The sequence below is a fragment of the Schistosoma haematobium genome, chromosome 1 (genome assembly GCF_000699445.3).
Source record: "Schistosoma haematobium chromosome 1, whole genome shotgun sequence".
Classification (NCBI taxonomy): domain Eukaryota; kingdom Metazoa; phylum Platyhelminthes; class Trematoda; order Strigeidida; family Schistosomatidae; genus Schistosoma; species Schistosoma haematobium.
In genome coordinates, this window is record NC_067196.1 from 24,104,919 (window position 1) to 24,226,445 (window position 121,527).

Sequence of the window (121,527 nt, forward strand, 5' to 3'; positions counted from 1 at the left end):
CGAAACACTCCACATACAACTGATAGCATATCTTGTCGACTTTGATCAGGATTACTGATTATTAACCTTCAACCTGTCATCGTCTGCATATGTATTTTGATAGTTTCTACCTCTGGCATGATACTTGGTCCCATATTTCCTCACGACTTTTCTAGTTGGCTGACAAACTGTGTTGATTTTGATGTGGTTGTTGGTTACTGATCCATCTGGGTGCCAAACTTCTAAAAATTCTGTCGTCTCTATATTCCGTCTATTCAAGATTTCAACATTTCCTAAGTCGACTGTGTGTCCACAGTTGTCCACATACATTGATATGAACAAATGTATATCATGGGGTCTGACCAGAAGCTGATGTTCATGCACGAGAAGATGAAAGTGGGTATTCACTTTTACCGATGTGGTGGAACGGTTTATTTTGTAGATGACGTTCGTCTTTTTAAAGCCATCCTTTGATTTTACAGGGTTGATTGATTTGATTTTATGGTGATTATGCTACACCTACTACAAAAAGCCTTAATAATCTCATCATAATTTATGATCTCATTATTTTCGAAAATTATATCTGAAACAATCTCAGTGGTTCAAATTTTAGTGATTCCAACGTTTCGTCTAATAAACTTATTTAGACTTATTTAAGGTAATGACCAAAGTCAAAATCACTAAAGAATACATGATGTTCAACAATCAAAATAAATCCTTACTTTGCTTTTTCAATTATGTACAGATGTTGACAATAGTAGATAGGGTAATATGAGTCATTTAAATGCGAATTGTGTGAAAGGTTCACAACGTTAAAATAAATGAATAAATGACTATGCGCATTGCGTGTGTTGGTTTAGGCCATTAACAGTTGGTATTGAGCAATAATTTTCCGATTAGAGGTAAAAATTAAATTGAAGATGTTTTTTAAAACACCGAAGTGTGTGTAAAATACGAACAACACAGTGCATAACTGCAATGATGAACACTCAAACTGATTTTTGTCAGAATAACGGGGCATATAAGATAAACGGGTTGAATAGGGATCGGTTGCCTAGACATAGAAAATGAATGCCATATTTTCTGTACGAGCTGTTCTTGTTGAGCCATACATACAGAGCTTCTGCTGTCAGTCTTTCTTCTTCAGTGCAAAACCCTTTCTGAAGTATTTTGGTCCTTTGTCGTTGATCTCGTGTCCTATTTCTAACTCAAGGGACATTATCACTTACCTCATATGGAGATTTTTTAGATCAATCAGTAGTCCCCGATAGTGTTTCAAACACTGTTTGTGTTCTTCTTATCTCATGTCCAACTGTCTAGATGTTTCTCCCAAACAGGCTGCATTACATTCATGACAACTGATTTTATAGACAACATCGTTTGGCTTTTTAGATGTGGTAGGATGACTCGGCTGTTGATTTCCATATTTATTTCTGTTTTTACTGATGGGTTTGTTCGATATTTTTCGAAGCTGCACAGACAACCTGTTATGTCCCGACAAGAATAATCAATGGTAACTTTTGGGATACATTTATGGATCAACGCTAAACGTGTATTTCTATTGTATAACTATTAATGTTATGACGGGTGTGACTGCAGGTTTTGATAAGCAGCGTTTATTGATCGATTCGGTGACAGTGACACGTAAACACGAACGAACGGCCTACAGTTCTGATTGGTCCTGCTTCCCTGTCCAGCCCAGCCAGTTGAGTCCAGAACACAAGCCACAGCCTCAGAGATATGAATCATTATATTTCAAGCATACTTTGTTTATATACTAATCAAGCACACCACATCGTACCATAAAAAATAGAAAACAACATTTTGTACAATATTCACCAAGTGAACAGATATCGACCAGTAGGAAATGTCCATTTAAAGTCCAAGGACACCATTGGACTTAATATGATAATTATTGGTCTATTCCTCCGCATCCACAACAATTAAGTAGCTAAATTATGCATATTCATATTCCTCCTATAATCAGCTTTATTTAGACCCATAAACTATTATTATACGTTTCACCATTCCTGAGTTGTACCCAGTATATTAATTACTACCTACCTCATCCACAGCCACATCTGACTAATTCTTGTACAAATGTTGTTTCGTGTTTTTTTGGTACGTCGTGGTTTGTTTGATCGGTATATAAACTCAGCATGTTCGAAATATATTGATTCATATTGCAGAGGCTTAGACTGGTGTTCTGGACGTAACTGGCAGGGTTAGGTGGAAAGCAGGATCACTCAGGACTCTAGGCTGCCCGTACGTGTTTTACACGTCATTGGTTTGATCGATAATTCACTGCTCTCTGATTGGCGGTTACAGGTTGTAACACAACCGTTCTTTCGAAAGGTAATCATTACATGAGTTCCTTAATTTTTCTGGGCCGTAAGTTTACTACATTTTGGGCTCTGAATAGTCTACCTAAGGGCCTATTCTGTGTAAGTTGACTTCAAGTGTAACTAAATTATGTGGTGTTCCTTTAATTTTTTGATAGGTGCGTCCAAGAATGAAAGTTTGTCTTTGGATTTCTTTTCTGTCGTGAACTTTGAGTTGTTGAAGATGTTGCCAATAAAGTTACAAGTATTATCCTGCCAATCCTGTCTGATGGAATGAGCTCGTCGTCCAGTTAAATAATCTTCATTTTCAGGTTGACTGTTGGTGAAATCAAAGTGTCTAGTCACTGTCTTCGCTTCTATGGTAAACTCCAATATCGGTCAATCCACTGGCGTTCATACGTTGATATGTTAATTTAGTTCTTCAAATCAAAGTATTCTGTCCAGCATAAGTCAATGAGTTCTAATGAGGTTCGACATTAAGTCTTCGTGTGTTCGGAGACTTTTGTCATCGGTGAGGAGCAGGGTTATTCTATCAGAAAGAAAGCGCTAAAAATCTCTCCACAACATTTCGTTGGACAGTGCTGTACTTTATTTGTTTCTCCTGCTTTCGTGTATTTCAACCTTTATCCAGATCCCTTTTAACCACATTTTGTGATCTTCAGTCTTCCTCATCTGAGCTTTTATGACGTGACTTTGTACAAAGACTTACCTTTCGTTACCTAATTTTTACGTTGCATGTGACCGTTCTATTTACAATAAGGTCGTGTTTGACTTAGCTCAAGATTGCGGCGTGGTTCAGTGTATGACTGTTTACCATTGATTGTTTACTTGTTAGGACTGCTGGAATCCCTCGAGGTAGATATCTGATCTGATCTGACCTATCAGTTCTCAGGTATTGAAATCTTGTGCAATAATTATTTACTCTGTCGTTTAGCACGCTAATTTGCGTTAGAGAAACCCTTGAGTATATAGCACAGGCTGTACCGTTCGAGGCCTTTTTTATTTTTGATAAAATTTGCTCTCTCTCTTAAATTAGAACCGTTCAAATTGGGCAAAGAGTTTGTGTTTTGATATAATTTAATGGTAGTAACTCAAAAACACTTTGTACGCTATACAGTCTGGTCTAATCGAACAAATTTTGATTCGTTAGTTCTGTGTTCAAACAGAATATTGGACATTCGGTCGCTACAGGTAGAGTTTGTTTGCTAAGTTAGGTCCGATCAAGTTTAATAAGACTGTGACACCGAGGGATTTTATCAACTAATCGTTTTTGACTTGAATCTCCCTAATTTTATTAAAGAAAGATGTAAAAGATTTAATGAGATGATTGGAATAATCCATTGAATGTTTCCATACCCCTGAAATTTCTCTCAACAACTTATATATGATAACAACGACAAACCTAACGTAACAATAACTGATCGCGATCAATCTCTACAGGACATGCCCTTCAGTCATGTGCAGGGTGATTCAAATGCCTCAGTTCTTCCTGAAGTTTGTTTTGATGACGTCATACAGAAGGAAGAAGGTTTTAAGATTGAACTATTCAGTTCAGAGAATGAAATTTCACAAAAACACAGCACTCATGGAGCAGTTACCTGGATCTTGTATGGTTCAATACAAAGTCGCAGTTTAATTATTTCTATGGCTTTATTTTCGTATAATTTGTATTCATCCATCTTGCGGTGATATTGGCTCACAACAACACGATTATCGAGGCTAAAAGTACAATGACAAAAAGTATTTATATCAGTTATTGAACGTCCAATAAAAGTCAACGTATGAATATTTAATCAAAACAACATATATCAACTATGAATGATGATCACTCCATTTTTACCTTAAATATATGAATGGTATTCACTCAGTCTTGCCTGTAGTTCTGGTATGTGTCCACAAAGTGAAGTGGGAATCTGTCAGCTAGCCTGGAGAAGGCTTAAGCCGAAGTTTCACGACCCATGAAGGCACTCGTACCTATTCCCCTTAGCACAGCTGGTACGAGGATGTCCGAAAATGTGACTCTTCTGAGGGAGTAACTGGGATCTTTCTGGCAATTATCCAACTCTAACGGCCCAGGAACCCCTTCGTCGAGTCTCGGTAATGGGGATCTGTTACCCATATGGTTATTTCACAAGTGAACTGTTGCAGTCATCTGAAGTACTGGACTGGCAGAACATTTAAACAGTGCCATGCAATGAAGGAATGATAGGAAACCCTCTAGACTAGACTTCCTTCTGTCAAATGGCCGGCTTAAAGTAGTGTTTGTCAACGTCTGAGCACCAAAGAGGGAGTTACGTCCGCGTCACAGTCATATTTAGTGTGTTCCTAAGCAAGGTGCCTCACATGACAGAATACACGGTTACAAGATAGTTACTCCAATATGATATTCGGTCTCAGAAACGAACTAGACTTACAGATGATGAAAACTGAGGCATCGTAGTGATTACTTACAGGGTTGAAATATCTAGGGAACATAACATTCTGGATAAAGAGAGGCACCGAGCGTTTACTTAAGGCAAAGAGAAATGGTTGGAACAGATAACAGGCATCACTGAGAGTTCGACCATGACCAACACATCATGTTGAGTAATAAGTGCAAAATAAGGAAAAAGAGGCAGAAGAATTCTTATTAGACAGACCTGACTAGAGAGCTGTAGTTATGTTCAACAAACCTGTATCGGTAATGTTCCGAGGAAGAAACGAGTATAAGAAAGTTATAGACGAACTGTAAGAACTAAAAATAAAGTTTAGCCAAAGTTCTCAAAACTCACTTTACCAAGAGATCAAATCATATACAGAATTACAGAGTTGAAAGAAGTATTACTTAAACGACAGTGGGAAGTAGCAGTAAAATTGGTAACATCACGGCTATTAGAAATTTAAAAGTTATTAAAATGTGAATCCAATGAGCCGCTGAGTTGCTACAACACATGGTACATTGTACTCAAAAATGTGTTGAATCCCTTGTAAATGAACACGTGAACTTTTTATTTACTCATCTGATTCTAAAATGGAATGAATGGAATTTAACAATCCCGTCTCCCCTGATCATTGGTGAAGACAGAATAGATGGAATCTGCTGTAGGCTTGTAGCTTCGATTTCAACAATCTCGAAGATGCTAGTAAGTTTGGTAGACAACAATTCAGACGTGGAGAGCAATACGGCTTCAAAAAAGGCAGATAGTGTTTCACAGACGCTTCATTAGTTTATGACAGTCAGACAGATTGCTAAGACCAGAAAATTCCTATACTCGCTTTATTCCTGGACTTTCTCTGGCTTTTTAATTTTTTGTACACTCTGCTCTATTAGCTGAAATCTCCCAAATGAGGTTTACAGATTATCTCTTTTCTTGGTGAAGGAACTAATAACAAGACCTAATAACTTGTATCAAGATTGTACACAGAAGAGCCAATATCAAGGCGCTATCATAGTTTTTTTCACAACTAGTAGGCTCCTTCAACTCCGTGTGACAATCGTTCTTCGGTGGACAACTTCAGAAAGGAGACTCAATAATCATACACTCATTCATGCCCTACCGTCCTTCCTCAGGAGCAACTGTACCTGTTAAGTGCTTCATACCATATCATTACTGCTGTTATCAGTACTGTCATCATTACTGTTGGTCCATATTTGACCACATCATCCCTTGTCAACACCATCTATGCGGTACGACAAGACTTTTGCTTCTCATTTTTTGTGTACGCTATTCCCCTACTAATTCTGTTGTCCGCTCTTTGCCCCTCTACATCGTAACATTACAGTCCTTAGCATTTTAAAGAATCAATTTCCTATCCGGTTATATGATAGCTCTTGGTCTTAGTAACCCCATTGCTCAAGAACAGAGGTACACCTAAAAAATATTAACTAAGTAAAAACTGAATTCATTAAAATCAGTGCAACCGAGTGGCTAGGCCACCAACATTAAACTGAACTGAAGACCCAGAAACATAGTGTAAAGTCAAGAAGAAAGTTCGGAGTAGTCAATAGGCTCAGACAAGCTCATCACAAAGATATTGTTTATTGAGAGCACAGACCTTACAAGGTCACTAGCTGCTTATTAAATGCTCCACGTGTACGTATTTGAATATCTGAACGCTTCTTACTGGTAAAAGAGCATAGATACTTATCTTATACCCAAAATCGTTTGGTTTTCATCGACATTGCTTCAAGTAGTTATCAAAGCAAGACTTCTGGTACCTCCCATAATCTGTTCTTGCACAACTTTACCAGTCAAATTTCTCATGATATACCTTACTCTGATCGCTAGGGTTGCCGATGGGCTCCCACTTGCAGCAACTATTCAGGATGATGACCAAGTAAGAATTACTTGTCCACTTAGTATTACTAATCGCTTTATTTATTTGAATCCCTGTCTTTTCTGTTAGTTACGGTTTTATCATAGATTATAGACAAAATCAAAGACTGACGTTATTAAGGTAACCATAATTACTAAGAAAACAAGGTAAAACAGTCTAACGGCTCGATATTTCCCAACTCAGCAAATGGTAACGATGTCGGAATATATCAAAATTAAATCATAGCTAGAATTCTAAACTATAACAGAAATCAAATAGTTTACGTTTTTGTGGGAAAGTAGACTCCCGAAAACTTCAGCAAAAACACTATTTTGCTAATTGTCCTTTATATGTTTCCAGATTTTGTCTGTTTATCATAGTAAGTTAATGTCACGTTAACCCATGTCCTACTTTCCATCAGATGTTTAAAATAATGTAGTGAAATACTTAATAATTGTAGAAGTCCAAATACTTGGTAAATCCGTGTCATTACAACGTCTTTTACCAAGATTAAATTCGCGAGTTGTAAGTACGTATACATATGTATATTTGGTTGCTAAAATATCACTATGTTTTTGCCAGGAATGGCTTTGCAAAACGTTGGCAAGAATACTTCCTGACTTGATATTGTACGTTGGTCCGGGATTAATGCTTTTGTCCTGCTGTTTCTAAAATTTTCTTGGGGATAAATATTGACTAAAGTTGAATAACGTCTTGGCCACCTTAGATGGTGTGGTCTTTCTAAACAATTAATCTTCACTAGCTACCGTTGACCTTAACTATGTTTAATGCCCACATCAAGCATGGATCGAAACTCTGTACACGAAATTGTATCTGATTATAGGATGGTACTAAAACCTGGTACGAGACATAATGCAATTTATGACTTAATCACACGCAAGAGCTACTTCAAACCATCAAGGTAACTGAAAGTCAAAAGAAATACGGAAGGTTTTGATTATCATCTGGTTAGAACTAAACTGAATAAACCTATAAGCTAATACGGAAGTTGAAAGGATGTGCTAAAGGGAGACGTCATAGTAGTTTATTCAAGTCTAGTGAATGTTTAGGACTCCAGCGTTTGTACGGAAGGCATACTAGTGAAAATTTCCGTTATGCTATAGATGATATCAACTGAAATGTCCTCATGATAATTGTTAACTAGGTGTTTGGTCATCATACTCCAGGTAGGTTCGTCACAACTTTTGCTACCAGGCTAGATCACCAGGCTAAAATGTCTATGAAATATCTATCCTATATGCACCAGAGAAAAGTACAGAAGTGCAAGTTATGTTCATACCTACATATCAAACATATTCTTATTAAGGTAGAAATGGTTTAATCCAATACTGGTGGTATTCAGAACAAGGGATTTGTTGTGGAACTAATTACTGCTTGGTAGCATAGATGTATTATTTAGTCCTTAGATTTTAAAAGCAATGGTTACATTCTACCCGTTTTCTAATGAGTTTTAAACTTAATTGTTGGAAAGTGCTTGGGAACATATTTGACCTGAGAGATATGGCCACAGATAACCTTCACACCAATTGTCGCATGGTGCCTTATACATAAATATGTATAGAATGATCATTTTAGGCATCTAAAAAATATTTCATGTAGTGACCAACTCAAGGAATGTACAGCAAAAATTATCTTATCTGGTAACGAGAGTCGCCTATATATAAATTAACCAAGTACCTATACAGTAACGGTGAGTAATGATTGTCAGCCAAAACATAAATGATGGGAAAGATAATAGTTTTAAATAGCATTTGGGAATTGTTGAGGGTTAGTAAAAAGATAAGCATCTTAATAAAAACCATGCACGAAGACGACCTATTAATAAACCTACAGGAAGCAAATGTAACATTGCACAGAGCTATACGAAGTTTCTTTCGAACAACAGACTAATTGAAACATTAGAACATCCTATAACTCGAATTTGAGAAACCTTTGGTAGACGTGGGAAGTCGAGCAGCGTGGTCTAGTAGTCCGATTCCTGGAGTTTCTACTTATTTTGATTAACACAATTACTAGTACAATTGGGCACCGTAATATGTGCACGCCACACATATAAGGAAATAAAAACATAAGAAAATTAATGGATCAGTGAATTATAATCCGACATACCTGTGAAACGTATAGTGAGAAAGAATTCTTTCATTCAAGGGGATACTTTTCATTATTATGAATAATGTTAAAGGAAGCTGCAACACTTTCCTCACCGACTTTTGTTGAGGCATGTCTAATAATTCCCCAAGCCACTGATTTGTGTCATTTCTAGGTTCTGAGCTTGGAGTCTTGTGAATCCGCACCGGCCAGTCATACTAAGCTTTTTTCCATACCACGGGACTGCCTTAAGTTAACCACCACTTTTCCGCCCCGTCGAAAACTAAGGTATGCTGTAGAAGCCTCTGTGTTGATATTCGTAGCGTATTGAGGCATCTGAAGTTGGTATTTCAAGGTGATGATACTAAGTAAATTATCGTCACCATCCAAAACCAGAACGACAGCTAGTCTGCTTCTCGCAAGTCAATTTTTCGGTTATTAAACAATCCACAAAGTATCAAGAAAGCTAATTGTTTAGGCGCAATCAAAAGTTAACTCCGTATTGTTGTTAAGTAGGTAACGCAGTTCATTTTTAAAGATATGGGCAATTATTAATTCATTTCAGGATAATGGTACATTATGTTTTCCAAACATTTCCAAATAACCCAGTCAGTTACCTGACTAGAAGTTCTCTATCTTTAAAAAAACAGGGAGTAATTCTTCGGGTTTGTTGCCTTCTAGTGCTTCAAAAGTAGCATTTCATTGAGGGCCTCCATATCGTTGTTTGTATCAGTCGTCACCGATCTCTGTCCTTACGCAAACTTTGCATCACTTACTTAAAAATTCGCATTTATCATCAAACTCCCGATTTATTATTATTATTATTATTATTATTATTATTATTATTATTATTATAGTAATGAATCAATTGATTGTTTTTCGAAGCGAGAAAAGTAGTTTCCATAGACATAGAGAGTTCATCATTTGTGTGTGGGCTGTGATACTGCCCGGGTGCCCAAACCGAAGCAGGTGGTTATCTTAGGGGCCACTCCCCGAGCCTTTGACCTAAAGGTCTAACCCACAGGGCAGTGGAGCATCGTAAGGAGATGCAATCCCATGGTAGCCGGTGACCAACGATTGGTTCATACGCCATTTGTTCCCGCAGGATACTGGAGCCCATGTGCACCATTGGTTTGTGATCCGGTTAAAGCGCCGGACATTCGCTCTTCGTCCTCTCATTTTCGTAAACAACACCCCCGCCACGAGAAGGCAATGAGTAGGACTTCCCTGGCATAGGCTGTATACGCGCGGCCGTGTGAGAGTATTTCGAGAGGAGAGCGGACTCTCCCCACTCTCGGCCGTACCAGGGCCAATTAATTGGGGAAAAATGGTATACTTCAAATAGCTGTGACTAATCTGCAGAAATTCAGTGCATATAAGCAAGACGTTTCAAAAAGCCATAAGATGTAACCCGCTATTTTCATGCCACTATGCAAACGCAATACGCATTTTTCATTTTCTGATGGATTTACAGATTGCTCTGAACCTGACTTCGTTTGTTATTTGGCTGCAGAGGAAGCTACGACCGATTCGCTTATATCGACCTATTTAGGACAATATATTTGCTGACCGCTAAAGCGCGAGATAAGCTTGGCGCAAATCAAACCATTATCAGAGTCCAAAAAGGTACTCTAAGGGAAGCAACAGTCTTGTGCCAGCTGCAGCTAATCACTATGTGGCCAATATGAGTTCAAGCTTGAGTTGCAGAGGTAAGACACCAGGTGGCTTATCGATGATGACCGTACTGAAAGTCGGATCTGCTCAGAAACTAGTTATGTTCTACACAAAGCCTTAGTAGATGGTGACCGTTATGTGACCTGTGGGAAAGCCTAGTAGCAACATCTGTCGACAAAGAGGGTACCAGACATCGCTATTGTAGATTCTGTACTGTAATGTTAAATACTAAAAGTTAACTAATGATAATATTGGCTCTTGATACTTTTACTATTATTTTAAATTTATAGTCATTTTGCTATTTATTACTTTTCGTATGAGATTCTTATTTCCTTTGCGCTATGTGCGAAGTTTCAGTCCTGTCTTTACTACCAAAACAGTGCAACTAATTGCTCATTTCATCGTTCAAGTAGATGTAAAGTTCAATGTTATATCTAACTTGTTAAGTAAAGTTAAACAGCTGATCTCAATCTTCTACCCATTATAGATCTATCCCTCTTTTTTATAGTGACAATCTAAAGTTGTGTTTAATCCACTTCCACTTAATTGTTTGTTAGTTATAAAGCAATCCAAAAATCATTTTTGTGTATCCAGTTGAGTTGAAATTACATGAGGGTAATACTTTCCATTGTACCATTCTTAAAACGATCTTTTTATATTTTGTCCCGTTTTATTTCAGCTAAATCGTGAAATATTCCAGTATCAAAATCAAGCAAAAGCACTCGTTTGTCGTATGACTCCTACTTCTCCTTCTAGATGCTCTCTTATTGCTGGTCCTTACTTGTTTCATTATCTGCTGGATCGTGGTGTTTGTTACATTATTCTTACAGACTCACAGTTCAGTCGTACAAAAGCCTTTGCATTTTTAGAGGCAATACAAACAGAATTTTACGGCAAATACTACCAACAAATACAAACAGTTTCAAGACCTTACGCATTCCTTGATTTTGGTAAATTTGTTGCTTTACCTTGTTTATTTTAATAGATCACGTCATACACAAAACTCAAAAAATCTATAGTGATAGTCGGTCATCCAATCTTAGTCAATTGAACGTAGCATTACAAGACGTACAAAGAATCATGGTACAGAATATTGATGATGTATTACAACGTGGTGAAGCACTTTCAAGTGAGTTCAGATTTAATGAACTACGCTTCTGGCTGCTCAAGCTATCTAAATTTATTCACCTACGTCATATGGTAATTGAACAGATTACTATTGAACGTAGGCACCTAACATGTAAATAAAATGTCAAGGAAATTTTCGGAAACTACATTTCATGTTCATACAACCAATTATTTAATCTTATCAAACCATTGGTGATCGCATGTATTTGCTTCAAGAATTAGTTATCAGTGTTGCAATAAAATTTAGCATTATTGCGTCACACAATGACAGTGAATTTTAAAGATATTTCGAAGCAACCTGTTCAGTTAGTTGACTAAATGGTTATTATCATATATACGGACAAAGTTAATAAGTCCGGTTATGTTGTAACTAGTGCTTGTTCTTGCAATTGAAAATTGTCAACCCTTTGGTAAATAAAATGACTGAAATTTTGTTCTTAGTTATTTTAATGCAATATTCTGATATTTTTTTGTAATATATTTCAATCAACTTTGAGATACATTTAGCAAAAAAAGATTTTACACAATAATTATTATTTATATATGGTCACTAATTACCGAAAAACGAGCCTGTATAAAGTGCTATTTTTCAATAATATAAATTGTTCTTTACATGCTATTTTGTTTTCTACGTCAACTTAGGCAGTTATGATACAAGGTAATAGGTGTGTCAGGCAAAATATAAATGTGTTATCTGGCTTCAATTGCAGAGTAGCTCGAGTTCTTGTTCGGTAACCTAGATCTTTAGATGCTTCAGGAAACTCTGAAGTGTTTTACGTAGTCAAGTTTGTTATAAGATTCTTCTAAACTTGGAGACAAATTTTGTTTATTGATTGAGAATATAAATCAGGTCTACGTACCCAGTCAAGTCTCGGTACGTTTAAGTAGCTTGATTTAGACGTGGTTTCACGTTGATAGGTAAAATTACTATGTAAGAATCGCTTACGGTGTGAAGAACGTTCATTCTCATTCTGAGCAGTTATTTTAATCCTGCTAAAATCATTTTAACATTTTGATGACCATTGCCACCGAACATTTTTCTTGAATGTTTGATTTGATGGGGCACGTTCATCATAAAAAACAGGGGGAAAAGCATTATAGGGAGTCACGATTACATAGTGATGATAAGTCTCTCAGCGACGGGATTTGTTGGATCGGGGTGGAAAACTATTTTCCTCAAGAATAACTTTGATACTATTGTAGAACAAGACAGTGGGTAGAAGGAATGAATGCTTATTTTAAGAGATTACAGTGTTTACATAATATGTGTTTATAGCCTTCGACCATCCATTTGCATCCTGCGGTGTGTTCCCCAACCCAAAATGTCTTCTCGTCTGATCTTCAAGTGTTCTGCCTAACTTGTGATTTTGATGTACCGATCCTTCTCTCTCCGCCTGATGACTGATAACTTTGAGGCCGCGTTCCGCTAAATACTAATTAAAAGCAATCTTGTGAGTAGCGTCCACCACACTGTCGTTAATTTGTGAAATGTTAAAAGTATATTATTATTTTCTTAGGTAATGGTTTTCAGATCGTTTTGAAATTGAATTATTTTAGTCCAAAGTATTTTACAGAGTTATTCTAAGTACACTTCTATTTTATCTTTTATCTGAAATCGTTTGTAGCCTTGGACTCTCGAGCATCCAATTTGTCTACTATGTCCAAGAAATACCGTCAAGATGCCCACTCACTCAACCTTCAATCGGTCTACGTCAAATACATACTGTTTTGCATCTTGTTATTAGTAGTTTTCACATATTTTTATATTCGGTTCCTATGATTTAATTAGGCTATAATTCTATCCCATTATGAATAACTTGTATAAATCCATATGATTATAGGGAGTTGTGATGATATCATCCATTTATTTATTCATTTATTTATTTCAAGTAAATTCTCATTTAGTAATCTGTTTTTTTCAAAAAAATTAATCTTCAAAACAATTTTATTTTCTAACAGTATTGTTTTTCTGTATTAACTATTATTATTAATCTTAATGTGAGAAATTAAATCTTTTCATATTTATGTTTGAAATCATTCGTATAATAGTCACAATATCTGATAATGAATATTCGTCCGAATTAGAAAATTTATGTATATTCATTTTCAAAAAGTGAGCAGTTCATATAATCAGTGAAACTATGAAGTTCCGTAATGTTCTACTATTTATTAAAGATAAATCGTGGTACATACATAGGGCACCAAAATGTTTGACTCAAAAGTATTATTATGAAGAAGTATAACAGGGAGAGGTAATGTAATCAATAGATTGATAATTAACAATATTATTTAATAAGAGATACAGTTCAGTCAAATACGCATCCAAGAAAAGCTTCATTTAGTTAAGGAAATTCATCTCGTTTTTATGAGAAAAAGTAGCAAGAAAAAATATTAGGATCCATAGTAGCTTCTGTTTGGACCTATATCTAATAGCGTCTGAGTCCAAAAGGGTCTCACGAATTCCGACCACGTAGTTATGACGTTACGGTAGAGATATACATTTGCATTTAATCCACCATGTTAACTGACAACATCCACTTTTTCGACCGTCTTGGCGTCAGGAAATAACGTGTGATATGAAAGTCTCGGTTACTTACATAAAAATGAATTGTTTGCCTGTAATAAGTGTGGCAGTAGTCCGGAATTTCTCCGAATACAGATAATTAGTACATCCACCATCTAAATGTTAGTCGGTTGTAGCTCTCCATAACCCACAGAGCATAGTGGATATCAATAGTTTAGTATCAGGGCCAAACTGGAACCTGAATTATTGGTACTTAGACTATGTAGCTCCTTCCTGGAGGTAGAGACGTTGATCTGATTCGAGGATACTGGCATCTTTTCAAGGAGCTTAAAATCCTAACGAATAAGAAAACAGTCTACTAAATATCATACAGACCAGAACTTTGTACTTGAAAAAATTGAATATCAGTAGTAGCATTTATGTAGTCCTCAAACAGGTTCTGATCGGTATTCAGGCCGTGCGTGAAATTACGAAACCCGAGGACATGATCTTTCGGGGAAAACTATTGATTAAGCATGTAGACTTCCAATCGCTACGTGGTCAAGGGTTGTTGATGCCATCAAGAACACAGTTGATGTAGATCGCGTCCTTCAATTAATTGGATAGGAAATCAATTGCGACCCCGAAATTAATGCACGGCTGTCAGTGAGGTACTAGAAGTGCACAAATTGAGTCATGTCCTGTGACTTGAAAACAGATAAGCTGTTTGGAATACAAAATATCAGTGAGTAACACATGTAGTAAAGACTGAATACTAAGAAGAGAGGAACAAGTATGATCACGGGAAAGAAAGTGTTAAAACATTTGACAAGAACTGGGATGTCCATGATTAGCAGATTACTACAAGCGTCAATCATGCTCACTAGGTTTTCCAAAAATAAATTGTGTATTACTTGAGCTACTGGTTCTTAGTAAGTAGTAAAGTATAATATGGAGGAAGTCGTGATGCCGTTTCGTTAAACAGGCGCGATATGGTGACGTTCGCTGGTTTTCATTCTTAAAGAACCAAAATTGTTGCATTTATTTCCCACAAATATCTTGAATAATTTAAAGGTCGCTGAAGCTGGACTGTTATATTACGAAATAAAATCGCAGCAGATGAAGTATTAAACAGGTTTCTTTTAAATTATAAGCAATTTGTTAGTAATATGTACTAGTAAGAGAGGTTTGATACACAGTAAATTTGAGACGCTTTGGAGAAGCAAGTTGTAAATGATGTATATGAATTTTAAGAGTAGCATGAGGAGTGGAAATCTATCCAGAATTCGAAGGATGAGAGCAAGATTGAGTGACTCGATGATGCATTGTAAAGCTAGTGAATAGTATCTTTCCAAATAGCACACCGAGCTGGAATCGAATTCAACGATGAAGTCACTAATAGCCTGCTAGAGTATTTCAGTTTTCTTGTTCGTTGTCTATCTCGGTGAAAATCACTATGATCAAATCCTGTGCAGTATCATTTCGATCACTTTATCACAGCCTTGTCAAAGTATGTACATGCTCAGCCTTAATTCAAATATAATCTACAATTTCTTAATGAATAGTGTCCTTTCTTTGATGAAATCGTCATCATGTGGATTGTTTCGAATTAATTTTATAATAAGCTTATGAATGCCAAATGATTTTTATAATCCATTAGATTATTCAAAATGGTGCTCTGTTGTAATATTTTTCTAATAAATAACTTTATTATAAAAACTTGCGAAAGTTTGTACATTTTAATTCATATAACAGTAGGTCAGATGGTCAAAAGCAACACGGAACGTGGTATAATCGGGCATCTTTTCAAGTTCCCACAACAAATTAGTAAAACGTGATAAAATGATCAGGATAGCAGAGTAGTTGCAGTATTTTTATTAGTACAAGCTTGCAGTAACCGACCATTGACGATATTTAAATCGTGGTTATCAAACAAGGTATAACTATTTTCTAGCACCGTATAAATTTGAGCGAACTTTGTACATAGTATGGTTAATTTTGAACGACTCGAATATTGAGGAAAGCAAATTTCTTATTTGGTACTTACAGGCAATGCACATACTACTCTACAGGTAGTCAAACACGTTTTTTTTAAGTCACCGTGAAAATTAGTATACATTGAGTTATACATACTATGTATTTATATATTAATACACGTACCAAGTAATCTGTCTAAAAGAAGTCATATTTCATTGCTCAAAATCCGGATAAATAACTAATCGATAGAGTATACTACTCCGCCAGGTGATCTTAGACAATCCAGAAGACACCATAGAAGTAGGTTTCCCCTTAGGTTGCCATTCATCAGTAGCTATTATTTACATTCATCATTTTATGATGTTGTGCTGTTGAATGCATTCTATCGAATCTCCCCGAGTTTGGATTTCACTTAAGTTAACAGTTATCAGTCAACTTTAAATGTAATTAAGATGTAGTTGATGATCTTTGTCGGATGTTTTTGTATGAATTAGCGCTTTGACTGAATTCTGCCAATGAATCATTCTATTCTATTCTACATTTAGAAAAGATAAGTCTCAATTAAAGTATAATTAAATTGAATATATTACCAGCTAGATCACTATAAGGACTAATACAAAAAGCCTAAGTTATTAAATCATATTCAAGAAGTAAAAATAAATGCTACTTTTAAATTGTTATCAGAATGATTATTTCAAAATAAACAATTTTCGGTACATTTACAATTAATTCACATTGAAACTATATATCAGTTGAACTTTCTAGTTGTATAATTTGTTAGTTAAACATACAATTAACAAAGTATATTTGATAAATTGTAATCCACAATAATTATGGTAACAATAATGTGACTAATAATAACAATAATAATAAGTACAAATATATGTAAGAACCAATAGGAAAGTAATGACTGTCACAATTGAATCATATGGTTCATCAAGAAAGTATAAATTGCAAATATTATATTTTAGATATATTTAAAATTTTTAAAAAAAGAGGAAGAAAGCAACTAAATGGTAAGAGGTGACATTATTCATAATTTTTTAAAATCATTTATTAAGTAGTATGAATGTCTGAATAGTTTTTCTTTTTATATCATGTTTATAAGGTAAAACATAAACTACTGTATAATATTGACAGTTACAGATTTTAATATAATTGAAATGAAAACAGTTGAGATCATGAATCGATTGAAGCTAGACCACCATGGAAAACCTGGAAGCACTGGACGGTCGTTTCGTCCTATTGTGGGACTCCTCAGCAGTGCGCATCCACGACCCCACTTCGCGGGATTCGAACCCAGTTGAAGTTAGACATTAACAGCGTTGGATGCCGGCTCAATGGTCTAATTGGTTAAGCGCCTGACGCGAGACTGGTAGGTCCTGGGTTTGAATCTCGCGGGCTGCGGGATCGTGGATGCGCACTGCTGAGGAGTCCTACAATAGGACGAAACGGCCGTCCAGTGCTTCCAGGTTTTCCATGGTGGTCCAGCTTCAATTGATTCATGATCTCAACTGTTGAAATTACTACAATCTCCACAAAACCCCTTCTGATATTAATCAAATGAAAACTACACAATATGATCAACTCAGTGATCATTTTTGATAGATAAGACAATAAAGCTTAGTCTAATTAATGACGAAGATGTTTTCAATACAGTTCAACTTCATAATTCTAATATAAAGCGTATTTTGTATAAAATTACACATTATTAAGCAATTGAATACGTCTATTAGATGTTATTCTTAAGTGTATATTTATATGATGAATTCAATGACTAGTTTATATGCACCTAGTAAAATTGTAGTTCTTGTACAAGATATCACTTATCATTAACTATCATGACAGTATCATATCATGTTTTAATATTATTCTTAAAATTAATGTTTCAATCATTTTTATAAATTAAGTCAACTATTCTCTCAAATCGTCAAGGTAAATTACATACTTTATTATGATTAATTTCATCAGAATAACTATAGTATATAACGATGGGAAATATCCTTATTACGTCCATTAAACTTCAGCCAATTTAGATAAGCAGGATTTCTATGAATTAGAGTAACTACTGTAAGGCCAAATATGCTGATATTCCCATTAAATTTAAAGATATATGTAACTGAATTTAAATTTCATTCATTAAGAGGTAATTATTATAGAACACTATTAGTAATATATTTCATACATAATTATTCAAATAATGTACAAGTTCTGTTGCGCTATAAATAGGAGTAACTTTAAACAAGTAATATATCTAATAAAAATAAAGTAGGAATGCTTTTCCTCGACAAATGTTCTTCCGTTAAAATCCTGATGAACAGTTTTATTGTAATGCTAACCATCAATTATTTATCCATAGTAGAGGGTGGCTCCATTTATAGACTTGTTCTAATCAGAATTACTTACACAAAAATGTTATAGGTCTATCCTATGAAATCACTTGAATAATGTTAGACTACTTAGAGTACATGGTCTCTACAGCTAACAACAGTTTATTTGCCTTGATATAAATCGATTTTAGGGAATATTCTATACTTTAATTGATCATCAATTTAGTTTCAGATCACTCAAGTATACGGATATAATGTAATAATAATAATATATTCCACTCAATAAATTGAAAGATAAATTCATATTTTTTTTATTAATATTAAGGTGAAGGAATTGAAATTAATAAATGATGATAAAGTGAGTAAAAATCTCGTATTTACATAATGTTATAACTTCTTTTATTACGACCTAGCTACTCATACACGGTTAAATAGGAATGTAATTATATTTTACATAAAAAAGTTAGGTGGAAATAGGAATCATAATAAGAGAAACGTTAGTATATATATATATATAGCTTTTACATAAGATTCTAGAGTCTTCTCTTAGTGACCACTAGCGCTGATTGCATAGGAAATAACCAATCAGCCTGCTCCAACAATCCTGTGTAGAACGTGCATTGAACCAATCTATATCCCACTAGAACAAATTTAAAATGACAGGTGTATTTTCAGCTATAGATGACGCCATATTACTAATTAATTGGGGTTAGAAATGACGCTCATAAGATTTAAGCTCAATAGCTGAATAGTATCGTATACAAGGTGAAACCTGAAAGTCCAAGACGGAATTCTATGTTGACTTATGATTTGTATTACTAGTCCCAGACTTTCGTGAAACAACTGTTCAGCGATACTAGGTTTTCAGCGGTTACGATTCTTGTGTCACTGCGTAAACAAAATTGTTTGACAAGAAATACTTATAAAACAATAGCATAGTAGGATAGACTCAAAACATCACTTTTGTAATATTCAAAAAACGCCTTAAAACATTTGCTCATTTATCAGGTTATCATGTGACATTTTCTAAGTTTGCCCAGAAAGACAAATTCAGTGTGTATTAAAAATCACTATCAACACTAATTTACAATAATGTAAATAATAAACTGCCCGAAGATTTAAGTATGCTTGTGAAGGAGATAAGAAGTAGTTGGTGAGATAAATGAATCAACTGTACTGTTTTACAGTTGTAATTTAACTTATTCATATATAGCTCAGAAAACATTTCTGAAGACTTTGCATTTTGATATTTGTTACAGAATCTAATATTGACTAACTAAATCAGAGTTTGAATGAAAAGGGTAATATTAAATGATGCAGTGTTAAAGTACAACCAGCTATAGGCTTACATATATCATAAATTAGATTTATGTCACACTTGAAATGTACACATTTTACCGTGATAAATTGTTGAACAGTACCACATTCATTTATTTCAAATCTTAGAAAAAATATTATTTTTAGACCCAAGTTCCCGTCAAAATGGTTGATTGTCATTGATTAAAAGTGTGTCCATAAACGTATCTCAGATATCATTCTTGAATATATTTGTGTCGAAGATTCAACATTTTTTGTTAGGTCTTTATGAAATGGAATGTTCCCGCTTCTTTGTTGGAAAGACAAACTAGGATATCATTGAATAAAGGTAAGTTTTTAAACAATTTATTGAATACTGTTTCTAATAACTTTTTATAATAAATCCGAATTCGAAAAAGTACTGGGTGACGAAAAGCAAATATCTATAATCTATTAGTGCAAGATTAAAGCGATTTTAATCGGTGTAGGAGGTCTGTAGAAATTACTGAATATTATTGATACCACGAACAGACCTAAGTTAGATATCCACTGAAAACCAGAAAGCGCTGGATAACTGTTTCACCCTGGTATGGGACCCAGGAACTACAGTCCAGCTGCCAGCGACCCCCGATGAGTATTGAACATTCTATGCTGAGTCTTGTACTAGGACAAAACGGCCATCGAATGCTATCCGGTTTTGAGTGGATATCTAGCTTAGGTCGGTTTGGGATATCAAAAATGATTTTGTATGGTATGGTAGTTAACAAAACTGTGTGTATTTTTTTTCCAAAAATAACATCATCATTAAAATCCAGTGAGATAGATACTCATGAATTTCTAAAAATTATCAGGTTGTGTGGTTATATGTCTTTGCATATGTATAAGAAGGCTATGTGAAAATGTCCTCAGAATTATTTATCAATAATTTTGCTCCGCACAAATTGACTTGGATATTATATTCAAGCAATGAATTAGAATCATATCACTTATAACCAGTGCACACTGTACAAATTTGACTAACAGTTGTGGTAAGGAATATAGTTTGATTTTTTAGTCATCTAGTTTTAAGAAACATTCAGTTTATTATCGTTAATCTAACCGAAGCCGATAATAATAGATATCTGTATTATTTTACTGAAATATTTCATGACATTTTCTGATTTTGTAAGCAAATCAGGTTCTTATTACTATGGAGATTGATAAAAAAATGCATAGTGTGATGATTGTGTGAGTAAGTCAAAATTATTACGCGCGATTTCTACATGGATATATTTTCATTTTCATATTATCCTATTTGTTTTAGTGTATTAAATATATTACTTACTAATATTCAGTAACTGATGATTGTCAACCATTTTTGAGAACATAACGTATCACATCTCGTTGTGCGATATTTCTGAGTAGATACATTAAACTATCACATCTAATATGTTTATTATTATGAGTTCATGCTCTTGTAACATCTAGCAGTTATCTCTGTTTCTTATGTGTTTACTGGAAATTTGTTTATATTTAACAGTTTCCGTATTTTATGTTTTTAGTTCACATTTCTAATCACTGACTACCATTGTTGTATTGATACGAGTCTTTACCTAGTTTATTGTACATTTTTATGATTGTTTCTCACGCGACTATTTTTAAAAGCATTTCCTCTTGGATTAATCATCGACTCGTGTAAATGCCATAGCTAACTCACGAATTGTGGTTTGTAAATGCACTACTTATTGTGCCATTATTATTACTACAGGGTCATCGATAAATTTCGTGTTTTGATTTCTAGATTTTTAAACGTCATTCAATGATTTAGTCAGAGCCATCGAATAAATTTAACAACATCTATATTAAAATCAATGATCAAACAAACATACGTACATATGAATGGACAGTGATAAATTCATTCAGTATTGTTAAAATTAAATAGGTTGCTGCGTGAGAGCTTAGAAAATGAAGTACAATAAAATTAATAATTATACCGATTGAAAGATAAGAAACGAGCAATAAGGTTAAAAAAGGGTTTCTCTAAAAAGCAATGCTATAACAAGAAATCTAAATAAAATCATGACTTATAACTAGGTCTTTTGCTGTTAAGCAATTCACTGGATTCACAATGAAAGGTTAAGATAGTTGAAAAAAACCCAACGATCGCTTATCATGCAAAGTAAGCAATACAGTTAGGAGAAAAATTTTCAACAACCAGTTTAAATAGGGTTTTACAGTAATTAAAATTTATCATTATCTATGCCATTTGTAAGAAGTTAAGATATTATTCATGAAATAAGTAACAATTACGATGAGAAATGCTACACTGGCGTATGGTATCAATAGAATTTAAACAAAACTTTAGATCAATTACAGTTGGAAATAGATAATCGTTTGAGAACAAACTATACCTTTATGTAATAGGACATACACATTTTGTTAAATTGGTGAGTAGATGGATGAGGAGGATATTCAAAACACATGCATGTACTCATGCTGAATACATAAACTAACAGTATTGATTTGGAGCAAATAGGCATCAATGAATGGTTATCTATTATTAAACATTATGTTTGATTTAAAAAATTAGCACTCTTGTTTCCATGTCTCCAATTCATGGAAATAAATATTATTATTAGTTTAAAAGGTTATCCTAATTATTAGTTAATGTCTTATAATATATTTTATTATGACATTTCATTAATTATGTAATATGTAACTAGGATTCAGTTTAATACTTAAAAGTAATATTCATAAAACGAAAGTAATTCTCTGGTCTATTTCCATATGATGTATATACATGACAAAGAGTGCGATAGAAATACAGTGAAAACAGATGATAATTTACAAGCTAATTCTACAGTTGTTGTAGCTGATTCAATGGTACAAAAGAAAAAAAATCTAGTGAAATGTATGGAAACATTGGATGATTCTTCGATGACACTAGAAGAACATACTATAAAAAAGGTTAGATAATCAGTTTATCAAATTGTTTAATTAAAATGAAAATGTTTTTGAAGGTATTACATTCTTTAAGCCAGATGATTTAGTCAATACAATACCTAAATAATATACATTGCAAAACTGCAAATATTCTGTATCATCTCAAAATAATCACCACTACTATACAAAATATAAATATACATTTTAAAAACTCAAAAAAAAACTATTTTGTGTAATGATCATAAATGTGTTTGTTTTCTATTAGACCAATTATATTAAATGATTGATCTAAGAAGGTAATGAATATTGTTAATACATGGTTTGTATTTCAAACTAATTTGGCTAGAAATAGAACATTATACTTCTCCCGAAATCAAATACTCTTTTTTTTAAAGACTTGATAGCTACAGTCTGAGTCTCCCTCTAACATATTTTTACGTAATAAATTCAACACTTTACTTATCAGTTGTTTTGTCGTTTAGCATTTGCATATTGGTTGGTGAAAATGATTATTCCATACAATATCAGTGCTTATTTTTAAAATAAAATAATGTGACAACAACAAACAATAGTCACAATTGATTGATCACTGGGTGGCGATCAATGTCATGAGTGTCTAGACCTTATTAGTGCAGATCGAATGCTATCGACCATGTTGCAATGTGGCCACCAGCCTAGGTGACTCGACACTGCGTGCACTATTGTGAGATTAGACTAGACACACATGACATTGATCGCCACCCAGTGATCAATCAGTTGTGATTACATCTCAGTTATACAGGAGTTGTCGCGGCTCGGGTATCTCAGTGGTAACACCTCTGACTATGAAGCTGGGTGACACGAGATCGAATCCGCCAGGGAGCACCAGTTCCCTCAAGATTACAGGTACACCTTTCTGATGAGTGCCAAGTAGCACGAAACCTGGGTCCAGGGTATCCTGTCGACTACCTCCAACCACCATCTAACAAACAACAGTAAATAAATTTCAGAAATTAGTAAGAATTAGATAAGTCCAACAACACTTCCCATGAGATTATTTTGTATTTAATCATTCAGTGGTGTGAATCATTATTGATAGACTTATTTCTTCCAGATTCATAAGTCAATAACCTATATTTTTATATTAGTCTCTGCAGCTAAAGAGTGGTCTCCAAACGATGAGCAAAGTAAAATGTTTAAAGGAATGTAACATATATGAAGAAATCTAGAAAGATGAGCACTTTTTAAATCCAAACCGCTGTTGTAACTTAATCGGTTACTCAACACCATTTCGATTATCATGTGATCCGAGTTCTTTGTAGTTAACATTTTGCAGATATATATTTCACCAACTTACATTTGATGATTAAACTAGAGTGTATTTCTTATCAGCTAGTTTCTGTAACATTGCAATAAATGTTTTCAATTCACAGAAGTCTGATTCGAAGGAGAACCTAACTCAGAAAAACACAACTTCTACATCCAGTAATGATTTCGCATCAAAAGATCCAATATCCACTATTATGTCACCAAAGGCTGAACGATATGTTCGTAGATGGTTAACAGATGCTTCACCATTAGGTAAGTGGATAATTATGTTGCAGGAAATGTATGAGAGTAGTAAATGTGAGGCTTGACTAATAATTTTCAGTATAGTCCAATGAAGTGACTACAATTTCACTGGCAATTCTAGTTACAAGCCATCCCCTAAATTATAAGAAATGGAAAATTACGATTTCAAATTTGAAAATAAGACTCGAAATTTATTGCGTTTAGAGAACTTTGGACGTTTTGTTAATAGTAAGGTTGATAGTTTAAAGTAATTCTACAAACTAGAAAAATAAAGATTTCTATAATCTACGTATCTATATCAAAATGATTGATCTGTGAACATACAAAGCAGCAAAAGAATAAAAGCTGTGGTAACAATCATGGTACATTATTTGTATTTAATGTTAAACAGAATTTGTATATAGATGCATAAAGCAAATATGAAAAGTAATTTATTTATAAGGAACTTGCAATCCACGCAAACAGATCATTTCAGCTGAAAATGTATCCGTACAAATATTTGTCAGTGCTCAGTGTTATTCTTTGCAATATACCAATACATATACAACAGGGTCATCACGATTTATATTTTAACCAATGTAAAATGTTTCAACTTGTAAATGTTTGGACTGTTCTGATGTTGGTATTCTCGACTGAATTTTGGTCAGTTTTCATTGTCATATATGCAATCTGTGCGGCTTACCTCAATGTCGTCACCTAAAAATTTTTACAGAATAGGTAAGTCATGACTGGGAGTCAAATCCCGGATGTTCGTTTAGCCTTCTTTTGAACTTGTCAGATGGATGCACATGCACTACAGTATTGATGACCACATATGGACTCCAACACATCACTCTTCCCTTCAAACACCAGCGCAAGTACATCCAGCTAACTGATCTCAAGTAAGATGAAATTTGAGTCCTGGATTACGCTGCTAGTCACAATCTATCTATTCTATAAAACAAAGTAGACGGTTAAAAAACATCACTACATGCAACAGTCTTAATTAACAAATTACCTTGAAGCATGCATTTAGTAATCATATCTCAGTTGTTCATGAGCTTGTTTACAAGCCTAAAGAATTATTCACTTGGTATTGTTTGGCTTGTATGTTCCCATTGAGGTTTAAGACTGCAATTGATCAGTCTGTTATTGGCATATGTGCATACTGTGCGCATGCCTCGATATTGCCTTAATTCACAAGCTCTTTGTAAGCAATGATGGATAGTGGCTAGCAGTGGAATCCAGGATGCGCGTTTCGCCAGAATTATTTATAAATTATTTTTATATTGAACAGTAAATGTTTATATTCTCATATTCAGCTAATTTTTCAAATATGAGACTATAAATTTACCAGCAATGTAGAGTTGTGATACAAATTCATTCATGTGCATCGTGGAACCTGGGACATGTATACATCATATCAGGTTGCTACATCAGTCAGTCACAGCAAATCTCAGGTGGAAATAGTATTAATGGTAATAGAAAACATTAGACATCGAAGATACGGTTCGAGAAAAAACAGATTAGTGAAATAATAAAAAAACATTTGAGTTATTTCAAAACTTAGGATCTGAAGAGAAACAAGGAGTCAATGCCCCAGTGTGATTGCAACACGACCTTGAGGTCAAGGAATACAACTATAGTAGGACGTTGAAGAGTATGTAGAGGCTGATTTCCCCTATATCTGACTCCAATAAATAGTATCCCGTTAACTGAGTATTTAATGAAGGCTAAGTCTCCTAATAGAATTATAGATTTACTCGAGATTATCAGAAAGCCTGAACACCTGTCATCGAGATAGTTTATTGTTAAAGATTGGTAAAATCCGAAAACGTTCATGAAGCAAGCACATAGGGAAACCAAGAGTGCGTGTTAAAAATCCATATATATTTATGAGTATTAATCAACTATGGATAAATTATTGATTGTTTGTGTATTACAACCAATGGGAGAATAGATTAAAAATTGATGTGCAGACAAGGTGCTCAATCACACTCACACAGAAAATTACATAGTGGATTAACTGTCTAAATTACAGTGAGCAGATAAATAATGCAGTAGTTGAATGGGCTTACTACAAGTGTATCTGTTTTACAGAAACCGCCAAAAGGTAAATATTTGATCCACGGATTTGTCCAGTTCTGTAACTAGCTTGTTTTCCACAAATTTGCTCTTCACGAGCCCTAGTTAAGGGTTGAATGATTACTGAGGCCGGTGTTTCAGACAATATGTTACTTAAACTGATTCCTCTGGAGTTACTACAAGAGAATTTTTTCATTCTTACAGACTGAAGTTATCAACGATCAAGACAAGTTAGATGGGATTAAGTTCAGTTGTGAGGCTGTAGGTGATATCTCAGACAATCTGAAATGCCTTCCCTAAATTGTTTAGAAGTTAATCCATTAGAGCTTACTGATTTCATCCGATCAAAATCAGATATGACTTTTTCTACTTCATCAGTCGGGGAGGTTATGTCGATATCCTATTTAGGTTTCTTGGTAAAAGTAGGACACTCTATGGTAGCTGGAGAGCATTTAACTTGGTTTCCAGGATGTTCTGTCTATCGTTCCACCATCCAGGGTTGAAAGTGGATCACTGTCACACCTTTGGCAGAGAAAGCTCCCCTATCTCCCGAATACCTAATATGTTTTTTTTGGTAATTTTTAAAAGTTGTCCACTGTTACCTATAGCTTGCCTAGCACATTTTACAATCTCTGGTTCGATTTTCCATCAGTCTATATTTAAGTTGCCTTCGCTCCCCATAGCGTTCGGATCCTGACGGGACATTTCTGAGTATCTATTAGTTCAGTACAAAAATAGAAAATGCTTAAATAAACATGCCAGTGAGCGGCGTGGACAAGCGAAGACTAAGTATGAAATACATTATGACATAGTAACAGCTGAGTTAAATTCTCAGGTTACTGACATTGTCCTTTATGTCCCATTAGTTAGATGCAAGTAATATCAGCCCTGACTGTCTGCTTCTGAGATTATGAAAAACAGGAAGCTAATGCGGAGTTGATCTATAATTCGTTGTGTCCGTATGTATACAAATTCAGCAATCACTTATCACGTGTTCATTAGTGACTAGTTTCGAAAGGTAAGTCCCGGAGTTTAGTGAGAAGCAGTAACCAATGGAACCAACCACGTCGCGAGTAACGGCAATGCAGCACCGCTGCAAAACACCGTGAATTGGCTGAAATTAGTCATGTAAACCATTGGATGTTGGCTCAGTTGTTTAAAGTTTAAGGGCTCGCCACGAGTTTTGAAGGTCCTGGGTCCAAAACCGAATGTCATGGATGTGCACTTCTGAGCCGCATATCAGAACAAAACAGCTATCCACTGATTCCTGGTTTTCTAATCAAAGCCAGTCCGATATGTAAATTGCGAAATACAACAATCTATACAGACATCTATGCATGTTCAAGTAAATTAGTTGATAGGACTTGATTTTCAATACACGTGTATTTTATTACTATGTATCAGATGATGGTTCTTTTATCATATAGAATTAAAACAACAATTAAATTACCAAAGGAGTTTTGTCAACAGTATTTAAGTAACTTGATATCTATAGTTTGAAATATACGTTTAATATTAAAAAGGTTTTATTCAATTCCAAGTTTTTAACGGCCATAGTAAGCATTTGTCATACAGAATTCTTTATGTAGTGAAAGTTAAATGTGTCCGAAACACTATAATATTGATTTATTTAGTGGAACGCATTAGGTTTCCTTGTGAGTTGAAGAAAATTTTTGGTTATTAAAACTGTTTGCCCTTATTTAATTTTCCACGCATTGAACACATAAATCCTATTTTTATTAATTTCTGACTCAATTATATAATTTCACCCATATTTTGTTAAATTTAGAGCGCACAACTGCATTGGAATTGATAGACAAGCTCTACCGTGAGACAAACGAACAAGATCAACTAACTGATACTCAATTTCAAATCGTTATGAAACGAGTTAAGAAGTGAGCTAGCTTGTGATATTTTTTGAGTAAAAAAAAGAAGTAACACACATACGGTAACAATGTTATTGTGCATAACAGCAAGCACCTTTCCGGCATTCAACTTAAACTATAGTTTAGCTAATATGTCGGTTTATGGATAGCCAAAATGTTGTTAAGAGGTCGAATTAAAGTCCAATCAACTGAACAATCTGAATATTATCGTCCTCATAATCTCAAACATTTAACCAAATGCTAATATGCGCTTATTAGTTATGAAAATGATTTCTTAATATTTCTTTGTATATCTTATCCAGTTGCCAGAAAACAAAATGACTTGATGATCAAATAGTTTCACGTAGGATAAGTAAAATAACGTACATCTCCAAACAATAAAACACCGGTAAACATATTATCTAATAATTATATGCAATAACATACTAAATATATTGACTAAATGTCACTTCAAATTAATCTTAAGAACCCGGAGCAAGAGTCTGAAACACTTCTATGCCCCCCAAATACCCTAGTACGGCCGAGAGTGGGGAGTTCGCTCTGCCTATCGAAATGCTCTCATATGGCTACGTGCGTAGAGCCACTGCCAGGGAAGTCCTACTCCATGCCTTATCGCGGCCGGAGTGTTGTTTACAAAATTGAGAGGATGAAAATCGAGTGTCCCGGCTTTAACCGGGTTGGTGGATACGGAGTCGGAAAACCCTGATTCCAAGCCAATTGTGCACATGGGCTCCAAGATTCTGAAGGAACCAATGGTGTATAAACCAACTGTTAGTTACCGGCTACCATAGGACTGAATCTCCTTACGTTGCCCCATCGCCGTGTGGACTAGACCTCTAAGTCAAAGGCTCAGGGTGTGGTCCCCTAAGAAAACCACCTGCTTCAGTTTGGACACCCGTATCCCAGCTCTCACTCAAATCGAATGACAAAATGTGGCGCATATGTATTCGGTGACGCTTTGTACCAATATTTATGTATTCAAATAAATAAATAAATACTTCTATGAAGATGGCTGGTAAAACTCAGTTATATTTCAGTCAGTCATCAACGACGTAAGTACATCATTTCGATTTGCCATACTACATTAGTACAGAGATACAATTGTCGATTCAAATCCCGTAGTAATAGAGGTAGTAAAAATATAAGCAGTAATCGGAAAAATTAGGGTTTGAAGATGTCATTCAAGGAGCATAATCCATTGAAATAAATTTGGAAAGAGAAAAAAAGATGAAGAATTCAGAAGAACACAAAGAGTGGATGCACCGTCGCCATTGCAAACAATTTTGAGTCATGTCGTCCAAGGTCTCTGACCATCGGTTGCTATCGTCTCAACCAGGTAGTCTACAACCGCCAACATGGCTCAGTCCACTTGTCAGTGACTTCATGGATTTGTGCCGTGTTTTGGTAAGATACAAAAAAAGTAAAAGTAATTTACAGTAAACATTTGTCAATATATTGTGATCAGAGAAAATCTAGACAGATGCACGCATATTTTCTAAATATTTTCGAGATTTCCGAATGGGTTGGCGAATTTACTAGCCCTCTAAGTCTTCATACACAGTTACTATTTTTCACAGTGAGTTTAATCTCCATACTTATAATTAAGTATAATTGTTATGTTAGCCAAGGCCGTACAGATCATATACTGTCGTAAGTCTAAATGGTAAGAGAGAAGTACAAGTCCGGACGGGCTTCTACCTAGATATCTCTCTTTGGGCCAGTCCGGACATATTAATTACGAGCTACAAGCAATATTATTCAGCTAAGGCAACAAAGCTCGCTTTTCATTTAATAGTGGAAGGGGTGATCGATAGATCTGTGAGTGAGGAACTAAAGCCTATCCCATTTGGTACTTTCCATGAACATGATAACCAACGACCAGAATAGGGATTCTTACAAATAATCAAAATGAACGTCGTCTGAGGCTCGCAAGAACTAGGATCTTAATCTAACTAGTAAACATAAAATGATTCGGAGCAGGATGTATCAGAACAAATCCTTTCCTTTCGAGTTGACAAACCTTCAATGACTATTCTTATTTCGTCTCCTTAAGAAAGATAAAGCAATGGTTATTTTATGCTTTGTTATTACTTCCCCAGTTTATTAAGCTACTTACACAACAATGATACTGTATATGAAATTCATTTTTATTCTTTGTGGAAAGTAATCTCATTTTTCACACCAGGAAAATCATTTCTGCTCTAATTATCAAACATTTTGTAATGGGATCAAAAACATTTGGTTTAAGAATTCTTAAGCATAAACTGAAAATATTTTTGTTAATCATGTATATTTTAAGAAGTCCTTGCATTAACTGAGCTATTTTAATTATATGGTGAATAAAGGTACATGACAAAGGAACACATATTTTGAATTTTTGAGGCCTGATAGAAGATAATCACATTACAGGATATACAATATTCACTTAGTTCTTAGTCCTCACATCCAAGTATTTTTAACTAGGCACGTTTAAATAATACAGAGATAATGCTATTCTTCGCATAAATTTAAATATTTTCTGCAGCATTAGCCGGGATCAAAACAAAACACCACACCCCGTGTTTTCTCGAAGTGATGGTTCAACGCATCTCAAGTATTTAGATCTACTGACTAAGCAAGAAAGAAGGGACCACTGGATGTATTGCAGTTGGCATCACTTACCTCCTTACAGAATATCAAGTACGGCTAAATACGACTACCCTGGGTCATATTATTTACATTTATTGGAAAGACAACCAAAAGAATATGTTATTCATCCTGACTTAGGTTAAAGATAGAGAAATAAATACTTAACATTTTCAAAAGAGAGTTCCAAAGTAGTGGAACAAATCTGTAAATTTTTTTGTTGGATATTAATGTATATACATAGTATCAAATTAAAGACTCACATTAGAAGCTTAAAAATGTTGTTCCCATGGAGAGACCCTAGTCATATATTGTAATTTAAATACCAAGAATATAAAACCAATTACGTTTATTTGCTTTTATAAATTATTTATCTTCCTTAATACAGAAGACATGATTTTAAACTCATATAACACACAAACACATTACGGGATATTGATATGTTTAAAATGGTGTGTTGTTTGCCAGGAAAATTTGTCTATAAACAATAAACGAAGTTCAAATCTACTAGGGGGATTTTCACAGAACCAATGATATTTTGCAACCAATTTGCAACACTACGGATCATTGTGGAACAATCAATTGAATGGAATTCACCACTCTACATCAACTATGAGAAAGCATCTGATAGAGTGGACGGGATAACACTATGGAGGCTTCTTCGATACTACGGCGTGCCTGAAAAGATAGTCAATATCATACGGAATTCCAATGATGGATTAAACTGCAAAATTGTGCATGGAGGACAGCTGACAGACTCGTTCGAATTAAAGACCGGTGTCAGGCAAGGTTGCTTACTCTCACCCTTTCTCTTTCTCCTGGTGATCGACTGGATCATGATGTCAATATTTGGAGAGAAACATGGGATACAGTGGACAGCTATGATGCAGCTGGACGGTCTAGACTTCGCAGATGAACTGGCTCTTCTACTGCACACGCAACAACAAATGCAGGAGAAGACGAACAGTGTAGCGGCAGCCTCAGCAGCAGTAGGTCTCAATATACACAAAGGGAAAAGCAAGATTCTTCGATACAACACAGCATGCACCAATCGAATCACACTTGGTTGAGAAGATTTGGAAGACGTAAAAACCCTTACATATTTGGGCAGCATTATTGATGAACACGGTAGATCTGGTGCAGATGTGAAAGCGCGGATCGGCAAAGAGAGAGAAGCATATCTACAACTGAAGAACATCTGGAACTAAAAACAACTGTCAACATCAAGGTCAGAATTTCTGATACAAATGTCAACACAGTTCTACTGTATGGGGCGGAACCTTGGACGATTACGAAAGCCATCATCAAGAAGACACGAGTGTTTATTAACAGCTGTCTATGCAAAACGCATCGTATCCGTTGGCCAAACACTATCAGCAACAACCTATGGGAAAGAACAAACCAGATCACAGCAGAGGAAGAAATCAGGAAGAAGCGCTGGAAGTGGATAGGACACATATTGAGGAAAGCACCCAACTGCGTCACAAGGCAAGCCCTCACATGGAATCCGCAAAGCGAAAGGAGAATTGGAAGACCAAAGAACACATTACGCAGATAAATGGAGACAGACATGAGGAAAATGAACAACAATTGGATAGGACTAGAAAGGAAGGCTCAGGACAGAGTGGGTTAGAGAATGATGGTCGGCGACCTATGCTCTATTGGGAGTAACAGGCGTAAGTACGTAATTATGTTTTATTGGAAGGAATCGAATTTTAACGGGAACGGTAAAAATATCCAAATGAACATTGGCTAATACATTTCCCTTTCTTAAAAGTTCACTTTTTATTCAAAAACTAAGTTAAATATGAAACTACTGTCTTTATAAAAGTGGTAAGATCCTATAAGATGCAAATCAGAGAGAACTATATAAGTCGGTATTCAGAAATAACATAGTTTACTGATGAGTGTAATTACTTTTAAAAGATAGTTCTAGTAAACCATACAGGTTTTAAGCATACAATCTAAAGAAAATCAATTGACAACAATATCATTCGAGAGTAATTATGCCAATTAGCACCTGGATGTATAACCTTGGTTTAAAAAATAACGCAATCATATTGGTAATTGTAGATTCAATCCAAAATTATCCGTGCTCATAGCAGTTTCATATCAGCTATATATATATATATATATATATATATATATATATATATATATATATATCCAGTTCCTACTTTGCTCACACTTTCACAGATGGATACACAGCCATAATGGTGATATTAGAGTTAAATCCAAGAAAATGTAGAAACCAACTTTATTCATATAAGTACACATGAAATATCAATTAAGTTGGAATTTTGAATGATTTCCTAGTTTAATAAAAATAATAACCGTTTGAGCGAGTCAGTATATAGGGAAGTTGGGATCGATCTCCATTGACCACGCAGAAAGACCTCCAGCAACATCACAAACTATGAAGTCACTAGGATTGGATTCAGTATTAGAACTCTTTAATTCTTCTTGTATCGAATCATTAACTTTACCGTTTAGATCATGATCAGAATTCGAACATCGGAGAGATAATAGTGCGCTTTTTAAAAGTGGTGCAGCTTCTGCCGACTTATTACCACGATAGCACAAGAGAATTACTGAAATCACAAAAAGAATGATAAAAAAAGAGGGAGGGAATTTTAAACAATGAATCAAATTGAAAAAAAACATTTGTTGACATGTTTTTATGGTCAAAATAAAAAATTATAGTTAGGATGAGGTATTTGAAATTCTCTTAATTTCAATACTTTATTGTATCTATGACGGTTTAAGTAGACTATGTCGAATATCAATTGAAGTTAACACTGCAGTGGAAGACTTTTCAACGGTCATCGAACAAAAGCTGGGAAATTTAGTATAAACTATAATGAATGTGTGAAGCCAGTGTGTTTCTGATTATCCCTAGATTGCTACATGAATTTATCACTGGCACTGTGCATAAAGATTGAAAATAAGGTGAAATCTAAGTATCACATGAATCTAATCAATTGAAATTTCTGTCTATAAACAGGTGAGAGCCTCGAATTAACGACTGATATGCACCTATTCATAGGATAGCAAATAAAAGTCTCCTACAGGCAAGCAAAAAGATATGTAACGGTTAAACCTTACTAATTTACTGAGAATAAATACAGATAATAAAGCTAATAATGGTCTGTTTTAAAATCAAATTCAGCAAGTTTACAACAATAATCGTACTGATCAAAACCAATGCATACCAGGAAAAGGTAAAGTAGCTCCTTTGCTAATTTGGGTATCCATCATTTGTCGAATTTCTGATATGACTGAATCACGAAAAAGCTCACTTATGGGTACATCTACAAAAAAAGTAGTATTTATCATAAATTATTTACCGATAGATGGCAAGTTAAATCATTAAAAGCCAATTAATTATTATAATAATCCCTAGAGTTGAATCTTTACTGAAAGGAAAGGAAATTATCAGTAAATCATAACGTTATATGAACGTCAGGAAGTTAGTCCGTATAGAAAATGTCCTGTCCTGTAATTTTACGTTGAATACTAAAGACTATTAGCAGGTTCAGCAGTTCAAATCAAGCTTAATTTCACGCAATTATATCATTCAAGATTTTATGATTGAGTGGCCAGGTGCATTACGTCTATTCTTAAATCATTAAACACACCATAGTGAGTATTTACATTTCACTTGGAAAAAAATGATATTTGCAGACGTTACAATTATAGATAGTGAGGGATTAGGTTTTATTTGACTTTGGCGACACACAAAATTAGTGCTTGTGGTATTTTTAATATTTTTAACAGTTGAATTCACGATTCATTCTAAGCTAGACCACCATTGAAAACCTGAAAGCACTGGATGGCCATATTTTTAATAAATGAATGGGATACATCACGCAACCAAATCGTTTGTACAAAAAATCAAAAAATAAAATGATATGCAAGTGTAACTTACGCATAGATGACTTTAGATGACATATGTCGAATTCAGTTTTCGGACGAACATCGATAAGCAAATATGGTGATTGAGAGTCAATATAGCCTTTTAGTTGCTAAAGGAAAAAAGGTTAGATACAAAATGGTGTCGTATTTACTTGAACTGTTATACGATGACTGTTCATTGTCATGTTCATATTGCGCGGCTGCAAATAAAAAGTAATGCGATATACAAGTGTGTTATTTTTAAGACTTTCATACGAAGAATTTCAATATCAAATTGTTCTTCAATTAATATCGAATTTCAATGTGTATTTAAAAAATTGGCTGTTGGAATACACTGCCTAACTAGAAAACAAATATATTATAAACAAACATTTGAAAACAATCACAATCCATCAATATAACAGGGACTAGACTAACTTTAATTTTGGTACCTGAATAAAATCAGACAGAAATATTTATTTTCATTGAATTCTGAAGAAAAGTGGTGAAACTGTAGATTGTGAGTGAATGTAAGAGCAGTGATACGAATAATTCATAAGAGCGATTAATTTTGCACATAGTACGGTTCACTCAGTTGATAGTATAGTAGTTATAGTATCCAACATTTTGAGCTTCAATTAAGTGAAGGGTTTGAAATCTAATCACCATTTGCTTTTGTATCAGAAAGCATCAAGGAAATTTGATCCGAAAAAGAAAGCTAAGATCGGGGAAGTGACTCAGTGATCTGGTAAGAATGAAGTAGAGATTTGTAAACTTTGGTAATGATACAATAAAAATTTTGTACGACAGGTACACATCCCATGCAGGAGGAATCGAGATATTAAATGTTCAGACATATCAAACTGATGTACGCGATTTAAGTCATTTTTTATAATAGTTGAGATCATGAGCCAATTGAAACTAGACCACAATATTTATTGATTTAAAATTGTTGATAACGCTTTGTTCAGTGACCTGTTAAGAGCTGTGCAGTTCTAAATTGGAGTCAATTTTCAAGATGAGTAACACGTCCTCACAATCATCCTCTAGTAAGATAATTAACGGCAACTTACTGTGCGATATTTAAACAACATTATATAATAATAAAGTGATAAATACCTTATCACAACTGGGTGTTCCACAGAATATAACATAATCAGTTAAGGGTCCGTCTACACTGTTTCTCACTGCATCATTTCCACATACAGGACAGTCTGGTCTGGGTTCCCTTAATTTTACTGAACGAGTCAAATTACGTTCAACATCCAAAAGAAATAGTCGACCCGTGTGAACATCTAAAACGAATTTTCATAGACAAAAATTTGAAATTATCTAGACTATCAGAAAGTATGTTAAAATATATCTTAATAATACACTTCAATTGACGTTACAGAAATAAATTAATATATATGTAATATCCCAATGAGTGGAAGATCTATTTTTCCTACTTAGTAGGATATTACAAACATATTTATTTATAACAAACTACCCAATGCTCAGTTTATTCGAAATTACCAAGTCAAACATTGGTAATGATACCTACGAAGTTACAGAAAGTTCGAAAGAATTAACATAGGTTCGCTATGTAAAAATAAAACCGAAAATATACAGGTTACGAAATAATAAGTATCCAGGTGAAACCATCGTTATAGCTGAGTACATTTATCAAACTTAAATGGGATAGGATTATACAGTGAGTGACTTTCTGAAATGGAGCAAGGTTGTAAACAAGTATTACTTAGATCGCAAAGCTTCTTTCTTCATGGTTAAAATGTTCATTCTCGAATAAACAACGAAATAAGTGATAGATGCTTTTTCGTTACAATATTATGCTTAGATTAGATAACGAAGTTTAATTATTCCCCAAGCATATATACTAGAATTTAATTTTGGACGTCAGATTACATGAGTACTGAACGCTACAATCGAAGTACAAATTAATTAAAGCTTTCATCCAATCAAAGTGAACTCAAACAATAATTCGATTTTCATTTTATATTAGATGATTTTGATTCCTCATTTCATTAGTGTGTTTGTTGAATTATCAAACTACATTACCACTTATTTCTTTATGTATTTGTCTTAGTTGCGATAAAGTGTACTTCTATTTTAAAATCATTGGAACGAAAAATATCAACTACACACAAACTCGTTAACTAATATAAACTACTAAGTTGATCAACAGTACAAAATCTCTTTTACAGTAAACGTACACTAAAACTGAACAACTTGCATCTGGGTAATTATAAAGAGTATAAAATAAATTACTGAGTTCTTTTCTATTGTTTTATAGTCAAAGTATTCAAAAGTGAGCAATGCAGGCGCTAGTTAATTACCAACGTCTCGGAAACATGCTCGGAGTCCCACTTGTGATGCCTTAGCTGTATCAGATGTAATGATTAGGAGAACAGTAAATAAATTCCAGATTTTATGGAACAAAAACTATTGAACTGGTTCATATTTATTTTATTTTTAACGATATCAAATCTGATTGTGTTGACCTGAGTTTAGGGAGTTCACTATACAATAGTATAATGGTAATAACAAATTTAGAAAATAAAAGCCATCAGAATGAATTTTATATGGTAATGGAAACAAGTTTGAGTGAAGCACTCTCTATGATTTAAGAGCAATCTAATTAGTATAGTTGAATTTACTCCTGACTGTATTCTGGGAAAGATATTATAGTTATCTTGTAAGATGTAGTTTTTAGATGAACAAAAAATAGTAAATAATCTACATAAGTTTATTTTGAATATAACTGAATTAACATAGACTGACAGTGAAAAGAATGGACTAAAAAAATGGAAGGTTTATATGCTATCGCACGACTATTCGGTAAGAGATGCAGATTGGAAGATTTTTGTAAGTTATTCATCCGGACAAGGCCATCACCTACATTTATTTTTTGGGTTAGTCTGAACATAAGCGCATGAATTCTGGGGATAGTAACGCAGCTTTTGAAAATAAAGCTGCCAACAGTCTTAGTTGAGTTGGTCGTGCGTTAGGACCAGACACTATTAACCTCAACTGATGGCAAGCAACCATGGGCAGCAACTTGTATACCTCATGAGAAAAAATGGTAATTTTAGGATAACAGAAACAAGTGTAAGATGATAACTTGCGTGAGTCTTGCTGTAGAGCTCATAAAAGCTCATTAGTGTATACCAGTTCAGTTTAATTAAGTTATTTGTGCCGATAAACCGGAAGAATAAAAACAGTTTCATCATTGATGAATAACTCTGAACGAAGACTAAATGTTTAGTTTAATTAGGAAAAACTTAGAGATGAGCTAGAATGACCAAAGGCTTTTAGTTGTTAAAAAAACTCACCACCAACACCAGTCAATATTTTGATGACTTCAGCAGCTTGCATAGTGCCGATGATACCTGGAACTAAAATAAGTCAGGATTAGCTATCTTCATTCATAATATTGCAAATTATTTTATCAACTGGTCAAAGGAAAACGTAACATTGGAGCCTATTAACTACTGAACGTTAAATTTATGAATTATCGAAAAGTAAGGCAACTATTCAGATATTCTAGCAACTACTTCCATGACACATATAGAAGCTAACGTTCGACCATTCATTCGGGTAATTGTAGATTAAATATATGAAATTAACTAAGCTGAAGATAAAGTAATATTAGAATATTTAGGATTCACCGAAATTCTGATGTAAGAATCAACATAATCAGCGAAGTTCATTCATTTCAAGCACAAACTAATTAATCCTATAATAGATAACATAATGTTGTGATTTAGAGAAAATATATCAGAATTGGACGCAAATGTTCAGCAGTTTGGTGAATAAGATAAAAATAATCCATTTGCATCAGCACAGGCGATAATTTAAAAATCAACACTTTGGCTACGAATAATGCTATTTTGGCTTAAGTTGCAATAGCTGAATTGACTGAACTAATGTCACGAGTTATTTTAATTGTGCACATTTTTATTGAATTTGGACAGCATTAGTTGAAAAGATTCACAGTTGTTCAAATCAAAATTGGCACCAGTTTATGAAGTCATTTATGATTACTCAAAACAGCATAAGAATCATTGGTGGAGACCTTGCAACAATAAGCACAAGCGGTTGAAAATGGTAACGATCAAGAATAATGGGATAATATAAATTTTACAGGGAAAGACTATTTTTCAAAGAGTAAATTAATTAGTGTTTCTGTCTAAATAACCCATATGTAGTTATCAGACTTCTGATATGAGTTAGCAAAAAAGCCAAATGAAAGTATTGAAGTTGCATACAACAGGAAATAGGGTGCCTCTATTTGCTTCTCAAACACTATAACGTTCGGTAAATAGAACATAGCCATCCAGCTCAGAGATCACTACTCCAACATCCTCATCCTGAGCTACAAATACTCTCTATCATCTTGAAACAAATCTAAAGAGACGACTCTATTCATATTGAAGCCTAAACCCAGTCAATATCTTTTCAGGTCAGTTTATTGATTTAATACGCAAATACTAGTACAGCTAGGCACCAAAATATATATGCGTTACATAAATGCGGGGACGAAAATGTGGATGGATAAAGAAGAATAAGTGCAATTAAAAACAAATAAGTGAACGAACGTAGTATATGTTCTATCCGAACGAAGAATAAATGAATGGACTATTATTACATATATTCTTATTGGATAATTATTAAGTAACTAGATCACATATATACTGGTATTCCTTTTATCATAAGCTTTCATTTGACCTATTGACTACTGTTATACGATTTGCTATTCTTAATTTATTCCCAATCATTAGTTACATTCTCTTATGCCCACAACCACTTTGGCTTGATCATGTATAACAACTATTTTTCATTTTATATGATGCGGTCTGATCTGCTTGCATATAAACCACCTATGTCTGAAATATACAATTCATATGGTGGAGGCCGACATTTGATTTCTGGACTGAACGGGTTGGGTTGGACGAGGATTAAGACTTGACTCAAGGCAACTAGTGCTGGCTGACGTGTCATTGGTTTGGCACAGGGACAAGGTCACAGTAGTCGGGATTCTGATTAGCGATTTTGTCATGTGATGTCTGACGGGCCATAGGACATAACTATATATAGTAAGAGAAACAGTTCATTTACAAATGGAATCCCAAAGGATTTTTTCAGTTAAGCGAATGGCTCTCATTATTATGAAGAAATTAAAAGGAAACCACAGCGGGATTGCCATTAGCTTTTGTTCTGATCTATGTCTGGTAACGTTCAAGTCAATAAATTGCATCATCCTCTAGGACCTTAACCAGGGGAGTCGTGTTGGATGCTTTCAAGTGCTGGATGATAGATTACAACTGGCAATACATTCCTTGCACCTTTTACAGTCTTGATGCAATTAACATTTGCTAACTGTCTATTGGCTTAAAAGGAATTCCCTAAATTTAGTAGCAACCATAAAAGCAAGACAATAAATGATGAGTAGTACGAATTGTCGATATTATAGAACACACTTTATTATCAGCTTACCTTAGGATTTATGCAGTTAAAAAGTACAGAGGTTAGTTCAACCTTAAGATGATGCTCTCAACATTAGGAATGAACAGAGTGAGGAAAAAAAGCTTTTATCGGTTCTGCAGCAGACATTTAATTGGAAACAGGCTTAAACAAGTTTATTGCTAAGTGTTGTCATAACTCCACAGATAGTTTCGACATATTAGATTACATAAGAATTTTTTAGTAGGCTCAATTCAATAAACAACTAACACATCAGCTCATACAGTAATTATCGGCTCACCTATTTCAGTTACCATAGAGGTTTTGGAATGACTTTTAAATAATAATTTAGAAAATTTGGATTTAGTTAGAAAATATCACTTCTTTGACTTTAATTAGTGAAAAGTCTAAGAAATCCACACAAGAATATTCAAATTTAAATTGATATTTCTATCGAAATCTCTAAAGAGTTGCAATTCACGTTCAGATGATTTTTAAGATGATAAATCAAATAATATACAAAAGTGCTTAAATTATCAAGTTCACGTGGAACTTACCTACCCCAAAAACACCAGCTTCTGAACATCCTTGAACACTACTTGCCGGTGGTGGAACAGGATAAAGGCAACGAAAACATGGAGCTCGGTACTCTGCAGGAAGGTTACTAGAAGACAACACTTCTTCTGAGGGGCGAATTCGCTTGCTAAGATATACAGTCATTTGTCCTTCCAAACGTAAGGCGCTACCACTAACTAATGGTTTAGGTCCAGTTACTGCACAGGCTTCATTAATAAGGTAACGTGTTGCCAAGTTATCTGAACAGTCTACAACTACATCATATCTATTGTTTAAGAGAAAAAAATCATTTATCCACTGTAAAACTTTTAGAATGAGTTCCAACACAGAAAAAATCGGTGTGACGAGATAAGGTTGAGCTCCGCATTATTAATTTTTAAAGATCTAAATTCGAACTAGAAATGATGAGATTTAATTATGATTTCAATAATTTATTTAACGACTGATAAATAAATTAGGTGTACGCAATTCTTTTCACTTAACTGAATTTATCAGAATAACCGAATTCACTGTGTAGTACAACAGAAGTAAACCAAATTGACAAATAATTCCCATTTAAACATTAAAATTAAAACACCAATTTCAGCGAAGGGATCTCTTTTCAACGAATTTATTATCAAGCTGTACAATCGTATATATATGAAAATTTTTATTTTTGTAAAAGTACTAATTCCGTGAGGAAATGTGAACATAGTTAATAAAAAAAGGTTATAATACTAGATTACGTAATACGAATAATAACAATAGATTTAGTGAATATAATAAGATGATTAAAATGTTTTTGTCATAATAATTAATAGGTCATAGAGGTGTAAAAAATAAAGTGATATGATGAGCGTTCATGAATAAAACAATGAGGATATAAGACATAAGTAAAGGGGGAATGCAGCAATAATAATAATAATAATAATAATAATAATAATAATAATAATAATAATAGTAGAATAATCAAAATAATTAAGGCCAAGGTAACGATAACGATAAGACGTACTTCTTTTGTACGCATAGTTCTGGTTTAAGCTCCTGGATGGTAAGAGCTTCGGCTATTTCTAAAAGTTGGATACGAAGAAATCTGGGTAGATTTGAACGAATCATATAAACAACCTTAAAGTCATTTTGTGGATCTGTTGAATGGTTATAGTCGATTACGTGTTCAAGTATAGAACTCCTAACTGCTTTCCTTTCCCCTTCATAGAACCAAGCAGGAATATGTTCCCGTATCCGAGTTGAAAGCGAGCGCTGGCTACGGCCAATGTACCTTGCTCCACAAGAGGAGGTGAACTGGTAGATGCACATGGAGGCGACCAGACGCGGAAGCTTATCTTTTATGGATACAGAAAATAAGTTTCTACTAGTGAAGGATATTCGCAGTTTTGCCGCGTTAAATGTTCTTCTAATAGTTGTTGTTAGACGATTTTTGATTACGTCTGATGTTCGATCACCTTTAAATTCCAGACTTATATAAAGGTTTTTCTTTGGAGTGTAACAACTAGAATTATTGTCGCGACTACTTCTATTCATATTCTTTTCTATGAACCGTTCTTCTTGGGGAATGCGAGTTCTTCGTTAATGCATTCCGTACTGCATATGTGATGTATGCGATAGCATAAAGAATGGATAAGGTTTCTCTTCCTACTTAACGGAACCCAGCTGTAGAAGTTGGTTAGCTGGCCATTCCATGTTTGTTTTCTAAAATGGATCTTTTAAAGAACCATTACTCTTTCACATCAGACGTACATCGAGAAAAGGAATTGATTGGTCTCGTTCCCTTCCTAACGTGAAGTCTATGGAAGGGTGGCATGAGTTAAAGGTGTGTAGAATATCATCTAAATCAATATTATTGTCACAAACAACAAACGTGTCGTCCATGTATCTCACGTATAGGTGGAATCGATTGATCATTGAACGGAGTTGGTCGTTTTTTACTTTTATTAACTGTGTTCACATTTCCTCACGGAATTAGTACTTTTACAAAAATAAAAATTTTCATATATATACGATTGTACAGCTTGATAATAAATTCGTTGAAAAGAGATCCCTTCGCTGAAATTCGTGTTTTAATTGTAAACCAAATTAACAGTAATCGGATGATAAAATATAAATTGTTTCATTATAAGATACACAAAAATTTAACAAAAATGATGGCCACAGATAAAAAATAAACTTGCCAATATAATTTACTAATCCCAACTACTACGAAACTCAAGCCGAGGTTTCCAACCGACTACTTACAATAAGGTAGAATTTCAAGATCATAAATATTCTTTGTTATTCTACTTACGCTTTTATAATGCCAACTGCATTCATGTGATCCAGGTGAATTTCATGTGCTTGTATATTAACCGCTGAATTTAATCTGAATATAATAATATTACAATCGATAGACATACTCCATACACCTATTCGCAAGTGAATGAACTTTTGACATATTTATTGTCGATTCTGAATGTGCAACTTGACGATGAAGATTATTTAATTCAACTTTATCATCATCAACAAGACCAATTGTGCCTGTAAAACAATTAAGATATAAAAAAACTTTATATATATATATACGATTGGTAGTAAATTCTTAAGCAGTTAATTATTGACTGTTTATGATAAAACCCATTTGGATATTTTTAAAATCCAGAACCAGTGGTTGTTTTTAGGATTGAATTCCCTAGTCGGTGGCTTATGCCCCACGAGGGATAACAGGTGTAAATAGTATATTAAGTAAATACAATACTAAAAATGTAATGTTTTCATGAAATGAAAACGATTTTTTCTTAGTTTTACACTGTGATATACAACATATGTATGCAACATTAATTTTTTTCTACGGATATTCAAAATAAATTAGCAAATCTCTTGTTTCACACTTGGTTAGGGGATTATATGATATGAAACTAACGTTTTATATGTGAGCCTTAGAATAACAAAATCAGTTAATAAAAAGTATGAAAGTGATATCGAAAACTCATCACTGTAATTTACTATGTATTTCACTTCGCTCACTTCACAATGTACTTCTGTAATTTATCAAACCCGTCAAGAATGAGAATACGAGATTGGATTGCCACATATCACGAAACTAAGTGAAAACTGATTATTAAACTCCATCTTATTTAAGAGACATCTCTCTACTTTGATTATTATACTTACGGAAATATTTCTCTCGTTTCATTATTTTTTTCAAAAATTGACTAGTTGATGCAGACTCCCAATTCTCGACGCAATGTTCTTTGGTCTTCCTCTTTTTCGTTTCCCTTCAGGATTTCAAGTTAGAGCTTACTATGTGATGAAATTTGACGAGTTCCGTAATGTATGTCCTATCCACTTCCAGCGTCTTTTCTTAATTCCCTCCTCAGCTGGAAATTCGGTTTGTTCTCTCCCACAGTAGGCTGTTGCTGATGGTATCCGGCCAACGGACATCCAGTATCTTGTGTATATAGTTATTCACAAATGCTTTTACCTTTTCGATGATGGTTGTATTAGTTCTCCAAGATTCAGCTCCGTACAGTAGAATTGTTTTGACATTCGTATTGAATGATCTGACTTTGATGTTGGCTGACAGTTGTTTTTGAGTTCCATATGTTCTTCAACTGTAGGAATGTTGTCCTTGTTTTCTCAATTCTTTATTTTATGTCCTTATTGCATCCTTCTTATTCATCGATGATGCTGCCCAAGTACGTGAAAGTTCCCATCAAGTGTGATTGGGTTGGTGTTCTTCGTGTTGTATTTGAGGATCATGCTTTTCCCCTTGTGTATTTTGAGTCCCACTGATGCACTGGCTTCTGCTACACTGGTTGTCTTGACCTGCATTTGTTTGTGTGCATGAGATAGAAAGGGGAGGTCATCTACAAAGTCCAAATCGTCTAGTTGCATCCAAGATGTTAACTATATTCCGTGCTTCTCTTCAGATGTGGAGGTCTTCATAATTCAATTGACTTTTTCTGGTACTGACAGGAGTGTGATGCCTCTGTAGTTCTCACATTTGCTCAGATCCCCTTCCTTTGGTATTTCGATAATGTATCTTTCTTCCTATTCTGTTGAAACTTGGTTCTCACGTCTTCAATTGTCTTTCTGAATTTTTTATTTATACAAATGTGATCTATCCGACTCTTCGTGGTGTCATTCGGTGAGATCCATGTAGCTTTTTGTATGTGTTTGTGTGGGAATATAGTGCTGCCTATAACCAATTTGTTGAATGAACATAGATTAGCAAATTTCTCCCTGTTTTTGTTCTTTTCTCCTAGTCCATATCGTCCTATGATATCTTCATACCCGGTGTTATCCGTTCCGACTTTGGAGTTTAAATCTCCCATCAGAATGGTTAGTTCCTTTTTAGGCGCTTCGCCATGATTGATTGCAGTCTCTCGTAGGGCTGACCTTTATCATCGTCGTCGTTATCATTGGTGGGTGCATAGCACTAGATAAAATTCATCGTGATTCCCTCCTTTGTTTTGATGGTCGTTGATCAGTGATATTCCCACTCTATAAGCGCTTTTCGTGCTTTTTTGGACAGCATCAGAGCAACTCTCTGAGTGTGGAGCATTTTCCTCTTCGTGACCGGAGTACAGCGGCATATTGGGTCCAATGGGTTTCGGTGATTCCGAGTACCGCCAAATTGTATCTCCTTATTTCCATTGCTATTTAACTGATTTTCCCAGTCTCCCGCATTGTCCAGACGTTCCATCTACCTAGAAAAATTGTTGCTCTGGTTGTTAGAAAGGGCACCGACCTTGTGACTTCCGAAGAACCTCGGCTTTCATCATGAGGCATCATAATTCTTCCTTCAACTCCCAGGGTAGTGTTTAGATTGTTTATTCTGGTTAGCTTTTTTTTAACAAGGTTGTTTTCTATGGGATGGGGTTGCCTACCCCACGCCCAACCCTTCTTGTTTACCCGGGCTGGGGAACATTAATAGCCCTAGAAGAGCTTTTAGAAGATTACTTTTGTTAATTATAAAGAAATTTGTGTTATATGTGCATAACCCACGTAGAGCTTGACATAAATGTACATTAGTTCATGTTGCCTTAGCATATCAAGATAAACAACAAAGGAGTAAAAATAATTGTGGCAGTGATGATGATAATAATAATAATAGTAAGAAGAAAAAGCAAGCATTCAAAATATAGTTCTCGAGAAGACAAGATGAACAGGTGTGTATGAGGTGACATTGGGACTCAACATCTGGGGGTAGATAAAGAGTGGATGCGCTTGTATTATTGTGACTGATTCTGGTATATGTCACCCAATATCTCCAACCACTGATCGCAGCTATCGCGTGAATCCCCAACCAGATAGCCTTCATTTACCAACAATGTTCCGACCAAACGTCAATGACTTCATAAACTGATGCCATGTTTCGCTTTGGCCCACTCCCTAGCTTACTTCCAACATGAACCTGTGACAGTAAACACCGCGTGTCAAGGTAGACGATGGTTGGGGATACGTAAGACATACTCAAGATAACAAAAGATGAGTTACACAAATTGCTTTGAAATAAGACATACCAACTCCAGCAGCGGCAAGATATACTGCAGCTGGACACCCAAGACCTCCACATCCCACAATAAGTACACGTCCAGATCGAAGTTTTAGTTGACCTATATCATAAAGAGAAAAATCAACTAGGTGGATAAGTTTAAAGGAGTGACCTGAAAACAACTCCTAGAACTAAATTGAGAGCGGACATTTAAATTATAGTCGAGGTTGTAATCAAATTAATTTTGAAGAACAATTTGACCTGCTTCTAAACTTACCGTTGTTTTATTTTAAGAGTAATAGCATTGCCCAAAATTGTCATTACTTTTTTCCATTATCTTTACTAAGTGATAAAAATAGTAAGCACCTTTTATTATTTAGATCCGCTCATTTGACCCTACTTACTTGCGTAATAAAAGAAGAGGAAATATCTTTAAAATTGATTATGTGCTTTTAACATGCCAATGGGAAACATTTTTAAATGCATAAGATGTTCAACATATTACTTAATCTTGTTTTTACCCGTTTGTCATCACGATGAAATGTAATTTTCAGTTTTTTTGTTTGCATAGTTTCAAAGTTTACTGGAAATAATAATTTGTGGTCACTCGCAGCGTCGTCACAATTGACACATCTTTTAGTGCCTTAATGTACTAGTTTTTATGTGCCAAAAATACCTAAATATTTTTATTCAACAAAACTATCGTCTACATACGTCTACAGTATGATTATCGACGCTGAACAAAGATAATGACAGTGGGTAGCCTTGGGGGAAATAGCTTGTATCCTTCAAATCTAAGTATGCCATTGAGTAACATGGATCCAGATCTCTGCAAGAGGATTAGTTTCCTCAAGGTTTAAGGTAGATTTTGCTGATGAATTGCAAACAGAACGAAAATGAAGTTTGATTTCATCTTGGTAGATCTTGAAAAAAGCAGCAAACACAGACCTTTCCATTAGTTCATTATATCATCAACGTTATTCAACAGGAATGTTGACTTTATTTGATACTCTAATTCTATGGTTTGATAAATTTGATTGTTAAATAGGTTAAAATGCATTTGCGCAAAAGTATAAGCATGAATATGTTCGTGAAGTACTCTAGATGAAACATAAACTGACCTGAAACACCAAACTGAGGAAGAATGAGCTGTCTGCTGTATCGAGAAATCTCTGAAGGTGTTAGATCACATTTCTCCTGTAAAAGATTATTCAAAACATTGAGAAAACTGTAGCAAAAATCAATAAGCCTGAGATATGAACTTGAGATTCGTTAACTTAACGTGGAAAATAAACACTAATTAAATTGGAAAAGGCCCACTCCTAACTTTTTATCAAAGTTTAACATGAAACACCAAGTTTTTGCAGTACTAAGCTGATTTCTACTTGAAACATTCATAAGATCTTCAATTTTAAGCTTAACATAGGGAGATATTCTCCCTAAAACTTTTGTGTTTTACAAGATGGTTAATCATAAGCAACACATATTTGCACCAGTTCAAATTGTCATATCAAACCAGTACAGAAAGATGAGATTATCAAGGAATACATGAGAGGAAATTTAGTAACATCAGTGGTATTGAAAAACGGTAGACACAAACAATATGATTCAAACAGACAAGATGAATCCGCAAAATAAAGTGTGTAATATAACTCATGACATAAAGTAAAGAAAGTGTAAATAAATCTGCGCCATGCCACTAAAGTCTCATCCTATGGGTCACAGTAACTGTATGGAATTCAACATATTTAACTTCACCTACCAAAACAGAGCACACCAACAGCCAATGACTCCATGTACTGACCCGACTTCTTGGTTTAAGCTCTCCTACCTTTCTAACTTACTTCTAAACTAACGGACACTGTGCGTCAAGATAGACGATTGTCGAACAGACGTAATCCTTGTTCGAAGTACTTCAACTGATGAAGATTCGGCACCTCATCATTCGATTTTCCATATTCCCCTAATGCTCTAGGTTTAGCCTCAGCGTCGCTTACCCGATGGTCCCGAAATACTTGGAAAATCTTTCAAAGACACGACAAAATACTAATAACCTATGTATATCTACCGTCAAAGGCAGCCTTTCACAGCCTCTTAAGTCTTCCATGGTCGCATCGAGATACTAACTGCTAAGTAATCTTTGGTCACTACCTCACTCAACTAGTCCCCAAAATAAAGATACGGCTTGGACAGATATGCAATCATACTCCAAATAAACTAAGTCGAACGAAAGTGAATTAAAGTAAGAGAAACGTTATTATGTTTATGATTTTAAACAGGATCCTAGAGTCTTCCCCATTTATTCGCTGACGCTAGTTGCCTAAGTATGGAGCAATCAGTATGCTCTGACGCAATCCTTGATGTAATATGCTTTCATCTATTTCCTGATAACAGCCATAAGATAGAACAGAACGAACCGAGCAGTGTGCTCACCTTTTAGTTGAGAGATCTACATCTCTCCTGTGCCAAAGGTGAAGCAAGTTGGCAGGAGCGAATCGAGTTTTCTGAACACGTGCTGACACTTAATCAAACACCGACTCCCCAAAATCGATGAAACTTCGACAAGTGAACTGGTAAACGCACTGAACTATTTCACTCCTTACCATTAGTTTAAACGTTGAAGTACACCGGTACTAAAGCAATATCTTACTTTGTGAAGGAGCAAGACACATAAAAACCACACTTGTAGTGCCTTTAACGAACAAAATTTATTACCTTTTTCTAAGACAACAAGTGAATTCCATGGTAGATCAATCGCTGGGAAGTCTTAGAACAAAAACGAAAACTTTGAAGGAATGTTAATGATGAAGTTAAATACAAGTGGAAAGTTTTGACAGTCTCGACGTTCACTATTTGATGCTCTTATTTCTGATAAAAGTTATCTATAAGTTTTAACACCGTTTGAGTAAAAAGCTGTTACAAGGTTCAACACCTTTGGATGATAAACACTGATACAAAACCCCTTGGTCAACAAAGTCGAATAGTACCTCCAAGTTAACAAAACACCACTATAGCCGGATGCTGGTAACTATAGCATCGCTTGGCAACCTGATAGAGGGTGAATATTTGATCCACAAAACGAAGTCCAGGTCTGAAACCACCCTGACTTTCTTGGTTCGCTCAAAAACTTTGGTTAAGCGTCGAATGATTATTGAAAATAGTTTAAATATTGTATTAGTCAAACTATTCAACGGTGGTTTACAAGAGGATCGTGGTTGTTTTTCATAAAATTGAACTATTAGCAGTCAAGGATAGTCAGGTAGGATCACCTACAGATTCAAGACCATAGCTAAAATCTCAGTCAACCTGTGGCACTGCACCACTATCCTTAAAGATCTTCGGGATTAGTCAATCAGGCCTTGCTGAGTTTCCTCGTTTTTATTGATTATCTTTTGAAATTATTTAAGGATAAAGGATTTCATGTTGATTTTCTATTCATGTTATGTGGAAATGAGGAACTGGAGACCAGTTGAAATGTTTTCACGTTTTGCCCTCCGTTTCAATCGCCTAGAACAGGTAGTTCTCCGACAAGTCTTTTTTAGAGATAATCTCACTGACACCTAGATTTTTGGTGCCGGTTTGTGCATTGTGTTATATGAAAGCCCTGGCTGTAAAGTAGGTGATTTTATCTTTAATAAGCTCTAATGTCATGTTAATAATACGGAGGTTGGACAGCGTGTGTTTAGGCAAAATGACGACAATCTAGATGATGTCACCATCTTGAAAACCTATACTTGATGGCATAGACATGTGCTATGAATGTCGACCCAGTAAATTCCACATTATGCACCATTTGCCGACTCTGAGGCTAGAAAAGGAGGGGAGGTGGTCAATTTGCAACCTGATACCGTGGTATGGAAGAAAGGTGTACAGGAATGACGTCTGTCGACTCTTCGTGACTCCCTAGTTGGATTCGAGAGATAGTGCAACACCGGTTTGAGACGGTATTGGACATGGCTCAGAATAAGAGCAACGGTCCCGCAGTAAATTTCTTTTCCTTACATCATAAAGGTGGGATATTTTTAACCATATTCTGACTAAAGGAAATGGTTTTTCCGTCATAATTTTTTACAAGCTCACCCATTACCATTCATCTGCTGTTTTTTTTATTTTCTCATACCTTTATCTCTTCACAACCTTATTTACTTGGTGTGAGGCATATTTATTTTGATGTTTCTTTGTACTAATGCTACCGTCCCAATAAATGTTATAAACTCAAAAGCTTCTATCAAACACTGGAGCATCGACCAACGAGCACTAGTTTAAGTGGTATGGAGTCACTTGAGGTAGATACATAATAGAACACATTGCCCATACCTCGGACGGTCCCAGAGTTTAAATAGCCATCCCTGGATTAACTATAAAATTCGACACCTACTGCGACAATCAAACGTAACTATTAGTATTGGTGCTCTCAATGAAATGGACCTCTACACGTTTATCTGGAATAAATGTATTGTTACAATCCGTAAGTTCCAAATACAATCTTAACGTTTGAAGGGTGTTTTAGATAGCAGGATAAAACAGAGGGTTTGACCACTTAGTTTCGGAATGTTTACATTCAATGCAGGATCAGTGATGTAGGATGGGGTACTCAATTTAAATATTTGTTAGGGCATAGTGTTAAAGGTATCAGAATACTTAGATGCATAAAAGTCAACAGGATCGGATGAAGCACACCTGACGTTGCTCAGGCAACTTTTAATACGTATTACACATCACAGCGATACCCAGAATCCGGTGAGACCATAATTTATAGACGGCCTTTGATCAACGCATGAGTGGCCTTGAGTGTCTACCTACTTACTGGGGCAAATAAGGGTTATGAGTTTGAATAATAAGGATCATGATTCGCAGTTGACGGTTAGGGTGAGGATTATATTTACGGTTTTTCATCACGAATTGACATCAGCTAAAATGCCAAGACGCTACTTGGCCAAATCGATGGGTGAATTGTGCGCCAAAATTCAAGACCTGTTATCCTGAGTCTGATTGGATTGTTCATAAATCATAGTTTCGTCCAGAACCCCACCCAACCAATTTACTTTACTAATCCCCAATCTCCTAAGTTTGGGGGAAACCTCCAAAGTCAAATAACCTTCACCAAAGTTTGTGGAAAAACCCAAAATCTAGGGAAATTTTGGGGAGATATTGGGGTTTTAGTGCCGTTTCCCCAGTCTCTCATAGCGGCTTCCCCGAAATCAGGAGCTCGGATCGACTAGGAAGAAACAATAGCCACTGCTTCATAATACAGTGCCAATGGTGTCCCTTAACTCATCGAATGGATGACCTGATGAGCATAATTTCGAAAGCGTTAGAAAGTCATCACCCAATCTCCCAAATTTGAGGAATTTCGGGGAAATCTCCAGAGTCAAACGACGTTCACCAAGATTAGGGGAAAATTTTGGGGTTTTGGTGCCATTTCCCTGAAGTTTACTATGGGTCAAATTTTCCCTAAAATTGGGAGCTCGGGTAGGAACATTATTGTCTTCCTTAGAACCAGGTACTTATTAGACAGTAAATATGACAGCTTTGGGAACGCGTTATCCTGTACAATGAATCTTCTACCGTCGAGGAAAGCTGGAAAAGAATCACATACAACAGAGATTCAGTAATTTGGTCGATATTAAATTTGTAGTCGTCGACAAAGTCCTTCACAATAAGAACCACCAGACACCTATTCACGTGAGTAAACCTTGTGCTAAAACAATAGCTTTTTGAGTTACGCTTATCACTCATTCGAAATGGATGGATTGAAAGTTGAGGACATACCATACCACCGCGGAGCACAGTTTTAAAATAAGCGGTTGTTATGTATTTGAAGGCCACATCACCCAATATATCTAGGACTAGCTATTGTTAATCAGTTGGTTTATTAGAACTCTCATTTTGGTTCTGAGACATGACTTCAGGCTTCCGTTCGAGTCTCGATAGAGCAGCTTAGTTACCCTACTCTAGTTCTGGTGAATTCGATAGTTTCATGGGGGTCGATATTTTTCGGGTATAAATGAAGACTTTTCCTGGAGTATTACGATTGCCAGGACCAACAGATATTCTGTTGTCAGCCATTCGATTGGTTGATGACAATATGAACATCGTAATTTTAGGATATATAGGCATGGATTACCGTTGTGTTCAAGATAAATTAATCAAATTACTTTTAGAACCAGTGACAAATTACTGGACCCTATCCAAACGATGTGTATCATGCTAAGTATATCTCTTGCTTATAACACCGATCACCGCATGTTTGGTTACTCATCACACCTTCTCAGGGCTGAGGATGACTAATGAGAATTGACCAATCGGTGATGTAGTTCTGGCACATGAGACAGTGAAGTCTCATTTTATGTACATTAGCAACTGATTTTCTACTACACCTATTATTCCGTTGCTAATTAATTGTAAATTACCGTTATCTTACCGTCATTTCAATGGATTTTGAGTCTTTCTGATTTCATGGATGATATCAGTGTTTCATGTTTTACGTGTTGGACTACGCTACATATGTGCTAAGCTGGCTTGTAGACTGAAAGAGGTGAAGAGGGAGAGTTGCAAATTATTTTGTGTATTTTAAACGAAGTTCTAGAAGCTTTAAGTCTAAACTTCAATATTAAAGTCTTATGAAAGATTTATGTGATGCCAAGTGAACGTGATATAGATATGGCACGATTACAGCTTGGCGCAAAAGTTAGTCTAGTTCTCATAAATCAGTTCAAGACACAATTTGTGAAGTTCTGTATGGTTCTGGTAATAAAGATTATAAATTTGAGTTACTAACGGGTCATACAGCTGAAAAATATTCAATAAAAAGTATGGCGGTCAAAATCCGAAATACATAAACTAATTGAAGAGTATGAACTAGTTACTTTCAGAACCAAAATAGGACATTTCCAACAACCCAGAAGGAATAATGTTTTACTATGAGGTAGTTCAGTACAAACAATTCAAGCAACTATATTATTTAGGTCTAGGTTAGTGTCAGGACACTTAACTATGCTTCTACAATAATAAATTTGATTCAACGTTGTGAAATTACCATTAAATGACTGCCTAACCCACATGGTCTCGCATTGAAATCACATCACTGTTTATACTGACTCTCTCTGTCGTGACAGCCAGTGCAGTTTGAAACAACGTGTTCGGGCCGGCAATAAACTATTATATTGAGATCATGTGCCGATAACTTTGGACCACCACTGAAAACCTGAATGAGCAAAACAGTCCCTTCTCTGTGCGCATCCACGATACAACAGAAGTTACTCGAAGCCGAGATCGTCAGTCTCGTGTGATGATCCAGTGAGAAGCAGAGGGATGTAAAGGTCAATCAATTGCAATCAGAAGTGACCCAAATAGACAAGCACATTTCACTGGCTAAGAAATGGGTCAGTTTTCTAAGGATATATTGTTATATATATGAACGAGTATTCGTGTATTTCAATCAGTAGTCCAATACACTCTTGTGTTCTTGCTTGAGTAGTCAGTTGGAGAGTTAGCGCTTAGCATACTGTGTATCAGCATCACATTTTGGACACCTCTTGTCACAACAATATTCCCATTTGAATGTGCACTGCCTTGTTACACAAAACATTAATGCTATTGTAGTGGCTGTGCTTCGATGACCAGTCACCCTCGTAACCGTTATCATATAATCCTCGACGGTGTTTGGAATCAGAAGGCAAAGAGAAGCAGCGACTACAGTTTTATTAGCAAATAACTCAGACCACAAAGCCGAGAGGCCGATGAATGAGTCAGCGAACCGAGAGTGTAGAGTGTTGAATGTACATGTATATATATAAGGAAACGAATGGATCATCGAATCAATTAAGCAGTTAGTAATAAAGCTAGCAGAATGAATTTATGCGTAGGCCGTAAGCAATCTTCAAGCATACATATTTCATACAAACACAACAATAATAAAGGTACAATAATTTGTTATATTGCTGATGACTTTGTTCGCTAAATAAGTTAACAAAAGGGCTTAATTGAGTCAAGTGAGAACTAAATAAACTGCACGTGAGTTGCTATACTATCTCACACTATCGGGCAACGGGAAGAAACTTACCTCTTTTTAAACATGCATTGCTCATTTAACTTAGCTCCACGTTACTAAGTCCCGATAACTAAAGATGTCATCCAAGTAGAAACTTGTGTCGACCGACAAGTCTGTTGACAAATTATAATGAAATTCGTTTCGTGTTATTCGCTGTCATATTTATTCTCGATCGCTAACATAGCGGGCAGAAGTTGAAAAGCAGGTGTAAAAGAAGGAATACTCCGGAAACCTCCCTACATTGTTTTACTGAACAACATTATTATTCGTTTATTCTTTCTCTCCTTTTTGCAATTTTACTTTTATTCATTACCCTTCCAATTATGTTTTATGTTTCTCAACCTACATTGTCTGAACCCTTATTATTCGGTCTTATTTTTGTATGGGTTTAGTGATATGATGACATGGTTTAATAAACATTCACATGAACTCCCTGTTTGCATTTTCATATTCTCGTGGTCATGGGACCTGATTTGATTGCTGAGATTAGTACACCATATACTGAATTATTTCTAAGCTCGAAATTAGTATACTTAGACCTTTTGTCATATTCATTATGTAAAGCTTCTCACTACTCGATAAACTCAATATAGGGCTGTAATGAATAGATTGTTATTTTTCAACGAACAATACTGTACCGTGTATTCTATCAGCCGAATGCCCACAAAACTGTACAAATTTTCCCAGTAAACGAATCACTTGGTTATCTGATGTCTACGAATAGTCAACCATACGCTGCCATTAGTATAATTATTTTTATTTCCTGGTGTCAGTAGCAGACAAGAACAACAACATTAAACATACTGCCACTTGGCTATAGTAGTAGACTACTATATCGCCTTCAATAAATAATAATCTTCACAGACACTACCACTCCTGAAAATTAAAAATAATTCAAAATTAGTAAAAGTCTCATTACGGGCCATTTCGGTCCCTAAAGATTTTTAAGTAATTTATCAAACGATAGTAAATCAACAATGTGACATTTAAAGTAGTATACTAATGCACTGAGTGTCCTGTAGATTCAAGACTAAGACTCTATATTTTCGGCTCATTACCTTCGCTTCGTTATTGGTCCTGATTTGATAAAATGGAGTGGAGTGTTGGACATAGCATGAGAGAGTTTGTATCCATTCTTGCTTTAGGACCACTTTACCCACAACGCTGTTGCTAGCTAACATTTCGAGGTGAAGTAAGAACTGTGATGGTGATCTATTGCCAGATTTCTCTGCTTGGAATGATCTTGAGATTCTTTGACCGTCGGAAAAAAAGATGGTTCGTTTTTTCACGCCTTAAAATGATGTACGATTGTGGTGTTAAGAGCTCAACATTGAGTGGCGGACATCCCGGGCAAAAAGGAAGGGAGAGTAGAACGTAAACGTTGGTAACGGATTCACGCAGGTTTCATATCGTGCCTCGTGGAGTAATGCTCCAGTTGAACAAACCACAACTCAAGGGCTTTACGATAAAACTATGGGAGTTTGTGGGGGAAGAATTTTAAATGACTGTCCCATCGTCCCTGTGACATCAGATAAAATGATAACTTGACTCTCACATCAAACAACCTGCTTTTACTAAGATATTGTGATGGTTTAGGGATCGAGTGCAGTATTACGGACAGATATTCGAAGCGATAGATACAGGTTAATTGTTCATTCAATAATTTGCGGCGTTGGTGGATAAAGGAGTACATTCCGTTACTGAAATTGAGGCTAAAATGGTTTTGCAAACACAGAAACTTAAAGGAAGGTAATGTGGTACTTGTGGCTAACTATACAACGACTTGTGGTTCACTGCCAATGAGACGGGTTGTTAAGTGCGAGATAGATGAAGACTGCCTGGTAAGGACAATGATGACAGAGGCTGTAAGTAGAGATGTGCGCAAGCTTTGCCTTCCAAGGGTACCCGAATAACTGTGGGTTGTTTGTTAGCTTTATGGATATACAGGCTTACTGCTGTAAGTCCTGTGCCTCCCACTGACATAGATTAGTCAGCTAAGGAAGCCATGACCGAATGTATTTAACGGTGTCTTAAAGCAGCTGGAGAGGTTATTAGGGCCAGTTTAACGGAAAGAAAACGCTGAAAATCTCTCTACAACATTTTGTCGGACAGTAATCTCATTTATTTGTTTCTTCTCCTTGTTGCGTATTTTGACATTTATATAAATCTCTTTTAACGACACCTTGTGTTCTTCAGTCTTCCTCGTCTGAGTTTTTATTATGTGACTTTATATAAAGACTTACCTTTCTTAATTTAGTTTTTCTGCTGCATGTGGCCGGATTATCAACAATAAGGTCGTGTTTGACTAAGCTCAGAATCACAGCGTGGTTCAGTGTGTGACTGTTTACCTTTGACTGTCTGCTTGTGAGGACTGCTTGGATCCTTTCAGATAGATGTCTGATCCCATGTTGTCGGCAACACTTTTTATTGATTTTAAAGTATTAGACTCTTGTGTATTAGCCATTTACTTTGTCGTTTAACACGCCTATTTGTGTTAGGAAAACCTTTGACTGTATTGCACGGACTGTACTGTTAGAGGTATTTTGTATTTTTGATATAAGTTGTTCTCTTTTTTAGATCAGAACCGTTTAAATTGGGCAAAGTGTTTGTGTTTTGATATAATTCAATACGAACAACTCGAAAACACTGTGTACGCTATACAATAGAACGTGGTCTGGTCTAATCGTATAAATTTCGGTTCCTTGGTACTGTTTTCATTCTGAATATTGGCGTTTCTCTTCTTGCAAGTACAGTTAGAGAGTGAGATTCAAACTTTAACCCGTACTGATTCACTGGTCGCCAAACAACTGATATTAAAAATCGTGGTGCTGTGTGGTTTGTGGTTATATGTTGACAGGCGTGTATGGACATCGAAAACCTTGATATTAGATTTCATTAGATTTAATGATGCAACCGACTGTTACGAAAACGCTAAAACTAATGCTAACTGAAATGTGTTATATTCCGAAAAATACGAAAGTAATACTTTTCAACGGACCGTTAATTGATTTGAACACATGGTGGTATGACTTCTGAAGTGTGATGGAGTACGGTGATGTTTTTCAGTATTACTGATGCTCTAGTTAAGGTATGCTTTTCTTTCACGAGTGTAACTTCTGAGCTACAGATTGTATCGTGTTCACACAATCTTCTCTATTATGTTGATCGACTTATTTGATTACTCTGTGTTGTCATAGGTAACCCAGGTGACGGTAAACTGTTTCACGTCTGACTAACTCAACTGTCTTGTCAGCAGAAAGAAGAACCGAGGCCGTTTTACTATTTTTTACCATATTTAGCCATTTAACGGGTCAGGGAAATGGTATAATTTGTCGTAGTAAAAGTTTTCTTCATTTACGGGCTATGCTTATTCGTCAAGGTGTAGGTAAGCGCAAACAGATAACAAGAAGATGAGTTCTTTACGAACTGGTTTTAGTAAGTTTCTTCTCAAGTCGAATAAATGCAGAATGGTCCTTTAAAAACGTTTGGATGAGTTTAAGTCACACTCATTTTCATTGAAACTCAGCTTGACCTATTTGTTAGAGAGCTTCTGAATAACCACATCGATCAAAACTAAAACCGTTAATCTGGTGAGACAGCCAGAAATAATCACATGTAAAGTTCACGTGATTAGGTAAGGGACTGCTTTCTTTTTGAAGAGAAAAGATACAAGCGTCTTATCGGTGTGGTTTCCTGAGGGGTTCAATAATAAAAACATACGAACGAAAGTGACGCAGAAGTGTTTTTAACCGGAGAAATCTTTTCTTACTCCTCATATTTTGCTTGAATTATTAGGGCTTGTATATAAAACTATAGTGTAGCAATACCAGTTTACGAACGCAGTGCAAAACAACAATTGCAGTATTATATGTCTATTCGCTTTCTAGAATTACTTGCCTCTACAGCGTGTCGTGTGACAAGGGTTATAAGAGAGCTATTCGTTATATTCGTCATGTTTTAGTCGATTATTGGGAACGAATAAATCAGGTAAAAAATGGAATACGAAACCTCTTGAATATGTTTCATAGTAGTTTAATTCACTAGCATATACAGTAGTAATAAACAAAGCAAGATTGGCCTGGGTGAGCACATTTGAAATAATGGTTGTTGGAATAACACCAGATTCAGACATCTTTATATTTGATTTGAATTAGAATAGAAATAACACTGACAGTAGAATAAACAGCAATTGGATTGTAGTGAAATAAATCCAAGATTACATGAGACTGGTCTAATCTGCACTTCATCGGAATGCTAGAGAGACCCAATTAAGGAATTAAGGTCAAGTACCTGGAACTTTTAAATGTATCATAAAATGCATTATCGTTTATACGAGCGAAAGTCGATACATCACCTTTGGGAAGAAAAGAGAACATGAACAAACTTTCTGCATATAACTTTCTAGAATATAATGTGATATAATCCGGGTAATCCATGTTATCACTGATGGAATCACTGTTACTCTATTTTAAAATTCTGGACCCGTAAAACTAATTATCACAAAACGATCTTGAAACCAAAACGACATAGGTTCAAAGATGTCACAGATATTCAGGATTTGACAACGCTCTCGTCCGTAACACTTTTATGATCGGAGGATACCAGGCCAGTCGAATAGTAAGTCAAGAATGGAGTTCAAATTTATATTTAGATAGTTGCCGATATGTTGTGAAACGTTTGTTCTAAACTGGCTAGTAATTGCAGTGGATGTGTAGCATAGCATATCCAGTTGTGACCTGGTTTATATGTGTGACCGAGTGACTTCAGCTAGGGAGTGTTCAGTAAAAGCCAGGATCACTATCTGAGAGCTGGAGATTTATTCCATACTAAAGACACGTTTCAATGCTTTGTAAGCCTTTATTCAAGGAATCCAAAACAAATTGTGCCATGGAACCCATTGAGAAGAGAATGGACTTTCGTGCATATAGTTAAAGTGGAGATTGGCAAATTTTAAATTATGGTCTATTCTTTACTTTAAGTTACATCTAAGAGAACATCCATTTTGGATAAGATAGGAAAGAAACAGGTGGTAACTTTGGTCTCGCTAAACCAAAACAGGAATATACACCTTATCATATCAAGGAAACTCATTAAAGTAGACTGTATGAACAAATGATATCGTCGAGTCGCTAAAGTCTGTTATGAAGAACGATGTATATTGTACAGCTGTCTTAATTTGTTTTATCCTGTCAACGTTTCGAGTACATGTTGACCGTGCGTATTTCAATAGTAATTTGTCCAACAACAATAAGAGATGTCGGAGGTTAGTTGATATTTTGTACTATTACCTTCCAAGCCAATAAGAGTTTTGTTGACAGGTGCAGCTGGGCAAATAGGATATTCACTCGCCGGGATGGTTGCTCGTGGTGATATGTTCGGACCTGATCAAGTTAGAGATGTTCTTTTCTAACAACTGCAGGAAGTTATCTTACATCTGTTCGATCTTGAACAAATGGTAGAGTCTCTTAAAGGACTTGAAATGGAACTTCAGGATTGTGGATTTCGACTTTTAAAGAGTGTGGTTGTGACACATAAACCAGAAGTAGCATTCAATCAAATTGATGCTGCACTTATGGTTGGGGCTATGCCTAGGAGAGAAGGGATGGAGCGTAAAGATTTGCTTAATGCTAATGTGAAAGTTTTCAAGGAGCAAGGGCAGGCTCTGGACAAATATGCCAAGAAGACTGTCAAAGTGGTTGTTGTGGGTAATCCTGCTAACACAAATGCACTCGCACTGATGAAGAACGCTCCTTCCATTCCTAAAGAAAACTTTAGTGCGCTCACAAGACTTGACCACAATCGTGCTCAGTCATTTGTTAGTCTAGGTTCCTCTTAATTTTTTCCATAGATAGCCAAACGTTTGGGAGTTTCATGCGATTCTGTAAAAAATTGTATTATATGGGGCAACCACAGCAATACGCAGTTTGTCGATGTGAGTCATGCTGTTGTAAAGCAAGATGGGAAGGAGATTCCTGTCGCTACCGCAATCAATGATGATAACTGGATAAAAAACGAATTCCTAAGCGCTATCCAGAAGCGCGGGGCTGCTGTTATAGCAGCCAGGAAACTAAGTAGTGCACTGTCTGCTGCTAAGTCTGTCTCAGACCATATGCACGACTGGTGGCTTGGAACGAAGGAGGTATGTTTCCAGTTAAACTTATTCTGTTTTAAGAGCGAGTGGGTATCGATGTCTGTAATCAGTGATGGTTCTTATGATGCTCCAAAAGATGTTATATTTAGTTTTCCTGTCCAAATCAAGAATGGCAAATGGACCATCGTTCAGGGTTTAAAACTTGATGAGTGGGCTAAAGGCAAGTTCGCCATAACAGCAGAAGAGCTCAAGGAGGAACGCATTGCGGCAGGGCTTGATTAATGACTTCCTGACTGTTGTTACTGCCAGTATTCTCACCACTGTAGTAACTACTTTTTGTAGTTCTTGTTACTGATCTTACATTTGCTAAAATTATGATAATTTTTTGCATTTCGTTGGTCGTTTTTAAAAATAGTTCATAGGTAGATCACTACCAAGCTCTTTGTAGAATCATTGCTTCGACTTATTTGGGTGTACCGTAAACTGAAAATAACTAATCTCAGTATTTATACTTCCAACCATTCCACACACTGTTATATATCTCTAGGATGAAGAATACAGTTTTGTATTCGCTGCTGATGTGACTTATTAGTTCATAAATGATCTAAGTGAATAGGAAAATATGCTATTCTGATTTTTTCCGGTAATTGAATAGATTAGGCGATTTTGTTCAGGCGAGTTTTAAAGGAGGGTAGTGATTTTCGTACTGTGAACTCTTCTTGCTATGTATTTATTACAGCAAAACTATAGTTGACAAACTCTAACGGGAATTGTTTTGCTCCAAGTTCAGATCTTCATACGTTTAGATGGTTTGGCTATGATTTTTGTTCTTGAAATCTGTCAGGGTTCTAGGTATATTTCTGTCGTTTTTTCTGACGGTTTGTCAGATTTCAGATTTTGTTTTCAGAATAGTAGACACGTTGTATCCGCTACTTTTTTCTAAGTTTAATCGACCGTACTCATTGATGCTGTCAATCTATCTGCTTCCCTGTGTAATAGTTGTGATGTGTAAAGACGTAACCGTTCAACGTCTGCTGCGTACAAACGATGCTCAAAGGCAGGTTGTTAGTGGTTACGCATTTTCTGTTGCTAGCATCCGTCAGTATTGTTTGGTGACTAATAACACTACTTCAGTCCTCAAACAAACAGATGATACAATGGTTAAATTTTCGGTTGAGTCATTGGGATTTGTCTGACTTCAAACAAAGTACATTTGATTATCCAGTTATTCAATTTAGTAGCCACATCAAAAGACTGAATAATAGAATCCAGTCAGCAATATGAACTAGGCAATACCATAAATTGTACCCTAGTTACCCGTTAGTGTATTACAGTCAGCTTTTTCCAAAAATTATGAACATATGGGTTTTATTGCCGTAGATGATATATCACGTAATTCACCACCCACGTTATACGTAGTACTGTCAACAAATCAGCCCTAGTTAGCATATGCCTGTACAGTTTTTATTTAGTCCAGATTGACTAAAGCAGCTGTAAGTTTTAGGAAACACTAGGAAATGTAATCCGATAGTTTAGGTGAAAATGAAACCTAAAATGTCGAGAATTTGATTGAAGTTGATACAGACGTAAAGCGTCGGAGTGTACTTGCCTGCTTGTTTGACAGTTGCTGGTGTTTCGGTATTGTGGTCAAGGAATTGCATTCTAGATGTCACTGTCAAACTGTAGAGTTTGCCAGATAGACATACCGTGGGCGTTAAATCCTAGGGGATTTAGTGACTGAGATAAACGTATTAAATAGTGCTGTAAGTAATTAGGGAAATATTATGTGATCAGACTCAATCATTTGTGTTTTAGGGTTTACTACTATACTACGAAAATACAAACACAACTCTGATTACCTTATGGTTATGATTTTATTTCTAACTAAATATTTTGCCAAAAACGAACAAATGGAAAAAGGTCTCGTAAACTTCTGAACAAAGATAGTTGTGCAGTAGGAAAAAAATTACAATGATCTTTACTCAAGAGATGAAAGAGATGAAAGTATTTTGATTAAAACTAAATAATTTCTTTAGAGTTCTTTGAATGTCTTCAACGAATTCATATCTGATTATACGGTAAGAAGAAACAAAAAGAAGTAAATATAGTACCAAAGGAAGTAATCCGTAAGATTTCGATAATATTAACCAATTAGACAAATTAGAATGCTGAGTAGTCAAATGTACCGTTTTGATATTGTGTAGGCGATACTCAACACTACGCCAACATTAATTCTATTGGTCGCTACACTTTGAAACTCATCTTTTCATGAATAATACAGTTTGTATCGCGCAATGATCAGGGTCAAAATAACTCAACTGAGGAAGGGATATAGTTAGGAAAAGTGGGACTTTCTAATACTCTTATATTTTGCAGATATATGGTTGGCTCGTCCATCATTTATAGCGGAAACATACATTTTCTGTTATGTGTAGTTTAAGATTGCTTACCCAGAAAATGAATTCACTTGTGAAATAAACGAGTGAGTACTTTATATTCTTAAGTATTTTGGTATTAAGAAAACTAGATGGTCATAGTCGAGCGTTGTACGCTAAATACGCAGTTATCTTTCGGTTGGCAAAAAAATTTCAAATAATTTTCCTTCAGTCAATACGAAAAAGGTTCGATTTTCTGGGCTAGCAGTAAATACAATGGTGTTATTTCAGACGAATATGAAACCTTATATAGTGGGGGAGTTTATGGACGTTTCTTCAGCTAAAGTTGTTCCATGGAAAATTACTTACAAGTACTTGTAAGTATATTACCGACCCTAACTCAGTCATTGATACATGTATCACGAACTAGATCTTACAGACATTATTCTATTTATCGGGGATTAAGATATCTCGATGTATATCAAAGATAACCATTGTCCTTGTACTCCTAAAAAAAACAAGATTAACCTTTTGGAAAAAGATAGACTGCTAAACGTATGACTCATTGCACTAATGAATAGTCAAGAAAGTTTAGTGTGTAGATTTGTGGTATTGAAGTGACGAATTGTGTATGCATTTGAAGGAGAAATATATCTCAGAGACCGTGTTGACAGTCGAAACATTCCACTAGTCAACAGTAAGAAGATTCCGTTTGTTCCAGATGAAATAGCGAAATAGTAGACGCTATTGGTGCAGTCGAAGTACTTTGTAATTGAAACCGGGATTATATTAAGGGTGATTTTCTTTAAAAAATCCGAGTATTCTGTCGTTGGAAGCCACTCGTCTAATGTTATTCCATCAATCAAAGGATACCATCAACAGCTCAGCTAACGCATTTTACGGATCCCATACGGACATAATATTTATTTGAAATCAGCATTCGCTATTAGTATAGAATTTTTGCCATTTAAGGAACTGAACAGTTTAACGGAAAAATTCAGTGGGTAAATATCAAAGCAGATGTACTTACAGAACTTGCGTCAATGGTGTTTTATCAATCTTCAATAATTTCAACATGTATATATATCTGAGCTGCTTAGTGGTGCCCGAGGATTTGTCCCCATGTTGTGATTGGAGGTACATACAATAAGTATTGTTCGATAAACTGGATATCCTACATATCTAAAAACAGCGATCATCTACTACCAGGATAGTATAGCTGATCAGCTGTTCATCAAGACACTATAAGTAGAGAATTTAGCATTTTGATGCTTACTGTCTAGACGAAAAAGTACGTCACTATCCATTCCAAAGAACACAACAACAAAGGCATTGTATAGACATAGCAATATCTGCATCTGGACATGCTTTCCGTTTTAACAAGATGTTAATTATCTGATACCCTCAAGTATGCTCTTTTACACATGTCCAACTTCTCAAAGGAAATGCTAATCATTTGTAAGTTTTAGAACATTCCAATATTCCGATACAAAATGGTCCACCACTGTTTAATTGCTTCATATAGGTATATCATCTCAAACTTATTCAAACAAGTTATTTGATTTGTCTGTTAACATTTAACATATTCCCAGTGGATTATAAAACATTACTAGCAACCTTCATTATCTGAATAAAAACCTTACTAGGTTTGAAGAAAAACTACTGAATCATTCATTAATGATTAGTAAATGTTCAAATGTATTCACAAATACAACTTGAAACTTACTTAATTTTCTTCGTTTCTTAGAGAGCAATAGAATATAAGTTTAAAATTTTAACTAATATAAAATGTGGGAAAGAAAATGCGTATATATTAATGATTTGAAGATGTCGAGTGATCACGGACTTTGCAATGGATATTCTGAATTCTCACTTATATATATATATATATATATATATATATATATATATATATATATATATATATATATATATATATATATATATATATAGTTCTCTTGAACTTCTGTCTTTGAACTAAAACTTACATTTGAAAATATCACATAGTTCCTGGAATTTTCAGTATTGACCCTGGACAATAACCTTCTTCATCAAACTTATTCTGAACTTTATACCATTTTCCATTCTTTTCTAAAATTTTTACCCATTCACCATTTTCTACTGTTAATTCTCTTTCAGAGCTTGCTTCAAACGACTCAATAACTTGGACAAGTCTATAGAATAAGTATATTGACAATTGAAATACTGATTGGTTAACAAATTAAAGTTCTTGAATGTGGAATTAAATCATTCTTTATCGAAAGTCTAAATTCAACCTAATTTTTTACGTTTAACACGAACAAAGTTTACTGATATTTGGAAATGTAGCAAAAATTAAATCCTTCCCTCAAAATGTATTACAAATTATATGTATCATTTATTTCGGTGTTTCGACCCTTATAGTATCAGATCAGCAAGCGAAATATTTCAACATCTAGTGTTGAAGTCACAGGTTTTCTAGAAGAATTATTATTATTCACCTCGACATGCGATGCTCAATGGTATAGGAGTAGGTTGGAAGAAAGCTAGGGGCGGCCAGACCAAAACATGGCACAAGTCCATGAAGTCACTGACAAGTGGACTGAACCATGTTGGTAGGTGTAGACTACCTGGTTTGGGACCGCCAGATGATAGTAAACAGTGGTTAGAGACCCTGAATGACATGACTCAAAATCGTTTGCAATGGCGCAGGTGCATACACTCTTTGTGTTCTTCCAAATTCTAATCTTCTGAATTCTTCATGTCCTTTTTTTCTCTTTCCAAATTTATTTCATTGGATTATACTCCTTGAATAACATGTTCAAACCCTAATTTTTCCGATTACTGTTTATACCTTCACTACCTCTACCACTACGGGATTTGAATCGACAATTCTATTTGTGTGCTAATGTGGTATGGCAAATCGAACTAATGTACGTACGTACGTACGTACGTACGAAGTTCTATGTTGTTCTGACTGAGTGAATCGCCAATTTCTGTCGTCAGATGCTAAACACTTGTGTTCGTTTTCTTTTCAGAGCTAACTATTTACGAATAAGTTTAATGTATTAATTCTAAGTTGTCACACTGAACAACATATTTTGTTGGCTGATCAAAGATGCATTCTTTTTGTTACACCATATCATGTAACATCACTTTCAAATTCTAGTTAATTAGATCAGAAGAAGTACACTGTCTGCTTTTACATGCATAGGTACATTTAAATAAGCAATGAGAACTCAAATAAGATAAACAATAAAGATTTGATTTAATAAAGGGTGATGGGAAGGATATAGTATGTTTGTAAAGGTTGCATGTTGAATAATTAAAGTGGAAGTTCGAACATTTTTTTTGAAAAGATAAAAGTGGGGCAAGTATAGCGGCTAATTCATCGCTGTGGCAGTGGAATGTGAATCGTCATTTCTGTATATGCTTAGATTTTCTGGTTCGCCTAGCGTTGGCATGGTAATGGATTCACTGATATGCTTTATTCCATTTTTCCTTTTCTACTTCCAAAAACGTTTTAAAATTTATGTTTCGTCTACTGAACCTGTAACATTAACACAAACGTTCTTCATCCGTCCTATCATCTTTTATCTAATCAAGATAACGCTTTTTTTTTTATCAATTTTAGTCAAGTTTCCATTTCTTTTCATTAATTATTAATATAGATAGGCTGAATATTGTAGGACTTCGAAAAGACTTTAGACCTCTAAACGATTTAGTCCTTCGATCAGTTACGTTTTCTCATACCATCATCAAACATCATTGTTCTAAATATAGAATAAGTGGAGTGTGGCTAGCAGTGAAATCGAGGACTCGCGCCTCATCTCATCTAGGAGTCGTCAACTGAATGTACCTGGACTCCAGAGTAGATGATCGCCCCGGGACTCGAACTCAATATCGTCCGCCTCAAGCAGCATCTTATTATTCAATTAAGCATCGAGTTCAGGTAGCTACTCAGTTTTGCAACAGGTATGAATTTTATTTTACTTTAAATTGATTGGATTATCCCGTTGTTAATATTTTTAACTGAAAGTTGATCAGTTTTGGTTGTTATATGGGTATCCTGTATGGATTGCCTCTATATAAGCACTGACGCAAGTTAGTGTAGAATAGATGGAAAAAGTTATATCGCGGGAATCCCAAGAGGATGCAGATATACCAACCAAGATTGATCAACTTTAATAGAAATAATTATTGTTTAGACTGTCTAACCAATGATCACTACAAATAACGAAGCTATTTATCCATAATAACAACTATGTTCAGTTTCAGATACTAACCCGTTCCTAAGGCCAGGGACTGATAATAAGTACAAAGTTTATTTCCTCCTTATTAAAAGGGAGACATTAACTGGTACTCTTGGAGTATCAATATTATCTCTCCGTTTCAATTGTATTTATACAAATCTTACCACTCTGTACTGCTTAGTACTATCTAACACTGAAAAATTAAATCTCTGGCTTTTACAAACTCTTTTCTAGAGTGTTTTGTTTTCATAGCTTTGTACAAGGTTTTGTTATGGAGCAAATCGGACTTAAATTATTCTACTCGCGGCGAGAATGTCCTTAAAGTTCACCCAAACTTATTTTACAGATCCTATAAACTTTGAACCAAGGTCTCTCTATTAGACTAGAAAGCACTTTTGGAGTTTAGCTTTATAATAATTGCTTATGTAGTCAGTTATTTGCTTCCAAAGATATGAGCCAGTCAGTCGCAACGTAGAACATGTACGTAGGCACATCGGTTCAAGTTGTCATGCGCCGTTAGCACATAGAGATGAAGTTGTCGGGACAAATTACAGTATAGTACAGGTAGTAACAATATCAGTGGGAATTGGAAAGACTAGACATTGAAGATACTTTTCGAAAAGAAAATACAAACTAGTAAAGTAAAAAACAAAGGGAAGGTATAAGGAATTAGGAACCTCAGAATTTTGGGAGAAGACAAATAATGGATATGCCTTCTCCATTGCAAACGACTTTGAGCCATGCCATTCAAAGTTCAACCATTGGTTACGATAATCCTGCGGACCCCAACCGGGTAGTCTATACCTACTAACATGGCTAAGTCCAACTGTTAACGACTTCATTGACTGATGCCATGTTTGGGTTTGACTGCACTTAGCTTTCTTCCAGCCCGCTTCTGCACCAAAAAACATCGCCCGTCGAGGTAGGCGGTGGTCAGGCATACGTAGCACACGTCCCGATCACCTCAGTTGATGAAGAGTTACTACCTCATCAATCGATTTCCTATCCTTGTACCTAGTACTCTATTCCAAACTCAGACATTGCTTACTCCGTAGTCCCGAAGTACATGAGCAATGCTTCATAGACACATATGATCGGATACCAGTAACCTACAAATATCCTCCATTCTTGATAACCATATTTCACGCCTCTAAAGTAGAACGAAAAAAAACTGCTGCACAGTAAACTCGCTCATTGGTTGAGCGACGGATATCTCGAATACGCCACATGTAACTCATGGTGACAAAAGCCAGTCAAGCTTTCTGAATACATACCGAGATTTCGCCAAACACCAGATCATCAGTACTGGTGAAACTCCCAAGGTAAGTGAGGTGATCAGTCCGTTCAACTACTTCACTCCCTATCACTAATTCAGGGGATGAAGTAAGCTAATCCTGAGGTAACATTTTACATATGGAGGGAGAGAACCGCATCCCAATCATGCTTGTATTGTTGCTAAATTTGTAGTCTGAAGACTGAATATTTTTCAGCGTCTTCACCAAACAGAACTATATCATCTGCGCATTCTGAGTAAACGAGTGAATCTCCTGGTAGAAGATCAATCCCTGAAAATTCAAGCAATGAGTGCTATCTTTAAAAGTATGTTTATGACATAGTTAAGTAAAAATGCAGAAAGCGAATAATCTTGATGAACATCGCTTTAGGTAACAAATTCCATAAAAGGCTAGTCTGTTGACTCTCTTTTCTTCTCAGTATTTTAAACCACTTATAACTGTTTCTTGTCAATACTAGACACAACTATTATAGCAAAATAAAATTGTACAGGCAACAATGAGTTTTGTGGAGATTATTTCTTTAAACAAGGTGCACAGCATTAATTATCTATATTTGAGACATATAACGTGCATATTTCATGTTCCTCTTGATGGCAAGTACAGGTGTATTTTTACACTACTTTTCTATTGATTGTCTTTTCACCTACACAATTTAAGGATGAACAACTCAAATGAACTTCTAACAGTTATTATCAATTGAAATGAAATTAAGTATATATGATGGCATTGAGTTTGTAAATGTGTATTTTAACTATTCAGTTGTTTACGATTGTTTTTTTCTATTATTATCCATACCACTGTTTACATGAGTGGTTTATTACTTAGAAATTTTGTCTATATTTTTACTTTTGATGAAAGAAGCTTAATAGTTCCATCAAGAAAGACTAGTTACTTGTCATTCTTCGAATACATGTAATTTGTCATTTTGCTGGAGTAGATATCAGCTATGATATAACAGTTATGTTTGTACGAGTGGTATACATTTTTTAGCTTCTATTATTTATGGTATGACCTATAAATAGTATTCACGTAAGTATTTATATGTAGTTAGTTAGTCTTGAAGTGGCAGTTTTTGACACTCATTGATGTCAGCTAGTGAAAAACGATTCGCTAGGTTGGATTGGTTCCACAACTGATTTAAATGAATCATGAAAACTGTTGTCCTATTGTTTATATCTGTGCTCTCACTTACTTGGTTTTGTCACGTGGTGTTCTAGAAGATTGATTCACATTAAAATTACTGCCTGGTGGGAGCATATATCTTGTCTGAAACAAAAGAAAGAAACCAAGACTATGCAAAAGATACTGGTGAAGACAAAATATTTATCTCCAAGATCTATATTCATGCACATTATGTGTATTTTGATACGTCTTCGTAAACCAGATTCAACAATAAAATTGTTATTTCATTTGGCTAATATACATAACTGAACATTAAATAGTGCACATGTTAACAATGTTTATTGACCGTTCAGTATTCATATTTGAATTACATATTAGTTAATAAACAAACCGTAGTTCGCCAACTAACTTAAGATTATGAGATTATCATAATGGTTGTTTTTGTAGAGACGGTGTAAATTACCTTATGGAGTTTAGGTCATTTTCTGGCCTTCAATAAATCTGACAAGAGAATCTTATCCGGTCAGTGAATTCGCAAATCGATTAATCTACAATAGTAGTGACTTTTATTGGTCAATTATGTGCCAGTGTTATAGTCGGAATATTTATGTCCATTAAATAAATATTACTTGTTTATATAGTTTATTTAACAATAACCTAAAACATTAATATAATCATACGGTTGTGTTGTGATAATCATTCAAACTAGGTTAACATATAATCTCATATATTTTACCGATGAATTTATTTTTAAATAATAAAAAAACGTCGGAATTAATAGTTGCTAACACTCACTATTACCATCTACATAAAGACAGTCTCTCCAGTAAAATCGAATTGTGGCTAACAGTGAGGTCTAGAACTTACGTTTTGTTTTATATGGGGCTGGTCTACTGAATATCACTGTATCCAAAGTGATGATTTTCACAATGAGATTCAAATTCACTACTTTCATCTTCAAACGTTATTTCATTGTCTGCTGAGCTACTGAGTCGATATAGCTACTAACTTATCAAATTGGTTGAATTCATGTGTATTTTCCTCTAGTTGATCTTCAGAGTAAATTTTTATAAATACATATATTTGTGAGATGGTAGAGAACATTTGTAGCTCAGGTGGATGATTTGGACTTCTATCTGAAGTTTGTGCTGATGATGTCGTTCAGAAGAACGATGAAAGCTCCACGACCAAACCATCCAGCTCAGAGAACAAAACTCCATCAACAACATATAATTGTTTTTTGGACATTCTTGGTTTTCACATATTAATACAATAGAATAACGTAACTTTTGTATTAAATCGGTTTTAATTATTCCATTGGTTTATTAAATAAATCTTATTTACTGATACATTTTAATTAATTCCTTGTTAGTAAAGAATAGCTTTAGATGGTTGGAGGTAGTCAACAGGAAACCCAGTACTTCCACATGATCATGAATCACATATTTCCTAACAGTTAGTAATGCACTCAATAGTATATCCTTACAAATTTGGAGATTACTTGTTAGCCATTATCAGTCATACGTTATCTACAATTAGTAACACAGAAGCAACCAATATTTGTTCAGTTTACTTTAGACAACAGGAATTTATATGTAAAGAAACCATGTTTAATTATAGTGTAAATATCGACAAATAACCGCTCGTAGCTCCTCTAGGGTCACTGCCGGTCCCAAGCCCGAGTAAAGGAGAAGGGTTGAGCATGGGATCGGCAACCCCATCCCGTAGAAAACAACCTTGCTAAAAAAACGCTAATCAGAATAAGTATCAACAAAGAATAAGTAGTATTAATCGAAAGATTTACTGCAAGATAAAATATGAACTGAAACATAATTGATCCATTCAACGTTTAACAAATGTAAACGTTAGTATTTGTCATTCTATAATTCATAATAATATCCCATGCATTTTATAATTCATATCAAATATAATTAACTCTAGAAATTGATTTCAGAAAAAGTCATTTCTATCTTTTGCATTCATTATCAGACATTTTATATGCATGCTTTTGTTAATGTCATATCAGTTGCATTGTATTTACGAAATAAGTTAAATTATCTTCTCAGTTAGACTAAGATTTTTAATCTTTAAAAATGTTGTACTTTATTACTATAAACCAGATGATCAACCTTGTATTGATAAGTATCTTGGCTAGAAATGTTTTTTTTGCACTCCATTAGCCAATGGATACACATTTCATCATCGATAACAGCATGATAATACGATAACGTTTTCACATCGATGTATTAACCCTTTTAGATGATAAGTTCTTTTAGACAACTTAATTATTTGAAAAAAAAGTTAAATTGGCTGACATTAAGTGACTTTTATCAGTTTTTACATCTGAATAAAATATCGTTTAAATGATGGGGTAATTCTAAGTGATACAATATATTGACTTCAAATGAAGTTGTTTATTGATAATGTCAGAGTAGATACCGTCCTCAGTATGATGTATTGCAAAGCAAGTAAACTTTCTCTAAGAATTTTTATTGATCTTCTATACCTCATGAAAGCATTTTCAGTGTATACTTAATCAGAAGTTACGCATTAGGATAGAGTAACAAAAGCTTTTAGGTTAACTGAGGTTTCATTCCCAATCTATTTCTAAACACACTCCTTAGGTAGCTCATTATTTATAATCACATCTCTACTTATATTGTATTTAATTAATTTGGCTATGGTTGACTTGATTTGAGCCAAACAAGGTATACCTTATTGATGCCATTTGGATACCTTAACCCTATCTATTATAGTCCTGAGCTTTATAAGGATTCGTTTTAAAACACATTATATACAATCTTATCTTCATGTTTATTATCCTGAACGTCGTCATTTTATTTAACAGTGAAGGACTCACTGAACGCATCCAACTACATTTTTTGAATTATTCAAACTCGTTTTTTTTCGAAACATAACTACCGAAGAATGAATTGGAAGATATTAGTTGGTAAAACTAATAAATATGATAACTACTTATTGAAAATATTAACTTTTAAAGATGTTGAAAAGTGTTAAATAATGTAGTGACGACGTGCAATCAATAAATACAATTAACAGACACTAAAATGAATTTCTCTAGCTAAATAATATATTCAATCAAACTGACCTGTTATTGGTCAGTGATTGGATATAGACATATCCGTCTGAATCGAATGTAAGAGACTATCTAATATACTCTAGTATTCATTACACTTTTATTTCACATATTGACTATTCTGTATTTCGTGTACATAAACTCTTGTTGTAGTCTATATCTGGTTCTCAATCAAACAGTATATGTGCATTAGTTTTCGTTATAATAAACTAGTGAGGAAGCTGAGATGTTAACGAATTGAGTATAATTAGAAAAACAAAAACAGATTCCCGTTTTTTTTTCAAATGAACCAAAATACTTTCATGTTTCTTTAAATTATGCCTTGAATGTTTGATCTAGTTTTCATTACAGTTTAATCAGAATATATTATTCTTCCTGAAGATTTTACGTATAGATTTTAAGAGTATTAGAAAAAAGTTTTGGAAATACATTGGGTTATATTAGGGAGTTATGTAATCAGTTTACATCTCAAGAATGTCATACATTTTTAAGTTATATGTTGAATATTTACAATAGTATGGTGTAAAGAAATCGTGTTTATGATAGGTCAATCAATTTATTAAAGTCTGATAACTTATACACACTGATGGCTATTTATTTTTTAGAATATGAGGAGTGTAAGCCAAATGATAAGGCTAGCATTTCAAAATTTTATATACTCTGTTGACCACTAAATGTTATCAATAGTTCTATTCTTATCTTCAAAATATACCAGTAAACGGAATAATTAAATAAACAAATGAAAATTCAACCACCAAGTAAACTCTTACCTCTTGTCTATCAATCACATTTGGAGAGTTGTAGTTAAACAATGATGGTTCGTATTCATGTGGGATTACCGTGAATCTGTTCTCAAAGTTGGGTATATAAACGCGATCTTCGTAAGGAGAGTCCTTCCTGGAAAAACATTATATATATAGTGTTTAGATTAAAGCTTAATTTTGCAGAGGTTAATTTTTTTCTGAACATTGTTCAATATCACCATTTATATTAAACAACATCTAAATATTCAAATGTAATCAATGGGAACAGTTTAAAGTGAAAAATGAAATTATTGTTCTTATCTATCTATTATCATCTTATCTAATACTCATATGAAACATTAACGATAAAATCACTGGTTGGATAATTGCATGTAGTTTTAAGAATAATTCTACATGATTCCGATGGTAAACGTTTAGATGTTAATTTGAAAAGTATCCGCTTTTGTTCTCTGTTTACAAATACAGATAGTATAGGAAATGTTCTACAAACAGAACACTTTTAGATTGCACGCCAATTTGCAGAAACAATCATTTTGAGGCGGTGAAAGTAAGATTTTATTTGACTACATTTGCTCCATAAATTTTGACTGAACACTCGTAGCAGGAATATTAATGGTGTAAAGCAAAAAATGCAAAATGTGTGATCATAGACGATATCATTTTAAATATAACATGAATGATGGAATTCAAAAGAATATAGTGATAATGTGGTGTATGCTACTTATGTTGACAGACATAAGTAGTATGTAACACTGATTCGAAGTGGAATGCCTAGCAGCAGAAGGTTGAGAAGATAAAATTTCAGCAAACAAGAATATAAGCTGAGAGTAACTGTAATAACAACAAGAATAAATGAATATTAAGTTTTTAAGAGACAACTGATGGGAGATGTGCAAATTACGTATTTAATGTACCGTTTTCATATTTCATGAAGACACTATGTAATTTTGCATTAAATAAATAAATTGGTTTTATCCATCTGTCTTCGTTCACCGAAATATGTCTTGTGAACGTAGAGCAATCATTAAAACGTAATATACGTTAAACATGGTCAGATAGTACGAGAAAGTGATGTAACTATAATATCATTTGTATTTTAAAAGGGTAGATTTCACACGTTTATCATGAGAACCGACAATGAACGGTTTTAGCACTGGAGGTTATGCTTGGTTTTTTATATCAATTTCGGCGGCTGCTTAGGATTTTAATTCCATTATTTATAATAGTATCTAAGCTTCACTATTAGGATATTATTTCACTATTGGTAACAATGTTTTATATAAACGAGGTTCAAGAATCAGGAATTTACGCCGATTAATGAATGAATGACAACTAACTGTGTACTGCGAAGCTACTATCTTATCAAAAATACTAATTTTAAGGTGACGAGTAAGATCCATTAGTATAAGAGGTATGGCAGCTGTGTCAAAAGAAATGATAAGCGGAAGATTCTTGTGTTACACAAAATATAAACAGGTCACGAATATATCTCAAACTACCAAGTAATACACAATCGATATAGACTCACAAATCACTGTGTGTAAAGATTAAAATAACATATAGTATGTCAAAATACTTCACCTTTCATAAGTAGGGTTAAATAACTTTCAAGTAGGTTCACTATTTATTTTATTACTTTCGAGTTTTAAAAAGAATTTGGAACGAATTATGAAAGTAATAACTGGTTGCATTTTATTTTCCTCACACTTATAGAGTTGTATTTTTGTGATCTGTAAACTTAATTACATATTATCTTTTAATTAGTGTTGGATGTTGATCACTGGGATCTATTAAAATTTTTATCTAAAAAATTAGGTTCTCCTTCGATTAGCTAAAGCAGTACTATCAGAAACTCAGGGTTATCAGTAGCTGAGGTTTCGCGTAATTAAAAACAACATATATAATATTTAACAGTAGCCTACTGTGAAAACGTTATCACTTATATGATGAGTGATAACTGACCCTTAAATGTTTTAATTTTATGAGTTAATAAATGACCTGAGAAATTCGAACGTGTCAGTTATTTATGTCTGGAATAAATGTTATTTTTGTTGGAAATATCACAACTGATTGATCACTGGGTGGTGATCAATGTCATGCTTGTCTAGTCCTTATTAGTGCAGATCGAATGCTATCGATCATGTTGCAATGTGGCCACCAGTCTAGGTGACTCGACACTGCGGGCACTATGTATTGAGATTTAGATGGTGGTTGGAGGTAGTCAACAGGAAACCCTGGACCCAGGTTTCGCGCTACTTGGCACTTGTCAGCAAGGTGTACCTGTAATCTTGAGGGAACTGGTGCTCCCTTGCGGATTCGATCTCATGTCACCCAGCTTCACAGTCAGAGACGTTACCACTGGGCTATCTGAGCCGTGACTAAACTCCTGTAGGACTGAGATGTAATCACAACTGATTGATCACTGGGTGGTGATCAATGTCATGCTTGTCTAGTCCTTATTGTTGGAAATATGTTTTATTTAAGTGTTTAATCATGTTATTTGAATCCACTCATTTTTACTAGCTAATAATTCCATCTTCTGATTACCGTTTACTGGGGTTCGGCGTTGATAACTTGGGCTTTATAATCAATCATTATTCATCCATAACAAGTCTAGTTATGTATTACATAATCAACTCAATTCATACAAAATTTCCTTTATTATAATATTCAGCCTTTGTGTATTTACTTTTAACTTATTATTCAATAATATCCAGGGGTATGATTAGTTGAGTATGATTGCTGAATGTATGAGTTTTTAAATAATAGAAACAATATTCTATTGAAAGGTATCTCAATGAAAAACGAAAGGAAATTTTACAGTGCAAATCTATCTTCACTGTTCAGTTGTTGTGATAGGAGATAACTAATTCATAATACAAATTACTAGATTCAGTATACATATATTCAATCAAATTTACATTAAATACATTTCTGATTTTAGTCACAGTAAAATTTGTTCAAGTGTAATATACTTTAAAAATAAAATAGAAAAAATAACAATATCCGATTGATAAGTAAAAAAAAGTGAACACTCAGAATCTTTCGTGTGTAACTTACTGGAACAACAGTAAAACAAAAAAAAGGTTGCAAAATGATATGGCAAGCCAATCAGAAATAGCTTAAGGAAAAGGTCAATCGATAGAAATCACAAGTGACCTGAAAGACAAATACATTTCATTGGCTAAGAAATGGGTCGATTTCCTAGGGATAGAATGGTATATATATATGAATGAGTATTTGTGTATCTTAGTCAGTAGTACAATACACTTTCTGATTCACTCTTGTGTTCTCGCTCAAGTAAGCAGCTGGGGGGGGGAAGGTTAGTTCATAGATCTTAAGTCCGACTCACTCGTCCGCGTCGTACCTCCTGAATAATGAGACGAATGACTCATGAACTATCGTGAGCGGTAACCCGGGTGGTGGAGATCGGGCTAATCACCCACTCTTACCTATACCCACCAGTCGATTACGAAACCCACAGTGAAACACAGCATGTCATGTATCAGTATCTGGTTTCAGACACCACCCGTCATAACACAAACAAAACTAATTAAAATTTAATGAGATTCCCACTTACTACATATTATGGTCTCGTAGTTCTTTGAAAAAACACACCCTTATTTATTGTTAAATACCCAACTGGTCGTCTATATTATCTACAATTATTTTTCTAAATATTTAATATGAAATTTTTATAAAATTATTCAATAGTTCTGCATTTAATAACTTAATTGTCGTATAATATCACTGATCATTTTTAGCTTAGTTTGACACTTTGGAAGTAAAAACTGAACTGTCTGATTACTTTATTACTAATAAGTTTCAAACATTATCTATCGGGTATTTGATAAAATTTCAAGTCAAATATTGATATATTCTAAAATGATTTAATAATTATCCATTGTCATGTTGTTTACGTATTAAAGTCGAAACTTTTCGGACATCACAATCTATTGTGAATGACCTACAGCATTAATCAGTATATAACACATGGCTTAGAGTATCTTGTGAGTGGATTTGTTTCATATGAAAGTCACCCACAGATCAACTGATGGAAGCTGATTTTATGAAGATCAACTACCAATACAGTTGAGTTTATTTTTTTTACCTTGTTGTCATTTGCTTTTCAGAACAGATATCAACCCCACTGATTATATATTTATTTGTTATAATGGATTGATAGTAAAATTGTTAATCTATTTATAATGGGATAACGGACAGAACTTTCAAAACTATTGCTTCATTCTCGACCAAATGTCTCCGCACATATTTTTCATATATACCCATAATCCCAGGCGTTACTTGTCATCCCAAGGATATAATAACGATTTCTAAAAAAATCATAAGTTCCTAATTAAGGAAGCCGAGGTCTTAATATCTGGATCACATGCTTAGTTATTCAACTACCTTGGTACATTCCATGCATCTCCAAGATTGCGCCATAGTCTTTCATATTCATTTGTCAAGTTCGATTGAATAAAAAGCACAACATAATCTGGTAATAGTGGATAAATAGTTGATTGAGCAATGCTTGATCTATTTGTTTTAGGGTTTCGTGTAGCATCAACTCCATATCTAGAATAAAAGATGAATAAACAAATACAATGAATACACATCATTACCAATATGCATTTTTCAAACCTTTGAAAAGAACTTCTAAATTGAAATGTGTACATTTGTTGGTTCACGGCAATTTGGAATGTATATTAAAAAAATTTAATTCAATTTACACGAGGCTGTACCCTACAATTTAATATAAATTTTTGTTGAATGTTGTCTAATTTGAGCTTAAAATAATAAAATAAAAATGTAATTACAGTTAGGTTGATCCCAGTTTGTAAACAATTTCATTTTATTTAGCAGCTAATCAATGAATCTAACAAAAGTGATATCAATTCAGTTTAAACTATAGAAAAGATGATGATTTAATAGTTTTATTGAATTAGCTACATGTTTATTAGTATGCATCGTAGTTATAAGTTTAATAAGTAATAAACAGCACCCTAGTAAGACACTCATGGATAGGTTAAACACTGATACAAATGCGAATTAGCGTAAACAGCAACATAATCATACCCAGGTGATAAAATGGCTCGTTCCAGTCATATTCATTTGATGCTTGATGTGATTTCTTTCATAGTGTGGTTACTGGCTAGTGGTTCTATAATTTTTGAATGGTTATTTTAGACTAAATTATATCGATAAAGTAACATTAAAAACGCTCCTATTCTAGTTATTTTGATTGTAAGGTTTATGCTCGCGTCTTTTGAATTTCCATAAATAAAACTATAAAATGAAGGCGGGTTTATCAATAATGCAGCATTAGTAACAGGTAGTTGGGCTGTTTCGATTGTTCAAACAATCCTATGTAGATTATCAATAAACTTCAGATAAGGTAAATCATATTGGTCGTAATCGATCGTGTTTTTATCCACTTAACTTTCTAAAAAGTAATTATTAATTGTTAATGAATGATGTATTTATTTACTTACTTTAAAAATTCAAATAGTTGTCTAGCCAAGTGAGCAGAATTCGGATCTACAAGATAGTCTTGAAGTCTTGCCAATAGAATGCATGCGAATTTGAGTTTTTCAAAGAAATCAACAGCACATTTTTTCACAGGTTCATCTAACTCACTGACCAAAGCTGAATAATGTACAGAGTAAAAAATTTTAATTATTAGAGAAACTATGATTTATAACAATTGAATAAAGTTTTAGAAATATATTTACTCAAGCTTGAAAAATTCCGGACATCGTTCACTTTGGCTGAGTGAATATAATAAGGTTGTTCTTTTTTAGTGTATAGGAAGAATATGATTTAGTCACTCAACAACTAGTTTACATAATAGATCTAATCACTTTTAATAAGTTTAGCTGTTATTTCATTGTCACCTACCCTTTTCTATCTGTATTTACACATTTCATCATCGTCATCATCAAGAGTAAATGACAGTGAACCTATGCTCCGCATGTCTAATTTTATTTGAGTCTTTCTTTGTCAGCGGTAGTGTTATGACTTTAAGTTGCTGTCGATTTTTACCCTGTGTTATCGATCGACTACAGTGACACGTAAACACGTACGGACGGCCTAGAGTCTCGATTGGTTTGCGCTTCCCTGTCTAGCCCAGCCAGTTGAGTCCAGAACACAAGTCACAACCTCTGAGATATGAATCATTATATTTCAAACATACTTTGTTTATATACTAATCAAGCATACCACATCGTACCATAAAAATAGAAAACAACATTTTGTACAATATTCACCAAGTGAACAGATATCGACCAATAGGAAATGTCCATTTAAAGTCCAAGGACACCATTGGACTTAACATGATAATTATTGGTCTATTCCTCCGCATCCACAACAGGTAGTTACAACCACTTTTTGTAGTGGATCTAATTATTTGAATTTAGTCGTCTAATCCTTCGTAAGTTGACTGTGAGGAAATTAAACTGTACATTTACTCTCGTTGTATTTTCTTTGTTTACTTGTCCTGTGAGCAACTCTTATTAACTTTTCTGGACAGTTTGTAGCAAATTTAATAAATCTCTTAGAAAAAAAATTCATAGTTGAACGATAGAAATCTTATTTGACGTACAATTAAAATGATCATACTTCAAGAAGTGTAATGATTTATTTTATTTACAATGATTAAAATTTTATAGATTGGAGTATGAACTATAAGTAATTATATTAACGTAATAAAGAATCCCGATCTATAATTATTAAAGTAAGGCAGTTGTGAAGATTCTTAAATTCAATAGTTTACATCACAAACACACGTCAGACAGACAACCAGTGAAAACCAGGAAACACCGGACAGCTATTTCAACCTAGTATTATATTCATGAACAACGTGCACCTACAACCCCACTAGGGGCCGCTAGCTGTAAAATCTGAAGGTCCTATGTTCAGTCCACGGTAAGGTCTTGGGCATCCCTTACTAAGGAGTTTCATGCTACAATGAAACATATCAACTGACTCTTGGTTTTTAATGGTTGTTTTACAAGGGTCTATAATTATGAAACTAACTAGTAAAATACCAAGTCTTATAACAGGCTACCAGTTTCGAAATACATAATTCTACTTCTTTATTGAAAAGACGTATTATAATAATTTAATTACAGTACTGTTACAAAAATAGTTCTTTAAGGAAAATAACTTATTGTTCAGATTAAATACATTTTCAGACTCAATAAAAGGAATGAGCTATTCGCTTGAATTAATCGGCTTTGTATTCTAAATACGCAATTTCAAATTCGCCTTATGGAATACATACTTTTCTAAAGGAATAATTAAGAAAATTTGCCAAGGACATATTGGATGTTTAAATATATGCTAAATTTTTCAAAGAACTCAAAGAAAAACATTTTCTTCAATAAAAACGTTGATAATTACATTCGATAGTCATTAGCGATTTATTAAGAAATACAACCTTTGATGACAGAATACTTTGTCGATGACTTTCAGGGAACCTTAAAATAACCCTGAGAAAGAAAATTTCAGTTTAACTTAATCACAGTACAGTTGATGTAAATGAATAATTTATGAAAAATGCTTTAAAAAAATTAGAATATGTTAATAGGTCTTACAGGATTGATAAATTTATTAAAGTTCTCAGCTGGATGTTCGATTTTAAGATAATGGAGTGTGGTATATAAAAACTCATTTATATGACTCCATATCATTCAAACTTTGGAGCTTTATATATTTTAAGGGTGTTCCTCAAACTGAACCACATAGCTTTAATCTTAATAATGGTATAAACACGTTCTTTTAGGTCCAAAAAACGATGCTTATTTACTACTACCTGATGATTATAATAGAATCTATGATAATACCTTTGAAATCCCCAATCGTCTACGCATAATGTTGTCTAGAATTGAGAATACCTTATGATAATGAGTAGTAATGTGGATTCATCTGATTACAAATGTATCGTAAGTGATCTTTTTATAACGTTCTATGTCATATACCAAAAAACTATTAATAAGATTGAAAGGCTTCTATTTATTTATATATTCAACTTCAACATTCTAACGTCTACTTTAATTTCTTTTTCTAAAAACTATTTCGTCTATTCTTCAAAAACCTCAAAGGAACAGGGTTGAATTTAATAGCGCTAAGAGTGAATGTCCTTACAATAAAGGTACCAGTCAGTTGCTGGAAATTGAGCCTTATCATTCAGAACAGCTCCTAGTGTAACCGATTTTTCAAAAATCTGTTGAACAACGAACATTACGATTCACTTATATGGGGGTTTTGAACGCGTGAATAATGCACCAATCCATATAGATTTCTTCTATCCAATGAATATTACTATGCATAATTTTTATCTCTTAGTTCCTTCCATTCTCTGTCAGTTATCTGATGTCTATCACCATACACAAAAGCACTTTTTTAAAGCAATATGACTTGTAAATTGTGTACTATAACATGATTATAAAATACAATCCTACATTAGTATTCTTGTATGAAGTATATGCTGTGATCTTGAAATCGCTATCTGCTATCTAACTAGTTTACCAACAAAGTATACTTTTACCGAATATGATTTTCAAATATTTGATTAAACTAACATTTATAAGCAAAGATGGATGATGGCTAGCTGTGGAATTCAGGACTCGCGTTTCGTCCTACTTGGGGCTCATCTGGGTTTGAGTCCCAGAGTGAACATCAACTCTGGGATTCAGGTACATCCAGCTGACGCGCGTCCTGGATTTCACTGCCAGCCACTATCTGTCTGTGCCTAGAATGCTTAAGACTTAAGTCAATATCAAGGCAATACGCACAGGATGCACATGTGCCAATAAGAGACTGATCAATTGCAGTCTTCAACCTGAATTGGAAGATTGAAGCAAACAGTACCAAGTAAACTAACATTTATTTTGATAGTATTAACGACTTTAATTAAATTAACTTGATCATATACAGTTATAACAGTAAATATTCACAAGAGCAGCAAATCGATTACTTTGTGATAAATATCACTGATTATCAAGTATGTATGTGACTAACTATGAACTGCATACATACTTGGTAATCAGTGATATATATCACAAAGTAATCGATTTGCTGCTCTTGTGAATATTTACTGTTATAACTGTATATGATCAAGTTAATTTAATTAAAATCGTTTTTTACAAAAAGTTTATAAACTGAATATACTTACTAGAATTTTGATTTACACTAATACTTGAAACTCGACTTTTTGATTTACTCGATGTAGCAACAGATGGTGCTGATTTAGAGAACTGTCGAGTTGTTCTGCTTTTCAAAATTTTGTAATTTGATTCAATGTCATCAAAACAGTGATTAAGCAGTGCAACCTCTAAGTCAATCCACTCACGATCTGTTTAAGAAAAAGTATAAACCAATAGAAAAATTACATAAGTTTGATTCAGATTACTTTTTTTAACAGTATAAATCTAAGGTGTCAGTCTCAAATGAGACAATAAATGAGTCAAATCTAAGCATTTTAACAAACGACATTATCATTATTCTGTTTTGGTCATCTGATAAAAATAGTCTCTTAAAACATTAAATTACTTTTAAAATGAAGCTGTCCTGAAATAGTTCTGAAAAAAATTGTTCCTCCAAAACTTCACATTGCTTGGTTATACCGCAGATATGTGGTATTCAAACAACAGAACATCAACCTAACATATATTTTATGTAAATCCAAATAATCTTTCACATGGTTAACTGTCTTTGATTATGAAGTTAGAATAACTAGGGATGTTCGTATCAAAAGATGACCTTGCATTATTATCATGGCATACTGGTAAACATTACGAATATTTCATATATGAAATAAATCCTGTATGATGGTTCAAGTTGAGTGATAGAAAAACTTGGATGAATCTTCATCCAGGCTAGTATTTACCATCAAAATGTATCTATGATCTTGAAAATACCTAATCTTCTCCATAGAGTGTAAACTCACAAAATGTTTTATCATAATCCAAACCGAGACTAACGTCATATGTATGATTGAATATATTGTGTACTAACTAGTATCATGCTATCTAATCTTTATAACTCATCGAATTCTGGCTATGGAGTTTCAGTAAAACTAATAGTTAGATTAAATTGACTTCATCATAGTCCTCGTTGAATGTTAAGGGATTTGGATTTTGGGAGGGTAATTCAAGAATCAACGTTTTTAGATTTCCTTTTTTGGCTTAAATTTTAATCTTAATAAGCACTCTATCAGTGCTGATTAATCCATTATCAAGGTTCCCAACTTATGAATGTTCATTTGGTAATGAAAACTAATCGAGAATTGGTGGCAGTTAACCTCCTGATAGGAATGAGTTGAAGATGCTATTAAGTACACTTAGATGTTTTACTTACACTAAGTAAGCAACAGAATAACTTAAAATCAGTATATAATAAAGCATTTATTATGTCTTTGTAAATAAAGAATGAACCTATGTGTGTAATGTATAAATGAATTTAGATATAGTCACTATAATTCCACATTGTACAGATTAATTTGTAATTTAAAACTGTAGACAATCGCATTTGATTCTACTGTTATATAGTAGTACGATTATTTTCACAGGGCAAGTGTTTTTCTATTTAATATATATTTTTATTAATGTAATAAGATATCCAATTAAATTAATAATGAGTCCGTTTCAATCTTCATTTCTTAGATACACATATCACATTATGGGACGATGGAGAAAATTCGCAGTTCAAATAGATACTTTTAGCGCCGTTGAGTTCTCTGTGCTAGATGGAATAATTACAGAAGTTCCACTGTCGCTATGGAAAATATCACCAGTACTTACTTCTACATTTAGTTCAAAGAACTCAACAATACCAAAAACATTAATTCGTGATAATTTAGTTTTACAGGTTTTTATTTTACAGTTATTATTATTTTGAACAACATATTATTTTGATATAGTTTTAGTAAATATTTAGATCATTTACTAGTTTTAATACTTTTTCAGGTGTTTCAAAGACATTTGAATCATTATTGTGATTACTATGATTGTCAATATTATTAGGATTACTACATTGTTATTCTGATAGGTTTTCTCATTTCATCTATTATATTAACAACAAATTATACATGATCTTTTTGAGCGAGTATGTCATTATCATTCTTGACTATTTCATTCCTATATAAATTGAACTTGTATGAATAAGAGATGAATATATCAATGGTTAAGATCATGAGTCAGTTGAAGCTAGACCAACATGGAAAACCTGGAAGTACTGGACGACCGTTTCGTCCTATTGTGGGACGCCTAGGCAGTGCGCATTCACGACTTCGCACCCAGCGAGACTCGAACCCAGGACCTACTGGTTTCGCGCGAGAGCACTTAACCATTAGACCACTGAGCTGTCATCCAACGGTGTTAATATCTAACTTCAACTAATCCACGAAATTGAGCGACACATCCACCATTGTCTTCAGTGAGTTACTATCTCACAAGAGACCTGGTTGAACTCCACTGATCACTACTTCTCACTAGAATATTTAATTATCTATAACAAAAAGAGTGATTTACCTTACCTATATTTCTGACAAAATCGTTTTAGTGAATTATTATATTCACAACTTATCAGTGACCTTCTATATGATATAAAGTCACTTGTTTAAACATGTATTTTGTTCTTATTTAACAAGATCAAGAATGAAACATTGATATGGAGTTAGTGCTTGTGAATAAAATAAGTAGGATTCAGAGAATAAGTCTACAATAGAACATTCTTTTTAAATAACCCTATTTATAGTAGAAGACCTAGTTGTTAGGGGACATTAAATTTCTTATTTTCTTTGATATTAAATTCATTTTTCTCTTTGTTTTAATGTCATTGAACAAATAGATATGATTTTTTATAATTTAAACCACGAACAGATTTAAGCTAGATCACCATTGGCACCAGGAAGCAGTGGATGTCTAGTTTGTGATCTAAACTATGATGATTCTACAATCTCCACAAGTCCCATTATATATTGAAAATAAATATCCTTGAAAGTTATTTTCAGCTCTTTTATGATGCTTCTAATATACATTTTAAAGTCACAGCAAAATGAATTGTACCAATTAAACAAGGTCAAAGAGTTAGTATATAATCAGCTCGACACTTCAGTATTGATGAAAAGTGGATATGGTTTGCTTTTTTGCCAAGTTAATAAAGATAACAGCCAATCCGATAATGAAAAGCACAAAAATATTTTGAGATGATGGAGAATATTTGTAGCTAAAAATTGGTTCTCCAATTTCATACCAAATTATTGCTTAATATACTTCATTAAATTGATGAACTTAGTAAGATATCAGTAAAATATAATTAATAAAATATAGGAATAATTGTTAATTGTAATTTTTTAACTAGTTTCCTTACTGATTTGTGATTCACTATATACACTATCCTCTTTGGTAATCATTGGTGGAAGTTGAATTCCACTTGAACTTGTTTGTAATGGTATCCTTAGATTTGGTTCAGATGGAGCCCTGGAGATTAGCATGGAGTCATTTATGCTGTTAGAAGAAATAGAAAAGAAAATATAAAAAGAAAGAAGTTTCATTGACACTTGAAACATATTTATTTTACAGAAGTTATTTTGCATAAAAATAGAGCAATCGAGATGAAGGCATGAAAATATGAAAGATATCGAAAGTAAAAAAACGTCTATACGTTGTAACACATTTAAGCAATCTGAGTGTTAACATATATAACAACTGATCTGTCTACTTTATCAACCACACATTTACAATTTCATCATCTGAAGTTTTCCACTAGTCTATAACCCATACCGATTCAGCATGAAAGTCATTATAATATTCACTCTTTGTTTAACTGATTTTAATGATCTTATTTTGTGGCACCATTGCTTTTTATTACTTCGTTGCCAAATGGATGCCCTTTCGTCTCTAATTAATTAAGTTTGATTACATAAATACAAAAACTCACATCTGAATATTTTTGATACATTTTTTAAAATTATTACGCACATACTTTCTTCACTTTCCAAGTTATTAAAAATAAATTTATATGTTATAAGCACAAATATACTTCACCATCAAAAGGTTTCACTGACAAATAAGTTAAACTTTTCATATAAAGCCATTAATTTATGTGCCATATCGTTTCAAATGCAGCAAATAAGAACCAGGGGATAAAAATGGATTCGTGGAATTTTTGTAAAACTATTTAAACGATTGTGTTCGAATAGCAGTTAACAAACATATTACATAGTCACTTTGATGGAGTTTTGTTCTCTGAGCTGGATGGTTTGGTCATGGAGCTTTCATCGTTCTTTTGAACAACATAATCAGAACAAACTTCAGATAGAAGTGAAGTGTTCAAATTTCTCCACATGTGGTTCACAGCTTGTTCTGTACACCTCGATGTTGATTGGTTCTTGTTGATCTTAAACTTGTCATTGTTTACTTTTTTATTTTGGTTGTATCTCCCATTGGTTTGATTTTTGTTCCCATGTTTGTGCATAATTTTCCTGATTGGTTGATACATTAGATCGATTTCAATGTGCTTGTTTATTGCAATAAACAAGCTCCACGACCAAACCATCCAGCTGAGAGAACAAAACTCCATCAAAAGCATCCACCTGAGCTACAAATCTTCACCATCTCACTGTCTTGATTATATTGACAACTGAAGTCTGATATGATGGTGGACGGTGGCGCAATTTCATGGATTATTTGAAGTTATACATTAACACCGTTGAATACCGACTCAGTGGTCTAGAGGTTAAGCGTTCGCGCGCGATATTGATAGGTCTTGGTTTCGAATCTCCCGGGGCGAGATCATGGGTACGCACTGCTGAGAAGTTTTATGCTAGGATGAAACGGCCATTCAGTGCTTCCAGGTTTTTCATGGTGGTCTAGCTTCAATTGACTCATGAATCCAATTAATAAATTACTACAATCTCCACAAAACCTCTCTCGGATATGATGTATTTATTAAATTACAACAAAATATGAAGATAACATATGACTATATTTCATGCCAAAATTCTATTTATCAGTGCATATGAAAGTTGCTTAACTGATTTATAGATTCAAATAATCAGTAAATATATGTGACCTTTTCCATTCCATTTCATTAACTCACAAACTATAATTACCTTGTAATGTTTATTCAGTACACAAAAAAATGTTTATCAATAAAGTCTATAATATTAAAAAAATGCTCATATTGGAGAATAAATAACATTCACCCTTTTCATTATAGCGCCAGAAAAAGTTTGATTAAAATCTCTCCTTTTTTTAACATTATAATAATCAAACTATAAAGGTACACTTACTCTTGATCATATGAATCATTGTCTAGAGCTCCAGCTCTCAGTAAAACATTGACAATTGTTTGAGCAGGACAAGTTAAAACCTACATGATAATATACAGAAAGTAGAACTATACAAATGTAGATCTATAATTTTGAAACAATGTAGTAATAAATCTGTTACTATTCATATTTATTTATTTGAAATAATAAAGTTTGATCATTAAGAATGTTAAAAACTGTCATTTCTACTCCCAGTTTGGTAGAACATAGTATGAGATTTATAAAATGTATGAGAACGATATAGTGAGAATGGAAGATACAAATCAACCGACAGCTTTAACATGCATGTCCCAAAGGAAAATGATCCATTATCTTTCATCAGAAATCACTTTCATGAAAGTAAAACAAAATTCCACTAGGCTAGACAAATTGAAACCTTGTCAAATTACAACTAATATAACATATGGTGAGACATCAGTGAGACGACAAAGAACATTATTTTTAAACATGTATATAATTCGGTAATGAGAACTTTTTTGTCCTTGTTCAAATTTATAGAGAGATCAGGTTATTTGATAAATTATTTCTTTTTACTGAGCAGTGAACTTTCTTTTTATTTGGAAAATCTACCAGTAGCTTAAAGATTACAAACAAGCACAAATAGCACTATGTTAATACAGTACATAACCAACTGGATATACTAGTTTTCTTTTTGTGTTCGAAACCTTAATAATGTCTTTTCTCCCAGAAATCCACGACTAATGTAACACTAAATAACATGTTTTCAAAGAAGATGTATGAGCAGTATGAGTAGTCTAAGCTCAGTCTGTGATGCATACTATAAAGTAAGTTTCAAAAACGAAAATGATAAATTAGAAAACTCTTATTAAAAAGGTAAATGATAAAATCAGTTGTTAGAAAGAAAAGTGTGATTCAGATCAACTTCTCACTACAATGGAAGATCTAATTAAGCTTAGGCATCATGAGGTTAACATCAGCCTGTCAATCATAACTTTACACTTCTTAGGTTCTTAACTAATGACATATTATTTATGAAGCATCAATCTCCTCTGTATCAAGTAACCTAGTTAGTTCTGCTGAACTGATGTAAAGAAATTGTACAGATTAACTATCAAAAGTATTTCTCAATGCATTAGATAACAACTCCAAGTATGACTCTACAAACTACAGAATAAAAATTTAAAATCATCTCTTTTATTATTTGTAATTAGTCATAACCAAATAACATCAGACCTATAGTTTAATGTCATTTATGAAATAAGCCTCAATCTACATAAATCTTTATATTTACATCTTGTGAATGACCTAGTTGAACAAAATCTAAGGTCAAATGTTTATGCTTGTAAACAGCTATTGTGACTGATGTTAGCGCCATGGTTGTAGTTTACTTATAAACCTTTAATATTTTTGTCTCTATTTCTTCTTACTTTTAAGTTATGTGGAATTCCATCTTGTAGAACCATTTTTTTAAAATTATTATGATTAGACTATCGTCTTTGATAAAATTCTTCTTTTATTTATCGTGACTTTTGCCAACCTACTCAGTGAAGGAATAACACAATTATTTTTTTAATCAAATTTAGTTGTGTATTTGACCTTTAATTTTCTATAATTCTGATAGTTTCAGGCGGCTTTATTGATTTTACTTTCAAACCTTCATGTTAGCAAACATATATGTTACCATACTAACTATTCTATAAAAAATATACAACTGTGTCCTTTTTGGAAATAAAATCGATGAGGGAAAACTCCCTTCTTATAAACCTGTTTTTGTAAATATGTGTTCAACTATTTAGTGAGTCATCCTCGGATTATATATATATTGTAAGGGTTCCAGTTTCGTGATATTATTCGTTGTAAGGTGTTAAGTCGGAGAAACCATCTAAATGTTAAATAATTTAAAAACAGAAACATCTCGTCAATTTAAATTCTCATTCATATTTTTAAACAACTAAATAAAGACATAATTTGTTAAGTTACTTGAAATAAATGTATTTCATTGCGTCTTGGACGTCCATCATCCATTGAACCAGCTTTGATAGTGAATGTGAGTAGATTGTTTACTGGACACACATCTGGAGGAGTTATTCGATACCGAGGATAGAGTATACGACCAATACGGAAACGTTCAACTTCAGCCTTTGTAAATAAATGAACAAATTGAGTGTTTAAGGTTTTTTAATAAAATAAGGCCACAAGTATGTTCTCTTCAATGTAATCAACATTTGTATATTAGTATACGCTTTACTTACAGGAAGTATAATTTTCCTTACAAACTGTCTTTGGTTAGATTTGTTAAACACAGTGTTAATGATATGTCAAGGAGGAATTATTCATAATAACATATGTCAGTTTATTGAATAAGTGTGAAAAATATTAAAAATTCACCCCCTCTAGTCAAATGGAATTTTTAAAGGTTTATGGTCGATTAGCAGGAAATGTTTGTAATGCTATTCAGGCACAAAACTTTCAGTTTTTTATTCATATAGATACACGATCATTATTGAATATCTATTAGTCATATAATCTACTCTCAACATGTCCCATTACACTAAAAAGTAGATGGCAAGCCTTTGAAATTCATCTATTGACTTCCTAACTTTACTTACGATTGAATAATCGATTCAATAAGAAAGGTAATGTTTATTAATTAAATGTAATATAAATTATCTGATACTTATTTAACTAAAGTGATTTTTGTGTAATTTTTGTAAACAGTAATGTTATTCTGGTGGAGTTTTGTTCTCTGAGCTGGATGGTTTGGTCGTGGAGCTTTCATCGTTCTTCTGAACGACATCATCAGCACAAACTTCAGATAGAAGTGAAGTGTTCGAATTTCTCCATATGTGTTTCACAGCTTGTTCTGTGCACCTCGATGTTGATTGGTTCTTGTTGACCTTAAATTTATCATTGTTTACTTCTTTGTTTTGGTTGTATCTCCCATTGGTTTGATTTTTGTTGCATGATTTTCCTGATTGGTTGATAAATTGGATTGATTTCAATATGTTTGTTGATTGCTGATTGACCTGAGTGCCAAGCTTCTAAAAATTCTCTGGTGTCTTTGGAGTTTCCTCTGTCTAAGATTTCTACATTTTCCCAACCGAATGAATGTCCGTAGTTATCCACGTGTATTGATATAAGTGAAGAAATATCATGGCGTTTGACTGCTAATTGATGTTCATGTAGGCGTAGGTGGAGGGGGCGTCCACTTTGTCCGATGTAGTGTTTGTCGCACATACAAACTGATCAACAACGTTTTCAATGACATCAAGTTCCCAATGGAACAGGAGTCAAACAACCAACTAGCATTCTTAGATATATTGATCACTAGAACTGATACAAGAAAACTGGAAACTCAAGTATATAGGAAACCGACCCACACAGATCAAATTCTCAACTACAACAGCAACAACCCAAGAGCTCACAAAATCAACTGCGTACACACATTGTTCAAGAGGGCAAGGACACATTGCAGCACACTGGCAGCACGAAAAAATGAAGAGAAATACCTGAAGGGCATATTTCAAAAGAACGGCTACCCAATCAACTTCATCAGAAAGCACAAACGGCACACAGCACCAGAACTCAAATCAAGCACAAAAATCAACAAAAGGATCACTCTACCGTACATACAAGGAATATCAGAAACCGCAACGAGACTACTGAAAACCTTCGGGATAGGTGTGGCACACAAACCAACAAAATCATTACAATCAATCCTATGCAAACCAAAAGATGAAATAACAAAGGAAAACAAATCAAACATCATCTACAAAATAAATTGTACCAACTGCGACAAACACTACATCGGACAAAGTGGACGCCCCCTCCACCTACGCCTACATGAACATCAATTAGCAGTCAAACGCCATGATATTTCTTCACTTATATCAATACACGTGGATAACTACGGACATTCATTCGGTTGGGAAAATGTAGAAATCTTAGACAGAGGAAACTCCAAAGACACCAGAGAATTTTTAGAAGCTTGGCACTCAGGTCAATCAGCAATCAACAAACATATTGAAATCAATCCAATTTATCAACCAATCAGGAAAATCATGCAACAAAAATCAAACCAATGGGAGACACAACCAAAACAAAGAAGTAAACAATGATAAATTTAAGGTCAACAAGAACCAATCAACATCGAGGTGCACAGAACAAGCTGTGAAACACATATGGAGAAATTCGAACACTTCACTTCTATCTGAAGTTTGTGCTGATGATGTCGTTCAGAAGAACGATGAAAGCTCCACGACCAAACCATCCAGCTCAGAGAACAAAACTCCACCAAAATCATCCACCTGAGCTACAAATCTTCTCCACCATCTCAGTAATGTTATTCAATTGACTATTTTCGTATTTTTTTGATAAATGAAGAAATTCAATAGGTAAACTGCCTGTCTAGTCAATTGTGTGCGAAACCAATTGATCGATCGACCTTAGTCAATCCATTTTCATCAAACTAATACTAAGATATCATACTCTTGAAGTTATTATAAAAAGTTAAGAAAAATATGAATTTCACATTTTCTTTTAGACAAAATCAAGTGTTTGTAACATTTTTTAAATATTTCCTGTTCAAGTACAAAAGTATCATGTAATATAAATAGTTTTATAATGAGATTATAAATAATGCCGTTTTCTTTCTCAATGTTAATTTAGTGTTTATTGGCAAGATGAATAGGATTCTTTCGATATTAATAACATATTTCACTTCAAAAAGCTTGTTTGTATTTCTAATCAGCATTTCGTTAAAAAAGTACTAGCATAATACCATAAATACGCTATAATAATAACATGCTAATTGCAATAGGTAAGGTTTTTAAAAGTGTGTACTGATTATCTTTAGTGATTGAACGAGAAGTATTTCACTATATTGTTGATGAATTACAATAGGTAGTATGCGGTTAGAAAAAATGTTTTTATATTCTTGAAAATTGTATGAATTGCCTAAGAAAATAATAAAATACAAACAATCAGTTTTTGAGTGATTTGTATTGGTTGTTTGAATCTTCCCATTGGTAATGACACCTACTTCCCATTGATGTTTAAGACTGCAATTAATCAGTCTATTTTCGGCATATGTGTATCATTTGTAGATTGTATCGATATTCTGAATATGTCATATTGATTATGAGCAGATATGGGCATCTGAACTCAAGATTGCTTTTGAAGCGGTCATCAGTGGGTTCGAGTCCCTCGGTGAACATGAACTCAGGGATGCAATTATATCCAGCTGACGAGTCCAACACAGGATGAAATGCCCGTCTTAGATTTTAATGCTTGCTGCCCATTCATCTCTGTTTATAATCCATATCTGATTGCTCATAATCATAGTGTACATGTTGAAAGTGAAGTATAGGTACGAGCCAGTCGGAATCACGAAAATGATTTATGAGATTTTGTTTGAAATTTGAAATTTCATGACATTGATCTTACATAACATGAAGTATGAAACAGAAATACCTTTGTATAAGGCTTGAAACCGTTAAGATTACAATGAAGAAAATTCTTTTTGTCATTAGAGAGTAGAAAATATGGTGGTCAAAGATTTCTATGTAGATTGTGTATGACAGGAAATCAGTCTTATCTCTGAACCAAAATCCCAAACTCTTAATTCTAACCCCAACCTTAAGCCTTAAAACATTGACTTTTAAATTTATTAACCCTAAAATCTGATCAGAAACAACTTAAGTACTCCTAAAAATCTTTCTCAGTCCTTATAATGGTTCGAGAAGACATATGCTCTATATTATTATGAAAGATTTACGAGTAGAACAACCTATTAAAGACTTGAATAGAACCCTTTATCATGTGAAATTTGTGTACCATTTAAATATAATGGTTTTTCTTTAGAAATAATCCATTTACAATCATTATTTTTTTGATCAACTGTCCATAGACAAATATTTATCGCTGTCATCTTGAGCTGGTCCCTTTACCATACTCTTGGAAAAAGAATATGGGATTGTCAGTAAATATGTAGAAAATAGTACCTTAGTTCATTCAAATAATTTTGGTTTGGTTTTATCTCTAAAATTTATACACTTATGACAGAAGTTTCAGTAATTTATCAAGAATAAATCTGCTTGTAAAGCTAAAAGATATGAAACAAATTTTAAATTAATGGTAAACTGTTCATGTAATTTGCAATGAAAATGTTGAGATTTCAGTTTAGTAACAACACAAAATGTACAAAACGAATTGAATAAAGTATCTTTCAATCGTTAAATTTCTAATAGTGACATTGTAGTTTTCTTTTAAATCCATGAGACTAATGTTGCATAATAATAATGAAGCAGATTTAAGTATCACAGTTATTATATTTTTAGGCAGTATCCTGCAAAGCTATCTTTGTCACTATTGATGTACTTCAATTCAGATAATGAAACTAGAATTCATTGTTAACGCCGCTGATCAAAGTAACAAGATGATTTTTCCAAATATTACTTTGTGTATTTCATAAAGAAACTTACTTATTCCAGCAAGTCTTAGAATAAATTAATCAAGCTTATTTACTTCCAATGTTTGTTCTCTATTGATTGTATCATATTCAGGGATAGTAAGAAAACATCACACCTGTATGATTAAATCGTTTGTTTTCGAAATCGAAAGATTAGGTAATCTCTGTGTATGACAATACAACCCGCTCTCATTTACATCTCAGTACTTTTCCGTTAAACACTAACAGTAACATAAGTTATGTGGTAACATACGGCAATTTTATAGTTTTAACTTTCTTAATAAATGATGTAAATTGTAAATATCTACGTAAATCATGAATCATAGACATATGGCAGTTTAAAAATTTCCACGTCTATTTATTTAGATATGATAACGATATTTTAAAATGTTGGTTTCAACTAAAAAGGGATATATTTACTTCCGAACAAATGTAATTGTGCCAGTGTAATTGCATTAGTGGGAAATAAAATGTTTTTTTTGCAAAGCGTCTTTGAAAATCCAATAAAATTACAATATATGACTGATTTCAATAGGTATTTTAGTAGTAAAGCATATAATAGTAGACTTACATCTCCATTACGTGGATCACTTAGAATGAGATATGGTTCACCATTATTATCATCGATTGACATGTTAAAACTGCGTACATATGTGTAACACCCTTGCATCAGTAGTTCAACAGCAGTTTGTGTATTTGGTAATACATTTTTAGGAGTAACTTCAAATGTTCTCAAATGTTGTACTTTATACGTTTTTACATGTCTGGAATTGTTTCTATTTCCATTCATCTTGTTATGTATTTCTGGAAAGATATTTGAAAGTTTACTTTTATATATAATTTCAATATTCTTGTGATACATGAAATGATAAAGTGAAAAATTGTAATCATGGTAAAGCTTTAAACAAGCTTTTCGTATTCCATAGGATACCACATTTATCATCTCACAATAAAAAGTACATTGAATAGGTGAAGACGTTGTACTATGAACATTTAATAATTAGTTTATTTTATTAAATCTTATTTGTTAACAATACTACAGTGAACAGAACACGGGTGGGGGCAATCGAATTATATTTATCACAAAATTACAGAGTTACTTGGTAAAATAGAAAAACCATACTATAATACTGAATTTGCAAAATTTTCAATAATTGTCTCGAACTTCATTGTTGTTGCATTTCTATACTAATTGCTTTCTATTCCCGCTCTTCCTTTCTTGATCTTCCCTATCTTCTGCTGCCAGACATTACATTCCTGACTCGCGTCATATACTACTTATATCAATATAAGTAGCACACACCACAATACAACTAATCTCATTCTTGTCAAGAACAATCAGATGATCAATAAAGTACTGGCTTTTATTAAGTTTTCAAGATAAAGTTATGAAAATATTATATAATTGAAAGGATTAGTACTTACGTATGAAAGAATCAAAGATCATATTTAATACTAAATAATTATCATTTATGTCGACATATTTCTGATATTATTTTCAAGATTTAGTATTATTGTTTAATCGTATTCAATTGAAAAACGTAGCATTTTGTTAAAGAGGAAGAAAGTATTTGTAAAATCTCAGTGAAAGAATTTGAAGTAAATCCAAAGTCGAATAATTTTGATGTTTGATTATATTTCCCTGAAAAAGCTTGGATCAGATTGCCAGGCGAAATGTTAGATTTACTTCAAATTCAAATACTTTCTTCCTCTTTAATGTCTCACATCAACTCGGCGCCCAAATACTATGAAACTATTCGATCAAATTTAAACGAAAGTTCTTATATGACATTTTGTTGATGTAATTGATGAACTAATAATTTTAGTGTTTATTATTGTCGGTATGAATATGGTTACATCTGTTCATTGTAAACATTTTTAATAGAACGACAACTCAAAAATGAATCAATGTATCACCAAATACCTATTCTCAATTTAGTATTTTTTTAATTCCTTAAGTTTTCGATTCTAAACAGACATCCTACGATGCTATCAATGATTTCTATTTCATTCCTGAATTCTTTAAGTCTCACTAGTCATTTTTTCACGTTTACGCCCACTGCATAGTCTGAAAATCCTATGTTCAGTCCCTGGCTGGATTTTTATTGAATACTGCAGAAAGGCTCCAAACTACGATGAAATAACCATCCAACTCTTCTTGATTTTTAACAGCTACTTAACTACAGTCAACCTGTGAAGGAGGTAATCTTCGTCTTAAAAAAATCTCAAATTTCTTTTCAAAATTAATTATCAGTAAAATATTTACAAATTGTGGTAGTATTGTTAATTAGTGACACTTGATACTGAGTTGTAAAATCAATCGATGTATTTTTATCCCCTAACTTTACACAATGATTATTTAGTTCTTTTTGTAGATACTACTTAAAATGTTGAAGTAGTATACAAAACAAATTTGCACATTAGTTGACATCCATTTTATTGTAAATTAAGTCTCACGTTCAATAAAAAAGGAACTGTGCATTAAAAAAATTTTTTTTAGTTTTCAGCTATTGATTATATATTTTTAGTGTGAGTAATTTTACTCTAAGTATACTAGACTGAGACACTTCTGAAATAGTTGTTAGATCAATACTTTAAGAATGTGACGTATTGATTACTTGCTTAATGTAACTAAACGTTAACCCTAAAAAAACAACAATCAGATCTTAAAATTTTAATGAAGATCATGCGTTATATAGAATGACGCATATTTTAAAATTACTACTTATTTGTCATGAAAACAAGTTACCTAAGCAAAGTATAAAAATGATTAGAAAAGCATTTTGGCATAAATCATAAAGCTACTTTAAAGACACCGTTATCACAGACTACTAACCTAATTCTAATTTTAATGCGGATTAATACTCTAGTACAATTAATGAAAGTGCACATAGAACAAACAAAAGTTTTAGTCTATAGAAATATTTCTTTGCCATTGAAATAATCTATTGTTGTATACGCATGTCCTGGGTTCGAGTCCAGAACGCGGGCTCATGTACCAGGAATGCTAAGGAGTCCCATACTAGGACAAAACAGCCGTACAGTGCTTCCAGGTTTCCAATGGTAGTCTAACGCTAATCATTTTATGATACTTGGTATATTAACTATTATAGACTAGTAAAGAAATGTCACTGACGTGATCAAAACAGAAATTAGTATTACACTGTTAAGAGGTCTATAACTACTCTGAAACATTGGTTTCACACAGCAGCAAAACTCAAGTCACCACTCCTTAATCCATAAGAAAACTTCTAGGCTATATGTATTCTGAACTGAGACAAGCGAACTGTTGTTTACACAATCATTAATGAGGTAGTAAATTTATTTTGCAAAAAATTTTTATTACACTCATAGTATTGCCATTCTCACCACTTTTGAAGGTACTGTATATTAGTTATCACGGATTGTTTGAAAATGATTACCAACATTACGTGTTATTTACCAATGTTTACAGTCCCTTAACATGGTATAAGTTGACTACTTGATTTATAGTAGCATCTCTAATCGTCAGTAAGAAAAATTCCAGTAACAGGAAATTTCAGTAGATTGGTTTACTTGCCTTGTATTTGCATATGGGTTGCAGCTAATGGTAAAGGCTGGACCTATTAAGGTCTGATATTACAGTTATCCGATAGACGGTCAAAATGGGTAGACCAAGGTTACCCCCCTACCTCTGGTAATATAAGCGAGTCTGATACAGAAATCTTTCTCATACGGAAAGTGTCTTTAAATTATAGCTTAAATGATAAATATGTGTCGAGAAAATACTATATATAAGAACTGTCATATCAACCTGCGGGGTATTAAACCTATAGTGAAAGTTAGACTTAGGGACTTGTCTTTTAATATGGTTTATAATATTGTGTATTCGATTGTGTCTCAATCCCTTCCCAGAGTTGTTGAAAATATTAAACCAGAAAAAACATTCCTGTTGTGTCAGCATCACTGGAACAGGAGATTGGAAGAGTATTCCGTAATGAGATTGAAGTTTTCCTTATAAAATTTGCGACGGTAAATGAAGCATCAACCACAGATTTTATCTTAAAAGTAAAAGGAGTGGTTAGCATTTAAATGTTTATAATAGTTTTTATTTCATAAAGAATCCTACATAACCCATAAAGACCAGATCGTAGCTGTAATAATAATTGGCCACCCCACTAGAGGGTTTCTTGGTGTGTCACATTTTGAAGATAAACTAAATGGAACAGTTAAATCTATAGGAAATGGCCGTATAAATTTCCGTGAGTTTATAGTATTCAACTAAGTAATTGGACGTGATTTTTGCCCAGGAAGACCTCAACGAATACATGTATGGGTAAAGATAAACTAGACAAAGTATGGTATTAAGTGATAATAAAAATACGATATTCATAAACACATAAATCAGCTTCAGAGTAGAAAATATACCGGTCATTAATCACAGGTTAAATCACTAAATGTGGTAGTTAAACAGGAGAATGAACCACAGGTAGATTTCAGAAAAAAGCGATCACACTAAAAAGAGACGACTGTTCTACATGACGGCAAAGACAAAAGTTCATGTTCAGTCTTCGAGAGGAAGATAATGTGACCATCTCAGGTGGCTTGTGAGATTATCCAAGGAATGTGAACGGTGAAATACCTCGAATATCATTTCATATTGTAATGTGCGTTTTTTCCCTTTGTACCTTCAGATAATAAGATTTTGTTCTGGTCTGTTATCTGGCTCTCTAGTGAAAATTCGGATTACTTAGAGCAAGCATCGCACGTGGTTAAGTCGATACAAGATCATAACACTAATCTTTGTTATAAGTATTTTATTTATTTATTTTCATTTAATTCATCTTCAGACGAACTATTAAGTCAGCTTTTCTTTTTTACAAAACCTTGTGTTTATCTGTTGCTGACGTTGATAACCGAAGATGATTAGTATTGGCATATATGCGTCCGGAAAGGTGTAACTCGATATTGCTAACTATTCATAAGGTACTATTAAAGTTAGATGGGTTGTAATGTTGGTTGTGTTCAAAATTTAAATTAAGCTTTCATACATATAAGTTGTAAGTAATCTAAAGTTCATCCTAAAATGAAATGCAAGTGAAATTCTTTGACCGTCTCCTCGAAAATTGAACTATGAAAAAACTACATGAAAACAACATAATCATTAAAAGAATTAAACTTTTAGGAACGTATCGATAAATATATTAAAACAGAAAACGTTCGTGTCAAAGACTATATACTTGGATAAAAGCTTATTTCTCACATCTTGAATTTAAAAGGGATGAGGTTGTTGAACTGATTAACCATAAGACTATAGATTAGTTATCTAGCATTAAGGTTTGTTAACTGCTCCTTTACATAGACGTAAGGATTTTGGTTCTCTTTCCTAAATACCTCCGACTGTACAGATCAATTAACATTCATATATATAGATAGAACTGAGAAACAGGTGCATACTCATATCTCTGACGATATCCCAATGAACTTGAGATTAAAATGTATCATTGATCTAAACGGTGTAATACTATAAAGATTTATTTACTACAGAACTTCTGTAAATATAACTAATTTCTATGACTTTAACAATCAATATAGTTGTAGAATAACTGGATATTCGGACCCGACTGATACAACTATCTTTAAAAAATTTCCTACGAAAATTTAAAATTGATATATATTATTTAAAATTCGACAACAATAAGAAGACAGATAACTAGAAAGTATCATCGCCCTGAAGGGTCCTTCAGTGTTTCATTATATATACAAGTAGCTACTTACTATTCAAAGACAGTAAAGTGAGAATACTAATTTGAAGGCAATTTTCATTATTGGTTACAACTGGGAAGCTATTAAGAACTGAGTAATTCTTGATACTGAATTGGTTGTTATGTAAAGTTCATTGTAAGTATTCTTATTGTATTTTATATGAGGTTAAACATATGAATTTCGCACATCACAAAAAAGATCATTATATTATCACGAATTCTGTCGAAACTAACTCTTTCTAACTTAATGGGAATTTTGCTTGTCTTCCTCTTCTAGTAATAAACGACTGAATATTGTATACCCAAATATTCCTAATGAAACGTTTGCAGTGTTTAGTGAGGAATCTCACTTACTAAAACCAGTTATATCAGGGAAAAAGTGACTATTCACCTATGATTTTGAACGAAATTTGAAAAATGACTGAAGTTAGTAAATGTTAAAAATTATTCTGAAATAAATTGTTTTCAGAGTGTAACGTGCATTCCTATATGCGAAAATTATTTCACCATACTTGTACGAACTTGTTGTTTTCCGAGTATACTATTATGAGAACAAATTATTTTTCGATACGTTTTTGGACTTTTTTCGTCTAGGTGATAATTACCTTGAAAAAAACGTTTATAATTAAAAGTCGTATGATTAACTAACTGTCATGAATTCATTTGGTGTTGTTTTATTTTTATCGCCACATTATTATTTAGGACTGAAATTGATCAGTATCCTATTAGCATGTATGCATCCTGTAGGGATTGTCTCGATATTGCCATAATTCACAAGCATTTTAAACAAAAACAGATAGTGGCAAGCAGTGGAATCCAGGACGCGAGGTTTCATCCTGTTCAGAACTTGTCAACTGGATGTGCCTGTACCTCAGAGTTGATGTTCACTCCGGGACTCAAATCCAATACCATTCGCTTCAAATGACATCGCGTTATCCACTCGGCTTTGACATGCAGGCACATCCAGCTGACGAGTCACAAATAGGACGAAACGCACGTCCTGAATTTCATTGCTAGCCACTATTCATATTTGCCTAAAATAACTGTCATAAAGTTTTCCTATTCAAACATTGTTTTAAATGTTGATTATCAATATTATTGGGAACTTTCATTGAGTTGATACTCTGGTTTTACCAAATAATTTTGTATAGCACTGATTTTATAATTAACTATGTATGGATGAATAAGCTCAGTAATGAATAGAGAAAACATTTATTCATATACTAGAATCAGATTTTCTCTTCTAATTATAGTCCATAACTGAGTCGTTCATTAACATATTTTTAATTATTGGATTTTTTGCTAATAGAAATTGATGAATAAAACTTCATTAAAAACCAGTTAACTTCATTATTTTGTACAAATAGATATGTTATGATGTAAATGGTTAGTTCTTTGTTTTTTACATTGAATTCATTTAAAATTACAGAAATACATAATTATCATTGAACAGTGAATGAAGCTAATATTTAGAAAAAAGATATATTTACATTTTTAAGTAGTATATTCAGTTTACTAATATTCAATTATCATAATTACTTTGGAAACGGGTTTTAATGTTTTAGAGTTACATAAATAATTATCGACTATTCACCATTTACTACGAAAACATTGAATTTGTATTATGATACAAAGAATAAATTATGTCAACGGCAAGTTCAATTAAAAATTTATTAAATTCAGTATTATGAGTATCACAAAGTGAGCTACGTCAGACATTTATTAGAAACAGGGAGATACTGAATAGCTGTTTCATTTTAGTATGAACCTTTTCATCTATGACCATAAGAGGGATCTAATCATCAACCTTCAGTTACACTGCAGATACTTAACTTTGAGACCATTGAATTTGGACCCTATGATGCAATGGTGGATATACACTGCTAAGGGGTCCTATATTAGGAAGAAACAATTATTCAGTGCATCCTGGTTTCCAACAAATATCTAACTGTAGTTGATTCATGATTTCAATAACATTCAACGATCTTCACAAATCTCTTTTTACTAAAAAATCAATATTATTTATAAAAAAAAATAGATTAACACATTTTAATTGAAATGACAAATAATTCTAGGTGAATTTCATAGATTTTTCTATGGATAACTAAAGGATAACTAAAATAACATGAACTGACAAATTTCCAAATTATCTTTGATCTATTCATAATCATTATTAACTTTATACTCTTTTGAAGAGATATGGAAAGAAGCAAAGAAAATCACTTTTATTATTATTATTATTATTATTATTACAGAATACTCAATACATACTTCTTTAGGTCATTTGAATTCTTTAATAAGTATGTATATTTGACAATTTTATTTAGTTAAAATATAAATGAATCATTAGTTACATTAAATCTTTATAATTTTATGATACATTTAGTACTCAATAGAATACCATAGCAATTAATTATTAAAGAATTGATAAATTAATAAAATACAATCAGAATTGATCTATCCATAACCTTTCATTAGTTTATATTGATAAAATGTTAACCATTATATAACAGGGCTGTTTATTGAGTTGAATTTTAAAAATTTCATCATAGTTAACTTGTTTTGTAGTAATGGTAACAATAATAATAATGCAATAAAGTATCCTTTCTCTCAGCAACAAAATGATTTGTAATCAATAAATGTTAACTTATTAAAATAAGGTGAATATTTTGAAATGAATTCATTGTATTATTAGTAACGATAGAATTTGTTAACAATACAAAACTGACTCAAGTTAATTAGTTATCCTTTTAGATTTATTTGTTCATTGTGATAAATTCTATTTCTATCATTATTTAAGGTGAATATTATTATTCACTTTTACTTAATTTGCTTTATTATACAATACAGTAATAATTGATAGTGTATAGTTAATCATGTTATGGTTCCATATTACACCAGATATATATATATATAATTCACTGTTGTAAATTTTCATTAATTCTCTATGAGATTTGATCTCAGAATTGTCTTATGTTTACCGATTGTATAATTTAGTCTTATAATTGTAAATATTGATTAAAAGTAAGTTAAATTCAATGATCTCCAACATATTAACAAGTAATTCATAATTACTAATAATTAATGATTTTGTATACCTTCTAAGAAGATCAAACAAGCTGTATATTGTTATCATTTCACTGTATACAATTCGTTAATCATAGTTCTGATACATATCGGTAATTTTAAACCAAGCATTCTACTTGTTTTAATTTAACAGAATTATTTACAGTCATTGAAAAGAGTAGGATATTTGGTGAAGTTAGATAATAATTTTATCTTTTGATAGGATTTGTGGTATTTCCAGGCATGATAATATTCTTATTAAAAAAATGTCATCCGATCTTCATCATTCGATGTTATTAAAAATTATTCAGTAAAGATATAGCATAGTGACAGCCAGGAGTCAATCCATCAGAATTAAGATAACTCCTTATGTACTCTGAGCGAAATTTAAACTTGTTTGTTATTATTAATCAGAGGAATATTGAGAATAATGGGTTCTTAAAATGTTCAGAATCAGTAGAAATATCTGTGATGCAGTTGAAATGTGAGTTTAACATGGTGCTTAAGCTAAATGACAAAACATACCTGTTACTAAAGAAAATTGTGTGTTAAAGTGCTTAATGTAGTTCATTAGGAAGTTAGAGGTCCTTAATGAAGTCAGATAATATTCTTTCTTTCTAAATCTTCCTTGAAATCTCAACCCTAGGTTTCTTAAATTTGTGAACAGAACGGTAGCAAAATCTTGCTTTATCACTGATGTCAGTTATTGATGAAAATTCCAACCCTTATTTGTAAACCTAACTCAAAAGCCTAGCCTCACTCTAAATGCGTAACCCTAATTTTTTCAAATTATAACCGATGTCATGTAGTGATGATAACTCTATGGAGTAATAACCGTAACTCTCAACACTTATCATGTAACCTTGACCTTTTTTCTTTAGTACAAAAAATAATTTGGCATGTGAAATTTCATAATTCACATCAAAGCTATTATTCCACTACTATTTAATTACTTTACATTGTCAACTGTTATGTAACTATGCAGTATTTTCTGGTTGACTGATAGACTGCTCAATGTGCTCAATATATTATACTTTCACCAATTAATCCTTCAAGAAAACAATGGAGACAGTAATAACGTTTTGTTATAAAGCAAATTAGGAACACAATCATTTTATTACTACTGTTATTTAGTGTTTACGTGCTAAAAGGGACATTTATACAGAATAAGGTTTATATCTTGACTAATTTCATTTTATTTGTTGCGGTCTAATTTTACCCATTACATTTAAAGTTTATGATTGATGTTTATAATACTTAACGACTTAATTTTATTCATAGACTTATTCTAAATGAAGACAGAAATACTACAAATCATCATGGTTTTTTACATTTTCAAACGATGAATAAGAAACTTTCTATAACAGTCATAAAAAATATTTGTACTCATCATAAATCTTTCATTATAGAATAACAAAATAATAGAGAATTATGTAACTTACCTTCAATCCAATTATGATCAAACTAACTTTCTCTTTATCTTTTGGCTTTAAGTAAAGAGTTTATATTATAAATACGCTGTATGATATAAATACTTAAATTATATTGGTCAACAACTACATACCCAATTATGTTTTGTTGTTGTTGTTTGTTTCTTTTGAGAAAAAAAATATGCTGACTTTAAAACACAATTCAATACAGTGATTTTGTTTAAGATTTTTTTAAACTAAATGAGTAGGCGTTATCTACATAGTTTTATTGTTAATTAAATAATATAGTTAAAAGAGTTCTTTCCAATTACATCTTAAATGAATTTACATTTTAAATGATTAACTATGTATTAATTAACTGACTAACATTTTAATAATAATAAATTTTAAATAGTTGAGATCATGAGTCAGTTGAAGCTAGACCACTATGGAAAACTTGGACGCACTAGACGGCCGTTTTGTCCTATTGTGGGACTCCTCAACAATGCGCATCCTCGTGAAATTCGAACCCCTTTTGATATTACTTAACATATGCTCACTAGTGACTAACTTTAAGAGGTATTTTCTGGAGTTCTAGTAAGAAGCAGTGACTGATGGAGGTCAACTGAGTCAGTTGTGAGATAGGAACTCACTGACGATAATAGTGGGTATGTCGCTCAATTTCGTGGATTGGTTGAAGTTAGACATTAACAACGTTGAATGCCGGCTCAGTGGTCTAGTGCTTAAGCGCTCGCGCGCGAGACTGATAGGTCTTAGGTTCGAATCTTGCGAGGTGGGATCGTGGATGCCATATACTATATATACTATAATATCTACAGAAACCCCTTTTTATAATAATAACTTTGTAAATTATTAAATTTCTATGCTAAACAAAAATAGTATTATAGTCATTAACCAATTATTGAGAATAAATTGTAAAATCATCTGATAATTCAATTTTAATTATTATCCTGAAGAAGTCTAGACTAGTTTCCTGGACGAAACGTTGGAATTATTTAAAAACTCAACCGCTGAGATTACTTCAAATATAATATTCATATATAATTTTTTGTCTTTTTATTTATCGGTTATATGATAAAACTTTGAGCGATAGTTTTATCATAATTTTTATATGACTAGAAGTGAAGTTTAGGTTGAGAATTTCGGCTTGTTTCGAGACTTATCAGTTCGATTTACCTAGATTCTAGTGCTAATGTTCATACCGAGGCTCGAAATCAATACCTTTCATTTTACTATATTTGAAGAGATTACGAGTCCACCTAATCGGAGAACGGAAACGAAAAATCTGTTACACAATGACAGATAAGCTAGCTATTCCAACACGTCCCAAGCTCAGCTAACTAGATAGATAAGTCTAAGTTCGGAAGAGGGAAATATATTCTACAAGCAGCCAGAAGCACAAACAACAACAAGAAGCATAAAAATGTATTTGGGAAACGGTACAAAATAACATACTAAAAGAGATAAAGAACCAATGGCATTTAAATTCCTGCCAAGTGGGAAATACGGCATGAAGGTAAAAATAAGTGATTTGGAGCGAAAACAAGAAATTCAATTTTTAAAAATTGAATTGCAGATATAAGATATTTACCGAGTGAGTCCTGGGGATCTACCATCGTCAACACATTTTAGACATCGAGTGATTATTCACTGATCTATTGAGTTTAGAGAGCTATTAGCTTCTTTTATAGGTATAAAGGTATTAGAAAAAGATTAAAAGTTCCCTTCTTTAAAAGAATATCAAACACGCTAAAAACTTTTGACTAAAGGCTATATCGAATCAGTCAGCTGACCAATTGATCAATCTTAGGCGACAGTATTTCTAACAAAACTTTATGGTACATTAAATACTCAGTATATTGTTCAGCCATATTATTTGTATCGTTTATAATGTTGGATATAGTGACAGTTTATCCCCAGATCAGTCTCATTTGTCCTACATTCAATTACTACTTACTAATTCGGTTTTCACACACATTCTACCTAAGATATATTATTTAGCAATTGTTTTACCCTTATAATTGACTTCTTATAATTTATTAGATGTTCGGATTATTTGGACTTATTCCCTTTATTTTAGTCGGACACTAATATGGTCTTCTTTTATAAGTTGATATAAATTGGCTATTTGAAAGTGATTCTTCTTGCCATAAAAAGCGGTATACAGAAAGCAAATGCAGAAAACTTGCCGTTCATCGTATGAATTGCCGGTCATTACGGTCCATTTTTAATCTCATATTATGCTTTACCGATTGTCTCATATTCTATGTGAGAAATCCCTAGCAGAAAATTATTAAAACAATAGCATTCATTTTAATGTACGAGAACTCTTCTATTTACTTACAAACATTGCATACAAAAATCTGTCTACAGCTTAGCAGTTTTCTCTGTCAAATGGTTTAGAGACAACTTTATTCGAACGTTAAATAGTCTCATTATTTTTTTAATCCAAGTAATCTGGAAGAACTATGGTTGTATATTGGTAGTTTCTAAATTAAATATTCTTTGACAAAGTTCAAATAAACTTTTCAAACCCTGGATAATCCGAACTCATTTAGTGAATATAACTTTACCAGAAGTGTTGTATTGTCAATACAACGATTACTTACCATATCTACGAATCAGGAGTCGATTTGTAAAGATTCTTAATTCAGTTCATAATAGACTTACAGGTCAAGAAGAAATTAATCAAGTAGGTGATTCCAATTTGAATTCGCATAATTTTCCTAATTCAGAATTGCATATAAATAATGTGAATTAAAATGTGAACACCAAACGATTAAGAAGGTCAGATAGAATTATTAATTAGCCGATAGTTCGTGATATTTATGTAAAGAGATATTCAACTTATGATGGGCACACTGAATGACTATTTAAATTGTTATACATCTTGTATGTTTAATAGCTAATTATTTCTATTTGTAATATATTTTAAAAATATACAATTCTCCTGATTTTAATATTAAACTTCACAATTGATTGATCACTGAGTGGTGATCAGTGTCATGTGTGTCGAGTCCTTCTTAGTACAGATCGAATGCTATCGACCAAGTTGAAATGTGGCCACTAGCCTAGGTGACTCGACATTGCGTGCACTACGTTGGGATAAATGGTGGTTAGAGGTAGTCAACAGAAAACCCTGGTTTCTTGCTACTTGGCACTCTGTCCTACAGGAGGTCCGTCGCGGCCCGAATAGCCCAGTGGTTACGTCTTTGACTGTGAAGCTGAGTGACACGGAATCGAATCCGTCAGTGAGCACCAGTTCCCTCAAGATTACAGGTACACCTTACCGACTCGAGTTCAGGGTTTCCTGTTGACTACCTCCAACTACCATCTTATCTCAATATTAAACTTCTTCATTACTCGTGATTGTGTATTATTTAAGTGAGCTTACTTTATAACTAATTCTCATTACAATTCAGTTACCACAAATGGAGATAACCATTAAAACAGGGGAACCTTTCTGAGTTATGTATTAGGCTCCAAGTAATCTACTAAAAAGTGGAAAATTACACTTATATGTACCAGAAGAAATTGTTAACTCTAGGAAACGAAAATTATAAACATAAATGAGATACGTTCAACCGAGTTATTTACTCTAACTTACAAAAAGGTCATTATTAATCAATTTGATCTTGCCAATACATATTATGAACATTACCCTATCCCTTTCATTTATATCTTTATTAAGCGTCAGCTGTAACATTGGAGAGACTATAATTTGTGGACAAACCAATCTGATTTAAGATAAGTCTTGGATTTTGATGAGAAATTCATTCATCCATATGACTAGATAGCATTTTGTAATTATAGCTGATGTCGATTTGAAATGAAAACCTCAATTCTAATTCTGAACCCTAACATCCAAATGTAAATTCAAATCCTAATTCTTCACACTAATTTTCAATGTTTATTTATTCTTAGTTAGTAGGTGAACCTTCTCAAAGTCACTAATCTTCCATTTAAGGGTTATCGATAAATTATACTCTTACCAATATTGTAATCATTATAATTAGTATTACAGAATATTTCTTTTAATTTGTATACAAATTTGCATACAATTACAAGTTATTAATTAAAACGCATCACCTTGACATACATAGAAAAATATCATTTCTTCTAGCTCTACTAATGATGTATTTGTTGGTACTAAAGACTATATAGACGTGAAATTCATTGTTTTCAGTTTCTAACATACTAATTAAACTGGAACTTGTATAAGCATACTATAAGATTTCATCGAATTTAATATAAGATTTATACATAGATACTACAGAATATAAAGTTGTCTAAAACATCCATTCATTCAAATATTCTTTGTTTTGTTTTGTATATTAACACTATATTAAGTTTAGTTAAATATGAATGACATTGATTTAACCTTATTCTTTCTTCAGATATTCTTCAATAAACTGAAAAATATTACTGTTGGCAATTTTATAAGTACTAAATTGTATTAAACTGATTTGATTATTCATAATTCCATTAAGATAGTTAATGTTTAGATACTAGTTACTTTATAACATCATCATTGCTGTAATTCTTAATAAATACTGGTGATGTATATCTAGATTTAATTGTCTTGGATAGTTAACTGATTGAAATAAACTAAGATAAGATTCTAAATGATTAAAGACACAAATTCACATTTTTTCACAAAATCCATTCAAAGTTACATTCGTTAGTAAGTAAATAACAATAATATTCTCGTTCTACAAACAATCTTTTATTATTTTAACAAACTGTTTGAACAGTCAGTTCATTCAAACAGGATAGTGGCAAAGAGTTCTAGCATTGATGTAATTTTGTTACGAGAATTTAGACAAGTAATTTTTGTTTCATTTAATCTTATGCTAGTCGAACAGGTAATTTGAAAGCTCAGTATGATGTACTTTATGCTGTTTAAAATATTAAATGAATTCATAAACACTTGGCTCGAATGCAATTCACTATAATTATAGATGATAAGGCTCTAAAGTTTATTTGTAACCCTGAAAATTTTTAAGTACGTTTATCAACTGCTATGGTTCAACAACGGAGTACTGTCCTCAGTACTCATGAAATTCAATACAGAAGTGATAAGAAATTTTAGCATAAGGGTTATATATCTCAATATACGTTACAAGATAAACGTGTATATATTCCAAATTATTTGTCAGTGAACGCATCACCGTTAAACTATTCAAAGCCAATTGGAGGAACTCATAGATACCCTGAGTGTATTTTGTCTCCTCAGTAAAGCTTAGAACTCTCATCTAAAACTCAAATTCTATGTGTATTTTGTTAAATTTGACGAATTATCTATGCATTCTGATAGTAATGTGTTCAAGCGACAGTGTCATTATCATGCCCTCATCATGTAACTTAAGAATCAACAATCTTCATTGTGGATATTTGAGTGTTGATAAATAATCTTCAATAGGGTTTACATGTTGGCGCCCAAAAGTTGATGCAAATATGATTCGTGCACCAAATAACTGCAAAACATCATAAGTAGAAAAGTTATCCACTTAGGGTGAATTTTTAGTCATTTTAATCCATGGCTTTATAAAGAACTTATACAGTTTACCGCGGTCCGTTTCCTTCAATTTGACAGGCTAACAACATGAAATAGGGAGAAATTTAATTACGTAATGATCTACAGAGAACAAACAATCATATTTTGAAGAATAATGTAAAATATTCAAATGTAGATAAGACGGGATGTTTACGTACTAATAGTACACATAATACGTTTCGATCAATGTGTATAGAAAAAAATTTTGTTTTACAAAGATTATAATCATAAGTTCATTAACAATACCAATAATGGTACTTTGTGTATATGGTTAAATAATTAGAAAATATTCTTTAATTATTTACTCATTCGGTTACATTCAGAAGTATTGTTAAGTATTTTAATAATTCTGTTTAAACTTTGTATCTTCAAAAATTCAAAAGATTACAAGGATAATCAAGCCCGTACAAGGTATTCACATACATAGTTATTTACATTGACCTCTTCACACCACTTCGATTTGTCTTTTTATACTGCTTATCGATCGGATTGACTGAATTTAAAATAATTTTACCCGCTTGTTTGTTTACTATAGTCTTCATTTGTGGTGTCACAAATAATGGCCATACATCAGTCTAAGGATATCAGAAATCAAAAAAATATTCAGTATATAAGACTACCAGTCTCTTTTCGTATTGAAACTCAATAAGAATAACTTTAGATTATTATAAGAAATCAAATTTAGTCAATAAATACATTTCATCCATGAGACTTTGAACTAATTTTGTATTAGGTTGATTGGTTAGCTAAGCAAGTACAAGGAGATCAAGTGTTTCTACGACTTCAACGAGATCACATACTGTTTTATGGCTGTACGATACGTAAAAGCTCCAAGTGTAGGTAGGCTTTGTTAGTGAGTGCAAGTTGTTCACCTAGCCAAGATCACGAAGCACAAGTCCCAGTTTGGATCAGTCCAGTATCCATCAATTGCAAACACTGTGATTTAGTCTTTCTTTTAAAGTTACGTGACCATTTTTACTTTGAATATCTGTTAGGCCAAGCTTTAGGAAGTATATACTGTGATTGAATAGGACTGGAGATTGAAATAGACATACTATTACTTTTTTCAAAATAAGTTTCGTCTATGGAGAAGTTTTCAGTGCGTCACTCAGTAGTAATGTAGATTGCTTATTTATCTTTTATGTGTTTAATTAGTCATAAATTGGCTTTCCCCAATGTACTGTTCAGTATAGTGACTTAGATCCAAATTAATAAAAGCCATGACTTCCTCATTAGGATTCTTATTTTCTTGATTTCTAAGCTAACTCGCATCTAACAATCATAACTTTACACCATAAAAATTTTTCTGTGAACTCTAATCTAGTTACTTATATGTTTGAATCATACGTGATAAGAAAAGTTAAGATTAATTTAATTAAACACTGATTGCCCAACTTTTTAGTTGAAAGAAATACATTACTTTAAGTAGATTAGTCGTCATAAGCGAATATGTACATCTAATTAATTACGCTTGATGGTAGTCTGTTGACGATTATCACTCTTAAGAATTTTGTCTACTCCAGATATGTATAGGTTTTCATTTAAAATAATTAACTTTGATGAAATTTGATAGGTACGAAGTTTAATATGAACTTCTTGTCTTGGTTTGGCCGAACCCAAAGCATTTAAATGCAACTATCCCAATGAATAGCAAGGAGGAGCAGAATATTCTTTAATTATGTGTCTAATAAAGATGTTTACATCTGAGTTTTGAAGGGGGCTTTAATTACTGATAATACTATGTGTTTATCTCGCAACACTACTTACTGAATGTATTCAAGAAATAAAGACCTATGGGTTTCGACTCAGTGACTAAGTGACATTATATTTGAAATGTAGAATAACTACATTGATTTCATCTCCGCACCCAGCTACGGGACAAATGTTTGTAGTTTTAAGTCAAACTGTCAATGGTGAAACGATCATTGAAAACCGGAAGGCTCTGTACAACTTCTTTGTTCTAGTGTGAGACTGCTCATCAGTGTTTAGTTTCAACTACATCAGCAAACAAATCCAGGAACTTCAGACGATGCAACGAGCCTTTGACCTTTATATATATTTTGACATTTCCATAAGGAAAAAATGAATTATCTTTTTTCCCACAGATATAATATGATTTTTAGCCGCTCTTTTCTATCAGTGTCATATATTATATGTCACTTCTTAATAGTGACTCAATTTAGCTTCCTGAGAAACAAGACTGTCAACTAGGTTGCTAGAACTCCCCTTGGTATAAATCTTTTAGACAACTTTGTCACATTTTATGAATTATTTACCTGAAGATTCGATCTTCTCAAGTTCCGAACTAAACTATTCATATAAATATCAATATAGTTGTAGTTCTGTATATTCTTTTTCTAAAATAGTCAATTTTTTTATCAGATCACGTTGAAAGTTAAAGTAAAAGTACTTACTGTGTTTTGATATAAACTGCATTTATTAGTTGATTTATGCTTCGACTTTAGTGATCGCTTTATCGGTTTGAATTCACAATCTGTAGGAAGCTTCGGACTAGCGATAATTATTAATAGTTGTTCATTCATTCTAATATTTTCACGATCCAGTGGAATATATTTGAGAGAGGCTTTCATATTATGAATTAAACGTTCTGAACAATAGCTTACACTTTCAAACCATCTGTTATAATTTATGTCGATAGGTAAATCGATTACCTGAGAAAAATAGAAACAGTAATATTTATTTATGTTGATAGAAAATGTTGTAGATATATGACATTAACTAGATTAGTTTCACTTTATTATTAAAATAAACTTATTACTGGCTTTAAATAAGTAGTCTAATTTCAGTGTAAGCCTATACTAGAATGATAACAATATTTTAGGAAAAACTATACTAACGAAGGGAAAGTAACCGCTAATAATCTCACAATGAATAAATTATTTTCTAATAAGAATTTCTAGTAAACACCTTGAAGACTTCTTCGTTTGTGGCATATTTTTTATTACTTCTTCAATAGAACTATTTATTGTGAATCAAGCTCCGTTGTTTTTTTCCCTAATTCATCAACTTAATGTATAAAAAAACATGAAATTTTATGATATTTAAAAGTGATTAGACTGGAATTATTTTAAAAGTTGGTTAAAAAACATAATTGGATAACGGAAAGCTTAAAACCATTTGATTATTGGCGTAAAAATATGCTAACTTGATCTAAGTCCTAAGGTATATTTAAAATATTTTGTTTAGATTATTTCAAACAAAATGAAATCTGCTTACGTCCCACTGAATATTGAAACCAGCATCTAATAAATCTCTAAACAAAGAGTTCATTTCGATAGCAGATTGTTCACACTGTTCGTCATTAAATTTACCAATCCAATTTTGAAGTTTCTTGATTATCAGTAATTTCCCTTCTGCTTTTTCAAGATGCTTTAAAGCGTGTTCGAAGAATTCTTTCTTCAGACCAACACATTCATATATAATGATCTTATCATATACATTTAACTTCAATATTTTCAAATCATTTGAATGATGACTTTGATATTTATTGTTTGCTAAATACTTTGATATCTTCTCTTCACTAGGATCTAATGAAGTTCTTTCAATGAAACATACAGAATCCGTTTCATTTAACTCGCCATAAAAGTGAATAATCTCAACAATTTCCCTAGCGTATACTTGCCAAGATCCCATTATTAATATTCCTCATAAGTAAAGTGAATTCCTTTTTAATCCAAAGTAAAAAAAAGAATTCAGTTAGAGAATATTGTTTATCATCAGCTTTTTAAATGCATCTTTATTGATTGACTAATAGTTTATCTTAGTAAAGCCAATGATAATCAATTCATATGATAAATTTGATCACGTTATTTTAGTACACCTATTGTAATGGGATCTGTTTGTTTTCTTGAAAAAAACATCTAATGAACCGAAAAGTTTAATTTTATAATATAAATATCTAATATTACGAAATGTTAGAATAAGAAAGTCAGGAAACTATTCTTTACGGATTCCCAACGTTTAGAGACGAGAAACAAAGTATGGGGGAGACTATAATTTATGGAAGAACCAATCAGGTATAAGATAATGAGTCACAAATTTTGGTGCGAAATTCATTCATACATTTGGTTAAATAGAGTTTCAACATTATAGCTGATGTCAGTTCGTGATGGAAACCCTAAATCTAATTTTCAACCCCAACTATCAACTGTAAATGAAAATTCTAACTGCTTTATTACCTTCATTTAGTCCTAATCAGTAGGAGTCCACTCTTAAGGTCACTTCAGCGTCGCTCAAAGGTCGTCCGTAAATTAGAGCCTCACCAAGTAGGAATGAGCTTAGAGTCAGGAAAGAATTGGGATCAGTCGTTCGCAATAAACCACTGTATTTTAACTATGATCATCATCAATCAACAGGAGAACCAGTCTACAAATCAAGGCTGTCTCAAATGATTTAATTATTAATTTGAAGTGTGACAATCAATCTAGTGATAGTGTTAAACGTCATTTAAAAATAAAGCAAAACAACTGAGAGTATATTGAAACCAGTGGAGTAGTGATTAGATCATTTAAATATAATGCTTTCGTGAACACTATATTTACATTACATTTGCTATTTTCATACTCCATGATCAAAGATAAACAAATGAAATAAGAACTAGAACATAAATGTTCCTGAATACGTATTTTGTAGCTGTTTCCGTGTAGACAGAAGTTGCTCTGTGTACTAGAAAAGCATAAAGAGTACAGAGAATGAAAAGAGTAGGAAAATAGAACAGTAGAAATAGTGGGTCGATGATCCAGCTGCGGGGTTAATTAAAATAGGCTTACTTCGTAAATGATTTTCATTATTATTAACATTTGTTACAATAATTCTCATAATTTGTGCAATTACCATTATTGACTTTAAAATTGTTGTTTAAAAAAAACATAATCTTTGATCTTCCGTTCCTTCTTTTCGAATCTCCCATATCATGCCACATTTATTATCGCCTACAAATACACTGCTACACACATGAGCTTCTTGTTTTTAATTACTCACTGTTACGACAACAGAATTCTAATATATTAGCTGTCTACGTTTACAGATCACAGTAATATCATAATTGCAAACTTTATTTGGATATACATCCTGGATTATGTTAATTATGGTTGAAATTACTAACTATTTATAATTGTAGACCACAAGATCATAAGGAACTCGGATACGGATATTTCTGACAATTTAAGTATGTTCAGTAACATATGGTGTCCTAAAATGAGTATAAAATTATGCGCATTTGACACATCTTTGCTAAATACCATAATAATTCCGTGTTTCCTGAGATTAATTAGTTCGTTTGTGATAAAATTCCTCAGGAAATGTGTTATATGCTTTTAAAGTGTGGCTAGCTCATGTTATTCCATACAAACTGTTGAAACAATATTACTTTCACCAACCATATATGATGTTCACTTGGCTTACAAGAAATTACAATACTTTACTTGGTACCATAATTTAACTCAGCTTTAGCTCGTGCTTATAATCAAAAAAGTGTCACCTGATTTTGAGAAAAAGACAGTAATTGTGTACAACGTGCAAACGAATAATTGATATCTCTAACTAATGTCAAGTGAACACATTTAGCTCTTCAAAAGTTATTCCAGGCCCAAGTCCGCGTACGGAGTCAGAAACACCATTCCACAGAAAACGACCTTGGTGAAACACTTTTGCAGTATATTTCTAACACCGAATGATGCTTACATTTAAAATACGAATTTGGGTCGAATTCATGTTTCACTGGAGCCTATTAATGAAGTGTTTACAGTCTTAAGTGACTTAATTTCTGTCTTATTCATCTTGACTCTGTTCATATGCAGTTAATATATATAAATTTGACGGAACTAAATAGTTTAAAGTAATTTCCCATTTATAGATTAGTAATAATTTACTAATGTGGACATTTTTGTGCACAAGATGGAGTCAATTAAAACACTAATAATAATAATATCTGTCTTCTTCAAATAACTTGACCTGTAGCTCTTCTACGGCTACTGCCGGTCTCAAGACCGGGTAAAGGAGGAGGTTTGAGTATGGCTTTAACCACACCGTTCCGCAGAAAACAACCTCGCTAAAAACACCAACCAGAAAAAATCATTGAAACTACCTAAACTCTGTCCTGCAAATACAATGATTTTCTTTTAAAAGAATCATGGTGCCTCATGGTGAACGATGAGAATCTATGGAAGTCATGAGCTCCTTTTAATAGCCAGGTAACAATTAATATAAGTGCATGGAATGTTCGGGAAATATGTGAGACCAAGAGAATCAGACAAATAGTTACGGAAATGAGGAGATGCAACTTGGTGGTGCTCGGAATAGGTGAAACCCGTTAGACCCAAGCAGGACAGAAAAAGTTAGATTCATCAGAGATGCTGGTGTACTCTGGTCACAAACAAGAAAATGATCCACACACTCAGGGAGTTGCTCTGATACTGTCCAAAGAAGCACATGAAACATTTATAGAATGGGAATCTCATGGATCCAGCATTATCAAAGCATCATTCAAAATAAGGGTGAAGGGAATCGCAGTGAATGTTATCCAGTGCTGTGCACCCACCAATAATAACAATGAAGACGATAAAGATCAGTTTTACGAGAGGCTGCAATCAACCATAGAGAAGTCTACAATAAAGGGCCCAACCATCCTAATGGGAAACCTAAAAGCCAATGTCGGAACGGACAACACCGGATATGCATATGTCATTGGGACGACATGAAACGACTGGAAGAAAGTAACGAGAATGCAGAGAGATTTGCTAATTTATGTGCATTCAACGAAATGGTTATAAGTAGCACTATATTTCCACACAAACACACATAGAAAACTACATGGGTCTCATCGTATCACACCACACAGAACCAGATTGATCATATTTACATCGCTAAAACTGAAGATGTGAGAACCAAGAGAGGAGCTGACATAGCCACAGATCACCACCTGATGGTCGCCAGGATGAAACTGAAGCTAAAGAAGCGCTGGATAACTGGAGAAACAGCACTTCAAAGGTTTATTACAGCCTTCCTCCAGCATACGTATGAACTCAATGAATTCAAGTTAACTCTCAACAACAGGTTACAAAGCGTAATAGATATACTCACAGATGAAGACACTAATATGAAGGATAATTGGATATGGATGAAAGAAGCACTAGCTTCACTTTGACAGGCGGTTCTGAGATGATCATTGACCGCAACAAACATCATCATAAGGAATGGATCTTTATCGAAAATCTGAACAGGAGTCAAGAAAAGAAGAACAAGAAGACAGCAATTAACAGCAGTCGAACAAGAGCAGAGGAAGTCAAGTCACTAGCTGAATACACAGAGGCAAATTATCAAGTGAAGAGGGGATTAGTGCTGACAAGCAGAAATACATGGAAGAGCTGCGAGTGAAGTAAATAGGAAACAACAATACGACACGTGAAAGAAACTGGCAGGGAAATATAGTAAATCAGAGAGACCAGTCAATGACAAAGGAGGTAAGCCAATCACTGAAATTCATAAACAGAGGAATAGATGGGCAGGACATTTTGAGGAGCTCTTGAATAAACCCGCTCCATTTACTCCACCGGAAATCTAAACAGCAAACGCAGACCTAATAAATTTCGCTCCATTGGCGATAGGAAAAATCAGCATGGTCATCAGACAAGTCAAGAGCGAGAAAGCAGCAGTCGAAGTATTAAAGTCAGACACAGAAGTAACTGCAAACATGCTCTACATTTTATTAATGAAGATTTGGGAGAAGGAACAAGTGACGACTGATCGGAAAGAAGGACATCTCTACAAGATATCAGAGAAAGGAGATCTGAGCAAACGTGGAAAATTCATAAGCATTACACCAGTATCAGTACCAGGAAATGTTTTCAACGGAGTGTTGCTGAACCGAATGAGGGATTCAGTAGACTCCCAACTTCAGGACCAACATGCTGGATTTTGTAATGGTCGGTTGTGTAGGGATCAAATTGCGACACTATGGATCATTGTTGAGCATTCAACTCATCGCAACTCGTCACTATACATCAACTTCATTGACTATGAGAAGGCGTTTGACAGTGTGGACAGGAGAAGTTTATGTAACCTTCTTAGACACTAATGCGTGCCTGAAAAGATGGTTAGCATCATATGGAATTCATACGATTTGGACTTTGCAGATGACCTGGCTCTTTTATCCCATATACACCAACGAATCTAGATGAAGACAACCAGTGTATCAGAAGACTCTGCATCAGTAGGACTCAACATACGCAAGGGAAAAACCAAGATTCTGAACTAGAACAAAGAGAACACTAACTCTATCACACCTAGTGGAAAAACTCTGGAGGATGGGGAATCTTCCACGTACCTGGACAGCGTCATCGATGAATAAGGAGGATGCAATAAGGACATAAAAGAAAGAATTGACAAAACAAGGACAACATTCCTACAATTGAAGAACATATGGAACTCAAAAACAACTGTCAGCCAACATCAAAGTCAGATCACTCAATACGAACGTCAAAACAATTCTACTGTACGGAACTGAATCTTGGAGAACTAATACAATCATCATCAAAAAGGTACAAGCATTTGTAAATAACTATACACACAAGATACTGAATGTCCGTCGGCCGGATACCATCAGCAACAGCCTACTGTAGAAGAGAGAAGCCAGTTTCCACTTGAAGAGGGAATCAGGAAAAGACGTTGGAGGATAGTAGGACATACATTACGGAAATCATTATATTCTATCAGAAACTTGGAGTTTTGAAGGGGACAGGGTAGGAGGAAGACTGAGGAACACATCGCGTCGGGAATATAAAGCGGACAATAAGCGAATGAATATCAACGGGAAAGAACTGGAAACGATTGCACAGGACAGAGCTTGGTGGCAAACACTTGTGAGCGGCCTATATTACTTGACGAGGAGTAACAGGAGTAAGACCAGCTATTTAATGACACTGTTTCTTCAAAATAAGTAGTCCTGTAATTCATCGACATTGATGTTGATTTCATTAAGTTTACTGGACACCTCTTGTCAAATGGCGCTCATTACAAACAAAATCCGATGTTTTCGTGGTCTTTGCGTATCATTATTGTATTTGTTAAGATCACCAAAAATGATTAGTTAATTTACACAGCAGAACATTATAAATTATGATCGGAACAACTGCTAAAATCATTTCTGCCGAAAATTACTGAGCTCAATGATGGAATGACAGAATTATCAGAGAGATGACTGATTGAAAAGCAACGGCAAGACCGTAATTTATGGACGAACCAACGAAAATGAAGATGGCAATTCTTGGATTCTGGCATGAAATTCATTTATTCAAATGGTAAAATAGCATTTTAGCAATAATCCACGCGAATTTATGAGCTGCTTTTGACCCTAACAGATAGGTGGATTTCTCAAGATCACTTGTGTGACGCTTCAAAGTCATGCATAAATAATTCTCTAACCCTATATCACTTCTAATAACCAAATTACCATCCACTTTTAGATATGAAACACCACTTCACCGTTGATCTAATACACATCGTGATGACGAAACTCTACGGTGACGTGGAGTCTTAGATAAGAGGATTGTGTTTTTATTGTCCGTAATCACTGTGAACCTCCATTATTGCCAAAAGCTTTCTTGTGCACGAACTGCTCATCAATTGACATAGAGTTGTATATGAATGACGTGCTTCTTTAGTCACATGCATAGGACTCAGTTAAACGGATTTCAGATTTAAGGAAACCCGAAGATACATAAGTTATGTTCTTCAGCACGAAACTTGTTAATGGAGACACACTTTAACCTAAGTTCATAACCACAGTTACGTAATGGCTCTTATTGTCAAACATACAACTGTGGTCATAAATGCTCATTGTGAATTTTATTCAAGAAATGCATTTTTGCACTGAAATGTGCTCGGGACAAAATCAAGGTCGCATATTCTAATCATTTCAAATCTATAGGTAATCCATGACAAAGTGTTGTTTTAGTTGGTATTGTGATGCTCTGAATATGAAGACAAGCAATCGACATTCAGTGAACAGTTTATTATAAGTAATGCTTGTCACAAGATGTAATGTCGTTACCGTAAATTATTGTTGCAAAGAAAGGACTTGTACAAATCGTGACTTTGGTATTTACTGTCTACTAGTAACCTTGATATCACAGCATGTGGATAACTGGCGAACTAATGTTTCGAGGAGGAGTAATTTATAAAAAGATGTCGTGACGATGACTGTCGTTGAACCTGTCAAAATAGTGTTTTACAGAAAAACAGAATTTATATTTACCCTTTTAGCACCTTCGTCATATAGCTGATAGTTTTTTAAGGTCTTTAGTGGTATACCAATTTCTAAGTTTGTGGATATTCTGTTGCTATTCAGACGAATGTACTGCATTTTGAACGTGAACTTCTTCAATGATCTAGGATTCAACTTCCTACTGGCAGATTCACGTGATTCTCATTGCTATCTTCCGCAATACCTGAGTAATAGACTTACTAGTAGTATGAAGTTCCTCAATAACTGCTACACGTACTAGCGCGCACCAAAAACAACACACAAATATTTTCAACGCTCACAACGACTTCTTATACTTGGCCAACGAACGTAATTACTGTACGTCCTCTGTATTTGTGATATTCCTGTTTCAATTACTCGTTGAAAAACTTTGGATTCGCATTCGGACTCTGCTAACTGGAGGACCTTGATTTGAGCAATCGCTATCTCATAGTGAAGTCCATGTCGGCATAAGTCGTACTGAAACCCGTTGATGCAATAATACTTCCATCAGTCATAGACAGGAAATAGCAAGACAATTCAAAAGTTACATTTAGCTACAGAAAATAAGCAACGAACATCAATTGAATTCATACACCAATAAGAGCGTTTTAAAAATGATTTATTGGCTACAAATGCATGTTTACCAGATAATTAATGCTGTATTTGGTCTAACCAACCACTTCGTGCTCGCCGCCAATTCAGCACTCTAAGGTGGACTGAAGTTAGATATTTCGAAACTGGGGGTAGCCTTTAACATGTCTCTCTATTACCTTCTATTGCACATCCGCGTCAGGCCACGATTGGGTACTCTGTGCCACGTATCTCTTCCAACTACTATCCAGCTCACATCCGACGCTTCTCATTATATCGGAAACTTTCCAATTATATCTTCGAAGTTCTTCATTCCTGATTCGGATGCCACAGGCATTCAAAGTTTGAGAACGCCTTTACACGTAACACCTTTGTAATAGAAGTATGCCATCTCTGTTAAATCAGAAGTCAGAAATGAAGGGGTTCGACGATATATTTGGCTGTCGATATATCGAGAAGCGTTTGATGTAGACTGACTGGAAGTTTCACGTAGCACTGCGCACCTGCTCGTGATGTGGTGCAGATGTGTGGCTGAGTGACTTCAGCTAGGGTGTGACTATTAAAACTGATGAGGTCGGCATCGACGCCAGAGACACACGAAACTGTTTATTTTGAGAAGTTATTTACTGCTATCATGACTCCTGGTTTGACAACTTCGGTACCTTTCGATCATAAAAGTGTTAATCACAAAGTGTTGTCAAGTACTGAATGTTAGAAACATCTTTAAGCTGGTTCTATGTTAAAATGGGGCTATTCACTGGAAAATATACGTAAGTCATTCTCTGTTGCTTCTGTATTGTCCGCGATCGCCACCACCATTCGAGAGGCAAACAGTTCTATAAATAAAGTGGAAATTCACTCGAACATTCTAGTTCTGTAAAGAAATAGTCGCTTCAGCTTCTTGACTGGACAATCAAGTATATATTAGTCACTGTCAGCAAAGACTTGAAAACCAATGTCCATTGACTTGCGCTTCAAGACACTTCAGTGAAT

At 33.7% G+C, this 121,527-nt stretch overlaps 5 protein-coding genes across 10 annotated transcripts; 3 read left to right on the top strand and 2 right to left on the bottom strand.

Annotated features, from left to right (window-relative positions):
• Positions 1-6,359: 6,359 nt before the first annotated feature.
• Positions 6,360-15,632, top strand: SEC22B (Vesicle-trafficking protein S22b). Its single transcript, XM_051213716.1, has 4 exons — positions 6,360-6,638; positions 11,080-11,350; positions 11,386-11,529; positions 13,154-15,632. The coding sequence occupies exons 1-4, from the start codon at positions 6,564-6,566 to the stop codon at positions 13,306-13,308; spliced, it is 645 nt and encodes a 214-aa protein (XP_051073483.1). The 5' UTR covers positions 6,360-6,563; the 3' UTR covers positions 13,309-15,632.
• Positions 15,633-17,021: 1,389 nt separating this feature from the next.
• Positions 17,022-30,828, top strand: MS3_00010081 (uncharacterized protein; the record flags this gene model as incomplete). The annotated part of the gene is made up of 7 exons (XM_051218414.1): positions 17,022-17,024; positions 18,664-18,696; positions 19,917-19,983; positions 22,423-22,580; positions 23,969-24,116; positions 27,961-28,066; positions 30,582-30,828. 7 exons carry the CDS (start codon positions 17,022-17,024, stop codon positions 30,826-30,828), a joined length of 762 nt encoding a protein of 253 aa, XP_051073484.1.
• MOCS3 (Molybdenum cofactor synthesis protein 3) lies at positions 25,658-52,449 on the bottom strand. Its single transcript, XM_051213732.1, has 13 exons — positions 51,858-52,449; positions 47,207-47,282; positions 46,114-46,206; positions 43,006-43,126; positions 42,897-42,971; positions 40,597-40,880; positions 37,909-37,971; positions 35,696-35,871; positions 34,750-34,797; positions 34,611-34,707; positions 33,895-33,993; positions 32,860-33,273; positions 25,658-29,436 (listed from the first exon to the last, which is right to left on the bottom strand). The coding sequence occupies exons 1-12, from the start codon at positions 51,858-51,860 to the stop codon at positions 33,029-33,031; spliced, it is 1,380 nt and encodes a 459-aa protein (XP_051073485.1). The 5' UTR covers positions 51,861-52,449; the 3' UTR covers positions 25,658-29,436; positions 32,860-33,028.
• Positions 52,450-59,332: 6,883 nt separating this feature from the next.
• On the top strand, positions 59,333-60,622 carry MDH1_1 (Malate dehydrogenase, cytoplasmic; the record flags this gene model as incomplete). Of its 3 annotated transcripts, XM_035730554.2 has the most annotated exons (5): positions 59,393-59,401; positions 59,435-59,527; positions 59,558-59,953; positions 59,987-60,277; positions 60,311-60,622. In XM_035730554.2, the coding sequence occupies 5 exons, from the start codon at positions 59,393-59,395 to the stop codon at positions 60,509-60,511; spliced, it is 990 nt and encodes a 329-aa protein (XP_035588058.1). In that variant the 3' UTR covers positions 60,512-60,622. The 3 variants fall into 3 exon arrangements, with proteins under 3 accessions (XP_051073486.1, XP_051073487.1, XP_035588058.1); XM_051213739.1 differs by having other exon boundaries at positions 59,333-59,953; positions 59,987-60,622; XM_051213740.1 differs by having other exon boundaries at positions 59,333-59,401; positions 59,435-60,622.
• A 1,458-nt stretch (positions 60,623-62,080) lies between these two features.
• EPS8_2 (epidermal growth factor receptor pathway substrate 8) lies at positions 62,081-113,438 on the bottom strand (the record flags this gene model as incomplete). Of its 4 annotated transcripts, XM_035730553.2 has the most annotated exons (14): positions 112,917-113,438; positions 112,094-112,351; positions 110,210-110,254; positions 104,135-104,179; positions 94,454-94,732; positions 89,394-89,552; positions 87,414-87,493; positions 85,490-85,626; positions 82,293-82,472; positions 78,610-78,763; positions 77,525-77,692; positions 73,121-73,247; positions 69,324-69,397; positions 64,604-64,778 (listed from the first exon to the last, which is right to left on the bottom strand). In XM_035730553.2, exons 1-14 carry the CDS (start codon positions 113,331-113,333, stop codon positions 64,604-64,606), a joined length of 2,298 nt encoding a protein of 765 aa, XP_035588057.1. In that variant the 5' UTR covers positions 113,334-113,438. The 4 variants fall into 4 exon arrangements, with proteins under 4 accessions (XP_051073488.1, XP_051073489.1, XP_035588057.1 ...); XM_051213755.1 differs by lacking the exons at positions 110,210-110,254; positions 112,094-112,351; positions 112,917-113,438 and adding an exon at positions 62,081-64,346 and having other exon boundaries at positions 64,593-64,778; positions 94,454-94,686; XM_051213753.1 differs by lacking the exons at positions 64,604-64,778; positions 94,454-94,732; positions 104,135-104,179; ... (1 more) ...; positions 112,094-112,351; positions 112,917-113,438 and adding exons at positions 62,089-62,296; positions 64,331-64,346 and having other exon boundaries at positions 89,394-90,103.
• Positions 113,439-121,527: the final 8,089 nt, after the last annotated feature.

Coding starts and splice junctions, on each gene's coding strand:
- SEC22B (XM_051213716.1), top strand. CDS start 6,564: ATGATATACCTTACTCTGATCGCTAGGGTTGCCGATGGGCTCCCACTT. Junction 11,351..11,385: donor TTACGCATTCCTTGATTTTG/GTAAATTTGTTG, acceptor TTATTTTAATAG/ATCACGTCATACACAAAACT. Junction 11,530..13,153: donor ACGTGGTGAAGCACTTTCAA/GTGAGTTCAGAT, acceptor AATCGTTTGTAG/CCTTGGACTCTCGAGCATCC.
- MOCS3 (XM_051213732.1), bottom strand. Junction 46,207..47,206: donor TCCTCAGTTTGGTGTTTCAG/GTCAGTTTATGT, acceptor TTTATGATATAG/GTCAACTAAAACTTCGATCT. Junction 34,708..34,749: donor GTCATCGTATAACAGTTCAA/GTAAATACGACA, acceptor TTTTTCCTTTAG/CAACTAAAAGGCTATATTGA.